General features: G+C 44.8%; 1 protein-coding gene across 1 annotated transcript; it reads left to right on the top strand.

The window, feature by feature from the left end:
- Nucleotides 1-45,890: 45,890 nt before the first annotated feature.
- On the top strand, nt 45,891-116,719 carry MINDY4 (MINDY lysine 48 deubiquitinase 4). Its single transcript, XM_063301891.1, has 18 exons — nt 45,891-45,985; nt 49,109-49,228; nt 50,836-51,041; nt 57,751-58,021; nt 59,739-60,175; nt 70,182-70,240; nt 73,248-73,357; nt 74,772-74,888; nt 76,108-76,196; nt 77,192-77,293; nt 78,209-78,272; nt 80,425-80,490; nt 84,234-84,301; nt 96,637-96,700; nt 99,151-99,312; nt 104,154-104,334; nt 110,569-110,641; nt 115,681-116,719. The coding sequence occupies exons 1-18, from the start codon at nt 45,923-45,925 to the stop codon at nt 115,727-115,729; spliced, it is 2,301 nt and encodes a 766-aa protein (XP_063157961.1). The 5' UTR covers nt 45,891-45,922; the 3' UTR covers nt 115,730-116,719.
- Nucleotides 116,720-144,179: the final 27,460 nt, after the last annotated feature.

Raw genomic sequence — 144,179 nt, 5'->3', positions numbered from 1 at the left:
CCAACCCACCTCACAGGGTTGTTGTTGTGGGGAAAATAGGAGGAGGAAGGAGTATGAGGTCTGTTAACCGCCTTGAGTTATTTATAAAAATAATAAAGGCAGGATAAAAATAAAAGAAATGATGCTGCAGACTATGCAAAATTAATGGATGTAAGTCTTTCACATGAGTTGCAATAACAGTTAGTGAAAGAAACTACACTCAACAGCATAAGGTTGTGTATTCATTTATTTTTATTTATTCAATTCAATTCCTATAGCCGCCCATCTCAGCAAGTGACTCATTGATTCACTGATTCATTCAAGGGGTGTCCCTGCTGGTGTCCACACCTGTTTACTAAATTAAACCTTTTCTAAGTTTGCACAACCCACTGAATCATAAACTAACGCAAGGGTCTGGTTTCCTGGCACATGTAAGCCACATAGAGTTAACCAAAATGTGGCCTAATCAAACGGAGCAGTCACTAGGTCTTCACGTCACTTGTCATGGGAGGAGGAGAGACATTATCTCAGCCACTAAGATGTCATAAAAGTCCTGGTTGTTTCTGACAGAATACATTTGGTGATGATGATGATGATGATGATGATGGTGATCATGGATGAGGTGGGATGTGTTTAGAAAATAGCAACCAGATGCTTCTGCTTGCAAGTGAGAAATGGAGGTATTTCCTGTGGTTGTTCCCTTGCCACTGGGGCTTGGAAGCAGGCTGGCCCTATCCTGGAAGTAACATGGAGTCTTCCAGACTCATAGCTCTTGATAGTCGTGTCCTCCATGAAGTTATCCACCCCCCTTTTAAAGCCTTCCAAGACCATCATCCCTCTTTGAGGAAATGAATGCCACAGGATTTGTGGGCTTTGTGAAGAATGGCTTCCTTCTGTCTGTTCTAAATCTCCTTTCATTCGATGCCTCCTGGCTCCAGTGTTTGGAGAGAGGGAGTAACATCAGCCACCCATGATCTTATACATCTCAGTCATGTTCTCATCCAGGGGTGTCTCCAGAGGAAGCCAACAGCATCAAAATGGTGGGCGCATAAAGGTGTTTAAAGTTCTGCCCCCATTTAACATGCATTATCCTTGTTAGGCATGTATAAAAAGGGGGCAGGGGTTTCATTGCAGCGGCTGCACCTGCCATTTGACCCCCCTCATCCGCCCCTTCTTTCTAAACTGAAGACGCGCACATTTTCTAGCCTTTTCTCACTGGGAGAGTCTTCAAGTCCCTTTTTATTTTGGTTCCCCCTTCTGTATTTTTTCCAGCCCTATGTTCTTCTATACCCCCCACCCTTGCACTGAAATCTTTCCCATAAAACCTGAGTTCCCCCACCTGCTGTGGCACTCCAAAGACACAGTTTTCAATCAATAACCCTTTTCAGATCAATGGCCACAGGAGTGGGTAGAAAAATCGGCACTGCAATGTGATAGAAGTCTTCTCAGAAGCAAGATCCCTTATTTCGGCTGGACTTACTCACAGTTTTACTTCACGTGACAACTACTGAATGCAATGGGCCATTTAGTTTTGTTGATCTACATTAGTGTTTCTCAACTTTGGCAACATTAAGGTGTGCGGACTTCAACTCCCAGAATTCCCCAGCCAGCATGGCTGGCTGGGGAATTCTGGGAGTTGAAGTCCGCACACCTTAATGTTGCCAAAGTTGAGAAACACCGGTCTACATATCATGAGCTCTACATTCTCTTTGTCTAGCTCAATGAACCAACAATTGAATAGAACTACAGTACCTGCTATTTAGGGCCTTCATTAATTGTATATGTTAATTTCCAGAAGCATGGAATCAGTCAACCCCTCTTTAAACTTTAGATTTAAATTTGTTTGCATTTGTGGTGCTGGGAGGGAGTCAGTCAGTCTGTCTCAAAGTGCTGTCTTTGCGTTTCTCATTCAACGTGATAAAAGACAGACCCAGTGCGTAACTTGGGGGTCCTCCTGGACTCACGGCTTCTGCTCGCAGAGCAGGTGGCAGCCGTGGCTAGGAGGGCCTTTGTGCAACTTCGTGTTGTGCGCCAGTTACGCCCCTTCCTGGAGCGAGAGGCCCTTCGAACGGTCACTCATGCCCTGGTCATCTACCATATAGACTACTGCAATGTGCTCTACATGGGGCTACCCTTGAAGAGTATCCGGAAGCTACAACTGGTGCAAAATGCAGCCACGCAGGCAATCTTGGGTTTCCCAAGATCAGCACAGGTCACTCCTTTGCTCCGCAAGCTGCATTGGTTGCCAGTATGCTTCCGGGTCCAATTCAAGGTGTTGGTTATCACCTTTAAAGCCCTGCATGGCACGGGTCCAGGTTACCTAAGGGACCGTCTCCCCCCTATCACATCAGCCCGTCCCACCCAGTCGTGTAGAGAGGGCATGCTACGGACCCTGCCTGCAAGAGAATTCCGTCTGGCGGGGTCCAGGAGGCAGGCCTTCTCTGCAATAGCACCTGCCCTTTGGAATATCCCTCCCCCGGAAGTGAGATTGGCTCCCTCCCTCCTGGACTTTAGGAAACAGCTGAAGACCTGGTTCTGTCATCATGCCTGGGGCGGGAGGGAGAGTAGCCATTCCTGGGGATGGTTAGTTTCTTAGAAGGACCCAGTTCTGCCTGCAAATCATCAAGAACTTTCAGCCATCGAGGTTTTTAATATATTTATTGTATTATGTATTATAGTGTTTTATAGTTTTATCTTTTTATTTATGTTTTATTGTAAACCGCCCAGAGTCCCTTTTGGGAGATGGACGGTGATAAATTTGATAAATAAATAAATAAATAAATAAATAAATAAATAAATAAATAAATAAATAAACAAACAAACAAACAAACAGACAAACAAACGTGAAAAAAGAGAATTTGCTGTCCAAATTCACCCAAAGGAAAAGAAAACATTGGCAAAGCTCTTGTGAATTGAGTGCAGTTTTCTTGACTGATAATGTGGACAAGGGGTGTGTGTGAATGCCCCATCTTTCCCTTCTCTGTCTGTGCTTGCAAAAAGATATGGATCCTTCCAGGAGAAGACAGTGGCCCTTAACTGAGGAGATAGCAAGTGTCAGAAGCACTTCTGTGTTCCCCTCTCTGCCTTAAAGGAACAACTTCATTCTTTGCAGCATCATTCTGTTGACTCACCTGGAGCCTTCAACACCCAGAGATGACGTTTAGCCTCTTGTATTCTGGATCGCTTGGCCGCCTCTTCAGATGCATGCCTTTATTTCAGAGTGGAAGTGCCTTGAGGAGAAAGACAAAAAGTCAATTCCTGCCCTTGCTTAATGTAAGATGGCTGGAAAAAAAAATCGAAGAATGAAAGGGGATGGTGGGTGGCTGGGTGGAAGGTATGGGAGAGTTCTAAAAATAGCCAGGGAGGTTTGGTATGTCAGTAGATTTAACTTCTCTTCCATGACTCTTCTGCTTCTTATTTCTGGTAAGGTAGTCCTCGACTTATGACCACAATTGGGACTGGAATTTTCATTGAAAGTCGTTGTGGTCATAAGTTGAGTCACTACATGACTGGACCCTGATTTTATGACCATTTTTACAGCGGTCGTTCAGTGAACCATGGGTTGTTAAGTGAATCCAGCTTCCCCAATGGGTGTTTTTTGCAGGAAAACAGCAAGAAACGTTGCAGAATGTGATCATGTGACCGTGGGACGTTGCAACTGGTCATAAATGCGAGCCAGTTGCCAAGTGTCCAAAATGAGATCATCTGACTGCGGGGGGGTGGGGGGGTGGCGGTGCGACATTTTGCGATGCTCAAAAGTGCTTTACAGCCCTAAAGCACCCATTCCAAGGCCGTTGTAACTTCGGACCATCGTTAAACGAACGGTCATAAGTCGAGGACTACCTGTAGTAGTTTGGAAGCTTATAGTCACATTTCTCCATTTATGGTGAAACTATTGGCTAGTGTTCATGAGAAGAAAGCTGTAGCAGCCTGGATTAGCTAGTGACTGCATCATTTGAGGTTCCTCTGGTAGTCCCCCTAAATCCCATCCCTCAGAGTTGGAAATAGCTGCCAAATGCCAGAGTGATTTGGAGTGAGCTGTTAACATCTCAATTAATGGTCATCACAGAATTTACCTGTGTAAGCCCTCTACTCATACACTATACTTGTGTATAGGGATTGTAAGAGAGAAATATTGTGTTGGTGCACGGTTCACTTACAATCTCTGACTCAAATGTCTGGGGTGCTGAGATTCACCGATGGGCTTCAGAGCTGAGCCCCCTACCCAAGTGCACCCTTAGCAAGTAACTTCAGTCTCTCCTGCCAGGCAAAAAGGGGTTGAGGATTTTATCTGCAGTAAAACCAACTTCTTATTCAAGCCCATTTGAATCTCCTGAACTGGGCGGGAGTCTTGTCTGGCAGCCCAAGTCATTCTTAACTTTTTGTTAAGTACATAGCGGAAAGCAAAAGAGCCATTTAGGCGTACTCTGTTCAATCAATCAATCTTTAATACGGTCACAGACCAGAATTACAAATTAATATTCAATTATGCTATTCAATTAATAGCTTTCACGCATTAAGTGCAATGCTGTTGATAGGTTTCCTTTCTCTGGCTTATTAAAATGGCCCAGCAGTTTTGCTGTGTGTCTTGCTATGAGATCTAACCTGAAGTTTTCAGGGCTTCATCAGTAAATCTCTGAAAAAAAATTACTTTTAAGTAGCCAAGCAGCAACCCCCTTCAAACAAAGACTAAATCTTTAAGAGCAATATAGTCCGAAATGATGATGCTATTGTGCTTCAGTCAATAGTGGGGCCCTCCTTCAGCATCAACCCTTTATATTTCACATCCATCAATGAGGCATTCTGATAAATACAAATTTTCTGCAGTTGTTTTCCATTCAGTCCCGCAGAGTTCTGCTGTGGCCTGAGCCTTGTGTGTATAAATATGGAAAGCTGAGATTGGGTTCTTCTGCAGCTAAACAAGGTAAATCAAGGCCCTGTTCTTTTGCGTTATGAATCAGGAAAATTAAGGACCGGGATGGACAGAGAGCACCTAATACTTCAGCAAGTCATTCTGGAACTCGTTTTATTGACTGTGGAGAAATGAAGCCCATCACCAAGCAGATCAAGGGAGACATAATGATTGATTCACTCCTCTTTTTCTCTGGTTGATGGCGACTCTGCTATGAAATTAGAATGGTTTCTCAACCGTGGCAACTTGAAGATGGGTGGACTTCAACTCCCAGAATTCCCCAGCCAGCCAGCTGATAGGAGCTGGCTGTGAAGAACATTCAGAGGCCCACATCGTGTCCAGGAGTCAAAGCCTGGTGGGACGGAATTGGCCGCGGTGGTATCTCAACCATGATCAAGGAGCTGTTGTAGAGAGGCATGGCGATAGCTCTGGAGAAACTACGCAGAGGCAGATACAAAAATAAAATAAAAACATGCATCTGAAAGGAGGGGAGGAGGACGTATTTTTATAACAACGACGACGAAAGAAATGTGGCCCAAAATATAATCCCTGCAGAGTCAAGTGTAATATTTTTAGCTGTCAGTGATGAAAAGCAAAGTAAATTATTTGTTGCCTAAAAGCGTTAGCGTGGATCCAAATCCATGCAAGAAGAAAGAGAAGAACTGAGAAGATAAAATAGGAGCAGTTTAACCTGTAGTGCTTTTAACCTGTAGTGCTTCCTTTAACCTGTAGTGCTTTTTTACACAGCTTAATCCAAAACTGCCATTTTGAGGAGAACAATGTCACAATACTGTAACGTGGTCTTTAAAAAAGGCTCAGTGCAATTGGAAAAGAAGAAAAGGGGAAAAAAATATTCTATTGTCCCAGAATCCAAAAAAGGGGAAATCTCAGCCCACCAGATGTCTGATGGGCTCTTACCTATTTTATGTTAATGCTCTTCCCACCAGGGAAGGAGGAGCTTATGATGAAGGTGAAAGAAGAAAGTGCAAAAGCTGGCTTGCAGCTAAACCTCAAAAAAACCAAGATTATGGCAACCAGCTTGATTGATAACTGGCAAATAGAGGGAGAAAATGTAGAAGCAGTGAAAGACTTTGTATTTCTAGGTCCGAAGATTACTGCAGATGCTGACTGCAGTCAGGAAATCAGAAGAGGCTTAATCTTTGGGAGAAGAGCAATGAGAAATCTCGATAAAATAGTTAAGAGCAGAGACATCAGACTGACAACAAAGGCCCGCATAGTTAAAGCAATGGTGTTCCCCGTAGTGACATATGGCTGCGAGAGCTGGACCAGAAGGAAGGCTGAGAGAAGGAAGACAGATGCTTTTGAACTGTGGTGTTGGAGGAAAACTCTGAGAGTGCCTTTGACTGCAAGAAGATCAAACCAGTCCATCCTCCAGGAAATAAAGCCAGACTGCTCACTGGAGGGAATGATATTAAGGGCAAAACTGAAATACTTTGGCCACATCATGAGAAGACAGAACACCCTGGAGAAGATGCTGATGCTGGGGAGAGTGGAGGGCAAAAGGAAGAGGGGCCGACCAAGGGCAAGGTGGATGGATGATATTCTAGAGGTGACGGACTCGTCCCTGGGGGAGCTGGGGGTGCTGACGACCGACAGGAAGCTCTGGCGTGGGCTGGTCCATGAAGTCACGAAGAGTCGGAAGCGACTGAACGAATAAACAACAACAACAGCTTCTGCCTTTTAGGATCAACCAGACTAGCACTCGGTAGAGCAGCCATGGAGGCCTTGGAAAAGAGAGTCAGATGCCGTGATGCGTCTACACCTTCAAAGATCAGATGTGCAGGCCACGGTCTTCCCTGTGACACTTGATGGAAGCAAAAGTTGGACTCTGAAGAAGCAGGAGAGGAAGAGTATTAATGCTTTTGGATTCTGGTATCGGAAAAAACTCCTGAGAATTCCATGAATTCCAACCATCAATAGACACATAGAGATAAACCACCTTTGCACACCATTCAAAAGAGACAATAAAAAAGTTAGGAACAAAAGGATCAGACATCCTCTCCAGCAGCTGACACCCAGATAAGCAGGGATTAACACCAGACAAACCACCAGACAGAAAACAATACCTTAATCAAGGAAATATCAAGGAGAAAACCACACCCCCACCAGCACGGATAGGGCAAGCTACTGTATACAAACAGGGAGCAAATCCCACCTTCCCTCGTACTGATGATGTCCCCTAGCTGAGTCATGAAACGTCTGCAAGCCAGCAACCAAGCTCAGAGGTCATCAAGGACTCCACAGTCCAACCTTGATCTCCAGAGATCCTCTTCTATTGGAATTCCATGAATGTGTTTGGGCATCTCAAAGGAATGCAGAAGGATACCTATTTGGGCATATCTCCTTCTTTTCCAAGTGACTTCATTCTCCATCCCAGGTCATCAGAAGAAGAGCAATTGGGCTGTTTTGCTGTAAATCCTATTAGCAAAGTTAGATGGCAGGCAGGTTTAGGATTTTGTAATGGTGTAAGTGTGATTTTTACTGTGATTGTAAATAGACCATGGTGTGCCTTGATTTTACTGCATTGGTGTAATTGTAAGTGCTGTTTACTTTTTATTTGTTGCCTTTTTTTATTGGGGTTGGAATTTGTTCCAGCGGAGGGCATGTTATAACAAAATGTTTCTTGGTTTGTTTTATGGAATGTATTGCCATTTTCCTTCAGCAAATTAGTCAGTTTTCAGCAAATTATGTTCTTTTGGTTGCCTTTTAGAAACCTGAAAAGTATCAGTAACAGTTAGGTGATCCAGTGTAGCTATCAGATTTTCAGCTCGTACTGAAAAGGTTTCAGCGATTTTAAAAGAAGGGTTATTCCAAAGAGTCAATTTGTCAAGGGAACAGGAATGAAATGAAATAGTCTTTTGTTCTAAGACTGCTTTTCCAGACCTGGTGTTCTCCACCTCTGCTGGATCACAATACCCATCCCCTGGCCACCATATTGGCTGTGGAACATAGTAGTCCAAAATATTTGTAGGGCACCATATCATCTCAAGCCTGATTTCTGAAGAAGATTCCAACTGGCACTGGGGCACCTCCCAATTTAATTCACAGAACTGGAACTGCCCATTTATGCTTGGAATGCCTCTTAATTCCTCCATACTGTAATGCCAAAACATTGCTTCTTTGTCGAAATTCCTAGTCAAAAGGTCTTTATTCTATAAAGGTAACATTTCTTTCAAGTTCACAGCAACCCCTGGTGATTTGATGAAGCTGGTTGCCCTTGATGCCTTTGCAATATATCTCAACTTCCCAGCCTGGCCTATAGCCTTAGTGGTCTCCCATCCATGTATTAACAAGTCTGTCCTGCTGAGTGTAGATATCAACCAAAAGCAGCAGATATTGCCATCTAGCTGGGTTTTCCATGTTCAGCTTAATTCTTCATTCCCAGGGAAATTGGCCTCCCAATTTGGATAGCTCCTTCTATCACTGCAGGCAGCATGGCCTGGGGATGATGGGGATTGCAGGTAAGACCGTTAGGAGGGAATCATGTTTGAGCAGGAGGCCTTAAGATCCTTCACCCTTGGAACACAATCTCAAAACCTTTAACACCAACTTGCAACACACTTTTGTTCTCTCTTCGTGACAAGGGGTTGAACCAAAGACTTGATTGCAAATCTTCCATCTGATGTCTCAGGATCCTGATCCTTTTCCCCACTGATCTGACAATAACAATAACAGGGTTGTTGTGGGGAAAATAGGAGGCGGAAGGAGTATTAGGTATGTTCGCCGCCTTGAGTTATTTATCAAAAAATAATAAAGGCGGGATAAAATCAATCAATCAATTAATTAATTAAATCTCCATTCATGGCTGTTAGTAGGTATGTAAAGGAGTACAGTCAATCAATATTCAGTTCCTTCTATGATTATGGATCTCAGTAACCAAAGAATCGCCATCCATGCTCCATGGGAAGGCAACCCAAGTTTCTTTGGCCTTTCTGGTGGAGAATGTTGACAGTTGTCATCCCAAAATATTTGGATTTTGCCTGAATTGAGAAACCTGGATCTAATGTGTCAGAATAACACTTTAGCACATGCCCTATGGAACTGGAGATCTGGAGGACCCCCTCCCACAGGGCCTTCTGGAAGGCTGTGAAAAGCTGGATCCTCCCCCAGGAGCTGGGCCAGGATGGGAGTTGAGTTGAGTGCAGCACATGTATAGGGCAATGCAGGATTATCTTGCCACCTTAGCTGGAATGTGATGGGTTTTAACTGGGGTGTGTGTGTGTTCCTGGTTTTTATTTTCAATGTATTTATAATGGCTAGATGATGGTTGGCTACCCAGAGTGATCTTAAATAAGATGGGCAGCTGTGTAAATCTTTCCCATAAATAAATAATCCATAGAAGGACCAAGTGCCCATTTTAGAGTTCCAGGCCCATTTAATAAGGGGGCTCATGCAGCATATTAAACTTCTAACTTGGCTTAACAAAGCACAACTGTGGAGTTTGTATAGCATGCTAAGTCTAAACAAATAGAGTATATTATGAGAGATGCCTCCCAGGACTGTTTTGGGGATGGGGGGAGTATCCAAAAAGTCAAGCTGGCAGCTGTACCTGATGGGGCTTCAATCTCATGGTTGTGGTCACCATCTTGTCCTTCCTGAGGGCCCCCGCCACCCCTGATACCCCTGATACTTACAGTGTGCTGAAGCCCAGCCAACCCAGCTCCATTTTTAGCAAAGTATATTCTGGAAACCCAGCAAGGGTCTCTGGCAGGTGTGAATTAAAGCTTGCCAATGGGAAAAAAAAAAGTTCTCTGGTAATCCTCATAATTTACTGGCTGTTTTTCCTCTAAAGCCATCCAAAACAGTTTTGGGCCATTAATCTAGAAGCTTTATTTATCTAAAACAATGACAGAAAGACCAAGAGGGATATGCTACTGCATTCAGAATTTTGCATTCTTTAGCATCACCAAATAAAGAGGAGCAGATAGGAAAACCTTCCCTAGGAGAGATTTTGGGAGGGAGTTCTTGCAATTTACTGCTTTGTTTGTTTGTTTTTTTAACGGGAAATGTCACCAAGGAATAGACATTTCTATGGATCCCCTGCAGCAGAACGTAGCACCTGCTTTATCTTGTCTGGAAGTCAAGCACAATTGAGGCAGATTATTTTTATATACTGTATGATCACCGCTGTGAGACTACTATATGCGCAAAAATGGAAAGACTCTGAAATACCCACAATGGAGGACTGGTTGGTGAAGATGATGAAACTGGCAGAGAAGGCAAATTTAATTTGTTTGCTTAGAGAAAGATCAACAACTATATTTATCAGTGCCTGGAAACCCCTTATGGACTTTTTGCTGGAAAAAAAATATGACCTGGTGATTTATGGATTTGATAATTAGAAAGGGTAGACTATGGAAAGAAGGAAATTATGATGTAACCTTAGAGAGAGAGGGTAAAATATAAATCTACTTATAACTGCTGTTAAAAGATTTGGAGCCGCTTCTTTTTTACTGTTTTTTCTTTCTTTTCTATTTATTTTTCTTTATTGCTTTTTCACTTTCTTATTACTCTTCCCTCTTCTTATTTTCTTTGACTTAAAATCTGCATTGTTTTTATTCTGTTGAAAATTTCTTTAATAAAAATTATGCATATTAAAAAAAGCACAACTGGGTCAATTAGTACTGGAGAGAAGACCACCAAGGAATCCCACCATTTTAGGCTAAACTGGAAAGTTTGCAAACATTCTAGAAGACAGCAATGGCAAATTGTGTCTACATGTAGTCCTCACTTAACAATCATTCGTTTAGTGATGGTTCAGACTTACAATGGTGGTGAGAAACCCGACTTACAACCGGTGCTCACACTTATGACTGTTGCAGCATCCCCCTGGTCACATGATTAGGATTTGGGCACTTGGCATCCGGTTCGCATTTATGACCGTCGCAGCATCCTGTGGTCATGTGATTGCCATTTTTGACCTTCCTGGCCAGCTTCTGGAAAGCAAAATCAGTGGGGAACTGTGTGATTCATTTAATGACCACATGATTCATTTAACCCCCATGGTAATTTGCTTAACAACCTCCACAAAAAAGGTTGTAAAATTGGGTCAGATACGCTTAGTGACCACTTCGCTTAGCATCCAAATTCCGGTCCCAGTTATGGTCGTTAAGCAAGGACTACCCTGTATTTGGTTGCCAAGAAAACCACTCCTGCAACAGCTGGGGAAATCCAAGGATAAAGTATCATTGTAGGCAAAAGGTCTGTGATGGAACAATCCAGCTTTCCTTTGGATGCTCTTCTGGCAGGGTTGAAAGCCCCCCCTCCCCAACACTCTGCATTTATGTGTTCTGTCCTTGTCCATGATGGAGCCAGAATTGGCAGGAGGGACAGCTGTGTCTCGCTGAAATGCAACTACATCTTCTGAAGAAAAGGAAGCGTTTTGGAAAACACAGAGTCCTTGTTCATCAGTCTCTACAGCCACCAACAACGGCAAAAATGCGAAATGAAGGAAGTCTGTTTTCTGGAGCGGGATGGTGATGATGGAGATGCATCCAGTGTGAATCTGAACGGCTGTGTAATGGTGTGTGGGAATGACCTCGGGATACAAGAGGAAGAGCTGCAGGCAAGTTGTTGGATAAGGGGCAGCTGAGCCCACAGAAGCAATGGGAGTGTGGCGAATATCTCAGAAGGGACCCTCCCCAGTTTCTGGGGCTGTAAAGGTGATGGGGGAGAGCTGTACTTTCCGACTTGCAAGATTCTGTTAATGGAACCTTCCAATAAAGTTAGAGCTGGTACTTCCTGGTGTGCTTCTTGGCTGGACTACCTCGCAAGGCTGACAGGCTGAGAGGAATCCCAGCTCTGCCCCTTAATTGCGGCAGACCAATTAAACTAGGTTTGTGTAAGCCCACTTCAATGACCATCCACCCTTTCGGCCCAAACTCTGGCTCTGCCTGTTGCAGGCCTATTTTTTTGTCCCAACATTACTTTGAATGAAATGATAAATAGCAAGCTTTTGAACTCACGTTCATCCTTACAGGGAAAAATGTATTGCATGGCTCTGTATTTGCAAAGACAACGATGAAAACTGCCTGGCTCCTATTTCTCCCCAGACTGCAATGATGCGTGCTAAAGGCAAGGAGGTCTACTCACAAGGGGCAAGTGTGTGTGTGTGTGTGTGTGTGAGAGAGAGAGAGAGAGAGAGAGAATATCCAGGCAAAGGGAAGAGAAGGGGTATCACCCTTTCCTTCAATTAGGGAGTTAATAACAGTAACAATAAATAGCAATAATAATACCAAGAACAATAATAATGCTAACAACAACGCAATCATAGTCACCGCTGAATGTCACTTGTCCTGGAACACTTCCATAATCCCCAGCCAGATGGAATTTATGGGAATTGTAATCCCACAATATAATTTGGGCCCCGAGGAGCAAAGCAACAAAATAGCCATGTTCAGACATGAGGTGATGTTTTAGTTGGTTTTAACCGTGGATTGTTGAATAAGGCCCAATGGCTGAGCTTGGATATCATGCAAGTACAATCCTGAACTTAGCACGAGAACCATAACATAAAACCATTAGTAAAACATTTGTCTCTTGTTCCTTTTTTGCCCGCCAAAAGGTTTTACCCACCAGCGAGTTTTTTTGCCCGCCAGCTAACCCAAGGACCCCAAACTGTAATTTTTCCAAGATTTCTAGTTTCTGGTTCACGCTCCAAGGCATCCTATCTTCTCTGGGACATCTGACCTCTAAACTCCCAGTCTTGAAGGGTGATTCCTCCAGGGAAGACTGAACAAATCCATAACTTTGTAATACTCTGTGCAATTCTTTACTGAAGGTTGAGTCATTTGAAGGCTCTTAGGAAGGCTCTTAGCTCCAGCAAAGGATCGTTACCTTGTCGTGGTGCTGGAGCTTGAGCACCTCAGTGATGCCATGAGCTAAACCGTGAAGGGCCACCCAAGACGGGAAGGTCATGACAGAGAGGTCAGACTAAATGCGATCCCTGGGGAAGGTAATGGCAACCCACCCCAGTATTCTTGCCGTGAAAACTAAATGGATCAGTACAACCAGAGAGATGTCGGTATACCATCGGAAGATGAGGCCCCCAGGTCAGAAGATGGTCAAAATGCTACTGGGGAGGAACAGAGGATGAGTTCAACTAGCCCCAGACGTGATGACGCAGCTAGCTCAAAGCCGAAAGGACGGCTAGCGGCCGACGGTGCTGGTGGTGAACGGCGAATCCGATGTTCTAAGGATCAACACACCATTGGAACCTGGAATGTAAGATCTATGAGCCAGGGCAAATTGGATGTGGTTATTGGTGAGATGTCAAGGTTAAAGAGAGACATTTTGGGCGTCAGTGAACTGAAATGGACTGGAATGGGCCACTTCACATCAAATGACCACCAGATCTACTACTGTGGACAAGAGGACCACAGAAGAAATGGAGTAGCCTTCATAATTAATAGTAAAGTGGCTAAAGCAGTGCTTGGATACAATCCAAAAAACGACAGAATGATCTCAATTCGAATTCAGGGCAAGCCATCTAACATCACAGTGATCCAAATATACGCCCCAACCACAAATGCTGAAGAAGCTGAAGTAGAGCAGTTCTATGAGGATCTGCAGCACCTACTGGACAACACGCCTAAAAGAGATGTTATTTTCATCACAGGAGACTGGAATGCTAAGGTGGGCAGTCAAATGACACCTGGAATTACAGGTAAGCATGGCCTGGGAGAACAAAACGAAGCAGGACATAGGCTGATAGAATTTTGCCAAGACAACTCACTCTGCATAACAAACACTCTCTTCCAACAACCTAAGAGACGGCTTTATACGTGGACTTCACCAGATGGACAACACCGAAATCAGATTGATTACATCCTTTGCAGCCAAAGGTGGCGGACATCTGTACAGTCAGTAAAACCAAGGCCTGGAGCTGACTGTAGTTCCGATCACGAACTTCTTCTTGCACAATTTAGGATCAGACTAAAGAGATTAGGGAAGACCCACAGATCAGCTAGATATGAGCTCACTAATATTCCTAAGGAATATGCAGTGGAGGTGAAGAATAGATTTAAGGGATCGGACTTAGTAGATAGGGTCCCGGAAGAACTCTGGACAGAAGTTGGCAGCATTGTTCAGGAGGCGGCAACAAAATACAAACCAAAGAAAGAGAAAACCAAGAAGGCAAAATGGCTGTCCGCTGAGACACTAGAAGTAGCCCAAGAAAGAAGGAAAGCAAAAGGCAACAGTGATAGGGGGAAATATGCCCAATTAAATGCAAAATTCCAGAGGTTAGCCAGAAGAGATAAGGAATTATTTTTAAACAAGCAATGCGCGGAAGTGGAAGAAGGCAATAGAATAGGAAGGACAAGAGACCTCTTCCAGAAAATTAGAAACATTGGAGGTAAATTCCAGGCCAAAATGGGTATGATCAAAAACAAAGATGGCAAGGACCTAACAGTAGAAGAAGAGATCAAGAAAAGGTGGCAAGAATATACGGAAGACCTGTATAGGAAAGATAACAATATCGGGGATAGCTTTGACGGTGTGGTCAGTGAGCTAGAGCCAGACATCCTGAAGAGTGAGGTTGAATGGGCCTTAAGAAGCATTGCTAATAACAAGGCAGCAGGAGATGACGGCATCCCAGCTGAACTGTTCAAAATCTTGCAAGATGATGCTGTCAAGGTAATGCATGCTATATGCCAGCAAATTTGGAAAACACAAAAATGGCCATCAGATTGGAAAAAATCAACTTATATCCCCATACCAAAAAAGGGAAACACTAAAGAATGTTCAAACTATCGAACAGTGGCACTCATTTCACATGCCAGTAAGGTAATGCTCAAGATCCTGCAAGGTAGACTTCAGCAATTCATGGAGTGAGAATTGCCAGATGTACAAGCTGGGTTTAGAAAAGGCAGAGGAACTAGAGACCAAATTGCCAATATCCGCTGGATAATGGAAAAAGCCAGGGAGTTTCAGAAAAACGTCTATTTCTGTTTTATTGACTATTCTAAAGCCTTTGACTGTGTGGACCATAACAAATTGTGGCAAGTTCTTAGTGGTATGGGGATACCAAGTCATCTTGTCTGCCTCCTGAAAAATCTGTATAACGATCAAGTAGCAACAGTAAGAACAGGCCACGGAACAACGGACTGGTTTAAGATTGGGAAAGGCGTACGGCAGGGCTGTATACTCTCACCCTACCTATTCAACTTGTACACAGAACACATCATGTGACAAGCTGGGCTTGAGGAATCCAAGGCTGGAGTTAAAATCTCTGGAAGAAACATTAACAATCTCAGATATGCAGATGATACCACTTTGATGGCTGAAAGTGAAGAGGAACTGAGGAGCCTTATGATGAAGGTGAAAGAAGAAAGTGCAAAAGCTGGCTTGCAGCTAAACCTCAAAAAAACCAAGATTATGGCAACCAGCTTGATTGATAACTGGCAAATAGAGGGAGAAAATGTAGAAGCAGTGAAAGACTTTGTATTCCTAGGTGCAAAGATTACTGCAGATGCTGACTGTAGTCAGGAAATCAGAAGACGCTTAATCCTTGGGAGAAGAGCAATGACAAATCTCGATAAAATAGTTAAGAGCAGAGACATCACACTGACAACAAAGGCCCGCATAGTTAAAGCAATGGTGTTCCCTGTAGTAACATATGGCTGCGAGAGCTGGACCATAAGGAAGGCTGAGAGAAGGAAGATCGATGCTTTTGAACTGTGGTGTTGGAGGAAAATTCTGAGAGTGCCTTGGACTGCACGAAGATCCAACTAGTCCATCCTCCAGGAAATAAAGCCAGACTGCTCACTTGAGGGAATGATATTAAAGGCAAAACTGAAATACTTTGGCCACATAATGAGAAGACAGGACACCCTGGAAAAGATGCTGATGCTAGGGAGAGTGGAAGGCAAAAGGAAGAGGGGCCGACCAAGGGCAAGGTGGATGGATGATATTGTAGAGGTGACGGACTCATCCCTGGGGGAGCTGGGGGTGTTGACGACCGACAGGAAGCTCTGGCGTGGGCTGGTCCATGAAGTCACGAAGAGTCGGAAGCGACTAAACGAATAAACAACAACAAAGCCTTTGACTGTGTGGACCCTAACAAATTGTGGCAAGTTCTTAGTGGTATGGGGATACCAAATCATCTTGTATGCCTCCTGAAGAATCTGTATAACGACCAAGTAGCAACAGTAAGAACAGACCATGGAACAACGGGCAGGTTTAAGATTGGGAAAGGAGTACGGCAGGGCTGTATCCTCTCACCCTCCCTATTCAACTTGTACGCAGAACACATCATGCAACAAGCTGGGCTTGAGGAATCCAAGGCTGGAGTTAAAATCGCTGGAAGAAACATTAACAATCTCAGATATGCAGATTATACCACTTTGATGGCTGAAAGTGAAGAGGAACTGAGAAGCCTTATGATGAAGGTGAAAGAAGAAAGTGCAAAACCTGGCTTGCAGCTAAACCTCAAAAAAACCAAGATTATGGCAACCAGCTTGATTGATCACTGGCAAATAGAGGGAGAAAATGTAGAAGCAGTGAAAGACTTTGTATTCCTAGGTGCAAAGATTACTGCAGATGCTGACTGCAGTCAGGAAATCAGAAGACGCTTAATCCTTGGGAGAAGAGCAATGACCAATCTCAATAAAATAGTTAAGAGCAGAGACATCACACTGACAACAAAGGTCCGCATAGTTAAAGCAATGGTGTTCCCTGTAGTAACATATGGCTGCAAGAGCTGGACCATAAGGAAGGCTGAGCGAAGGAAAATTGATGCTTTTGAACTGTGGTGTGGGAGGAAAATTCTGAGAGTGCCTTGGACTGCAAGAAGATCGAACCAGTCCATCCTCCAGGAAATAAAGCCAGACTGCTCACTGGAGGGAATGATATTAAAGGCAAAACTGAAATACTTTGGCCACATAATGAGAAGACAGGACACCCTGGAGGAGATGCTGATGCTGGGGAGAGTGGAGGGCAAAAGGAAGAGGGGCCGACCAAGGGCAAGATGGATGGATGATATTCTAGAGGTGACGGACTCGTCCCCGGGGGAGCTGGGGGTGTTGACGACCGACAGGAAGCTCTGGCGTGGGCTGGTCCATGAAGTCACAAAGAGTCAGAAGCGACTGAATGAATAAACAACAACTTGGCATAGCAGTTCAGTGTTCATGCTGCTTTTTCTTTTCTTGCTGGGAAATCCTTGTGAGGTTCAGCAGCCACATGTGTAGACTATTTAGCCGTGACAAGTCACGTTGACCGGGGTACACCACGAGGACGCTAGTCCACATTGCACTGAGTTGAGCTGAGAGAAAGTGACCAGTCCAAGGTCACCCAGCTGGCTTTCATGCCTAAGACAGGACTAGAACTCACAGTCTCCTGGTTTCTAGCCCAGCACCTTAACCACTAGACCAAACTGGTCTCCCTTTGCCCCTCATCATATAGACCAGGACTGATAATATTTCATAGAAAGGAGGGCCATAGTCAGAGGGTAAGGTTACATATCATCTTAAACTATTATCCAGGTTTCTGTTCCAGGGCACAGGTCTCCTTTGTGTTAAAAAACAGCAAGAAAACTGAACATGTGTCCAATTCATGAGATGCTCCCAACAGCTTGACTTTCAACGAGCTGATGCTAAGTTTAAAAGCCAATTATGATGCCCGGCTGAACGGCTTCATCGCTTTTTACCTGTGATCTCCGCACACTCACATTTGCTCCTCTCAAGGCCTCCAGCTCAGCAGTGGCTTGTTGTTAAATGAAGCACCTGGTTGTGAAGGCTTTGGTGGGGGATTAAGAACTCCCCCCCCAAAAAAAACCAAGCAGGGAGAAGAGGAGGAGATTAACTCAAGCTGAGAGGGAGCCCAGGTGAAGACCTGCATTTGAGGTCTCAGTATTGCAAATATACAAAAGGAAGCTCAAAGACATTGGAGGGGGGCCAGGAGAACCGTGGACACCACCATCACACAAGAGTTGAAGGCATGTAGCTGAACCCAGTTAATGCCAGGGGTATCCATGGGGTATGGTCAAAAAAGTCAAGCCGGGGCCGCCATGGTGTGATCCAAGCTCCACCTGTTTTTATGTGCATGGCACTTGGGATACACATCAAAAACAAGCAGGGCTTTGATTGCCCCGTTGTGTGTTCCAGGTTGACTTTATTGACCACCGGCTGGGGACCCTTCTGCTAAATGCGCACTAAAACTCCCGGGTTTCAAGGAACGAGGGAGGCCACATTTTCAAATGGAAGTCTGCTTTTTATTTCAGGGATCAGCACTACAGTATATTTAGCCAGAGGAAGCCCTGAATTTAAGATCTCTCTGCAATGCAATGTTATGATACTTCTTGGATGACCTTCCCGTTTTAAAGGTTAAAAATGCACCATCTCCCATTTGCACATGCCAGAGAGAGAGATATTTCCAGGCCTCGGGTAAATATGCTGTCATAAAATGGTTGATCTTTCAGGAGTCACTAGATTTCATGATTTCTGCTGCAGGAGAGTTGCCCCATAGAATTCCCTTCCATACATACACTATTACTGGTATTGTGGTTATTTGCATGTCTGCCAGAGTGGCACATGGCATCGTATGTGTCATGAGATCACAGCTGACTGATGTCATTTGCACGATTATGTCATGACGCACTCAGCATTGTACTGATGTCACGGTGGTTTCTCCCAGAGGCCTATCATGAAATAAGGGTGATGCTGCAGGTGTCTTTAAGCCACTGAAGGAACAGAGCTTGCAGATCGGAAGAGCTGCATTGCAAAATTTGACAGGCCTCATGATCTATTTTTAATATTCAATAAGTGCTCTACAAATTGATCCTCTAGGACAGCCTTTCTCAACCTTCTGACCCTGGAGGAACCCTGGAAATATTTTCCAGGCCTCAGGGAACCCCTGCACAGTCAAATAGAGGCCAGAAGTTCCAAAATCATTCTATTTGTTTCATGAGTAGGCCTGCATATATGCAGTAACAGTGTTCTCAAACTAAAAATGAAGAATGAAACTTACCTCTTTAATGTGAAGTTGCCCAGATTCGAAATAATTTTTAAAATGAATCGTGATCTCCCAGGGAACCCTAGTGACCTCTCGCGGAACCTGAGGGTGCCACAGAACCCTGGTGGAGAAACCCTGATCTAGGAAATAGAGATTCAACTTCATTTTTGCACTGATGAGGTTCTTTTCCCCCCTACTAAAAAACTTTGTCCTCTTGGCTCATCAGTCTTATTCTGGCATCTTATCCCCTTCTGAACATCATACACCTCTTGACCTCTTCAAGACCTTCCTCGTGCCTTTAAGTCAATCTTGACTCTTGGTGACTGCCTGGACAAGTCCTTGCAGTTGTTTTGACAAGATTTTCAGAAGTGGTTTGCCCTGGACTTCTTCCTCCTAGGGCTGAGTGAGAGGGCCTGACCGAAAGTCCCCCAGCTGGCTTTGCGCCTAAGGCAGGACTAGAAGTCAGGGTCTCCTGTTTCTAATCCAGCAGCTTTAACCACTACTCTATGCTGGCTCTCAACTGGAAGACTTCTTAATGCAATCCTTTTCTGATATCTTAATTTATTTGTTTGGGCTCAGAATACTGTATGCATGAAGTCCTTGCAGTTATAAACGATGGCTTATACCTTTGCAATGCAGTATGCATGAATCAAGTCAATGTAGGCTGGTCCCCATATACCATGGTGAAGACAAACTATGGTTTAGAACTGATTTCTCTGCCCAGTAGTACAGTAAATGCCCCAGCTTGGGTGTGCTGGAAGCCAACTATTGATTACCTCTTTTCCCCAATGAAGGTTTGCTTTGCCCTTGCAACCTTCTTCCATCTGGGCCTCCATCAGAGGGGCGAATGCGAGAAGCTGCAATCCCATCATATTTGGGGGGGAAAACACATGGGTTGGGGGAAAAACTGTATATATTGTCAGAGTGTGCTGGAAAGCGTTTGGCCTGAGATATCAGAAAAATCACACACCCCAGGCATTTCTATAAAAATAAATGTATTTACAGAAAGCACAAAAACATATTTTACAAGCCGTGCATTCACACGCGCACTCAGAGAGCACGGGGAAGAGAGGCTGTGTAGAAAGTGAAACTAAAACAAGCCCAGGCAAGGTTCCTCCCCCAGGCAATGCAGCTTTTAACACCCAAATTGAGGACAATTAAGTTCGACCTCTTCACCCTGCTGATAGTTAAGGAAGTACTCAATTACCGTGGTAACCTAGTGGCTTGGTCCGGGCAAAAACAAAGAAATGCCAACATATATGTCTCAATGGGCTATTTTAAACTTGCAATTCTTTTTATTTTAAGTTGTATCTCATTTATTCCTTGAGAAAGGGGCCAAGCAAAGTGGATATGGATATGTACATACGGTATTTGCAGAAAACAGCTTTGCAGATAAAAACGCTCTGCACAAGGGGGTGCATCGTTGGAAGTGGCCCTGTCCCTTGTGCGAAGACTTTTCTCAAGCCTACGCAGAGAGACTGAGGGCCTTCTTATGCACCATGACACCATGGCATGACTGACACAAATTGCATTGTTTGCATCATGACCCAATGGCATCACAATGCTTATGACATCATCATGAGCTTGTACTTGGGTAGCTGGCAACGTCAAGTCCCATAAATGGATTCTCAGATTCACACGTGTACATATGTGTCTGTGTGTATAAATCCATCAGTTCTGGCCATCTTGACCACTGTTATTTTCATCAATCACATGCACTGAAGCTGATACTCCAAACTCTGTCTCCACTAATGTGTCCATCCAGGTGGGTGGGTGAACAGGAGGCAGATCAATATTTGGAAAATGACGATGCCATAAATATTCATTCTCCTATCAAGAAACATTAATACCAAAGCTTCTGCCTAGTCCTAGGTCGATCACAATTAAAAAGAGAAGGGAGGGGACAACATGAGAAAGTTTGGACCCGTGTCTGATTTCTTACTACCCACAAGGTCATGGGATGTATTTCGACTCTGACATTTCTAATCTTCCTTCCTTCCCCATGGAGGAATTTTAAAATTGCAGACTTTGAATCTGTGCCATTTATCATCTGAAGTTGATCAGTTAAAACACACCACTTTTCAACATCGCCAATAAAGTGAAAAATTTTAAAAGCGTACACAGATTTAATAACATTTCAAAGTCTGATAGAAATGCATAGAAATGACATCAATGCATAAATGGTAACTGCATCTGTTGTCAGAACCCTTCCCTGCTAATTTTGGAATAAAAAACAAGGATTGATTTCCTAAAAAGACAAAACTCTGTGCTCTTATTCCATTATATCTTTAATTACATTCCCTTTTACCAGAAGTTCATGCCTGTCTTTCTGCTATGAAATCTCTTTGATGCTGGCTTTGTTAATGCAAATAACAGCTAAAACTTTCTATTAACAAATAGAAATCTACTTGACAGTAGCAGTTTCTCAGTAATAATTTCTTCCTTCCAATTGTTATGAGTTCCATTATTTAAGGGTTTTCTTTTTTTAAAAAAATGGTTTAATATGCTTTTGATATATTTTAAGATTGAACTTTATTCTTTTTGTAGTTTTTTAAATTGCTGTAAGCCACCCAGAGTCATGCATTTGAGACTGGTGGCTATATAAAGGGAAATAATAAATAAATAGCAATTATAAATTTGCCATGATCACTCTTGCATTCCTATCCCGTTCTCTCTGTTATTTTTGGGGAGAAACATAGCCTTTCTGGCTGTGTGGAGTTTATTTTTCATCCCTGAAAGAATGCCAGCTGTCCCTCTTCAGCTCTTTGTACTGTCCCAAAATGTGCAAGAAGAATGTCTGTATTGAAGATACTATAAGCCAGTGTTTCTCAACCTTGGCAACTTTAAGATGAGTGGACTTCAGTTCCCAGAATTCCCCAGCCAGCATGCTGGCTGGGGACTTCTGGGAGTTGAAATCCACATAGGCTAGCTGAAGAATTCTGACAGTTGAAGTCCATGCATCTTAAAGTTGTTGAGGATAAGAAATACTGGCTTAAATAAAGGAATCACACTGTTAATAGCAGTTGTCACAATGTGATTTGTTTTCGAAGTTCACTATCATTTACCTATGAGTAACAAAGTGGGGTCAGATTAGCTGATGTAAAGTTTAACGGCATGACTGAGCACTTGGGAATCTTGGAAGAGAATGCTATATAAAAGGGAAAAAAACATAAATGGTTCATCCCTGGGGCATCCATTTTGACCAGACCCTTCTGTTAGATGGAATTGAAGACACTTTCTATCAACTTTTACAGTTAACTGTGCAAGACCAAAATGATGTACTTTGAACTATGAACTAGCTGCTCCTGTAATTATACAGCTATCTAATTACATTGTTGTAAGCTGGGTATTTTATATTTTCTAGCCATATGGTTTCAGAAAATGGATCCTCTAAAATAAAATAATAAAATAAAATAAAATCAGCCCAGAGTCCTCACTTGAGGCATACATGACCAAATTATCCTACTTTGGACACATTATGCAAAGACCCGGCTCTCTGGAGAAGGCTCTGATGCTGGGAAAGGTGGAAGGAAGGAGGAGAAAGTGATCAGCAGAAGGTAGGTGGACTCAGTTGCAGCGGCGATGGGGTTGCTGTTGGAAGAGCTGAAGGACCAAGCTGGGACAGATCTTCCTGGAAAAGATTCATTGAAGTGGTCTTTAAGAGTTGAAATGTACTTGAATCAATCAATGGGAAGGCCAGTTCCCTTTGAGAAGTCTATAATGCTAGGAAAGGTGGAAGGAAAGAGAAGGAGAGGACGACCAGCAGAAGGTAGGTGGACCCAGTCACAGTGGCGATGGGGGCACCCTTGGAATATCTGAGGGGCCAGGTCAGGGCTGATAGTCATGGAGACTCATTGGCTATATAACACTCCAGATCACATCCATGCAACAATCGAGAGGCAGTGTACCACCACCATTTTCCATGATATTTTTTCAAATTCCCAATTCAGTTCACAGGCTGAAGTTCTGTGGTGGTCTCCCCCAAGCGCTAACCAGGCCCAATTCTCTTAGCTTCCAACCCAGAGAGGAATGATCCCCTTCTAGGCCATCCTGGCCCTTCTGCTTCTCAAAGAACAGAAGGGACTCAGCGAGAAAGAGATAGAGAAGCCCAGAAAATGGTTAACAGCTTGTTCACAAAAGCAAGACACGAAAGGCTATGGAGTAAAAATGCTGCAGGGGCATCACACATGTTGTGTTAAATGGATCAAACATGACGGAGATGATTTCGACCTTGATGACCTCTGTTGTACACCAGACTCTTAACTCTACTTGTTCCAGTGTCAGTGGACTGAAAATGTTCAAGTTCTCCATCATGGACAGGCAGGTGGCCTCATCACAGACTAAAAGGCTTCTTTCTTTCTCCCCACCCCCAAATCCTCTCTCCAGCCATCCTTGTGTCTTGCACTGAACTTGATCCATTTTAATCAATCCAAACCCAGCCTGTTCTTCCACACAGAGCTAGCAAATGGCTGGTGTTTTGTGTTTGGTTGTGCAGCGTGTCAACTAGTCATTTTGTTTTATTTCTCTTTAATACAAAGAACTTAAACAAAATGAAAGCTAAGGAGGGCAGGGAGGCTAGGAGGAGCTAACGGGTCAGCATCTACCTGGCCATAACTAGATTCTTTATTTGGAAAGACCACAAGAAAACTGGATGGTCATGTGATGGTATGTGGGAATGATGGTGAGAGACATGACCAAGAGATGCTGCCCAGGGAATGGTCAGATAAGAGACAACATAGCCCACAGCTTGATAATGAGCAGGGCAAGAGGCTCAGAAGGGACCCTCCCTAGTTTCTTGGGCGGTAAAGGAGACGGCGGGAGATCTGTACTTTCAGACTTGAAAGATTCTGTCAATGTAGCCTTACAATAAAGTAGAATTAGCTCATCTGGTTGTGTTTCCTGTCTGGTTCACCTGGTAAGGCTGACAGGTCATGACCATTTAGTTGCAAGAAGATGAGCTTGACTGGAGGGTGGCTTTGCCTGTTATACTCAATAGAAGCAAAAGTAGCACTCTGCAGAAGGAGGATAGAAAGCGTGTGGATGATTCTCAGTGCTGGTGTTGGGGAGGACTCCTGAGAATACCATGGACAGCCAAGAAAAGAAATCAATGGATCATTGAACAAACAAATGGACCCAGAGTTCTCACTTGAGGCCCAAATAACAAGGTTCAAATTATCCTTCTTCAGACACATTATGGGAAGACCCAGCTCTCTGGAGAAGGCTCTGATGTTGGGAAAGGTGGAAGGAAATAGAAGAGGATGATCAGCAGAAGGTGGATGGGCTCAGTTACAGTAGCAATGGGTGGACCCTTGGAAGTTGGGGACAGGTCCTCCTGGAGAAGTTCTCTCTATGTGTTTGCTAGGTGACACCACCTTGATGCCATACAATCAATCAGTTGATCAGTGCAAAGACCCAGCTCTCTGGAGGAGACTCTGATGCTGGGAAAGGTGGAAGGAAAGAGAAGAAGAGGACGACCAGCAGAAGGTGGATGGACTCAGTTACAGTGGCAATGGGTGGACCCTTGGAAGTTGGGGACAGGTCCTCCTGGAGAAGTTCTCTCTATGTGTTTGCTAGGCGACACCACCTTGATGCCATACAATCAATCAATTAATCAATGCAAAGACCCAGCTCTCTGGAGGAGACTCTGATGCTGGGAAAGGTGGAAGGAAGGAGACGAAGAGGACGACCAGCAGAAGGTGGATGGACTCAGTTACAGTGGCAATGGGTGGACCCTTGGAAGTTGGGGACAGGTCCTCCTGGAGAAGTTCTCTCTTTGTGTTTGCTAGGTGACACCACCTTGATGCCATACAATCAATCAATTAATCAATGCAAAGACCCAGCTCTCTGGAGAAGGCTCTGATGCTGGGAAAGGTGGAAGGAAGGAGACGAAGAGGACGACCAGCAGAAGGTGGATGGACTCAGTTACAGTGGCAATGGGTGGACCCTTGGAAGTTGGGGACAGGTCCTCCTGGAGAAGTTCTCTCTATGTGTTTGCTAGGCGACACCACCTTGATGCCATACAATCAATCAATTAATCAATGCAAAGACCCAGCTCTCTGGAGAAGGCTCTGATGCTGGGAAAGGTGGAAGGAAGGAGACGAAGAGGACGACCAGCAGAAGGTGGATGGACTCAGTTACAGTGGCAATGGGTGGACCCTTGGAAGTTGGGGACAGGTCCTCCTGGAGAAGTTCTCTCTTTGTGTTTGCTAGGTGACACCACCTTGATGCCATACAATCAATCAATTAATCAATGCAAAGACCCAGCTCTCTGGAGAAGGCTCTGTGATGCTGGGAAAGGTGGAAGGAAGGAGACGAAGAGGACGACCAGCAGAAGGTGGATGGACTCAGTTACAGTGGCAATGGGTGGACCCTTGGAAGTTGGGGACAGGTCCTCCTGGAGAAGTTCTCTCTATGTGTTTGCTAGGCGACACCACCTTGATGCCATACAATCAATCAATTAATCAATGCAAAGACCCAGCTCTCTGGAGAAGGCTCTGATGCTGGGAAAGGTGGAAGGAAAGCGAAGAAGAGGACGACCAGCAGAAGGTGGATGGACTCAGTTACAGTGGTGGTGGGTGGACCCTTGGAAGACCTGAAGGACCAAGTTGGGGACAGATCGTCATTGGAGAAAATCTATCTATGGGGTCGCTAACAGTCAACAGTAACTTGACGGCAGGAAATGAGTCAACCAAGTCTTTAGAAGGTACAACTTTGCCAGCAGCCTTTTCGTAGACTCCTAGTGTTGAAGTCTTAGGGGTCGTCGGGTCCAACTCCCTGCTCAGTGCAGGTATCCTTAGAACATCTTTGACAGATCACCATCCTCCCTTTGTTTGCAGTGAAGAAGAACCCCCCCCCCCTCCATTGTGTGGAAACCACTTCTTCCGGCTGACAACTATATAATCAGGACTCTCTCCCTCCAGCCGCTTGGAAAGGTCAGAAGGACGTCTGAAGAGCCCATGTAAACAGGCAGTCCTGCTCTGAACTGAAGCCGAATCACGTGGACTGTACCACGTAGCTTCAGAAGATCAGTTTCAGGAAGGGTCGATACTCTAAAATGGAGACTGAATTGGTTTTCCAGGCTGCAGGGAATGTTGATTAACATCTGACCAACCCTGGCCTTTTCTCCCCGCTGTCTATAAGTTAATGAGAACCTGATAAATTCCCTCTTTTGCCACCAAGCCTCAGGCAGGGGGTTTAACAATTGCAGCCTCATGCTCGTCCAGAATTAGCCCCGCGCAAGATGAAGTGCTTTTCAGCCAAATGCACACTCATTATTATTGAGAAAAACCCAATCACCCAGCAACCTGCATTGCCTTGCTTCTATTACCCATTTACGTGGAAGAAAACAAAACCTGCACATACCCACAAACACACACACCGTTGTTGTGAGATAATGGCGGTGGGTGAGGCTAGAAAATGCGGTGTGTTTTCAATCGGTGGCCCACTGTCTTGTGTGAAAGCTGGACACTTCTGGAGGGCTTTGGGGACACGATTGCTCCCCATTGTTATTAGATTTCTCTTTTGCAGTTACTGTTTTCATTGGTTAGAGCTGCGTTGAGGTTTGGGGTTTATCAGGGTTACCTTTATTCATCTGATCTGGTTTTTTTCTTGCCACGGACGTTTTATTATCTTTGACCTTGTTGTAAGCTGTTGGGAGGATTTGGGGGAATAAACATGAGATTAATAGTAATAATAATTGCAAGGATGCAAAAATCCTGTGTGAAAGGCACTAAAAAAAGAAAAGGGCTCCTAGACATTAAGCAGGGGTGGTCAAAAGAGTCAAGATGGCACAGCTGGCTGGGGAATTCTGGGCGTTGAAATCCACGCATCTTAAAGTTGCCACGGTTGAGAAACACTGCTCTATCACAATCCACTTTATTTTGCTTTGCCCCCATTGCAGCAAGGAATTCAGCTTCACTTTGCTTCTTATGCACCCCTCTAGGTGGCAGCATCTAGGAAATTTAGCATTAAAAATTTAGCAAACTGAAGCATGATTGGCATTTGGAGGGGGGACCACCAAGAGATCCCAGGGCTGCAGGCCAGACTGGGAGGTTGCAAATCTTGGAAGAAAGCAATGGCAAAGCTACACCAGTATCGCTGGCAAGAAAACATATCATGTTATGAAGTAATCGGGAGTCAAATGTGATTCCATGAGGACTTTATGGTGTTTACTTAATAGGTGGATTATAAATCCTATCAGATTCTGTTTACAGTTAATTTATAAGAATTATTCCTCTCTCCTTATGTACACTGTTCCCGTAAAACATGCATTTATTGTTTTTGTGCTAGGCATGAAACATTTGCTACTGAATTAAAGGATGTTCTCCCTTGTGGGATTAAAGAAAGGGGAAGTTCGTTCAGAAGCAAAATGAAGGCTATTCCAGATGGGATCATAGCAAGAAGACTACAAAAATGCTGGACTTGGTAAAAAATAAAATATAATCTTTGTGCTGGAAGCCCTGCTAATTCTTCCTGCCAGGATCCTTATTTTTCTGTTCATTTTCAACTTCTGATACTCCATGAGAGTGGCCTTGACATGAAGTTCCTCTGCGCCACCTTTTTAAAGCACTTCACTGGACCTTGGTGAATAAAAGCAAAGTCTTCCTCCAGCAGAAGAAGATCAGGATCAAAGAATTATAGAGTTGGAAGGGACCTCAGAAGTCGTCAAGTCCAACCCCCTGCACACTGCAGGATCCACCGCAGGTAGTCCTCACGTAACGACCACAATTGGGCCTGGAATTTTGGTTCCTAAGTGAAGTGGTCATTAAGTGAAACTGACCTGATTTTACAATCTTTTTTGCAGTGGTTGTTAAGCAAATCACTGCAGGTGTTAAGCGAACCACGTGGTTGTTAAGTGAATCACATGGCTCCCCATTGATTTTGCTTGCTAGAAGCTGGCCAGGAAGGTAGAAAATGGCGATCACATAACTATGGGATGCTGCAATGGTCATAAATGCAGACCGGTTGCCATGCTTCCAAATCATGATCATGTGACCGTGGGGATGCTGCAATGGTCATAAGTGTGAGGAGCAGTTGGAAATAGGTTTTTCTAGCATCCTTGTAAGTCTGAACCATCACTAAACAAATGGTTGTTAAGTGAGGACTACCTGTACACCTTCCCTGATAGATGATGATCCAGCCTTTGTTTGAAAACCTCCAGTGAAGGGGAAGAAACCACTCCATGAGGCAAGCTAATCCACTGATTGACCACTCTTACTGTCAAGAAGTTCTTCTTGATGTCTAATCTACATCCTTGAAGTCCCACCCCATTCGTTCTAGTCTTCCCCTCTGGAGCCAGTGAGAATAAGTCCCACCCCATCACAAGTTGAAAGCTCTTCAGATGTTTGAAGACAGCTACAGTATTATGTCCCCTCCCAGCCTTCTCTCCTGCAAGCTAAACATAGCCAAATCTTTGGACTGTTTCTCATAGGACTTCATTTCCTTTCACCACCTTGGTAGGTCTTCTCTGGACTCCCTCCAGTTTACCGAGGTCCTTTTTAAACTGGGGTGTGCAGAACCGAATGCAATACTCCATGTGAGGCTTGATTAGGGCAGGGTAGAAGGAGGATAATTATTTCCCACAGTCTGGAAGAGAAGAGGCTCAATTCTCCAGGCCTTGAAGAAAGATGGACATGGGAGCCACCATGAAATGTTCTCAAATAGCAAAGCTGTTCCTGTTAGGAGAAAAAAAGAAAGTGATTTGGGTCAGTTTTATTGAAAGAGCCCCAAGACACCATCAGATTGATTGAAGCTAATGGTTTCTTGGAACCCCTTCAATAAAATTTGGGGGTGGGTGTAATGGTATGTGGGAAAGACCTTGGGAGACGCTGCCTAGGGAAGGACAGATAAGAGAGGGCTTAGCCCACAGCTGGAGAATGGGCCGGGCAAGAGGCTCAGAAGGGACCCTCCCTAGTTTCTTGGGCTGTAAAGGAGACAGGGAGGGGGGAGATTTGAACTTTCAGACTTGCAAGGTTCCATTATGTAGCCTTACAATAAAGTAGAATTAGCTGATCTGGTCGTATTTCCTGTCTGGCCCACCTGGGAAGGCTGACAGTGGATGACAGGAACAGACTTGTTTGTAGCCACAGCAATATCATTTTTTGCTGATTATTTATTAATCAGATGTCTATCTTGCCGCAATCATAAATAGACTCTCTGTTGGGCGGCTCCCAACAAGGGATAGCAGCCTAAACATAAATAATAATAATAATAATAATAATAATAATAATAATAATAATAATAATAATAAAAAATGCAAACCCATAGACCGCCCCCTCCAAAGCACTACCGGGTGTCAACACCCCAATGACGTCCAGAAAAGCTCAGCTTTCAGCCATTCCTGGAGGATGGATTTATAAAAACAATAAAGGCAGGATAGAAAATAAATAAAGATAAATAAACATATAAGGTTGGGGTCAATCAGAGGGCCCGCAGGAGGCCATTCGGAGAGCTGGTCCCACGATGGGAAAACAGGTCCGCCAACTTCGGCAGATCAAAGCGGCCGAGCTGTCTCCAGCGGAGAGTTCAGCAAGGGTTTGACCTTGGAGAAGCGACCTTCTGCAGAGGGACCTCCCGAAATCCCGCACACCTTGCTGCCAGATTCCCTGCCCGCGAGCAACGCGACCGAACCCCCCCCCGCCCCCCGCTAATCGTCTCGCTCGCGGCTCGGACGTCGCGTCCCTTCCGTGGCTCCCACAAAACTGACGGATCGGCTCATTTGAACGGGAACGTCGGCCCGGCGAAGCCGCATTTCTGCCAAGAAGCCATTATCTTTTTATGGAGGCGGAATAAAACGGGGGCAGCTGTCGCCCTCCGCGGCCGCCCCGTATTTCAAAAGAGCTTTAGGCGCTCTTCTCGGCTTTGGAGAGGTCTTAAAAGCCGGCGGACGCGGCGGACGGACTCCGCCGGGGAGGCGGGTGGGGCAGGAAAGTCAAGGGGCGGCTGGGTGGCTGGGTGGGGACATCACCTTGCTGTTGAACCCCCGCCCTGTTTTCTGGCGTGCCTTGCACAGGCAGGGGCGCCCAGCACACGGTCGCATTATTTTGCTTCCCCCCCCACCCCGAGTTTTTTAAAACGAAGGGCAGAGAGCGCAGCCGGACCAAGGCGCGTGGGGAGAAGGGCAGCCGTTCGAGCCAGCTTCGGCGCCCGCTTCTGGGACGGGGGCTCCGCGCTGGACAGCGCTCCGTCGGCCCGGCCTTCGGCCTGCGTCCGCGGCGGGAGAGACAGTCGCTCTGGGGGCGCGGCAACAACACTTCCTCGCTGATTTGCAGTATTACTCACACACACACACACACACACACAGACACACAGACACACACAGAGCGAGCGAGCCAGAGCTGCAAAATACAGTCTCCATAAAGTTGGTTGCGCCTTCTTGCCTCTCCCCGCCTGTCACAGTTTTCTGCTGAATGACGTCATTAAGATCGCAACCGTTCTTTGCTGGCCCAAAGTCAGCCAGGGAGCGTCCAGGGCCGGGTAGAATAGAACCGAACCATCCCAGAGCTGCGCAAATTCTGCTTTTCTTCTGCAGTGCTGTTCTTGCTGAGCGGAGAATGCCAATGCCCCTCCTTCCTTCCTTCCTTCCTTCCTTCCTTCCTTCCTTCCTCCCTTCCCTTCCCTTCCCTTCCCCTCCCTCCCTTTTATATAGCTGCCCATCTCAATTGCATGACTGAGTGGCTTACAGCAATTGAAAAACTACCAAAAAAACCCACAATTAAACCACATAAAAAGGTATAAAACCAGTGCCAGCTAAATTATCACATTCCGCAGCCAGAGTCTAAAAGCAGGTGTCGCTCAACCTACCATGACAAGGGCTTTACTGCACCTCCAGTTCCCCACGCCCGGGGCCCATCCATGTCTTCAGGGCCTTGTGGAAGGTCCTCTTTTGTAGAGGAGCGATATATTGCTTGCTTAGTGGTGAGCTTTCTCACATCTTGCCTAACAGAAGCGGCCAGACCTGCTCACCCCCTCCTCGCAGCCCTGACCTCCTGGTCCATCTTCCTGGCCTTGCCTCCCTGTTGCCCCTATCCAGAGACCCTGAGCTTGCCTCAGAAGCTCCATCAGCCATGGTGGGCGAGAGCAGGCAGGGGTTCACAGAGGGTGGTGATACTTGGGGCTGAAGGTTCTGGGGCACTGATCGCTCGGCCAGGTTGACCAGCCTCTACTTTTGCTGGGAGGCTCACTAGCTCAGGCCATGATGAGCCACCATGCTGGGCTTCTTCCTGGACTACTTTCTGTGGCCCAATTTCTGTGTCAAGCATGATGCTCAGCATCTTGCGGGATGTCCTCAGTGCCTACAAAGTATTGTTGCAGGCTGCAGAAAAGGTTTTGGAGGACCATGTGTTGTCAGTGGACTGTGAGTTTGAGACCTCTAGTTTAGCCCCAGGGGCACTGGAAAGTGTTGTAGGTGTTACAAAATACAGCGGAGTGTCTTTCACTGAATATCCCTCAAAGCCTGGGTTGATGGAGACAGACAGATGTTTCAGGCTGGGCAGTGCAGAAGATGGAGTGAAGAGCAGAGGAATCTCCAAAGAGACAGTAGAACATTTTTTCAAAGATTGGTCTTAGGAAAAGGATATATCTGTATGTCTTGTGATCAAGGCACCTTTGCCGGACTTAATTAAATCATCTTGGGAAGCAACTGTCTCTAAATAGGAATAAGAGGGGTCCAGGCAACACCAACCAGGAAGGAGAAGAAGACATCAAAAATAAACATAGACCCTTAACCATCATCTGGATTCACGGCCCACTAGCAGACTCGTGAATGTATTGGTCCTCATACCATCCAGGATGAAGGAAAGCATGGTTCTCAACAGCAACATCTGGAATGGAGATCAATTGTGGATCCTTTCCTATAACAAATATCAGTTTTTCTCAACTCTAGTGTTTCTCAGTCTTGGCCATTTTAAGATGTGTAGACTTCAACTCCCAGAATTCCCCAGCCAGCCTGCTGGCCAATGTTGAGAAATACTGCTTTGCTGTCTGCAAGGAACATAGAAAAGGATGGGGTGCAATGGTTCAGCAGGAACTTTGGATTTTCCTAGAGGGCTGATTGAGGAGATACTCCTGCAGAAAAGATGAATCAGTAGCTAAAAAAATACCATGTTTTAAAAATAAAGTCAGACTAAAAAGACAAATGAGCACGCACACACAAACATACACACAGAGTCTGGCTTAATTACATCCTGCAAAAAGCATGCTGTCCCACTGTGAGCTAAAATAAGCTTTTCCTTTGAGGGGAGTGATGCGCCTTGCCAAACCCTGTGATCCCAGCCAGATTCACTGATAAATTGCTGCTAGGGAAGGTCTCCACAGCCTCATGAAGCTGCTTTGGCTGTGCGTTCTCAGTTGTGTGCAAAATGACAGTGATTGACAACTGGAAAAACACAAGGCACAAGGCTCATACTCTGGGAATGGCAACTTTAGCAAAGATGCAGCAACCGTGATTTTTTCTTTTTTTTAAGAGTTTCCAATGGCATCTACACACAAATACCATGCAGCCTGTAAGCTTTCAAAAATCACAGTTGTAGATTTTGGGACTGGTTTGCCCCTGGCGATCCCAACTGCTTTTAGACTGGAAAAACGAAGTTTTTCCCCCAATTTAAGATTTTTATCAGTGTAGTTAGTACCCTGCTAATCCTGCTTATCATACGGACGGCCATTCACCACTGACAGCTTAGCAGGTACTGGAGGCATCTCTCTGTGGGTGTGTCAAAAAAGTCAAGATGGCCACCACAAGCCCATGATCCAAGCCTCACCCCTTTTCTCAACAGGCATCATGTGCGCGATAATAATAATTTAATAATGTGTTATTAACTCCCAGCCACACCCATAAAAAAGAGGTTGCCAACTTGATTTTTTTTAACCCTCCATCCCCCCAAGGATGCCGTTAGCATGGAGCAGTTGCGATCTTCAGGTTTGGCTCTGTGGGATAGCAGTGGTGGATTTTTGCTTTGAAAATATAACCCAGAATCGGAGGAACCGCTGGAAATCTGAGGAAGAGATGATTGAGAGATTATAAAAGACTGAAGGTGCCATCTCTGCCGCGTATGATATCAGGCATGGCCTCTGGAACAATTATTCTTCATACTCCTTGGTGCATTCTCCAAATGTCTCTCTTGTGGTCCTCCAAGAAAGGCTGAGATGTGCATATTATCCTTGTGATGCCGGCTGGGGAATCCTGGAAGTTGAAGTCCACACCTCTTAAAAGTTGTCAAGGTCGAAAAACACTGGTCAAGATTTTTTTCCCTTACTTTTGTGACCACACCCTGTGGACATCTCTGCCCAGACCCCTAAGTCAATGAGTCCCCTATCATGGCCTCTTTCTCCTTGATTAGGCTGGACAATTTTTCAGCCAGAGTATTGGAGCGCTCTCATTGTACCAATAAAACCCCATCCTCCAAGGACAGTTCAGGAAAGGGTGTTCAGGTTTCTTGAATTTTTAAATTTTGTGGGACAGAATATTTTGTCCTTGGTCCTTGCATATTTGTATCCTGGCCCCGTGCACCATGGAGTGCATCTCCCTGCTGTTAGATGTTCTCCAGCTTTTCAGCATCACAATCCAATTAGCAAATCTGACCCTCTGCAGCATCGGAGGGCCATTTCCTGTCCTCGTCATCAATCCCTATCCAGCCTGTATAACAGATATTAATCAATCTTTTTATGCCACTGACCCCTTTGGTGAAACCTAGGGACCTCTAAACAAAATGTATTTAAAGGCATAAAATAAAATACAGAGTTCTAGACCGTACTACAAAGGAAACCAATTATGCTCAAATACGATGATCAGAATATTAAAAAGTAACTAATAGCTAACAGAGTAATCTATGTGTACCTTTATTAATCCATTAAACCAATAACAAATACCCTTTTTTAGGGCAGTGAGAATTATTGAAGCAAATAAACAATTTTGATTTTGGAAATGAGTTTGTGGCCTGCATTTGTGATTGAATGAAAAGCTCAAGTTACAGGTTAGTGAAAATAAAGCTGTGATTTTTTTCCCCCATCCAAATTCATAGACCCCCTGAAAACTATTCACAGATCCCCAAGGATCTTGCAGTGGAGCCCAAGTTAAGAAGCCCTGCTCTAGAGTGTGAGTTTGGTTTGCTGCCAGATGTGGTCCTGTATTTTGGGTGTGAAGGGCATCTTAAGCAGAACATTCATTCATTCATCCATTCAACTTATATAGCCACCCATCTCAAGCTGGTGACTCTGGGTGGCCTACAGTCATAAAAAACAAAGGATTAAAACAGTACCAAATATATATATATCAGCCAAGAGACATTAAAATCTGTCGGTGTCAGCACAACCAGGAAATGGGGCCCTTCGCACAATTGGGGCCCCAGCCTGGGCACAAAGCCAGGTCTTCAAGGCCTTCCAGAAAGCCAACAGGGTCAGGGCCATCCTAATCTCAGGAGGGAGGATGTTCCAGAGGGCAGGCGCCATGGCAGAGATGGCACGTCTCCTGGTCCCCCCCAGCCGACATTCCTTGGCTGACATGCCCTGGAGCATGCCCACCCTGCTGGACTGGATTGGATGGGTAGAGACAGCTGAGAAAAATGGTCCCTCAGGTAACTGGGTCCCAAGCCATGGAGGGCTTTAAAGATGACAACCAGCACTTTGAATTGCGCCCAGAAACGCACCGGCAACCAATGCAGGCCCCAAAGCAGAAGTGTTCCATGTGCCAAGTAGCTGACACTATTTACTAGCTGGGCAGCCACATTCTCTACCAGCTGAAGCTTCCAAATGCTCTTCAAGGGCAGCCCCATGTAGAGCGCATTGCAGTAGTCCAGACGGGAGGTCGCGAGGGCATGAGTGACGGTGAAAAGAGTTAACCCCTCCAATATTGCTGTGGTCCTCTTTTCTCCCTGTTGTCTCCCACCAGGAAACCAATGATCGATCACAGTCCTGCTGTAATCTGGGGATGGAGCTGACCAGTAGCTAGATCTGCAGTTATAAAACTGGTACCTTGCTGAACTTGGTCATCAGCAGATCCCCAAGGTAGGGAAGTTATGCAGTAAAGCTTCCCATTGTAGGCCCTCATCTTGACTTTTTTGACCCTCCCTGCTACACTGGAGGCACCATCGTGTGCTAAGGAAAGGCTTGTGCTGAAGACAAGGCTCTGCCTCAGAGTGATATAAGAATTTTGTGTCTTTAATTCAGTGACTTTAATGAGGATGTATATGTAGTTCCATCCATTTCTGGACCATATCACTTCCTCTGTGGTTCTTTCGTAGCTCTGCTTAGTCTCAATTACGCACTAATAGCCACAGGAAATTAAAGGGAGAACCTGAACTGAAGCAACAATTACTATATATTGAGACAGAATGAGAGAGGGAGAGAGAGATGGAAGCTTTTTTCAGAAAATGCACATTTTAAAACCCGTCGGGTTTGTATTTTTAAATTTATTTTATCCTAAATGTCTGTTTTAAAAAGTGTTTCTGTACCATCTTCTAGCCCAGAACTGGAGGATAAAATTATATGGTAAATCTGTTCTGGTCTGTCCTCTCATTTACAAGTAGATGAGGTAAAATTTGCATGAAAATGGGCAAAGATCAAATTCTTGTCCATCCTGAGACATTGATATGGAATTAATAATTGCACAGCTTCGCTTCTGACTTGCAGTCTTCCAGAGGCAATCTAACATGGGATTTATTGACTAAGCAAGGATTCCTTAATGCTAGAATTAACTTCCAATTGAATTTATTCACCTCTGAATTGCTTGTTAATGAACTAATTCTGAATCGACCAAAACTGCATTTGTTGAGCCAGTCCATTGTACTACAGTAATTAAAAGAATGCCGTGATTTGACTCAGCGCAAACTTTAATGTCTTTTGCATAAAGATTTGCATGCTTTAAAATGTTGCCACTGGGTTTTCTGAGCAGTGGTCAGGAGCGAGACCATTTCTAAATATTAGCAGTGTTGGGAAAGATGGTTGCATTTTGGCTTTGCAGCCAGGCAAGGCTAAAGGGACATTTCCTTAAGTTGAGCTCAACGGCCAGTGACTTCAGGGATGTGTCTTGGCACAGAGAGATGCAGCCTTGCTTCATGACACCTGTTCCTATAGTAAGAGCAATGGGCTGATATCAGATTCAGGAAGGTTGATGAGGGACCTCTTCCCCAAAGTCCAGTCTTGAGTGGCTTCTTGGGGTCAGGGTATTTCATAGATTAGCTGCACAGCAAACAGCTTACTTAATGGGTGAAACTCAAGATGGATTGTGATGAGCTTTGTTGCTGCCGATCTTGGTTTATGGATTGGTCAATGTCCACACTGAACAAGAGTCATGAGACCAGCTTCATTTGAGAGCATAAAGGACATTTCCTTCTTTCATGAGAACTTAGCAAAAAGAATGAGAATAGTCGCAAAAAAGAAAATTATGGAAACAATACACAAAATGGCTATTAGCAAGCTTTGATAACACATACACACCCACATGGATGACTTTGAAGAAGCAGGATAGGAAGACTATTGATGCCTTTGAACTTTGGTGTTGGAGAAGGCTCCTGAGAGAGCCTCCTGTGGACAGCCAAGAAAACAATCTGATGGATCATTGAACAAATCAATCCAAAGTTCTCACTCGAAGTAACAATGACCCAGCTCAAATAATATTATTTCAGACACATTAGGTGAAGGCTTAACTCTCTGGAGAAGTTGCTAATGCTGGGCAAGGTGGAAGGAAAGAGACGAAGAAGACCAGGTGGATGGACTCAGTTACAGCAGTGATGGGTGTAAGACCCTGAAGGACCAAGTTGGAGACAGACCCTTCTGGAGAAAATCTATCTATATGGTCACTAAGAGTTGATACCAATTTGATGGTGAAGCCAATTTAGTGGCCTGCTAGAGCCACTGAAATGGAGAAGAGCTTGTAACACAGTGGAGAAGCTGCACAGAAAAAGAATATTATCTTTAAAATAGCTTCAATGAGCACATCAGAGAAACACCGGTTATTGATCTTACACACTCAGCCCTCCCAAGCATAAAGAATCACATGCTTAGATTAGGTTAAGATAAGTAAAAGAATTTCTTAATGACTTTATTGTTTCTTCTGTTATATCCACCTTGGTGGAAAAGATGAAGTTCCTTTGTTCTTCTTTTCTTTCTAAATACTTAGTTTGCCCTAAACTCTCAGCCCTACAGCTGCCAAGAACTGTGTGGAAGAAAGGGGCTGAATTCTTTATCAAGGGCCAAGCACATGGCCCTGATGAATGGAGAGCAGAGCAGCATGCTTGCTTCTCCCTGGGTGGAAGAAGGGGAAAGAGAGGAGGAGGAAGTGGGAGTGGCAACAAACAGCTTCCTCAGAGTTGCATTGTGGGACAACTCAATTTACATGCTAATGAGGCATGCTAATGAGGCATGCTGGATTTGCCAGGACTTCCAACAGATGGAACATAATGAACAAATGAATTAATTAATTAACAAATGAAAGAATGAATACAAAGATCCAGCTCTCTTGAGAAGTCCATAATGCTGGGAAAAGTAGAAGGAAAGTGAAGAAGAGGATGGACTTAGTCACGGTAGAGATGGAGGAACTGTTGGGAGACCTGAAAGAACAGGTTAGAGAGATTGTCATGGAGAAAAATCTATCCATGTGGATGCTAAGAGTCAACACCACCCTGATACCATATTATTTATCATCTCTCTATTTCTTTCTTTCTTTCTTTCTTTCTTTTTCTTTCTTTCTAGTTCTACACCACTGGGCTTTGAGTTTCACCCAAATGAGCACAGCTGCAGCAAGCGGGGAGATGCTTTCACACTTTCTGGAGGTGCTATTCTCCTTTCCTTTTCCAGGAAAAGTGACATCTAGCAATGGCTGGTGTAACCAAGATGGCTGATGAATTATCTTCTGAATATGACCTCCATACTGGAAAGGCTCACATACTCTTGAGAACAATCGAGAACAAATCACCTACAGGCTGAAATCGAGCAGAATGTGTTGTTTTTCATTGCACGGCAAAATAACCTCACTGCCACAGAAGGAAAGGAAGGGGGGCTTTGGCATCCAGGCCAAGCTCCAATGACATCCTGTGCACCATGACTTCAACATGCCAGTGATGCCAAGGACACCGTATGTAACATTTGTGTCACGTGGAGTAATGATTTCTGGGTGCAGTGAAGGGGATATGACTTCACGAGTTACACCAAAGCAGAACAACTTTCTCCCTGTTGGGGAGGGAGAAAAAGCAGGGAGGGACCTTGCTGTAGTAAAGGTAAAGGTTTCCCTTGACATTAAGTGTAGTCGTGTCCGACTCTAGGGGGTGGTGCTCATCTCCGTTTCAAAGCCGAAGAGCCGGCGTTTGTCCGTAGACACTTCCTCTGAGGTCATGTGGCCGGCATGACTACATGGAATGCCGTTACCTGCCCATCGAAGCAGTACCTATTAATCGACTCACATTTGCATGTTTTCGAACTGCTAGGTTGGCAGGAGCTGGGACTAGCAACGGGAGCTCGCCCTGTCACGTGGATTCGAACCGCCGACCTTCCAATCGGCCAGCTCAGCAGCTCAGCGGTTTAACCTGCAGCGCCACCGCATCCCGACCTTGCTGTACCACTCCCAAATCTGAAGGAGATAATAGGATGGCAGAGACCATCCAACACCAGATGATACCAAGATGCAAATGTACAAAACATTTGTGAATATTAAGTAATGTAATGCCTAGGACAAAGAATGTCCCTGCTGGATCAGGTTAAGGCCCTTCTTGGTCCAGTGTTTGGCTTCTTGTGGTGGCCAACCAGATGCATCTGAGATGCTGAGGATCAGAAAATGGAGACATTCCCCGCTCCGACCATTGGGATTTGGAGACGGGCTACCTGAAATGAAGCTGAGATCATTAGTTTGCTGAGGTCCTAGGCCTTTGCATGTGTTTAGGTTCAATCTGCTTGGTGTCCACCCTTGACAAGGCAGTGCACAGATCCCTGCCCTAAAAATAAACACAAATTATTTTGTTTGAGGTCCATCACCCCTTTGTGGCTGGCTAGCTGAAATATATTGCGGTTGTATGAATGCAGTGTCGCATTCCTAACTTTCCGATGTCATCATCCTGGGTTACCGCAATAAAAACTCATTTATTCATCAAGTTGGACTTTATCAAAACAAGAACAATGTTCCTCCCAAATGTAATCAACATGGAAACGTATATTTGTTCTACTGGCTTGGTTTGTAATTTCACTAGTGGCCTCCTTAATAAGGCTGGGTAAAACCAAAAATATTGGTCTAGAAATGTCAACTCAACCTCTTTTAGCAGCTTTATACCAAATTTCTTCTGAGTAAGGATAGGGATCAGTTTGTCTTCCATTTGTCCAGTATTGATACTGTTATCATTAATATCTTTAGGGGAGACAGTTTAAAGGCATTGTAACTGGGAAGGAAATGCTATGATTTACAGAAAAGAAAAACTCATTCCAGCCAGACAAGTGTTAATGGTGATGGTGGCAAAACTATACAACTTTGGAACAGAGAGCACCGGATTTTTACATCTCAACTAATATCCAAGGATATATTTGATTAGAGAAGTCTTCTAACACTGTCAGAACAACTTGTGAAATTAGGAGACAACCCCGAATTGCCTAAATAAATTCCGCCCTGCCAGTGGACCTTACATATCCCCCCCTCCCAAGGAGTTTGGCCCCATCCTTGACATCCTTCTGAAGGTCCCTTAAACCATGGTGGTGTCAGCAGGCCTGGGAATCTCAAGGCAATGTTGAGTTGATGAGTTGGCTGCATCGACATCAGTTCTCTCCACTATCTTGTTAACAATAATATATTATATTGCTGATGTTTTTTAATTATAGCCTTTAACATTTGGGTTTTAGGGTCGTTTTTATCGTAAGCCACCTAGAGTCACTTTATCGTGAGATGGGCGAGCGTATAAATGTAAGAAATAAATAAATAAATCCTGGCAGGGAGGTGAGAAAAACATGGGTTTGGGAAGTGCGAAAGGCTGTGATTTTATACTACCATCTGCTGGACGGCTAGAAAATTTGCTGGATGTTTTGGTGAGAGGAGAAAGGAAGAGAGAGAAGGTTTTAATACAGGTTCTCTGTATTAAAAAAAATATGAACGCCGGATCTTCACAGAAGCTAGAAAAATATTTTCTGTTTGATGGACTGTACGTGCATCTTTTGCTAAAGCTCATTTACATAGTTCCTCCAGAAAGGGAAGGAATTCCCCCCACCCCAAAAAACAGGCAATAGTATTTGAGGTCATATTTAATTTGAGAGTGGACAAATCAAGATTCTGACAATTCCCCACTCCTTTTCTGGAAAAGAAAAATGTTTAACATTTCCCCATCTGATATATACCTAGTTTAATTCCGAATTCTGAATTCTTAAGACCTAGCTGACTACGTATTAGATGAAAAGGGTGTCCTCTCCAATAAGGCAACTGGGATGTATAAAGAAATATAAATAATGGAAGTGTCAACCCAGAGACACCACGAATGGGAAGGAAGGAAAATTAAGATGATGTGTGTCCACTGCAAAATTTTCACAGGAGGCTTCAACAACTAAAGAACTGGAGAGGATACAGGTTCCCAACAAATGCTCATGAAGAACGTGTAGACCTCTTGATCAGACCCTTCATCTACTCTACAACATGCTGGAGGTGGGACTACAGTCCTCATTCTTCTCCTGATGTCAGCTCCATTCTCACAGTATGCTGGAGTCCATCGTGGTAAATAAAGTTCATGCCAGTTTTGGTCCATCACACTTCCACTTGCAGGATGTGAGGTCTTCAGACACAAATCCCAGTGTGGGTGCAACCACCTTCCATGCGTGGATGTGCAGGTGGCTCCATCTACTTCAAGAAAGGACTAAAGTTTTCTGCCAGATTTTCAGCAACCATTGGATGAGGGATGTCATGCCTTAGTTCTGTGGCTGTTTGCTACATCTTCTGGAAATATGGGACCAGAACAGTTGCCTCTTGTTGGAGAAGAAAAGGCATACAGGTAGTCCTTGCTTAACAACCACAATTGAGACCGGAATTTCGGTTGCTAAGCAAAGTGGTCATTAAGCGAATCCGACCTTTTTACGACCTTTTTTGGGGCTGTGGTTAAGCGAATCACCGCGGCTGCTAAGTGAACTACATGGTCGTTAAGCTAATCACATGGTTCCCCATTGATTTTGCTTGCTAGAAGCCGGCCAGGAAGGTCAAAAATGGCAATCACATGACCACGGGATGCTGCAACGGTCATAAACGCGAACCTGTTGCCAAGGGCCCAAATTGTGATCATGTGACCACAGGAACGCTGCACACGCCTGCAACTAGGGTCTGTGTCACCCGGAGCAAACATGGATTCCACGCCCATTTTGGTGCCCCCCCAGCACTTATTTTGGTGCCCCCCCAGTGCGGCGCCCGGGGCACATACCCCACTTGCCCCCCCTAGTTGTGGCCCTGACACTGCAATGGTCATAAGTGTGAGGACCGGTTGTAAGTAGTTATTTTCAGCATCACTGTAAGTCTGAACCATCACTAAACGAATGGTCATTAAGTGAGGACTACCTGTATCCACCTTGGAGATCTCGATGGCCTAGGAGTGAGAGGTTGGGCAGATAGCTTGGGCATCATCACATGCAAGATGCCCAGGGGACGTGTAAATGACAGAGAGCAAACTCAAACTGACCCACATCTCCCAGGATCCCTTTGCCATATAGTATATAACGTACAGAAGACAGCAAGCATCCACCAAGCATTCAGTAACACATGGAAGGGCTCCCAGCTACCTTCCAGTACCAGCATGTTTACTCAGTTATTGACCAGTAAATCTCCCAGTGTTTTCTTAGCAAGATGCCACTTTGTTCTCTCTAGTCTTGTGACTCCCAGTTTTCAAAAAGGGGGTCGTTGAGTCTCGGGTGAGGCCATAAGCCTGCTGGAGCAACCTTCCACTCACAACTGAAATTCCGGAGAAATGTCCACCAAGGAAGTCAAAAGTTGGTTATTTATTTGATTTATGCCCCACCTTTTGTTCAAGAGCTCAAGATGGCATACATGGCATTTTCTGCTCCTCCTTTTCCCCGTAACTACAACCCTGTGAAGTAGGCTGGGTGGGAAGAGGAACTGGCTTGAAATCCCCCAGGGAGCTTCTGTGGCTGAGAGGGGATTAGAACCGGGGTCTCCCTACTCCTAGTCCAGCACCTTCACCACTGCCCCACACTGGTTTTCTATCCCTATCTATATTTATATAGATTTAAACTTGATGCCCTCTGCCTATTTTCCCTACAACTCTCCTCTGAGATTGGTTGGGCCAGGAGCAAATGGCCCAAAGTCACCTCAGATGCCTTCATGGCTGAGGGTGGACTTGACCTCAGGTCTCCTAATCCAACACCTTCACCTCTAAACCACATCGGCTCGGTTTTGGGACCCAGATGGAAGGATTTGGAGAGAATGGGTTCTCCAGCACGGTGGCAAGATTTCCTTTCAGTACCAAATGACAGATGATTTTCATCTTCTTCTTTTCTTTTTTAATGACAGGAATCTTGGAAAAAAATCAGTGTTTTAAGTGCTCCCTGGGGTATCACAAGATGTTGTTGGTTTGGGATGACTAATCAGGTTGACATCTCTGAGTGACGTCATCTGGTCCGATCCTCCAAATCTTGCTTCTTTGCATGCCCGGGCCAGCAGACACAACCCTTTTGGGAAGAGGAATGGATGAGAAGCTCCGATGCTGAATTTCTTTTGGGAAAAAAAAAAGAGAGAGAGAGAGAGAGAGAGAGAGATGTTATTTGACAGCTTAACTCTACTCCATAACCAAACCCTTGCAGATAATGACTACGATCCAGAGGAAAAGGTTGAGGAATACATCAACAGATGGAAACAAAACATATTTTATTTATCATATTTTTATCACCACCCATCTCCCTCATACGGGGGACTCTGGGCGGTTATATCTGCTGGTTACGTATCACTAAACCTGCAGCTGATAATTCTTTCCGTAAATAATTATTATTTCTGTAAATAACGAAAGAGTCATTGTGGCATAGTGGCTGAAACATTGCTTTGGCACAGGGGAGACCCAAGTTTTCAAGAAAAGACTGGACAGCCATTTGTCCAGGGTGGGATGGCCATTTCCGCACTGGAAAAGGGGTGGGACTAGAAGACCTCTGAGGTCCCTGCCAACCATATGATTCTACGTTTGAGTCCTTCGTCAGCCACAGAAGCTCCCTGGGTGACTTTGAGCCAGTCCCTTCCTCTCAGCCCAGCCTACCTCACAGGGTTGTTGTCATTGTGGAGACAAGTAGGAAGAGGGAACCCTCTGTAGGCCCTCTTGAGCTTCTAAAGGAAAGGCAGGAGAAGGAGGAAGAGGAGGAGAAGGATTTCTACAGCCTGGAATTCTAGATCTTCCAATACTTAGCACAAGGAACTCCTTTTCCTTTCTAATGGGAACCATGAAGAGAGCTAACAAGGTCCATCAATATGTAACTTTCTACAGAAAGCTGAAAGCTAAATGCATTAGTGCACAAGGGATGTCATTTCGTACCAAAGAAGGAACGCGTATCTTGAGATGGACCATTGGCTGGATCTGCTTCAGACAAGGAAGGACATCTGACCCTCAGCATCTCTGACACCTGATACTGAAGCACATGGAACACCGAGTGCAGGAACATTGAGCTTTTTCAGACCCTGAATTCTTTCTCCAAATTTGTGGCCAGCAAAAGAAAAGGAGGCCTAAGATTGGAAAGACAATTTTTCCTCAGGGAGAAATCAATCTTTTTCTGGCCCCTTGGACTTAGCCCTCCAAGTGGGGATGGGTGGTCTCTCAACAGAGCCTTAAAACCGCCAACCGTTCTGAAAAATTGCATTATTCCCTTTTAGCATTAAAAAAGAAAATGATGATGGGATATTTGACAGATCCACTGACGTGCTTCTGCTACCACCTTGTGGATAAGCAGAATTACACTTTCAGTAAAAGTGATGGTAAGAGGTATAGGATATTTCTATTATCAATATTAAAATACTTAAAACTTTAGGCCAACTTTGGGATCTGGTTGATCAGTTAGATTTATTTATTTGTTAGATTTAGATCCTGCCTTTCTTTTGTGCGACTCAAGATGGTGGGCATAACCTCTCCTCCTATTTTCGCCACAACAATCCTGTGAGGCAGGTTGGACTGAGAGAGAGATTGGACGGGCCCGAAGCCACCCAGCCAGTTTTGTACAAATTCTATGTGATGCCAAAGCTGGAGGTTCACAACTAATGTAGATGCTGCAACTTTTGTTTCTTCTTATTTTTTGCACCAGAAAGTTTAGTCTCTTACAAAGTAGAGCTTGTTTTAGTAAACGTTAAATACAGTAGCGAACTTCAACTCTACAACCCTTGCATGTAAATTTCTAATTTATTTATCCATAAACTACATCTTATTTTTGCTAATATGCATTTTCTTCCTTTCCTTTTTTTTCCACTTCCTCATTTGCAATGAACAATATCTTTCTTCATTTTCTGGTGTCTTTTTTGTTTTATTCTCCCCCCCCCATCCCCATCCCCATAAATCTCAGTCTATTTCCCACCTGCAAGCAAATTCACCATTGTTTTGAATAAATTCCATTTAAAACCTCCATTCCTATTCTGCTTGGTTCAGCCTCCTGGCTCACCATGAAATCATTGAAATCATTTTTTGTTTTTGCACACTGCTTTTCACTAACCAGATTGGTTCCTTTTAGCAAGTGCTTCTTGCAAGCCTATGCTGTAAGGTAATAATAGAGCATATTGCAAGCCGAAATAATGCAAAATCACGTAAAATTGGAATAAACGTTAATACAGTGTGATGCTTCATTCACCATGCTCCTGTTTTAATATATACCAGCATCTTTTTATCTATCTATGTCTCTATAAAAGATGTTGGTATACCGTACATTGCATTGTGTTGTGTTGTATTATACCAGTGTTTCTCAACCTTGGCAACTTTCAGAGGTGTGGACTTCGACTCCCAGAATTCCCCAGCCAGCAATATAAAATAAAATAAATACAGTAATGCAATGCAATGCAGACGTTGCAAGCTTGGTTTCTTATAAAAATAAAATAAAATACAGTAATGCAATGCAATGCAGACGTTGCAAGCTCGGTTTCTTATAAAAATAAAATAAAATAAATAAAATAAAATAAAATACAGTAATGCAATGCAATGCAATGCAGACATTGCAAGCTCGGTTTCTTATAAAAATAAAATAAAATAAATAAAATAAAATAAAATACAGTAATGCAATGCAATGCAGACGTTGCAAGCTCGGTTTCTTATAAAAATAAAATAAAATAAAATACAGTAATGCAATGCAATGCAGACGTTGCAAGCTCGGTTTCTTATAAAAATAAAATAAAATAAATAAAATAAAATAAAATACAGTAATGCAATGCAATGGAGACGTTGCAAGCTCGGTTTCTTATAAAAATAAAATAAAATAAAATACAGTAATGCAATGCAATGCAGACGTTGCAAGCTCGGTTTCTTATAAAATAAAATTAAATAAATAAAATAAAATACAGTAATGCAATGCAATGCAGACGTTGCAAGCTCGGTTTCTTATAAAAATAAAATAAAATAAAATACAGTAATGCGATGCAATGCAGACGTTGCAAGCTCGGTTTCTTATAAAAATAAAATAAAATAAATAAAATAAAATACAGTAATGCAATGCAATGCGGTGCAACGCAGAGCAGACGTTGCAAGCTCGGTTTTTAGAGGCGGCCCGCCGATCTCCTTTCCCCTCTGCAGAAATCATTTTTCCCTGTCAAGATCCGGCGTCTTCCAGCCCAGCGTTTCCCCACCGCGGCCACTTTAAGACGCGTGGACTTCAACTCCCAGCATGCAGGGGACCACCGTCCTCGCACCCTCGGGGGCTTGCCCAGCATCTGGCCCGGGGAAAGCCGGAGGGGCGGGGGCGGAATTCTCGACGCGTGACGTCATCCCCATGACAACCTGCCAACGGTCACACAACTGCCCGCCCGCCAGCTGCAATTTGAGCGGAGCGCCCGCGGCGGGCAGGGGGAGGCGCCCGGGCCGGCCGGGCCAGCAGGGGGTGCATTGGGTTCCGTTTTTGGAAAAGCGCCCTTTGCGTGCTGCAAGATCCGCGATGGAAGCCTCCTTCGTGGAAGAGGTGGCTGCGTCTCTAGTGAGGGAGTTCCTGAGCAAAAAGGCAAGCGAGCGGCGGAAAGGGATGGGGACGGGGATGGGACCAGGCAGAACAAGAAGGGAGGCTTTAAGTGGAATTGATTCCAGAGGATGTTGAATTTGCTTCCAGGAGGGAAAGAGAGTGAGATTTATGGGGGGGGGAGGGGAGAATAATACAAAAAAGACACCAGAAAATGAAGAAAGCTGTTGTCCGTTGCAGATGAGAAAGGGAAAAAAAAGGGAAAGGAAGGAAATGTCCCCTCCCTCTGGTCCCCGAAGTGGAGAGTTTCTGCAAGGACCGCGGGGTTCCCCCGGGACTCCCTTTCCCACAATGCACCGGGGGCCCGAGGCGGAGAAAGCTGTTCCTCGTTTCTAGACTTGGGACCTTTTTCAAAATGCATTTTTATGAAAGAAGGTTTTTTTTACAGCATAAGAACGATGCGATTTAAAGAAAAAAAAAAAAGAAAGCAAAGGGAAGTCAAAGCAAAGGGACCAGTGAATAGGAAAGAAAGAAAAGAAGCAAGGCCCAAAAGAAAGAAAAAGAGGAAAAGAAATAAAGGGCCGGCTTCCAGTCTTCTCTACAGCAGTTGTAAATGCATTTGTTTTTTATCCTCTCTCTCTCAGGTTACATCGTGGCTCCCTTCTTACCATAGTCTACCCTCTCTGTTCATCAAGCCCATAAACCACCCGTTCATTTTTCCCCCCCGTTTTCAGCAAAAAGTCCATACAGAGTTGCCAGTCCCGAACAAATGTAGTTATTGCTTTAGACTCCTGTTTCTCAACCGCAGCGACTGGGAGACGTGTGGACTCCAACTCCCGGGATGCTCAGCAGAGACCCTGCAAGAGAATTCTGGGAGTTGAAGTCCACCAGGAGGCTGGGCAACTTCTACTATAGTTCCTGACATTGCCAACCTCTAGAGCAGTGGATCTTAAAACTGTTTCACCCAATCATGCCTTTTCCTGGTCCGGAATAAAGTCATTACACACACACACACACACACACACCCCAGACTCACAGTTTTACACCAGCATCTTGGCAGCGGCACTCCCAAATGGGATCCTTTGCTCGCAAACCAGCAATCACAGATTGTGCCCTTAGACCAGGATAGGCCCAAATTAACCCCAGTTTAAGAACCCCTGGCCTAGTGTGACTTCAGTGACCATTTGTCCTTTATTATAAAGGACAGTCCTTTATTTCAGGAAGCTGTCCTTTATTAGAATATGTGTCTTTGTTCCGTTTTTCTTGGTTTTGCTCTTGAATTTTCCTTTGCAAAGCGGGAGAAACATAAACTAATTTTTTTTTAATCCTTAAGAACCTGGTTCATATTGTTCAGGGTTGTCCTTTATTTTTTCCAAGAAAATACAGTCACTGTATAAGTACGACTGAAACAGACAGTCTGTGTCCTGGGTTTGATGGGCTGGAACAAACCAAAGACCAGAATTTTGGAAGTGGTATTCCTTTGCCCTTTCTTGGGAAGAACCAAGAGATATGCTTATCTCTTAATGATATTTTGGGAGAAATAGGTATTGCCACTAATTAATATTTAGTTCGTAGCATCATTGGTTGAAGGGTCCTCAGAGGTCATCTAGTCCAATCCCCTGCCCAATGCAGGAATCCTCAAAAAAAAAGGGGTGTGTGTGTTTTTTTGCTTGAAAACCCAGGGATGGAGAGCACCCATGGCTGAAACACATTTAATTGACTCAGCAAAGGGTCTTGTGCAGTGTTTCTTAAAGTGGGGTCCAAGGACCACTGGGGGTCCCCCAAGACCCTCTCAGGGATCTGCAAAATCAAAATTGTTTGCCAGATATTGAAGGTATTTAAAAAAAACGCATAAAGGAAGGCCACTCTTCTCATTGTTATTTTTTATTTGTTAAAAAATATATAGGACTCTTCATGAAAAATATTTGATCGATGTCAGTACTGAATGGGTTTAACATGGTTTATTTTCCCATAAATAAGTATTCTACAGATGTGCCACTTTTAATTTTTAATGTGGTAAATTGTGGATAAATAGAAATATAAAGTTCTTTGGGGGGGTCCTCCCTAATTTTTGAAAGTGGGAAGGGGTCCTGAGAGCAGAAAGTTTCAGAAACACGGGTCCACTATAGAGTGTAAATCCACACAGCCACAAGACTGTCCAAGTCAGTCCTCCAAGAAAACGAGTCAGCGGTGCAGAGGGGCTAAAAACCCAAGACCTCCCATTGCAAAACTCACTGCCAAGGCTTGGAAACAGGGAATGCCGATTTGCTGCAGATCTCAACACATACCTACTTCCGCTTTCTGGCCAATGGCAGAGCTACTGATGCAGTGAAGTTTTGCCAGCACTGACCCAATAAAAGGAAGTGGACAAGGGTTATGAATTCCCCAAATCATAGAATCCTAGGGTTGGAAGGGACCTTGAAGGTCATCTAGTCCAACCTCCTGCCCAAGGCAGCGGTCCTCATACCATCTTGGACAATGATGCTCCTTGAGTGAGTTAATGTGGCTGCCTCCTGCTGCATCTCAAAAAATCTACCCTGGGTTAATTGTGCTGGTTGCGTTCAGCTCACGCGTGGCATACATGCCCAGTGACCGTACATCTTTTATTACAAAGGACAGTCCTTTATTTCAGAAAGCTGTCCTTTAGATGTATTTATTTTTCAAAACCTCCCTTTTGTCCTTTATTTTGGCCATTTAACTTTTTCCCTACCCGTGGTACCCCTTAATGCCCAGCCTTTCGCAATGTCATGTGAAGAAATAAGGAAATTGAATTGTCTTTTTAAAATACCTTTATGTAGACTGTGTGATTTTAGATATTTTTATTAGAATATGCGTTTTGGTAACATTTTTCTTGGTTCTGCTCTTGAATTTTTCTTTGTGAAGCAAACTTAATAAAGAATTTTTTTTTTTTAATCCTCAAGAGCCCCTTTCACATTTGCCCCCTTTTCAGGGTTGACCTTTATTTTTTCCGAGAAAATTTGGTCACCGTACCTATATGGCAACAGTTTCCCTGAATATATGCTATACTGATCAATATAATATAATTTATAATAACGATATAATATAGTAGCTATAATATAATTAATATAATATAATATACTGATTTCTAAGCTAATCAGCACTGAGAAGACTGAGGTTTCTTTTCCACGCTGGTGACTTTCTTGGCAGGGCTTGAAGAAGACAAGCGTCATGATGGACGAGGAATTCCCCCGTACAGCACTCAGCATCAACAACAGAAATGAGCTCCGAAGTGTTTTGCATCTCCAGTCTTTATACAAACAAAACAAGGTAAGCAGGGCAGCATCTTTTGCACGAGGTTTCTAGAGCACTTTGGGTTTTTTTTCCAATAGTTTTTATTAACAGGTAATTAAAAAAAAAGTGAAAGTGAGAGAGAGAAAAGAAAAAACAAAGAAAAAAGGAGATAGAAAGAAAAAGAAAATGAAAGGAACAGAGAACATTGTATATGTATATGTGTATATATATGGAGAACCAGTTTGGTCTAGTGGTTAAGGCACCGGGGCTAGAAACCAGGAGACTGTGAGTTCTAGTCCTGCCTGAGGCATGAAAGTCCCGCCTGAGGCTGGGGGACCTTGGGCCAGTCCCTCCCTCTCAGCCCAAGAGCCAATCAGGCGTGGCAGGAGAGTTCTAGTCCCGCCTGAGGCATGAAAGCTGGCTGGGGACCTTGGGCCAGTCCCTCCCTCTCAGCCCAAGAGCCAATCAGGTATGGCAGGAGAGTTCTAGTCCCGCCTGAGGCATGAAAGCCGGCTGGGTGACTTTGGGCCAGTCCCTCCCTCTCAGCCCAAGAGCCAATCAGGCGTGGTACGAGAGTTCTAGTCCCGCCTGAGGCATGTAAGCCAGCTGGGTGACCTTGGGCCAGTCCCTCTCTCTCAGCCCTAAGAAGGGGGCAATGGCAAGCCACTTCTGAAATCTTGCCAAGAAAACTTCAGGGACTAGTCCAGGTAGTTGCCGAGGATTGGACCCGACTGAATGGCAGATATATATATGCCATTCATTCGTGCCCGATGCTCTCTGTTCCTTTATTTTAGGCTTCCGATATAATAGGCTTCCGATCTTCAAGCCTCTTTTTCTAAGATTACATCATAACTCCCTTCTTTCTATAACTTATTCTTTCTGATCATCCAAACTGTAAGTCTTCACATTTTACCATCCCATCAATGTTTAGATTTGCAGAATTGAGACCAGGCTGTGGAGCAAAGTCTGTGGTAGGACTCAGGTGCCAAGTGTTGTCTGAAGCAGGTCACTGTGTGAAGCCCTCTTATGGTGCCTTTGCTTAGCCCCAGCATCTAATGTGAACACAGGAATTGTACTTGGTCTAAAAGGATTTAGAGTTTAGCATGCTGCAGGAACCCAGGCTTCGTAGGCAAACAGATGTTGCTTTCCACTTCAAAGATACCGGTTCCACGTAATCAAATTAAATAGACACTGCTTGCCAAAAGTAAAGATTGAGATGCTTGTGAAGCAGACTTTTCCCCCCAAAATTTTATTTACAAATTACAAAGAAAAACCCTACCTACATCCACCAAAGAAACCATGCACAATTAACAAAACAATCTTTAAACTTAAAGAGGGAAAAAAAATAGAAATCAAAAGAAAAAAAAAATAGAAACACACACAACCCAAAGGAAAAAAAAAGGAAAACAAATTTACTTTATAATTCTACCCCTTAATAGTCACTGGTTTATTAATAAATGCATTCCTATAATATCATCAGTACAAAATATTGTAAAATATCACAGAGCAGAAGCAGACTTGAACCTACACTTGTTGGGGAGAATAACACGTAGGCTAGAAATCAGCTGCTTCGTCTTTTGCAAACGGTAAAATTGGGTCAGCCTAACCCTAATCGCCCACTTCCCTCATTTCTTCCACTGCAGGCAAGAGAGATTCCTTTAAAGACCATTCTTGAAATCATAGCTAGCTACTTTCTGGAGCATCCGAGTAACCAAAGCTTCAGGGGAAGCACATCGTTCCCTGAAAATAAACTCTCTCCGACAAGAACTACGGATAATTTTGTCCCTAAAAATATTCTCTCTGAAGAACGGCAAACAGCACCCGAAAAAATAAAAAAGGGGACTCCCAGGTATATGTAACTTTTACCATTTGATCCTAAGTCTTTAGATGGCAGGCATTAACCAATTGCTACGTGTTATGGTTAAAATTCGTAATTTACTGTTTTATCTAACTGCTTTATGATAAAATGATTGCTTGAGCCCTGAAAAAGCTGTAGGGCTACCTAAGTGGAGGTTTTCAGGAAAAAGATTGGACAGCCATTTATATGGGATGGTATGAGGATTGCTGCAATGGGCAGGGGGTTGGACTAGATGACCTCCAAGGTCCCTCCCCACCTGTAATGCTATGAACTAAATATTAATTATTGGCCAAACCTATTCTGCCCAATACCATTGTCAAATGGTTAAGAGATAAATATACCTGTCAGTTCTGGTTCATTCCAGTCATTCACACCCAGGACAGAGACAGTTATCCCAAATCAGGTACGGGTAGTCCTCGCTTAGCGACCACAATTGGGACTGGAATTTTGGTTGCTAAGTGGAGTGGTCATTAAGCAAATCTGACCTTATTTTATGACCTTTTTTGTGGCATTTGTTAAGCCAATCACTGCAGGCGCTAAGCGAACCATGTGGTTGTTAAGTGAATCATGCAGTTCCCCATGCCAGTTCCCCATGGGAAGATCGAAAATGGCAACTACATGACCACGGGATGCTGCGAGGGTCATAAATGCGAATCGGTGGCCAAGTGCCCAAATTATGATCACATGACCACAGGGACACTGCAATGGTCATAAGGGTGAGAACCATTCATAAGTTGTTTTTTTGTAAGTCTGAACTGTCACTAAATGAATAGTTGTTAAGTGAGGACTACCTGTAATGCAGAAACGGTTCATTTCATCTTTGTGAGCTGTAAAAAGCATCATTTTAACTGTATTCAGACAATTCAACCGCAGGGGGGTGGTCTGGAAGCTGTCCCAGCCCCTAGCAGGCATATTCAGGCATGTCTACTTAAAAATAAATCAAAATACAACCTACACCACCACCACTTGCCCAAGCACTCACTTTTCTGTGAGATGGGTGGCCATATAAATATGATAAATAAATAAAAGTGATGTTTGCGAATGCAGCTAGGGTTCTGCAGTCAGTCAGACCATCAGCACGATTGGTTTAAAAAGCTAACTACTTGGAAAAAAACCTTTAATGATGGTTAGCATTGTTTTGCAATCACTGAAAAGCTTGCAGCCTGTTTTGGAAGCATTCTGCCTTTTAATAAAATGAGCAAATTGAAATAGGTGCTACCAAACCCCTTCTGAATTTTCACAAGGATAATGTACGAGAGCCAGTTTGGTGTCGTGGTTAAGGCATGGGGCTAGAAACCGGGAGACCGTGAGTTCTAGTCCCGCCTTGGGCACAAAGCCAGCTGGGTGACCTTGGGCCAGTCCCTCTCTCTCAGCCCCAGGAAGAAGGCAATGGCAAACCACTTCTGAAAAACTGCCAAGAAAACTGCAGGGACTCGTCCAGGCCATCCCCCAAGAACTGGACATGATTGAATGGATAAAAAACAAACCGTGTATGGTTAGTGACATTCCTAAAGCTTACACTAAAGATTATGTTTGCCGAATCAAAGTCTTAGAAGATGCATGGAAAGGAGACGAATGGGAGGTGTGTCGTGATGCAACGCCTGTGGTGTATTTTTCAAATGCTGATTGCTCCGAACCACTTCAGTCTTTGCGGATTAAATCTCGACAATGCGCGGACGGTCACATAAACACTCAGAACTGAGTGAGATCTGTATCCTGATCCTTAGTGTCAGCCAGTGTTTCTCAACCTTGGCAACTTCAAGATGTGTGGACTTCAACTCCCAGAATTCCCCAGCCAGCCATGCTGGCTGGGGAATTCTGGGAGTTGAAGTCCACACATCTTGAAGTTGCCAAGGTTGAGAAACGCCAGTGTAAGCCCTATAATAGGTAACAGAATCATAGGGCTGTGAAGGGACCTGAAAGATCTTCTAGTTCAACCCTCCTGCCTAGTGTAGGAATCCTCACATCATTCCAGACATACGGCTCTCCAGTCTTTTACCGAAATCCTCCCTTGATGGGGCACCTTTAACTTCAAGAAGCAGGCTTTTTGGAGAGCTGGGTTCAGGTCTCCCTCAGCCACAGCGGGTCCCAAGCAGCCTTCGGGCCCGTCTCTTTCTGCCCAGCCTACCTCACAGGGTTGTTGCTGGGATAAAAGGGCCATCTCTCTGAATGCTGCCTTGGGAACCTAGGAAAGGCAGGAGATAAGAACCCCAGTTTCCCAGTTTATTCGTGGTGGGGAGGAACGGGTAGGCTCTTTTGCATGGTTTTAACGGGCTGGGGGCTTCTGCCTCGAGTTCACAGGGCAAATGCAGTTTTTCCCCCCCTCTGCGAGCTAAGCCTCTCCCTTTGGAGAGAAGGAAGTCGTTTAAAGCGACCTCGCCGCTGCAGCGAGGCGGAAGGAAAAGCTTCATAAAGAGGCGCAACCCCCCCCTTTCTGACGCAGCCCCGTATAAACGCCCCCTCCCCACCCGCCCAGACCGAGGCGCGGCGAGAAATGGAGCGCGTCTTTGCGGGCTTCATATTTATAGGCTCTGGCTGAGCATGCGCATTCCGAACTCTGGGTCCCGCCCCGGGAGAACGCGAGGGTAAGTAAATGGGAGCAGCGGCGGCTCCGCCCCCGGCCCTCGGGTATTATCAGTGCAGCCAATGGGAGGCGCCGGAGGAGGGATGCTCTGGCTTGTTTCTCTATGGTGAGAGCGTTAGGAGGGCGGGGGGAAGGGTCCTCTCTGCGCAAACGCGGAAGGTGATTTCTTGGGCTCCTTACTGCCCCCTTGAGGCCTTCCGAAGCATTGCAGCCCAGATTCGGTAGCCCTGCTCTGATGGGCGGGCGCCCTTTCCCATGGAATCTCCTTTGGGAACGTGGGAGATTTAAAAGCAGGCAGGGAAGCTGCAGGTGAAGTTTGCTCCACCTTGCATCAACAGCCCTATAGAGGAGGCTCTCCCTGTTGAGCTTCGGCTTGGCGGGCAGAAGCTTGGGCGCCAGGACCCAGAGATACCTTTCTGATAAATGGGTTGGGCTGTTCTAAAGCACATCATTTAATTTTACACTGCCTGCCTTTCAAGAGTCTGTTATTAGAGCCTAGTCCAGTGTTTCTCAACCGTGGCAACTTAAAAGACCTGCGGATTTCAACTCCCAGAATTCCGCCCCCCCCTCCCCCCCGCCGCCGCATGCTGGCTGGGGAATTCTGGGAGTTGAAGTTGCCAAACTGCCAAGGTTGAGAAACACTGGCCTGGATCAATAGAGTTCTAGCATTTCCTGTGGGGTAGGTTTCCTAACTTGGCCAACCTCAAGGGGCTGGCAGTAGGAATTGATTGGTGGTGGTGGGGGACCCTCCTGCACAGGGTTTGCATGTTGCAGTGGTGCCTTGGAAGGGCTGCGGTTGTGTTACTGCTTATTGTGGTTTTTATTTTAAGGTTGCGTGTTTTGGTAAGGCACGTTGAACCTGGGCAGCTTACAAATCGCAGTAAATAAAATAGATAAATGAGGAAATGTGCTGCAGATATCCTTCAGGCCAGGTTCCCAAATGATCCTTAGCCTGCTACATCCCCCGATTACCCCTTTGCAGAGATAAAAAGCAGAAATCCAAAACTGACTCAACTTTTTGAATTTATTTATTTATTTATCAAATTTATATGGCCACCCATCTCACAGAAAGTGCCTCTGGACAGTTTACAACAAGATACAAACTATATATATATATATATATAAAAGTTAAAAATTGTAAGTTTTTATTTATATGCTTCCTGCATTTATATAGTTACTGAATTTTTATTTATATACTTAATGATGTCATGAGCACTGATGGTGAGCAGGAAGGGGGCCCTATCTAGGGGGAAAAAGCATGCGTAGTACTGAGGAGTTGAGCAGCCAGTCAAAGAGACACAGATCAGACTAGATTAAAGAAGCCATCTCTATTTCCAAGTTACCATGGAAAGCAAGATAAATCTCAGCCCACTCTCCCCTGCCAAGACAACCTGATTAACTTCTACTTATGTATCTATTATTCTGCAAGCAAAAACAAAATGTAAATTAGATGTTCTCTATTTATTTTAAATCACATTTGCTTATAGATCTCTGATGAAATAGAATTGCTAGGGCAAATGTGAAAGGAAGGAGGAAAGGAATAAGGAAGGGAGAGAGAAGAAGAGGAAGGAAGGGAGGGAGGGAAGAGAGGAAGGGAGGAAGGAAGGAAGGAAGGAGGGAGGGAGGGAGGGGGAGGAAGGAAGGAGGGAGGGAGGAAGGAAGGAAGGAAGGAGGGAGGGAGGGAAGAGAGGAAGGGAGGGAGGAAGGAGGGAGGGAGGGAGGACCGACCTATGTAGGATACCAGTGCCAATTTAATTACAGTCCACGCTGTTGCACCTACAGTACCTCTAAGAGCATACATCCTGAGTGTGTCAATATACCACATACAGTATACCTGTCATGAGCACTGATGGTGAGCAGGAAGGGGCCCCTATCCAGGGGGGAAAACGCATGTGTAGTACTGAGGAATTAAGCAGCCAGTCAAAGAGACACAGATCAGACCCACCTTAACCTTTGGGTTTTATCTGTCTGGGTTTTTCCCACACTTCTTCAGTTTGTTAGGATTTTCTGTCTACTGTAGCAGCAATAAAGCACTAGAGACCGATTCCTCGTCTCGGCGTGGTTCCTGGCTGTTAGGACAAATGTATTGCATTTAGATAGTTCCTGTAGATGCTTAAGGTGATGTATATAGCTAGCCCCCTAACTCCCAATTTGTTTCCACCCCAGTCTTCTGGAATAATTGGTCCCCAAGCCCTTGCTTGGGTTGGACTTCAACTCCCAGAATTCCCAACGTTTCTATAAGCCTTCTGGAAGTTGAAGTACTCCTCCACTTCCCAGCGCAGGGATCTCGCCACGTCGCAGACATTGTCTTCTACAAGGTAAAATCTTGTCAGGTCCAGCTTGATTCTTGGGAGCTTAGAGAAATATCCCAAGTGGAACAGTAGCAGGCTGGAAAGAGTTAATAAGGTGCATCTTTATTGCATTAAAAAAAGACTATGATCATTGGGCATTTGGTGAGATAAAAATCTTATAATATATGCATACAGACATATGTACTTCTCCAAAAAGGAAAAGATACTTGGATAAAAACAAGGTATATATCTTTCCAGTATCCAGCAGGGTACTGCTTATGTTGTGGTTGCTGCTGCTGCTGCCCCCTTCCTCTTCCTCCTCCTCTTCTTCCTCCTCCTCTGAAGGCCATCTGCTGGGAGACAGCTGGACTAGATGGGCCAGGGGTCCAATCCAGCAGGGCACTGCCTATGTTCTTTATGCTCATGTTGTTGTTGTTGATCCCTTCAGTCGCTTCCGACTCTTCGTGACTTCACGGACCAGCCCACGCCAGAGCTTCCTGTCGGTCGTCAACACTCCCAGCTCCCCCAGGGACGAGTCCGTCACCTCTAGAATATCATCCATCCACCTTGCCCTTGGTCAGCCCCTCTTCCTTTTGCCCTCCACTCTCCCCAGCATCAGCATCTTCTTCAGGGTGTCCTGTCTTCTCATTATGTGGCCAAAGTATTTCAGTTTTGCCTTTAGTATCATTCCCTCAAGCGAGCAGTCTGGCTTTATTTCCTGGAGGATGGACTGGTTGGATCTTCCTGCAGTCCAAGGCACTCTCAGGATTTTCCTCCAACACCACAGTTCAAAAGCATCGATCTTCCTTCTCTCAGCCTTCCTTATGGTCCAGCTCTCGCAGCCATATGTTACTACGGGGAACACCATTGCTTTAACTATGCGGACCTTTGTTGTCAGTGTGATGTCTCTGCTCTTAACTATTTTATCGAGATTTGTCATTGCTCTTCTTCCAAGGATTAAACGTCTTCTGATTTCCTGACTGCAGTCAGCATCTGCAGTAATCTTTGCACCTAGGAATACAAAGTCTTTCACTGCCTCTACATTTTCTCCCTCTATTTGCCAGTGATCAATCAAGCTGTTTATGTTCCTATTCATATAATTTTATGCACAGCCAACAAGTTTACATCATGTCATGCACACCTTGCTCCTCCAGAAAATTCATACTGGAGCACCTGCATCCTAGGTAGACATTCTCCCTTCATTGGTAGGTAATAACCAGTTCATACCAGCTTAGGACTAAGGTGATCATGCTAACTCATAAAGATACTAGAATTTTTCTTCAATTTTTTAAAGGGCTCTCTAGTTCCTGCTGCAACTGCATAATCTGCGTGCTTCATATTTTCCCCCGTCTTAACAAGCTCCCTCCACAGTTCTGTACTTCCGTTGCCACCTGGGATGGTTTGTCGACTTCCCAGTCTAGCCTATGATCCTGTCACATGGTATGTGGGAATGACCTTGGGAGACGGGGAAGAGCCGTAGACTGGACCACCAGCGTGTAAAAGGTATCTCAGCCCACAGAAGGAGAGGAGGGGTGGGAAGCGTCTCAGAAGGGACCCTCCCTAGTTTTCCGGAGAGTAAAAGGAGAGGAGGGGGGAAAGATGTACTTCCAGTCTTGCAAGATTCTGTTAATGGAAGCTTACAATGAAGATAGAGCTGGTACTCCTGAGTGTGCTTCTTGTTTGGACTACCTTGAAGGGCTGACACACACACACACAGACACACACCCTTGCAGCCTTGCAAATGTTTTTCTTTAATCAGCTTGACCCATCATCTGCTAGGTATGTGATTTTCTTCATTGGTGCTTGCATCTCTTGTCGTTTTTAGCTATGAGATCGAGGAGGCAATAACTTGGCCCCGGGGCCTTCCCGGGAGGCATCTTCAGAAGCAAAGTGAGAAGGGCAAGGCCAGGGCGGTGGTGGATGCTCCTGTGCAGGCTGAGGGGGAGAAGAAGCTCTGTGATCTTCTGGACGCCTTGCAAATTCCAGAAGAATTGCCTTTGGAGACCAGAATGACCTTGAGGGAGAAACTTCGAGGCCAGCCTGGTGTTTTTCCAGCTCAAGGAAGGATAGCTGGTTCCATGGATGCTTCTCAAGAGGTTTTTGACTCCTCTCCTAAGCGCCTGATCTTCTCTTTTTCCCCTTCCTTCTCTCCTCCTCCTCCTAACTCTAATTCTAATTTTAAAAATTTATTTTCCTGCATTTCTACAGGTAGTCCTTGACTTACAACCACAATTAGGACCGGAACTTCCATCGCTAAGCGATGCTATCATTGAGTGAGTCACTCCTGACTTTATGACCTTTTTTTGCCATGGTTGTTAAGCAAATCACCGTGGTGGTTAAGCAAATCACGCGAACATTAAGCGAATCCTGCTTCCCCCATTGACTTTGGTTGTCGGAAGCCCCCTGGGAAGGTCACAAATGGCGATCACGTGATCCTGGGACATTGCAACCATTGTAAATACATGCCAGTTGCCAAGTGCCTGGATTTTGATCACATGGCCATGGGGATGCTGTGATGGTCATAAGTGTGAGGACTGATCGCAAGTCTCTTTTTTCAGCGTCGTAACTTTTTTTAACGGTCGTTAAACGAATGGTCATAAGTCGAGGACTACCTATATAACATCCTTTGTCTGCCAAGGCACTAGATGCAAACTTTCCTGTTTAATTTGTTTTTTTTCCCTCCAAATCTAAAATAGTCTGTACAAAAAATGGGAAAACAAAACAAAACAACAAGAAAAGAATTATCTTGGCATCTGGGATGCTAACAAGGTCTCTTCGAAAATCTCCACCTATAAGCCCTTGGCACCCAGGGATAAACAATAACCCCACTCACCAAAAAATCCCTACCTCAATAACAATAGAGCCGTCTACCTACCTGACCTAAATTTCTGGGGAAACAGCGAGGTCTTCCATGTCTTGCAAAAGTTTGGGGCTATCTGAATCTCTGGGGGATGCCGTTCCACAAGGCAGGCACTGCCACTGAGAATGCATGATTCTGGGATCTAAAGATGACATTGTTTGATGGAAGGGACCCGGCACATGCCTTCTCTACTAGATCTGGTGGGGTGAGCAGAAAGTAGCCTGTTCCCTCCTCTGGTTTTTCCCACCACAACAAGCTAAGGGGGATGACTGGCCCCTCACCGCCCAGTGAGTTGAGGGGGGACTTCAAGCTGTGTCTCCCTTGGTCCTAAACCCAACATTTGATTGGCTGGATTCACAGACTGCACAAAGTGTAGATCGTGGTTGATAAAACACAGCAGCTGTAATGGTATGTGGGAACGACCTTGGGAGATGGGGGCGAAGAGATGCTGCCTAGGGAAGGGTCAGATAAGAGACGGCATAGCCTGCAACTGCGTAATGGGGGGAGAAGGGGGCTCAGAAGGGACCCTCCCTAGTTCCTTGGGCTATAGAGAAGACAGAGGGAGATTTGCACTTTCAGACTTGCAAGATTCTGTCAATGTAGCCTTGCAATAAAGTAGAATTAGCTCATCTGGTCGTGCTTCCTGTCTGGTCTACCTGGGAAGGCTGGCAGCAGCTGAGTTCATAAAGCACGCCAGGAACCCCACGTAAACCATTTCATTTCCTCAATTCTGTGGTCAGTTGAAGCCCCTGGCTCTAAACAATCCTCCTGGTGCAAAATAATTGTAAAAGTCCTCCAGGGCAACCATGGGATGAAGCGATTCCCCGGCGGCTGAGATGAACCCTCCGAATACGTGGGTCCTCCCAGTCAGGGATGGAACAGGCCCATCTCGTTGGAAAGTGCTTTAAGTCGGTAACCTTCCACGGGACTCAAAGCTTTGCTGTTCTCTATAGGAGTCCTTAAAAAGGAGGCATCTGAAACGACCCTCTGGAATCTGCAGCCCAGCCCAATTCGGCGAGAGTAGGAGTCCCTCAGTCCTTCCAGGAGATCACCCCTTCGAGAAGACGGTCATTCCCAGACAGTCGGCCGATCTCCTGTCCACCCGCCCTGACCGTTCCCTCGACGCACGCAAGAACGGTTCGCCCCACTCTCCCTCGAGTCAGTGTGCCAAGAAGGGTGACCCAACAGCCCCCAATGTAGTTGGCTCTGGAGATGACCTACTGGCCAGACTGGTCTTAGAAAGGCAAGTCGAGGAAAAGAAACCTGCATCCGGCTACGACGTCTGTGAGAAGACACACCCTCTGGACATTTTGCAGAGGGAGACGGTGATGGGAAGCAGGACCACCGTGGGATCCTCGTGGAAAAGCGAGGCTCGGTTTCCGGATGCCAGGTAAGCCCCCAGTGGGTTTTCTGTTAAATAAAGTGTTTTAAAAAGGTGTGCTTGCCTGTAGTAAGTGTGGCCGAGAACTCATACCCAGCTGTCAGCGGACGTTGTGTGCTTCGGCCCAGTGAGGCCAACTTGGCTAGTCTTGAAAAGCTAATTCTGGGATGGGAGATCTTTGCAAAAACTCAGTACCGAAGATTTGACTGGGTCGACGGACAGCCGTTTCAGCCCCCGGTGGCAAAAAAAATCAGGGGGAGTCTGGGAGCGCTTTTTCTGATGCGCACGTTTGATTAACAAGGCAGAAGCCTTAAATTTGTGAGTTTGAAAAAGTGCTTCCAGGCGCCCCCTGATTTTTAAACTAGGCTGGAATTTTTTTTAAAAAAAATCTCAGTTGCAAACTGCTTTTGTATGTATTGTTGCAAGAAGACAACCTGGATGTCTCCAGGTAGTTACCAGAAATTGAATCTGACTCATGGGAGACCTGACTTCCCCGGAGAATCATCTCCCCTCAATTTTAGTTTCCAGACTCTGCTTGAACTCAGCTTGAAGGAGACTGTACCTTATCCAGCTCAGGTAGCATCACCTGGCAGGGTCAGCGGCTTGGTTAGTGCTTGGATGGGAGACCACCAGGAAAGATTTCCTGGTGGTCTCTCATCCAAGGGCAGGAGAACAGATTTGGAAAGTCCGAAAAGGAAAGAATAGAATAGAATCATGGAAGAAAGCAGACACAAATGATTTCTCTATGGTAGCCAAGAAAATGAATATCCACTTTCAACAAAGTCACTAGTAATTGAAGTGGACACAAAAGGGAGATCTTAATTCACTGGACAAGTGTCTCCTCTCAGTTCCATAGATAGCATAGAAATTTGGAGACCCTATTCTGTGTCGGGCCCATGCCTATCTTTACGCTAACTTCCCCTTCCCCACAGAAGTGAATTTTAGGCCTTTTATTCCTAATAGAGGATAATTCAGGGGTAGTCATGCGTTAGGAAGACCAGCAGAGGGCAATCTTCCCAAAATAATTTTATTCCCACCCTTCTTTTCCTGGAAGTCTGTTTTGGTTGGTAGCACCTGAGATTTATGGTCTAAACCATGCGTCAAATCTCAGGGCGGAGTGGCCTCTTCAAACCGTAATGAAACAGTGATCAATCTTTTCCTGCAAAGGGCGGTAGATTTGAGGGGTTGGGAGCTTCTCCGCTTGGAAAACAAGGGAACAATAAAAAGAGGATTTGCTGAGTTATGAGCCTGGGATTCTGGGAGGAAAAAAGGAAGGGCTTGTTTGTGCAATCCCCAAGGAATAGTTAGAAAGAACTGCCACTAACTTCAGAGGAGGCCATTCAAATCAGCCATAAAAACATTGCATGGGCTGGTTATGAGAATGGGAGGAATCAGAGCAGGAGTTTCATTTATTAAATCCTTTTAACCAAGTGCAGCGCAGGGACAGGATAAAACAGCCCTTGATGAAGCAGTATGTTACGTCATTTTTTTTTTCTGTGTTCAATCATGTCCAGTCCTCGGTGACTGCCTGGGCCAGTCCCTGCAGTTTTCTTGGCAAGGTTTTTCAGAAGTGGTTTGCCATTGCCCCCTTCCTAGGGCTGAGAGGGACTGACTGGCCCAAGGTCACCCAGCTGGCTTTGCGCCTAAGGCAGGACTAGAACTCACAGTCTCCCGGTTTTTAGCATGATGCCTTAACCACTAGGCCAGCCTTTCTCAACCTTTTGACCCTGGAGGAACCCTTGAAATATTTTCCAGGCCTCGGACAACCGCTGCACATTCAGGCTCAGATATAGGCCGGAAGTTACAAAACTACTATATTTGTTTCATGGGTAGGCCTGTATAGATGCATTAACCGTGTTCTTAAACTAAAAATAAAGAATGAAACTTGGCTGTTTAATTTGAAGTTGCCCGAATTTGAAATAATTTTTTAAATAAGTCGTGTTCTCCCAGGGAACCCCTCGTGACCTCTCGCGGAACCCGAGGGTGCCACGGAACCCTGGTGGAGAAACCCTGGTCTACACCAAACCGGCTCTCTTATGTTACATCATTATCTCGGTGTATATTGATTGCATCATAATACAAAATAGAGCCCAATTAAGCCACCCAAAATCTGGTTTGCATTTCCGGAAATGATCCTCAGGGCTCAGGAGCTCTTGGCCCCGACTTCCAAGTCAGTCCCTTTGGCAGGGTTCCTGACTTTCCCTTCTGTGAGCTCTCCTCGAGAATCCAGATGCCCTTTTCTCATTTCTCCATCCCCATTTTCCCTTTCAAAACAACCACCATATCCTGTAGTTTGGTACTCTTCAAATGTGACGACAGGAGCCTTTGAAGAGCTTCGGGCTATCATGTTTCTGTGTGGAACAAATTGGGATGAGAACCAGAGCTGGACATTCAAACCAAGGTCTGAAATTCAGATGTGGGACATCAGCCAAGAATCCGTGGTTGGAGGTTTGGGAGATTTTGTTTTCTTAAACCATGCCAAGAAACAACGATTCTGGGTTTAAGGTTAGGGTAGAGGTTTACCTTGGCATTGTGGGCTTGGTTTTGGTTAAGGAGAAGTGTAGGTCAGCAGTGAGGAGAAGAAGCTGTGAGAACCATTGGCATCTGCTAGAAGCATAGGGATGGCGGGGCATTAGGATGCCCTTGTAATGGTATGTGGGAAAGACCTTGGGAGACGGGGCCAAGAGACACTGCCTAGGGAACAGTCAGATAAGAGATGGCATAGCCCACAGCTGCATAGTGGGTGGAGAAAGAGGCTCAGAAGGGACCCTCCCTAGTTTCTTAGGCTGTAAAGGAGATGGCGGGAAGAGGGGGGATGAGTCTGAAGGGGAGGGTGATGCAATGGTGAGTGGGAAAGAGCTTGGGAGATGGGGCAAAGAGATGCTGCCTAGGGAACAGTCAGATAAGAGAGGGCATAGCCCACAGCTGCATAATGGGAGGAGTAAGAGGCTCAGAAGGGACCCTCCCTAGTTTCTTAGGCTGTAAAGGAGACAGGGGGAGAGATGTACATTCAGACTTGCAAGATGCTGTCAATGTAGCCTTACAATAAAGTAGAAAGTGGAATTAGCTTATCTGGTCCTGCTTCCTGTCTGGTCCACCTGGGAAAGCTGACATCAATCTTGTATGCTGGCTGGGGAATTCTGGGAGTTGAAGTCCACCCATCTTAAAGTTGCCAAGGTTGAAAAACACTGCCTTATTCTATTGGGCGAATTGGCATAGCTGCCTATTTCAGGAGTGACTCCTGATCTGAAAGGTTTTCAGATCCCGGAGGGATGGAATATTCCATCCATCCTTCCGTTTCTCCTTCCTTCAAAACCTACCATGTCTCTCCTCAAAGAGAAAGCCACCATCTCAGATCTTGGCTCGGAAGGATTCTGTCTTTTTATTCCTGCAATAAAACTTACAAGTGGTTTTTTAATAGCTCCTGAAATACCAGTGCAAAACCTCATTACTAGGGAACGGAGCGTTTTCCGGCTGGGTCGGCATCCAGGCGTGCAGAGCAGTTCACAAATTGCCAGAGATAGTAAGAAGGTCTTTTTGGAAAATTAATCATAGTTCATAGAATCCTTATAAATATGAGAGGTTTCAGGCCTCTTTCTCCTTCAGGGGATTATTTTCCCTATTTTCTCTCCCCCCCCTCCCAATGCATATGCATGGCCACTTCTACTATTTTAACATTTATAGAATTTTTTCCCTTTAATCTGCTCCATTTGATATACATCTGTGCCTGAAAATTTGCTCCTTCGCTTCTCTGCTGTCACTCTGCAGACCACTTCATTGCAAAAATAGCCGCATTTCAGCAACGGTGTTTTTTAAAATTATTATAACTCCTGCTGGATTTTTATTTAGACGAGGGGGGTCCGCCAGGGTCTGGAAATAATTCTTCCCCCTTCTTCCCAGTATGCAAAGAGAGGGCCAAGTCAGGAATATTTTTATGGATTGATTGATTTTAATAGTTGCATAAAATTTCTACGCCCCCTGATCATCGCAACATGTGGGGGGGGGGGGCTGATAAGTAAAAGCATCTGTAGAAGCCTAAAACAATATCACCAAAAATAAAAGAATAAAAGTATAATGCAGCTGTAGAACATAGTTTTTCCTTTGGTTGCCCAGCCAAGCCACAGGTCTGGATAATTTGCAAGCACCTGGCCACCTTTGCTTGACACACTAAAAACCTAAAACTGGATAAAGGAAGTTGCTGTGTTCAAGGGCATCCACGGGGTGTGTGTCAAGATGGTGGCTGTGTCCATGGGACTGAAGACCCATCCCTTTTTCTCATGCCAAGCCATGCTTTCTTCCAACTTTTCTTCCCTTTTGGTGACTTTATTGGAGATTCCCAACATTCCCTGCCAGAATGGCTACTGCAGCTGAATTCTGGGAATTGAAGTCCAGGACATCTCGAGGCCTCCAGATTTCTTTATTTTTGGAGTAGGGTAGTGTCATGAGTAAGGATGGCGAGCAGGGGGCTCCCACCCAGACTGTCAAGCGCATGCGTAGCACTGAGGAACTGTTCAGCCATTCAAAGAGACACAGATTGGGACCGCCTTAACCTTTGGGGTTTATATGGCTGGGTTTTTCCCACGCTTCCTCAGTTTGTTAGGACTCTTGTTAAGTACTAGCAATAAATATCAGAGACCAGTTCCTTGTCTCAGTGTGTTTCCTGGTAGTTAGGACATCAATCCTAACAAACTCCTACTCCCATCGAAAGAGGGAGGAACAAGCAATTAAGCAGATACGTTTAGAAATGTCTTCAGAAAACCAAGAAATGCTGCTCGCCATCCTTACTCATGACAGGTAGAGTCCTAAAATCTGAAAAATGTGCTTTCTCAACTATAGGGGAATACTACCTGTATTAGTCACTTAACAACCATTCATTTACTGATGGTTCAGACTTACGACGGTGCTGAAAAAACCGACTTACAACCGATCCTCACACTTATGACCATTGCAGCGTCTCTGTGGCTATGTGATCATGGTTTGGGTGCTTGGCATCCAGTTCGCATTTATGACTGTCGCAGCATCCAATGGTCACATGATCACCATTTTTTACCTTCCTGACTGGCTTCTGGCAAGCAAAATCAATGGGGAATTGTGTGATTCACTTAATGCCAACAATGATTTGCTTAACCGCCGCTACAAAAAAGGTCATAAAATCGGGTCAGATTCGCTTAATGACTGCTTTGCTTAGCAACTGAAATTCCGGTCCCAATTGTGGTTGTTAAGTGAGGACTACCTGTAGTCAGTGTTTGAAATCAGGGTCTCAAAAACTCTTTGCATATCTTGTACCCTGACCACGTAGAAACAGCTGGGTCACGTAATCTTCATCAACCTCGTTCTTCTCCTTCATCTAGATGAGTTTTATCTCTTCCTCTTTGACTCCAAGAGTCTTAAACCTTTGAGTTCATCCAGGACTGTGGCCTCCACATGAGATTGGCGTCCTGTGGATTTCCCTCCTTCTCCGATGCTTCGTATTGTTCCCTGGCTCCTTAACGTGCAACCTTGGTTTAGCTTTGCAGATTTAAAAACTCTCCTCGTAAGAATCAGCACCGGTTTTTTGAGGCTGCTTCAAAACGGTGGGACTCAACGTTTTCCGCACCATCAGCCCAGCTTGAAAAAAAAATCATTTTTTTAGCCCACTTTCCATGCCACTGGGGAAAATAGCCTAATTCCCTGGTCACTGCTTAGTTTTGCTCTCTGTAATAGGAGCTAAGAGCTTTGCTCTGTTGGTGACTCTCAAATGTTTTCATCCCAAGATTTAGATGTCAACATTGCTACTGCATCCTTCAGCTCCAGATTGGGAATCACTGAAACGAAAAGCCAACCATCCCGTAATTTTTTTCCCCCCAGATCAGCAATTTTAGTAGATTTGGGAGAGAGGATTTGGATTTTTGCCACCTCGTGTCATAAAATATCATGGCTTGCTCCTAGCTGCTTTTTATCAGTTGAAGTTTGACATTCATGAGATACCCAAAGGCTGTTAGAAACTTTGAAGTCAGTTGCCTTGAGAAAGCTAAGCAGGACTAGGTCTGGCTGACGCCTGGATGGGAGACCATTTGGACTGTTGTTCTGTTTTGGGGCTATGCGAAGCGTCCAGAAGCCCAGTCCAGATCAGGATCAGCATGCACAGAGAAGGCAGACTTCATATTCTTTTTCCTTTCCACGTCTGCTTATTTCCCAACATTTCTCCAGCACAGGATTTTTCTAAAAGGATAAAGTTTCCCTCAAACGGAGCTTGACCACACGGACACCGCAGCAGCATGGAAGTATTTGCCGCTGACTTCTTCCCAGCTTGTGTTTTCCAACTCTGCAGTCTACAGAGCTGAGACTTCCTCTTGGTCTCCCATCCCTAATTTTGTTTTTTGCTCAAATGAGGCTGTCTGGGGGTTGCTGCCTGCTGAGACTCAGTATGCACCAATGTTTTCTTTTTGTTTTTATTTAAAACCTTTTCCTGGGGGAGATTAAGTCTTTTTCCATCTTGGTCCAGTCCTTCTAGTTCCTGCCTTTGTTTCTCAAGGCGGCCCGCAGTGAGAAAGCCAGAATACCCCCGTCTACCTTGTTCTCAGACGAAAGTTGGCCGGCGACTACAGCTTATTTTGGAAATCCCTTTGTGTCTTGATTCGGTGAGGTGGGCTATTGTATGCAGAAGCTGTTGAGGAAATGTCCGTGAAACGAAGGACTTTCTCTACCAGGGCTGCGGTTCCTGTAAATAATGTGTTGAGATCAAAGGCGAGGCTGGAGAATTAGAGAGAGCCCAGTTGGATTCGCTTACACAACGTGGCCTATTTTTTCCTTTCCCCTTTTGCTAGGCTGATAGATTGCTTCCTCTTCACAGCACGGTGGGGTTGGTGTGTACAGTACGCGGGACTGCCTAGTGAAATGAAAACGGTAGTCATCGTGCTACGAGCTTTGGGGGAGAAGGATAGTCTGCAGAATGCAGAGAAAGAATAGCTTAAACCAAAGGACTCAAAAGATTGTAATGGCACGTGGGAATGACCTTGGGAGACGGGGAAGAGGCACAGCCAGGAGAACAGTCGGATAAGAGGCAGCTGAGCCCTCAGCAGGAACAGGGATGTGGCAAGCATCTCAGAAGGGTCCCTCCCTAGTTTCTGGACTGTAAAGGCAAGGGGGGAGAAACATACCTTCAGACTTGCAAGATTGATGTCAGCCTGGCAAGGTGGTCCAGACAGGAAGCACAACCAGATGAACTAATTCTACCTTATTGTAAGGTTACAATAATAGAATCTTACAAGTCTGAAAGTACATGGGGGGCAGGTAGGAAGAATGGATGAACCAGGAGGAAGTCCAGCAGGAGGTGACCAGCTGCTTTGACAGTCTGGACAGGGAAGCTGAGAGTTCTCTTAATAGAAGAGGATCTCTGTAGCTCAGGGTTGAACTGTGGAGCCCTTGGTGCTCTCTGAGCTTGGCGGTTAGCTTGCAGACGTTTCATGACCCAGCTAGGTGAAATCATCAGTGCACTGATAATGTTACCTAGTTGGGTAATGAAACATTTGCAAGCCAACCACCAAGCTCAGAGAGCACCAAGGGCTCCATAGGTCTCTCATTCCAGCTTCTCCAGAACAATGGAAAAGTGCATTAATTCTGCAGGGTTCTCAGCTGAGAAGGAGAAGAAAAGTGATGGAACCGGACATTCACTCTGGCGAGGGGCAGAAGCAGCAGGACCAGAGGACCTGTTGCGAGAAGTAGGCTGTCTTCCTGGCGCATGACTCCAAGGCTTGACAGAAATTATAAGAAGCACACTGCCCATTTCTGCTAATCCATATTGGGACACACAACCCCACTAGAAGAGGACAGACTTTTCAGAAGATGACAAGCCACTATGGGCAGGAAGATTGAAGAATTTGGGGCCTTGTATTTTTCTCTTGTTTTTAATGCTTTCATTTGTAACCACCCAGATTTGTTGGGAGTTGGGCAATACATAAATATAATTACCATCATCTCAGCTATCTTCTCTACTGATAGTGAGAGAGCAAGAAGGAAAACAGAGTTCTGGAAATGAGAAACTGGCTAAGAATAGGCATCATCAAGAAAAGTTTGAAGTTCTAGATTATGGCCTGCGTTGCCGGTATTAGAAATGGGCAGCATCTCACACCATGCCATTTTTATTGCGTCTCAACCCTTTTACTTCCGGCTCACCATTCTGGGCTTGGCCAAGTGAGGTTGGCACGTTCCTTCGGCCTTGAGTCATTCATAATGCCAGCGATTCCGTCTTCACCCTGGGGTGTAGATTAATTATTCCAATCTGAGTCACGTTTTCTTGAATCAACTCCTTATAATCTTGCTGGCCTTAAACGAAGAGGGTGGAAGATTTCTTGACAGAGATGCCCACGTCATGTGGATGTTCTCTTTTTTTGCATGGAGAGGAAATGCATGAATGGAAAAAAGCACAATAATCTATTGTTATTGATAGGATAAGCTGCTGTTCATTGTTGTAGGACAATGAATGGAAAGCCAAATCTAAGGTGATCTTTGGCTTTCATCCCATTTAACTGTGAAACTCCTCCCAATCCCTGGTAGTAAACAGATGGCAGGGATAGATTTTAATCATAACTCTGAATCCAAGGTGTGATGATGAAAGAGGTCCAGCAATCCAGGTGGGCAGGGCCAGCATGCAGAACATGGCTCCTGTGTTACCAACTCCTTTTCCAGGCATCTGTATTTTCTTCTGTGTAATGAAGTATCACGTATAGAGAGTAAGATTACCTTGATGGAGATACGCAAGATTTATTGCTAGGACAATGAGGGGTGAAACATATTTTAAGTCCACAAGAAACAGATAATATTTGGAAGCGGCTCAGACAGACACCTTCCTAATTCACCTGAGTATAAGAAGGGGGGGGAGGTGCCGCACAATCAGACTTGCAAGATTCTGTTATTCTAGCCAGCCTCAATAAAAGTAGTTTTAGCCTTGGAATTGATTTCTTGGTCTGATCTACCCCGTGGGGCTAACCTGTTGTGTCTGTGTGTGTTTCTGTGCAGGGGTGCACTAGGAAACACAAGGCAGGCTGCATGTGGTCTGCTGTGGATCATGTGACCTGGAGAGAGGAGGGCGGGGCTTAGAATAAACCTGCTGGCAACATTCCAGGCTGCCGCATTGGGGGAAATTTTCAGGATTTGTTTCCTGTGTAGCACCCAGCTGGAGGTGGCCCATTTTAGAATGGGATCTTTCTTTCACTGGCTTCTCCCTCCATACCAAAATTTGTCCCATTCAGTTCACTTTTTAAAGAGTTACCCTGTTGATGGACAGAGAGGAAGATGTTGTGCCAATCCCCTTGACATGTTTCTTTCCCCCATCCCGTTGGGTTGGAAATACTAAAAAGACCGTGCGGTCTAAGGTATAATAATAATAATAATAATAATAATAATAATAATAATAAACAAGGATGCACAAATTTTGCGCAAAAGTTAAAATACTGTTGCAAGTTATGATTTGGAAATTTTTCTTTACTCTGTTTTTGTGGGCAGCAAAATGGGCCAACAATTGTAGCCCAGTCTGGGGGGGAGAATTCCTGTCTTCTACCTGCCCTTGACAGCTTGCTTATCTATCTATCTATCTATCTATCTATCTATCTATCTATCTATCTATCTATCTATCTATCATCTATCTATCAGATTTGTTACCGCCCATCTCCTCCGACCGGAGGGACTCTGGGCAGTTATAATGTTAAGTTCCACTAACCCAGTTGTTTTCAGATCCCCAAACTCAGTAGCCTTGCTGAAAAGGAGGTCTCTCGGGGTAACCACCACATTAATCTCATGTGCTAAGGTCCACATGGTAAAGCTTCATTATATGGCGAGCATGTTGTTCTGGGAGATGGTACATTTTCTAGCCCCACCTTCAAAAATGAGACACCTATTCCCAGTCCCTGAAATTTGCTTAGGGGATCTTTTGATCCTGGTTTTGACCCTCTGTCCGCTCTTGGCCCAGTCCATCTAGATCTAGCCACTTCTCTGGTAAGATCTGACCATGCGCCTGTTCAATCTTATTTCATTTCAGAAAAGCTCCATCATCTGCTTCCAGAAGAGATCAGTTGCACAGAGACATTTTGGAGCTAGGTGAGTGAAATCTTGGAGAAATCTTCTCTGGGTTGGGTGATCTTGGTATTTAGAAAATGCCAATAAAAGGATCTGTGTACTGTACTCCTCTAGAAGTAAACTTGTATAGTTTTAGCATTTCCATATGCCTTTTGAACCGTAATGTGTTCTTGTTTTCAGCCTATCCTATTGTGCAAATGAAATCGTGAGTGGAAGGAATAGTTTATGGCTATCAGTGATGCTGGTTATATGTTGAGCTAACTGCGGTTAAGCATGGCATAGCCAAATCTTCCTGTTTTATTTCATCCATCTCAGCCTCCCCAATGTGAGTTATCTCATGGAGATAAAGAAAATCAAGTTTTAGTTTTAAAACAATGAAGAAAAGAGCTATTTTAACTTTAAACGTTAAAAGGCAAACACTTGAAGTATCGAAGGAGCTAAATTACAGAGCTGCTTGCAAATCAGTTTGAAAAAAGAAAATCCAAAGAAAATGTCATGCTCCGGATAGGCCATGAGATGCTGCTGGTTCACTACAGAGTCTCTGTGAAAAACAGCTTGAATAGAGAGTTCTGCATTAGTCAAATAGTTTACAGGGAGTTTTACAGAGAAAAAGATATTTTCTGGAACGCATTCTGCGATGTGGAAGGAAGGGTGAAATGACATACAACCTGTACAGAGAAAAAACACTGATATATTTACATGTCAGATTTATATCCCATCTTACATTCAAAAGCTCAGGGTGGCATCGATAGCTCTCACTTCCCTTTTTTTCTCCTCAACAACCCTGTGAGGTAGGCTGGACTGACAGCGTGACTGGCCTGCTGTTACCCAGAGTGATTCCATGGCTGAGGATGAATCTTAATCTCCCCGATGTTGGCCCAACCCCTTAACTTCTGCACCAGCCCCACCCCACGAGACGCTTTAGCACTACGCAGCAAACCAAAATCAAACTTAGTGCAAATTCTGGCTGAATGTTGTACCTATTTCTTCAGAAATAGGAGACTCCCGATACAGCCTTTCCTAGTGTCGGCCCATGAACTTCTCCTGAGTTCCTTCTTTGTTTAAAAGGACCAGTGTCATGAGTATGGATGGTGAGCAGGAGGGGGCCCCTATCCAGGGGGAAAAACGCATGCGTAGTTTAGAGACTTTGAACTGTCCTTCGAAGAAACTCAGAGCAGGCCCCCCTTGAGTTTTGGGTTTATCTGTGAGGGTTTCCCACGGCCTTTCAGTTTGGCAGGATTTTCTGTCTAGTAGACTAGGACAATAAACACCGTCTCAGCGTGGTTCTTCGCTCTAAGATAGGACAACCAGATCTTCTTTTGTCTCCAGCAAAGGGGGCAGCTGGGGTAATGTGACTCTGTACATGACCAAGAGCCATGCCTCATTCATGGGGATGTATACTGAACGTCTGAGTCTGCAGCTTACCTTCACAGCAAAGGCTTTGTTTCACAGTCTCCTGCTGGGGGAAAGGAACCTACTTGGTTGACTTCTGCTCCTTGCTTTTCCCAAAGGTACTAGACCCAACATGACAGCTCAACTGTAGGAAACCAACCAAGCAAAGGATGATGGACGATGTATCTTTGTGAACGGTTAAATTGTGGTGATACAGAACCCCGTTTGGCGCTCTCTAAGTGCATTGGACAAAAATTTAATGTGAACTCTGTCCCCAAAGTCTGTTTTTCCCAAAGCAGTCTGGACAGTTGGTGTGGATGGATGGATGGATGATGGATGGATGATGTGCCATCAAGGCGTTTTCGATACTTAGCGACCACACAGATAAGATTTTCTCCATGAGACGGTTGGTAGAATTGTGATGGAATGTGAGGGCGACCTTGGAAGATGGGGGGGAAGAGATGCTGCCTAGGGAACGATCAGATAAGAGAGGAAGGAGCCCGCAACAGAGTAATGGCCAGAGGAAGAAACTTAGGAAGGACCCCCCCCCCCCCAACTTCTCAGGCGGTAAATGTTCAGAGTGCTGGAAAGCATTTGATCAGGAGAAAAAACACACCAGGCATTTCTATAAAAATAAGTGTATTTATAAAAAGCATAAAACATAAACAGGTTCCATATCCAGAGCCCTGGATCGGCACAAAAGCTTTTTTACATAGACATATTTTACAAGCTCATACACTCACACGCGCAGAGCTGGAAGAGAGGCTGCTGGAAGGGAGACTGCAAAAACGAAAACTGAAACTTCTTGTGGCACGTCCAGGCAAATTCCTCCAGGCAATCGGCAGCTTTATCTTATATGGTCATCTTTTTCACACCCCAACCTGAGGACAATTAAGTCCGACCTCCTCACCCTGCCAAAGTGATTTGTTACCATAGTAACTTCTCTGCAGCTAAAATTTCTTGCATATACCAACAGTAAATAGTTCATAAGGAGAAGACAGGACACCCTGGAGAAGATGCTGATGCTGGGGAGAGTGGAAGGCAAAAGGAAGAGGGGCCGACCAAGGGCAAGGTGGATGGATGATATCCTAGAGGTGACGGACTCGTCCCTGGGGGAGCTGGGGGTGTTGACGACCGACAGGAAGCTCTGGGGTGGGCTGGTCATGAAGTCACGAAGAGTCGGAAGCGACTGGACGAATAAACAACAACAAACAGTAAATAGGGAGAGTGGAGGTTTCTCTGGCCGTTACTCAGCTGAGGGCTCCTTTCTCTTTTATCTGATCGTTCCCTAGGTGGCATCTCTACCCCCACCCTCCAATCTTCCAAGGTCGTCCTCAGATTCCATCTCAATAATTGACTGAAATTGCATAAACTGAAGCCAATTTGCAGAATTCAGTGATTCTGTCTGTCTGTCTGTCTATCAATCAATCAAATTGTCTTAACTCATAGGGGGTACGTGTGATCTAAACATGTCAAGCAGGGAATTGCACCAATGTTAACAATTCATATCTAGTGGGGATTTGGCTACAGTAAACATCCCCACCCCTTCCCTGCATCCATTAGTCCTTTAAAATAAAGTTTTGGCGTATTTTTGATCTCGTGTCCTATATGTTGACCTCTTATTTTCCCCTATTAGTTGATGTTGAGGATGAAGAAAGCTGGGAGACCTTTGGCAGAGACCCTGAACCTTTGGCTCTGTACACGTGCCAAGTGACATCCAAGCCCATTGATTCCGTTCTTGCAAAGGTAAGCGGCACGCTAAAGTTGGCACGGGGCAAGGCAGAATCTGAACGGCGGACGTGCTTTGCTTTCCCCGTGCTAACTCTCAGGGGATCTGTTTGCTGTTCAGCTGCCTTAGCTGAGCTGACTGTGCCAAACTGCCCAGTAAAAATTGATTGACAAATTGCCAGCGTCAAATAAGGGAGCATGGGCAGTTCAGGGTTTCGTGTGGGCCCTGCCATGGGGGCTATTCAACAAACTAAGATTCCACACCATTGCAGTATGTCAGGCTTAGCATAATGTATCGTGTTGGCTTTCCTGAGTTCTGAGGACCCAGCCATTGTGGCCCATCAGCCGTGTTTTACGGTTAGCACCATGTCACCCCAGCCAATGTTAGTTTGCTCAATGAGACAGAATTAAGCAAACCGTAGTTTAACCCCAAAGGCCCACCCAGCTACGGAATTACTTTCGCCTTATCCCCGTTTTCGTTATTCGTGAATTTACCAAGTCTTTCTGCCCAGCTTTTTCAGCTACTATAAAAGCTTTAGCATCTCAGGACGTCCTTTTAGCCGCTGTTCGATTAAAGCAATATTAAACAGACAAATCCCCCCCAGCTAAAGGTTGTTAATGCCTAGCTGGAACTGTGAAGATGGAAAAGCTTTTTGTGGCAGTTCCCACCTCTCCCTTTAATTTTCCATTCAGCTCAGCCAAACCGGGGTCATTTGAGTACCAAAGAACATACAGCTTAAAAGAGCTTGCAGGCTCCGAGAAAACGGTTGTGCAAGTTAGTATTAACGGCAGATTCCTCAGCAGCAGCTCTTTTTTTAACAGTTAAGACTTGAAACAGCCTCGTTTTGCCTACCGTGACTCATTTTTGCTGAAAGGAAAATAAGAAATACAGTATTTATAGCACAGAAGTGACGTAGGCGACTACAGGTAGTCCTCACTTAATGACCATTTGTTTAGTGATGGTTCGGACTTACGGCAATGCTGGAAAAGTGGCTTGTGACCAGTCCTCGCGCTTAACGGCCATCGCAGCATCCTGCGGTCATGTGATTGCCATTTTCGGCCTTCCCAGCCAGCTTCTGGCAAGCAAAATCAACGGGGACCTGTGTGATTCGCTTAATGACCACATGGTTTGCTTAATGCCTGCGGTGATTCACTTAACGACCACTGCAAAAAAGGTTGTGAAATTGGGTCAGATTTGCTTAATGCCTGCTTCATTTCGGCTGCAATTCTGGTCCCAACTGTGGTTGTTAAGCAAGGGCTACCTGTGTATATGATCTCCAGTTTTGTCTTCCCTGATTTAAAATGGTGTCTCTCTGTCGTGCACCCGTCTGTCATTTTATGTATTTTCCAAGTGAAGATAGGAATTTCCTCTTTCATGTTTGTTCTTTCTCCCATCCTCCCCCCCCCCACTTTTTTTTTTCCTTTAACAAAGGATCTAAAAACCCTGCTCTTTGGCTCTGGCCTTGGCTGCTTCAACGAGGAATGGAGAATCCAGAGCTTTCGGTTTAACGAAAACCCTGAGCTGAAATACGGCATTGTGCAAAAAAAGGTAACAAGTTCCCACCGGGCTTCCCAAATTTCTGAGAAGCTCTTGCCCACCAGAGCTGGAAAACTTTGGCTGCAAGCAGCTTTCCACTGTACTGAGCCAGGCCTGTTTATGTCCCACCTGTGCCCAGTTCACTCTGCGGGGTAGACTGCAGAACGATTCTTTTCGTATCATGCTTTGCTTGCGTGCAAAGGGGCGTTGTGTGTGAACTTTGGGAGAAAAGCTATTCAGAAAGCATAGTGAGGCACCCAGAAGCACTGACGTGGTTTTGGAACAGCAGTATGTAACTCCAGAAAGTGCGCTGATGCACATCCAGGCCCCAGAAACCCACAAAGATTTCACAGCTGTGCTTGCAATGTTTTCCCATCAAAGCAATAGAAGAAGATAGAAAACTGGGCCAAGTGTGCATGTGTGTGTGTTGTTGTTGTTGTTTTTACAGTGCTCAGTACAGTCTGGGTGGGATGGAATGATGGGAATAAACCAATGAGAATTGCTGATGTTTTAGTCCCACTTTGAGCAGATCCCAGAACATGGTATCCCTATTTAATCCCTCCAGGCTCTGCACCCTCCCTGGCTTCTTCTAATTCAGTTTGGTCCCAAGGGAAGAAATAAAGAAGGAACTCATCCCTGATCCTCCCCACCGCCACCCCCACTGCCAGAGCTCCAGTAAAGGGCGGTCCTGCCCTTGAGAAATTATTTTAAAAAGTCTCCCTCCTCTGAGACATTTAGAGACACCTCCCACCCAGTATCTCTGCCCATCAATTTGGTAGAGGATTTCCAGATGGATCAACAGTCCCTGGGGGGGGTGGCTTTTCCAGCCCCCTCCCTCCAGCCTGAGTTCTAACAGTTTCACTTCCTGCTTTGCTCTCAGCTGAGCACTTTAACAGGACTACAAATCCCCCGGTGGGGCTCTTCTTCTGACCCTTTAGTATTTTAACCATCAGAAAACCCAGTTGTTTTTGCTTTTGATGCTCAGGGTGCCGAGCAAAGCTGCCACATGTCCAACCTGGGGATTGGCTCAGCCTCTTCAGGAAGAAATTCAGGGACCCAAGCTTTTAATTAAGAACCTGGCAGCATCAGATTTCATTGTGTCTACAAGAGTCACAGGGCAGCAGTCAAAAGACGGGTACGATAAGGGTCTGGCAGTGAGGTGAAATTGCTCCAGGCTGCAAACCACTTTTGCGCTCATTGTTTGCCTCCAATCCTTTCTGACACCCTCCAGGGTGGGCCGTGTGGGGTCCTGGCAGCCGTTCAAGCCCACGTCCTGCAACATCTTATCTTTGGTGACGGTAGCAGGAACAACGCTGTTGGGTAAGTCGTCGTTCCCGAGGGCCCGGCAAGTTTTCCATTCTAACTCAAGGGCAAGTCCCCTCTATTGTTGTGGGGGAAATGGGGTGACCCTGGTCTTGACCTCGCTGGCGGGGTTGGAAGTGTAAGCGGGGGAGTTCGTGCCGACGACAGAGAGGAGGGAACAGACCTTGCCCCTGAATTCTCCAGCTCGGATCTTGCTCTTTGTTTGCATTTTGCAAAAGTCAGCCTGGATTAACGCAGGGGGGAACTTCCAGCTGGAAGGAACCTCAGCGGGTATAGGGTGTGTGTGTGGGGGTGCGTTCATGCTCATCCAGGCCTCTCGGCAAGGTCTGTCTTGGAGGTCTGCCTTGGTCACGCTCCAGCCCCACTGATGGGCACTGTGCCTGGGCGTGCTACTTCAACCCTGTACATTTCCCCCAAGACAATGAAATCAGCCACCTGCTCAGTGCAGCGACACTGGGCGTGTTAGCTAAGTAGCCTTCAACTCCCAGAATCCACTAACTGGGGGATTCTGGGAGTTGAAGTTCACACCTCTGAAAGTTGCCCAGGGAGGGAAATGCTGCCTCAGACAAATGGGGGGGGGGCTTGCAGGCCTTTGCAAGGAATGCTGAGCCCCCCACAAGCTTGAGGTGCCCTCGAGTGGAGCGTAGAACTGAGCTGGGTGGCAGACTCAGCGACCTTCCCAACTCCCATCACACCAGATGTGCTTGCAAAGGGGGAGCCCAGCAGCCGGGCAAGCCTGTTGAAAGAAGAGCTTTGTGCATCACAGTTGCTCTTCAGATCCCAGCTTGATGGTCTCCTGGGGCAAGAAAGGTGTGAGCCTCAGTTCTCTGGGTATCTCTGACTACAACTCCCAGCAGCCCTGGCCACCAAGGCCCGTGGTCTGAGATGCAATGTGCAAATCAGCAAAATCAGCTCCTCTGGCCACATGTCACCATCCTTGACTGTAGATTTCCTTTACTACTGATGTCTCTCTTTCCCTCTCCAATCTGCAGGTGCCTTCGGCCTTCAGACACCGAAAGGGCCCAGTGCCTCGTTCTGGCTCTTGCTGGTATATTATGGCGTGCAGGTGGCAATGAGAAAGCGGTGGTGACCTTGTAAGTGAGAGGTACATTGTTTAAAAAGTCTATCATAATGTCCATGAAACCCCTTCTTGCCCTCTATCCCAACCCACTTATTCCTCTGATTTTCACATTTTCTTTCTGGGCATAATTTTCCCCAGTGGAAACCTTTGGAATGATAGAAACCCCACCAAAATGGTATCTTCTAGCCCCACCGGTCAAGACGCTCCACTGCAGTACAGGCAGTCCTCGCTTAACGACCACAAACGGGCCCAGAATTTTGGTTGCTAAGCGAAGCGGTCATTAAGCCAATCTGACCCGATTTTACAACCTTTTTTGTGGCGGTTGTTAAGCAAATCACCGTGGGCGTTGGGGAATACAAAGACCACTTTCTCTAACCTGTTGTCCTCCAGATGTGTGGGCTGGGACTCCTATCCACCATCACGCTAGTGATCGATGCCAGCACATCTGGAGATTCAGGCAGAAGCTCCCTCTCATCCTCCAGACAGCCACTGTTAATCAGAATTAGCTGGAAGGACCGGCCATGGATGGTCGCAAAGTAGCTTTCCCATGTATTCCTCCTCAAGCTGTGGATACAAGAAGCCGGCTCTACTGCTGTAAGTTAGATCCTTGGGCCTCACGAGGGCAGAGGCAAGCCACCCATTGCCCTCTCAGAGGGGTAAACTGAGACTCCTATCAGCCAGCCCTCAGGCACTGTGGGGACAGTCATTCAAAATACAGAGAGGACACTAGCGTAGGTCTGCGCAATCACCAGCTCGTTGCTGTTCCTTGCCCTGCAACCGCTGTTTCCCAATTCGGGAAAATTAAAATGAACTCAACCTGTGAACCCTGTCCCTAATACCGTTCCCCTGAGGTCCACGTTTTGGTGGGAAGTTGTCTTATAAAGTCCGTTTGCCTTCTACAGCTGTTTTGTTTTCCTGACCTTTTCAGGTCTACAGGAACACAGCAGTTCACGCCTGCAGGGAAATACAAGCCAGATGGGATCTTAGAAATGGTACGTTTTCATTTAGACTTCTTCCTCCCTCCCTCCCTTCCCCCTGTTCTCTTCATCATCTACTGCTCCCCTCCCTTCCCCTTCCTCTCTCCTTCTTGTCTTCCTCTTCTCCCTCCCCCTCCCTCCCTCCCTCCCTTATGGAGGTATAATAATTGTTTGTTGGGTCAACTGTGTCCTATTTTGAAGGAGTATTTTCCACTCTGTGGGATGCTACTGAGGTTGCTGAGAATCTCAACTATCAATCAAGGGAGGGAGGGAGGGAGGGAGAGAAAAGCTAAATGGAAAAGTTATGTTCAAGAGGAAGAGGATGAGAAACCAGATGAGCGTAAAGGGGCTTATCCTCTTAGTAGTTGAAAGCCTCCTGCACTGGAGGTTTGGACTCTCTACGCGTGAGACATGCCACTCTGCAAGGCACGTGTGAGAAATGCACCCTGTTTCCCTTCGTCCCCAGCTAAGCTGATGTTGAAATGGGGGAGAACAGAGCACAACTCCTGGCAGGAAGACCAGCTTTGTGAAGTGCTGAACCGGCCTGCCACGACCCCCATTTGGTGATCGTCTGTGCAGTTCTTTGAAAAAGTCTCCTTCCCCTTTTCAGAGGTTCTGAATTTTTGCCTCTCTTTGCCACTGAGTGTTACCAGAAGTCCAGGTGGTCCCTACTGCTGGGTAGCCTCAATGGGCAGACACCCCCAAAGTTAGGTCCCTGTTTCATTTATTTTAAGAAGAAAAAATCTGAAGTGCCAGTGGGAAAAAGGTCATTGCCCCCTTGGGCTGAGAAACTGGTTTGCAATAAGGGCGAGTGTGTCACTGGTGATCTCACGTCACTGGGTAGACATTTGGGCCCATGAGTCAGCTAGGTGTTCCAGCTCAGTAACGTCTGAAGGCTTTCTAGCACGAAATGCTCATTTCAGGTCCTGTCACAATGTTTTTATGGGGTTTAGGGACCGCCTTGATGTCTCCCCCTGCAAACGATGTGGCCTACATTTCCCATCCCATCCCTTGGGAATTGTTTTAAGGGTGGAAGTAGAAGTAGGAAACCCCTGGAAGTCAACCCTCTCCCTCACCTTTCAACCTCTCCCTCAAGCCCCAACATTGGGCTGGAAGCTCATGGTGCATCGCCAACCTTTGGTTAATGAATTTCGGCAGCATACGCCCAGAGTCCCAGGGCCCACCAATGGCTGCGTGTAATTGGCAGGCTACCAGTTGCCAGCCTTTGAGTTGGATGGAGAAATTGCCTGGCTTGGTAGTGCTCCATGTTGCGATACCACCTCTGCTGTGCTGTTCAGCTGCTTTTCTTAGTAATCAGGGTCTCTGCAGAGAGTAAGGAAGATGACCTTGATGTGGGCGCTGTTCCCTAGGCAAAAGGGGCTGAAACGTTTTTTAATCCAGGACAAGGAGAGGACATTCGGAAGCAGCTCAGGCTGACACCTCCCTAGTGCACTGGAGTATAAGAAGGGGGAGGAGGTGCAGCACAATCAGACTTGCAAAATTCAGTTGTTCTAGCCAATCAATAAAATTACAGGTAGTCCTCACTTAACAACCATCCGCTTAGTGATGGTTCGGACTTATGACAGTGCTGAAAAAACCAACTTACAACTGGTCCTCACTCTTACAACTGTCGCAGTGTCCCTGCAGTCACGTGATCACGATTTGGGCGCTTGGCAACCGGTTTGCATTTATGACCATCGCAGCATCCCACGGACACATGATCACCATTTTCAACCTTCCCAGCCGGCTTCTGGCAAGCAAAATCAATGGGGAACCGCATGATTTGCTTAATGACCACATGGTTCACTTAACAGCTGTGGTGGTTTGCTTAACAGCTGCTGCAAAGAGGTTGTAAAATTGAGTCAATTTGCTTAGTGACCACTTTGCTTAGCAATGGAAATTCTGGCCCCAATAGTGGTCATTAAACAAGGACTGCCTGTAGTTTTAGTCTTCCTATGGAGTTGATTTCATGGTCTGTTCTACCAAGCAGGACTGATGCTCTCCAGAGCTAACGCTAGTCACAAGACTCTCAGTATGGCACATCTTCCAACCAAGGAGAATTGGGACTTCTGCTGCAAAGGAGTGTCATTTGGGTGGTTTGTCACCTAGATACTGATGTTTCATATTTGCCTGGATCTCATTTTCCCACTTTCCCCCCTTGTTGCAGCTTATGTTGCACCTTATCACAAAATACGAAGACCTGCTGAAGTTCCTGCAACAGAATATTCACCAGGTATGAGGCAACTCATGTGCAGCTATACTTAACTGTCGCTTTTGCTTGTGTGTTTAAAACCACCCTCCTGCCAACCTAGCAGTTCAAAAACATGCAAATGTGAGTAGATTAACAGATACCTCTTCGGCGGGCAGGTAACGGCGTTCCATGTAGTCATGACCTGAAGGAAGTGTCTACGGACAAACGCCGGCTCTTCGGCTTTGAAATGGAGATGAGCACTGCACCCTGGAGTCGGACACGACTGGACTTAATGTCAAGGGAAACCTTTACCTTTACCTTTAAAACCACCACCTGTGCTGCTAGGAAAGATGCTCTATGTCCCAGGTGGGGACGTGTGGTTTAGATACGGCCCTTTTCTGCCCTCTGGTTTATTTATTGAATTAATCAGATGGACAGCAGGATAAAAGGATTAAGTCCAAAATGACAGCCAGGAATGCAAATAAATTAGAAGAAGGCAGTAAATAAAACAGCGCAATACTGTATGTTCACCTGTAAGATTTGTGCCGTGCCTTTCCTGCAGGATCTGCAGACAGCACACTGGTGCTTCCTCCTCCTATTTTTCCTCACAGCGCTAACCCTGTGAGGTAGGCTGGCCTGGAAGGGAGGGTCTGGCCAGGAATATCCAGGGAACTTCCACGGCTGAAGGTCTTCCTGCTCATAATCCAGTGCCATGCCCTGAAAGTGGCTCTTTGCAATGAAGTAGCAGGAACATCCAATAATGCATGATCTTCCTTTTAAAAAAAATAATAAAAAAAAATTGGAATGTTTCAGTGCAATAAAAGTATAAAAAAATTAAAGAAAAAGTAAGGGTGGGGGGGAAGAAGCAAGGAAAGAAGAAAAGAAGTGAAAAAAGAAGGAAAACATAGAATTATGACTTCTGCCTTCTTTCTAACAAGTAGTTGCCATCTCAATTTTCCCCCTGCCTCTTTGACCCTTTTTAATCCCCACATCCATAAATCATCAATTCGGTCTTTTCTTCTTTCAACAAAAAGTCCATATAAGGTTTCCAGTCTTAAAAAAAGTGTCTTTATTTTTCCCTTGACCAAGAAATTGTTTCAAGTAGTACTTAAGACTGATGTTTGAATTAGATGCTGGTGGTTTTACCTCATCTGATCTGCACTCACTGAACTTGTGTTGGTTTGAAAATTAAGCCAGGGCAGGCTGATTAGGGCTTGGAGGGGAGATCACCAACCTGGTCCTGATCCACGTCAGAAAGAGGCAGGGCTTTGATTGTGCGGCTGCAATTGCCCATCTTGACTTTTTCTTACCTCCCACTCTTTTCCCTCCACCATCCCCATGGACAGCCCTGCTTAGGATGTTTGTTTTTAAAAAGTGCAGATAGCAAAGGTGGGTAGGGTTTCTTTGTTTATTTTCTATCCCACCTTTATTATTTTTTATAAATAACTCAAGGCGGTGAACATACCACATACTCCTTCCTCCTCCTGTTTTCTCCACAACAACAACCCTGTGAGGTGGGTTGGGCTGAGAGAGCGGGACTGGCCCCAGATCACCCAGCTAGCTTTCATGGCTAAGGCGGGACTAGAATTCTCGTACCACTCCTGATTGGCTCTTGGGCTGAGAGAGAAGGACTGGCCCAAGGTCACCCAGCCACCTTTCATGCCTAAAATGGGACTAGAACTCTCCTACCACGCCTGATTGGCTCTTGGGCTGAGAGAGAGGGACTGGCCCAAGGTCACCCAGCCAGCTTTCAGGCCTAAGGTGGGACTAGAACTCTCCTACCACGCCTGATTGGCTCTTGGGCTGAGAGAGAGGGACTGGCCCAAGGTCACCCAGCCAGCTTTCATGCCTGAGGCGGGACTAGAACTCTCCTACCATGCCTGATTGGCTCTTGGGCTGAGAGAGAAGGACTGGCCCAAGGTCACCCAACCGGCTTTCATGCCCAAGGCGGAACTAGAACTCACAGCCTCCTGGTTTCTAGCCTGTTGCCTTAGCCACTTCAAAGCTGCAATGCAAAGGTAAGCGTTCTTGTTAGAACGGTTAAGGTGGAAGAGGTTCATCTCTTCCAATCTTCAACATTCTTAGAGATTTGTTCCTAATTGGTAGCAGAAACACAGTTGCCTGCTCAAAACCACAAGGACATCACGGCTGTCATGATACCATCACACAAATAGTCCATTTGGGTGATGCGACGGGGTTGAGCCAGCTTCTGGTCTGTCCTTAGACAGAGATGTTCACCTGGTGACTTTGGACCAGTCTTTCCCTCTCTCAGCCCAACCTGACCTGAGTGGTTGTTGGGGAAAAACCTGCCACCCCCAAGCTCCTGAATGAAAAGCAGGATATAAATCTAACCAATAAATGAATAGCAACCCCTCATTTCTGAACGACAATGAAATAAAGGATAAAATTAGAGCACCCTCTTAAAATACGTATCGTGGCTTAAGAAAGATGGGATGTGGTCAACGGTTTGTCCATCTCTAATGTATATTAGAGAGCCAGGGGGTACTTGGTGCCCTCTGAGCTTGGCTGTTGGCTTGCAGACGTTTCATGACCCAACTAGGTAACATCATCAGTGCCTGGGAGGGTGGGCTTTGCTCCCTGATTAAATACAGTAGCTTGACCTGCCTGTGTTGGTGGGGGTGTTTAAAATAGATTAAGTTAAGCTAAATTAAGTTAAGGTACGTTAAGTTAATCTAAGCAGGGATTAACACCAGACAAACAATCAAACAGAAAACAATACCCTAATCAAGGAACTACCAAGGAGGAAGCCACACCACCACCAACACGGGCAGAGCAAGCTACCCTATATAAACAGGGAGGAAACCCACTCTCCCTGGCACTGATGATGTTCCCTAGCTGGGTCATGAAACATTTGCAAGGAAACAGCCAAGCTCAGAGAGCACCAAGGACTCCACAGCTCAACCCTGAGCTTCATATATTCTCTTCTGTTAGAGAGCCAGTTTGGTGTCGTGGTTAAGGTCCCAGGCTAGAAACCGGGAGACCCTGAGTTCTAGTCCCATCTTAGGCACAAAGCCGGCTGAGTGACCTTGGGCCAGTCCCTCCCTCCCAGCCCAAGAGCCAATCAGGCGTGGTAGGAGAGTTCTAGTCCCGCCTTAGGCACAAAGCCAGCTGGGTGACCTTGGGCCAGTCCCTCTCTCTCAGCCCTGGGAAGGAGGCAATGGCAAACCACTTTTAAAAATGTCATCAACAAAAGTTTCTAGACTTGTCCATGAAGTTGCCAGGAGTCAGGGTTGACTTGAAAGCTCTAAAAAAAAATGTGTATCAGGGAGAAATCTAGGCAAAGCTCCTAATTGTCAACAGATTATATTTTTCTCTAAAGGAACTTCTTGTTTTATTGTTTTTAATACAGGGGAATATGTATTCAAAGAAATAAGCCCTTTCTGCACACATGTGGAGTGTTTTCACCCGCAGTCTGTACATTTATTTAATATGGGATTGTTTGCATCATGTACAGGCCACCCTGTTTTGCATAAACCCTCTGCAAATGCTTAGGACAGTTAAGGGTAATAGCCAAGGATGATTTTAACAACAGCAACGTTCGAATTAAAGAGCCAAGAGCCGCCAATAGAAACAGCTATCCGTGTGAAAGCGGCTCTATAAATCAGGTCATCCCTCTTCTAGAAAACGTCTAAAATATTTCAAAACGAAGAGGAACAAATGCGCGCATTTTTGGTTCAGCCGCAGATGCTTTGCTCGGGAAGGTCCCTATCACGGCCGTCATTCAAAATTGTGTTGTTCCTCCTTCCTCTTGTCTTGTCTTCAAGTTTGAAGCTGGTCCATACGGTTGCATTCTTCTGACTTTGTCAGCGATACTATCAAGATCCATTGATCGGTGAGTATGTTTGCATTTCGTTCCTAGAGATGTAATTAGTGCTTAAGCCCCTGGTATATGTTGGAAAGATATGGCCACCCCCAAGCTCCTGAATGAAAAGCAGGATATAACTTAACTTAATCTATTTTAAACACCCCCACCAACACAGGCTTCAAAGAATGTTTCTGCTTGCCATAGATGGAATTCCTGAGGCCCAGGTTTCTCAGAAATGGTCCATGCTGATTCTTCGCTGTATGCATGCATAGCTACACATCCGGATGAATGCAGATAGGGAAGCTACATCCCCAGGGGGAAATTTCCATGCTGTGGAGCATAGGCTCACACTCTGGCACCTGGTTGACCGGGAGTCTGTAACATGATGGCTTGTATAAAATAGGTACATGCCTTCTCTGCGAATGATGGATTTTTCCTTGCCAGGAAAGACACCTGTCTGAAATTTTCACAGATCTGTGAAACCGCCTTGTCCAGCATTTCTCAAGCTTGGCAAGTTTAAGATGTGTGGACTTCAACTCCCAGAATTGACATCTGGCTGGGGAACTCTGGGAACTGAAGTCCACACAACGGACAGTTGCTGAGATGGAGAAACACTTGTGTCTGCAATTGTGCAGTGGTGTTTGCCACCTGAAAAGGAAAGGTGGGCTGGGCTAGGGAGCCTCAGTTAAACCAGTGAAAAAATCCACTGTTGGTTTTATCATTTGTGAGGTCTTTGTTGTTGTTTATTCGTTCAGTCGCTTCCGACTCTTCGTGACTTCGTGGACCAGCCCACGCCAGAGCTTCCTGTCGGTCGTCAACACCCCCAGCTCCCCCAGGGATGAGTCCGTCACCTCTAGAATATCATCCATCCACCTTGCCCTTGGTCGGCCCCTCTTCCTTTTGCCCTCCACTCTCCCCAGCATCAGCATCTTCTCCAGGGTGTCCAGTCTTCTCATTATGTGGCCAAAGTATTTCAGTTTTGCCTTGATCATTCCCTCAAGTGAGCAGTCTGGCTTTATTTCCTGGAGGATGGACTGGTTTGATCTTCTTGCAGTCCAAGGCACTCTCAGAATTTTCCTCCCACACCACAGTTCAAAAGCATCGATCTTCCCTCGCTCAGCCTTCCTTATGGTCCAGCTCTCGCAGCCATATGTTACTACAGGGAACACCATTGCTTTAACTATGCGGACCTTTGTTGTCAGTGTGATGTCTCTGCTCTTAACTATTTTATCGAGATTGGTCATTGCTCTTCTCGCAAGGATTAAGCGTCTTCTGATTTCCTGACTGCAGTCAGCATCCGCAGTAATCTTTGCACCTAGGAATACAAAGTCTTTCACTGCTTCTACATTTTCTCCCTCTATTTGCCAGTGATCAATCAAGCTGGTTGCCATAATCTTGGTTTTTTTGAGGTTCAGCTGCAAACCAGCTTTTGCACTTTCTTCTTTCACCTTCATCATGAGGCTCCTCAGTTCCTCTTCGCTTTCAGCCATCAAAGTGGTATCATCTGCATATCTGAGATTGTTAATGTTTCCTCCAGCGATTTTAACTCCAGCCTTGGATTCCTCAAGCCCAGCACGTCGCATGATGTGTTCTGTGTACAAGTTGAATAGGCAGGGTGAGAGTATACAGCCCTGCCGTACTCCATTTGTACTGATCCATTTAGTTTCCATGGCAAGAATACTGGGGTGGGTTGCCATTACCTTCCCCTGGGATCGCATTTAGTCCGACCTCTCTGTCACGACCTTCCCGTCTTGGGTGGCCCTTCACGGTTTAGCTCATGGCATCACTGAGGTGCTCAAGCTCCAGCACCACGACAAGGTAATGATCCTTTGCTGAAGATTTGTGAGGTCAGGATTGTATAAATTGCCTAATTCTTGAATTCACTCCAGCCAACCCACTGAATTCAGAACAAGGGTAGAGCAGCTGCTCTCCTGGTGTCATGGAGGCTCTGTCTCCCAGGGTTGGGCAGGCATTCTTTTGTCTGGAATAGTCTGAGAATTCCTGCCCTGGGCAGGGGGTTGGACTGGAAGACCTCCAAGGTCACTTCCAACCCTAGGATTCCATGATTCTAATTTGGAATTATTGGCTGATCATTCTGGACATTTCTGCTAATGTTCCTACCCTCTCAGTTTTGAGTTCTCAGTTCAGTCCACCCAGCTTCTACATCAGTTGGTGGTATTAAAAAAAGTGCACAAACATTTGCATGCCTTTTGATGCTCATTTCTCCTCATGTGTATACATTATACATTACTTTTTGTATACATTAGTACGGATGATATGAATCCAGGTAGTCCTCGCTTAACGACCACAAATGGGCCCAGAATTTCGGTTGCTAAGCAAAGTGATCATGCAGTGAATCCAACCCAATTTTATGACCTTTTTGGGGTGGTTGTTAAGCAAAGCATATAGTTCCCCCATTGATTTTGCTTGCCAGAAGCTGGCTGGGAAGGTTGAAAACGGCAATCACATGACCATGGGATGCTATTATTGTCATAAATGCAGACTGTTTGCCAAGTGCCCAAATCGTGATCATGTGACTGCGGGGATGCTGCAGCGGACATAAGTGTGAGGACCAGTCGTAAGTCTGACTTGTCACTAAGTGAATGGTTGTTAAGTGAGGACTACCCATATGTGTGTTTGCAAGATGTTTCCATATATAATATGTTGACCTGCCATGTTTACTCTGTCTTTTTTGGAAAGTTGTATAACTGCAAAATGCAAATGCTGAAGAATTCTTACATTCTGATTGGCATATCAAGACTGCAAATGCCAAGGTCTTACAAAAATGCATTCTGAACTGCCCTTGGGGCTAGTCTGCATTTGAAAGTTAATATGCCTTTTTTTTTTTGTTCTCAACTCAGCACAGGAACCATTTTTAATATAGGAAAACTGCACTTCTCTGAATTTTAGAAGTCAATTTTCTAACAATAAAAATGCATACTTCTGCACAAGGGGTAATTCTGCACAAAATGCCTGGATTTGTGAAAATGATGTAGAAAATGCACTGCATTATAATGTGCACAAATGCATTAGAGAAAATTATCTGCAAAAACAGCAGATTCGAATTAGGAATGAAAAGGCACAGGTTTGGAGAAATGTGCGTCAACGTGCACGCAAAAGTTAGGGCAAACTTAAAAATTAAACACTCAAGCTAGGGGGATAAAACTTGACGGATTTGCAAAATGTGAGAAATGGGGCAAAAAGGAAAGGGACAAATTCAGCCCTCCCTGGAAATGTGGAATGAAAAGTGGCAACCTTACTGCAGGATTATCAAACTGAGCTGGGACCTTCCGGGGAGCCCCCAGCAATGTGAGGCTGCAGGGCGGGGGGAGGTCACAACTTTTAAAAAACTGAGTAAGATTGCACGGGGAAAACTGGAGTGATGTTAAAACCCACTGCAGGATTTGCTCCTCAATTAGTTTGCTTATGCAACTGGAATCCTGCAAAGTTTCAGAACCCCAGGGATAATCAGATTAACATTTAGTGAAGCAAAGTGAATAATGTGTTTATTTCTTCCCCTACTCTAACACCAGCGAAATTGGTAGCTCTGTTCTTGGGAGAGGCCCCAGAAATCTACGCATAGCTTTAGGGGACTTCTGTACTGCCTAAATTGTGTAGCCCTGCTTTACTAGAATCATGAGCAAGGGCACAGGGAAACCATTCACTTTCCTTCCGAGTAGCAAATTGAAAGTCAGAGCCCATCAGCTCAAGAGCTGAAGGTAGGAGGAAGCAAACAAGGGAACTAAATTGCCCCAGTTCTTATCTTCTATTTATATTGAGCAACTTTAATGAATGCCTCCCTTATCGCTCAGGAGAATGAAATGTGGGGTGTTTTTTTCCACGGAACCAGGCAAGGCAGAATTTGCAGCAGCAGGCTGTTCTTCCCAAATGCCTTTTAATTCCAAATGTCAGACCAACCTAACCTTTCCCATCAGACAAATGAGAGAGGATGGGTTCCGTCATCTTTTTCGGGTGAGGAAATGTGTACCGTTCTCCTGTTACTGGCATGGAGCAAGGTGGCAGCTTGACTGAACCAGCAGAGTTGGGAAGGGGCATTGAAAAACCTGGAAGAACAGCTCCCCTAATGCTCGTGGGCTAGCAAAGCCTTTCAGGGTGGTGCCCATTCTTTGCAAGACAGTCTAACCCTGTCTGTTCCAGAAGAACATAAGCAGGGCCCTGCTGGATCGGCCCCCTGGCCCATCTAGTCCAGCCTTCTGTTCTCCCAGTGGCCCCCCAACTGCCCAAGGATGCCCATGAGTCTCCCAGCAGATGGCCTTCAGGGGCCATCCTATCGCCATCAAGCCACTGATCTTCCTGACTTCCATGAATAGATCCAACCCATTTTTGAAGCCAGCCAAGCTGGGGGCCAGGACCACATCTCATGGTGGCGAATTCCAAAGTTGAATTACTTATTAGGTTAAAAAAAAAATCCTTTTGTCTGTCTTGATTCCATTTCTTTGGATGACCTCTGATTCTGGTATTTTGGGAAGGGGAAATAGCTGCTCCTTGTCCACTTGATCCACACCATGCTTTATGTTGTGCACCTGAATCATGTCCCCACTCATTTGCCTCCTTTCTAGATTAAAAAGCCCCAAATGTTGCAAGCTTTCCTCCTAGGAACTGGATTATCTTAGCTGGCCTCCTATATGCTTGGAACGGTCGGTGGCAAAAGACGACGAGGTTGCCAAAGAACATGTTGGTTGGATTTATTTATTTATCAAAGCAGACACAGGCCAAAATTCAAAGCAACTGAAAGAAGCTGTACAATATCGGAAATCATGGAGAGAGCTGGCTTATGGAATCGCCAAGGGTTGGATATGACTGAATAGATAATTCGATTCAGTAGTTCCATATATTTTGTTAGGACTGTAGTCCTTAAATTCCTTCACTTTGGTGGTTCTCTCTGCATTGGCATCCTGGCTCCCAAATCTGCCTTGCCAATATAGAAGCCTTAGTTAGAAGTTGTTTCTTAATAAAGTGTGTGTTCCTTACGTTGTATTGGCACAACTGTGGTTCGCACCAGGACGTTGTGAGAATCCAGAGTTCCCACAATCTAGAATTCTCACTCAAGCCACAAATGATGAGACTCAAATTCATATTTTGGACATTTTATGAAGAGCCAGCTCTCTTGAGAAGTCCATAATGCTGGAAAAAGATGAAATGAAGGAGAAGAGGAAGACCAGCAGCAAGGTGGAAGGACTTGTTTAGAGCAGCAATAGGTGTACTGTTGGGAGACCTGAAGGGCCAGGTTGGGGACAGCTCCCCCTGGAGAAGGTCTGTCTGTGTGGTTGCCAAGGGTCAACACCAGCTTGCTGGCACCTGAACAGTCACTTGTGAGAAGGCCCAAAATATGTGGAGGAGCCCCACTGTGATTCCTCCCTGTCACAGGTTCGTTTGATACCCAAGGGTTAGCTTACTCAGACTCGCCAAGATGTTCCCAATGAGACACTGCACACGAAGACCGTTTTTTCACCCCTTGTATGTTGAGGGGTTCTTTTCCTTATAAAACCACTAGTTACAGTATAAAAGTGGTTTTTTTTCTTACCTAGGTGACCAACTAGTACAATTCTTTCCAACTAACCTATATATCTATCACTATACCGCAGTGTTTCTATTACTAACACTACTACCAATTCTACTACTGTCTTTCAAACCCAATTCTCCTTTAAGTAGACAAAGTATCACTTATTCCTTCTCTACCTTTGCTACGAGCCTTGTCTGCTGCTCTCAGCCTCGCTTCCTTCTGTCTTCTGCTTCTCCTACACACCCACCCCACCCCCAGCTGTTCCAAACCCAGGGCTTTTAACCATCTCCCAGCCCTCCTTACGCTGAGGTGTGTTAGGCTGAAAGGGGAAGGAAAGCACTTAAAGGGTGCCTACAACTTTAGCCCAATCTGTCCTTCCACCCTCCCTCAAGGATTACTATGCAGCTCCTTCTTGTGAGGTCTTCTGAGATAATCTTGGAATGGAAACAGCTACTGTTCTGTAGCCACTGCATGATATAACGCAAGAGAGAACTCTTCTCCAAGTGTTGAAAATGACTGGGTTTTACCTTTCTGCAATGTTCTACCTCAACAGAAAGGCTTCTCCCCAACCATCCAAATTACGGAGATGTTATCAGTTGAGAGTTCTTGCAACTCCTTAAAGCCATGGAAGTTAACAGGCCGGAAAAGGCCTGTTTGAATACTTACTCAAATGTGAATATTCGTGCAGATCAAAAATAATGATCTTCACAACTTAAAGTGGAAAGAGCTTGGGTGACTTACTGTATGGGTGACCGTGTAGAAAAGGGTCACTGATTGAATTAGGTCAATTTGTCCATGTATACCTGAAAGGACCTAAAAGGGATTAACTAATCAAGAAGAAGTCCAAAGTTGTTCTGTTGTTGGTTGGGAGGTTTTGTGCGGATGTGTGATCAGGTTGGGATAAGGAGGAGCAGTCCCTATTTAGAAGCATTGAATAGACTTAATAACTGACTCAGTTTCTAGTATACAGCTTTAATAGAATTACATGTCATTGGAAAAAAAAAAGATGAGTTTCAGGCTAGCTAAGTTATTGCCTAGCGGGTCTGTTGAGGTTCTGGGGATGTGCCTTCCACATCAAAGGCACCACAACCCAACAGTGCACTCTTTGTGGCTGTCATCCAAATTCAAAGGATGTGGAACTCTTTAAAGGAGGAACTTCATAACTGCGTAAGATCTCATTCAGTGGAGTTCTCTTTCACTGGAAGTCTTCCAACAGAGGCTGGATGGTCATCTGTCAGAGATGCTGTAGTGGACCCCACACTGAGCAGGGGGTTCGACAGCGTGACTGGCGAGATCAATTCCCACTCTAAGATTCTGGGATTCTGATCTTTGAGGATGATGGTGTGGCTGTAGCAGGCCCATGTAGGAGACTGTACTGCCCAACCTATAATCTCAACAAGTGCTTAGTCAATGAACAATTGTGAAAATCAACTCACTGAATTCTGGAGCCGGAAAAGGTCATAGCCTTCATCTCGACCAGCGTCTTCCAATCCTGGCAACTAGTGTGGACTTCGACTCCTAGAATTCTCAACAAGAGTCACCTTGGCTAGGGAATTCTGGGGGTTGAAGTCCACAGTTCAGAACTGTTGCCCAGTTGGGAAAGACTAATCTAAGTGGACACCTAATACCTGCCCCAAAGGTGAGGCCACCACCTTCTAAAACGTTCTGCTCACTGCCCAACTGCGAACTCTACTAGCTAGTTGTACCTTGGAGTAGGGTCCTAACTCTAACCTCCTTGGAGCAACCACAAACATTTCTGGAATATGGCGCTATGGTGGAGCAAGTGCTCAGTGTACAGGGAAGGTGACAATAATTTTAGCTAGGCCGCTGGCGCCAGCCGTCTCTGCGAACATGGATCCCGTGTGGATTGAAGCGCGTTTTGAATAAAGATACAGATCTCAGTCCAGTGTTCCCAAAACTCTTGAAGTTTTTAAACATGTTCTTTCTGAAGCAGTTGTATGTGTGTGTGTGTGTGTGTGTGTGTGTGTTTTTAAAGCAGATGAAGGAAATGACCAATGTGTTTTTTTTTAATTAAAAATCCCCTTTATTTTTTGGAAAGGGAAAAAAACCAATACTGCTGAGAAAACAGCGTAGAGTCTTGGGAACATTGAAGGTCAAGAAGAAGGCTGTTTGCGCCATTAAAACCAGTCTATTCTAATCTATGGAAAATGTGATTCGACTTCATCAACCCTATTACCTTGATTATAACCTCAAGATTTGTCTCTCAAGTACCTTACCGTTGGGTAAATTTGCCTATCTTTCTCAAAAAGTTCAGCCATGTTCTCACTGCAGAGTTCAGTTGGTGTGCCCTTCCTCCCTCCCTCCTCTGAGCTGTCTTGGATTTAATGTGCCATCTTCTCTTGGCTCCCTAACACTATCTTCCTGTTATCACTTTAATGAAGGTTTTTTTCTCCCCCCCCCCACCCCCCAGGAAATCTATTCAGCTTCCTCGAACAGAGTTCTTCCCAGGTAAACCTCGCAATTAATTTTTGTTTCAGAAATGTTGTGACCTGACCATTACCTTTTTCTGAAAACTTTCCCGCAAAGTGTGAGGTTGAATCTGGAAGACGTTTGCAGAAAAAGACAGGGATCACGTGGTAGAGATTCAGTGATAAAGTGAGCAGTACCAGATCCGATTAAGGCTTGAAGTTAAGATTCTTTAACAATAGACTTCTCAATTTAAGTAGAAAACCAGCACAGGAGTGGACTAGATATTGGACTACAGTTCCAATTATCCTTATCACCCTGGCTGTTTTTAAAAAATGTGGCCTGCTTTTTTAGAAGACTGTATTTTTTTAATGAAGGTTTTTTTCCTCTCCCCCCCTGGAAATCTGTTCAGCTTCCTCGAGCAGAGTTCTTCCCAGATAAACCTCACAATTAATTTTTGTCAACGTTCTATAAATCTTTGTTACAGATTCTTCAGGGGTTGTATAAACCCCTAGTAGACAAATATTGAACATTAAAAAATCACTCCAAAGCTGCATCGTAAAATGTAGGAGGAAGTAGGAAGCTAGCCAGATGAATGTTTGATGCAGTCAACCAGATAAAATGCAGTAAAATTTAGAAAATTTAAACTAAGACAGCAATGAAACAGAGAGATTGGAGACATTGAGATAGAAGATCGAAAGGTTAAGAATCCGGAGATGAATTTTGAAGAGCTGCTCAGGTGTTTTATAAGAGGTGGGTGGGGGAATGTATATGACTAATAAATTTTAGAATATATGCAGATGTCCAAATGAGGATTCAGCCCCCACCCCCTCTGCCGTACCCACAGTGGCTACCCTTTTCTAAAAGTCCCTTTTGTAACCATTTGAGAGATTTTCTCTTCCTTCCCAACCCATGTTCAGCTGCTGCTTCTTACCCACACTGTGTTCTGCTAACATTAAGGGGTATTCTATGGAATTTCCTTTCCTTTCCTTTCCTTTCCTTCTTTCTCTTTCTCTTTCTCTTTCTCTTTCTCTTTCCCTTTCTCTTTCTCTTTCTCTTTCTCTTTCCCTTTCAATCAATTTTGACTCCTGGATAAGCCCCTGCAGTTTTCCTGGCAAGATTTTTGGAAGTGGCTTGCCCTGGCTGCCTTCTTCCTAGGGCTGAGGGAGATGGACTGGGCCAAAGTCTCCCAGCTGGTTTCGTGCCTAAGGCAGGACTAGAACTCAGGGTCTCCTGGCTTCTAATCTCCCACCTGTAACCACTGCACCACCCTGGCTCTTGGACTGGGAGGGAGGGACTGGCCCATAGTACCTCCAGAGAGGTTCTGTGGTTGAGGAGGGATGGAACATGGATCTCCCACCCCTGGTCCAGCTCCTTCCATACTAGACCACACTGACTTTTGGCCTGAGAGAGAGGGACTGACCCAAAGTCACCTAGCCAGCTTCTGCGCCTAAGGGTGAACTAGAACTCATGGTTTCCTGGCTTCTAATCCACCACCTTTAACCACTACACCACCTGGCTCTTAGGCTGAGGGGGAGAGATGGGTCAACAGTCACTCCTGGTTTTTAGCCTGCTCCCTTCAGCCATGATACCAAATGGGCTCTCACTTTACGTAATATCCTTAAATATTAAAGCTTCACCATATGGATAGGGGAGTGGAAGGATCACACCTCAAATACATCATTTTTTCCCCCTTTTTAATCGGGTCTACCAGATTTGGACTGCTGAACTCCAGGTGACCCAGAGATGGCAGGAGAAAGTGTTTCCTGACTCTCTTGTTGCAACAAGTGGTCATCTGGATTTTAGGAGCCTTCTTTGGTGAAAAGCAAGAGATCCTCTTGTTATGGAGGTGTCAGCGTTTCAAGGTAGAGCAGTTCAAGAGATAGACACGGCAGGGATCCTGGGAGGATCTAATTATCTCAGCCAGCTCCAAAATCTGTTTCTCTAGGAGAGTGATCCCTCAACACTTGGTGGCTTGAGGGTACAACCGTCTTGGATGTTCACACACAGCTACTGCAAGTTTCTGTAGATGGTGCATTTCTCAGTTTTCTCTAGCCTGAGCCCCTCCAGATGTCTTGGAACTACAATTCCCATTGGCCTTCCTGGCTGAAAACCCTTGGAGTCCTCATAGCCCAAATGCATCCGGATGTGGGGATGTTGGGTGACCTCCTTTGGAAAGAGGGCTTCCATAAACTTCAAGAAATGCCATGTAGTTGGGGGTTATTTCCTCTCGAGGAGAAATGATGGAAAACACAGATGTTGCTTCTCCTCAAACATCTTAGGCTCAACTTGGCGTTCCCAGAGCATTTGCACCCAAGGATGAAATTAGAACTTCCTTCTATTGTCCACACTTGGTGTCCCACAGCTCCTGACTGACGCATGTTTCATCAGTGAGTTGGCTTTCAGCAAAGCCATGGGAATTTCAGAGTGGCGGCTGTTCGGTAAAAAATGGCCAGTGCTCTCTTCAACTTTCCATTTTCCACTTCTTCCATCCATGCATATTCAGGATTTGACATTCTTTGAAAGAGTCACTCATATAATCAACTCTTAGACTCCTTTGATGATGGTGATTTATTAATATAAACTCTCTTCGCTGGGATCAACTCAATTTCCATGGCAGCAGCTGAGAAGCTTTTTTTAGACCAAATACTTCCTTGATATGGCGTGCTTCGCTTTGGCATTGCAAGGGACAATCACAATTACTCTTTGGTTTTATTTTTAGAACCTTTTTTTTTATTTTAAGAAAGCATAAAATTGTCACTGACATTTGACTTTGAGAGATGATTTTTAGTTCAAATCCTAGTTAAACTCCTCTGATTCCTTTGGAAGCCAGACCTGGCCGTTGAAAATGTATCCTGTGGTTTGGTTTTATTTTTCTTTTTGAGTGAAAAGGTTTAAATGTTTTATTTCTTTAAGAAAAATAACAAAAAGGCTTGAAGCATGCAGAGGATCAAAATACAATAAAAGCTGCTCTGTAGGGTTATTATTTCGCTTTGTGAATGTCATGTGTTCTGGCTGAATCAAAAGAATTGGGTGAGATTTCACTGAACCGTGAAAACTATGCAGAAATTTGGATTAGAAGGATAGAATTTGATGTGGAGCATATGTAAATGGGCACCCAGCATCGGTTGGGAATACCTTAATGCAGCTGAGACTTTTCCTGGGGTTGTGTGGTTGCCCCCCCCCCCACCACTGGAAAGATGTATTAGGTTTAATGTGTCCCCAGTGGGTGCACCTGCAAAATGTTCCAGATCATGTTGTGCCCATCAAATGCAGATCTCTGCAAGGCCCTCCCAGTCATACACGATCCCCTCTTTGGAAGAATTCTTCAAAAAATTGTGCAAAATCTGGGTCCGCTGGGAGACCTCAGAAGGAACTTGGATTAATTTTCAGTGCTTTTCCTTTTGGGGGATTCAGTTAAAAATGACCTATAACGTCATGGATGTCCCACCCAGAAGTCTGCCCATAGGTGTTCCCATTTAGGTGTTTCTATCAACGTTTGGAAGTTGGATGAATGGTGGATTTTTCAGTTGTGGTATTTGTATATCATAGAATAATAGAATGTTAGGGTTGGAAGGGTGCTAGAGATCATCTAGTCCAGCCCCCTGCCCAATACAGGACCTCACCATTACAATATCCCTGACAGAGGGCCTCCAGAAAAGGACATGCTGTCTGTTCCACTATTGTATGGCTCTTCCTGATAGAGAATCCTAATATGTAAGATTTGGGGGGGGTGATATTAGAAATAATCTAGTCTGACCCCCTTACTGGAGAAAATCCTCCAGTACCCCTGAGGGATGGTCATTGAGCCTATCATATTGGAAGAACATCGGAGGTCATCTAGTCCAACCCCTCTGTCCAGTTCAGGAATCTTACTACAGCATCCTTGAGAGATGATCATGGACATGGACATTTTTCATGTGGACTTCAACTCCCAGAATTCCCCAGCCAGCATGGTTGGCTGGGGAATTCTGGGAGTTGAAGTCCATCCATCTTAAAGTTGCCAAGTTTGAAAAACCCTGTCTAAGTCTGTTCCGTTAGGAACAGCTCTTAATGTTCATGCTTCCTGACATCCAACCAAAAATTACTTCCTCGTAATTTAAACAGGACTTGATTGTTTGCCATGTGCTCCTGATGGGAAAACTAACAGGATGCTGTTAATGGGACTCTGCCCTGTCAGAATGTAAGCCCCAGATCCCTGGGGAAATCGTTGCTCCCTCCATCATCTTCCTGGCATTTTATTATATGAGATATTTTGAAGGACCTCTTCAAAAGGTTGTGTCTTCATTGTCTATTCAAACATCTGTTCACCTTCAGAGGGACACAACCAGATCTCAGGTGAAGGATAAAGAAATGCAAGCCAGCTTCTTAAATTTAATCTTTATGAAGTACTTGTTCTTTTCTCCAACAGAGTTCGTGGAGATCTGGATGACATCAGCAACCCACTGATTGGCGCACACGGATACTGCACGCAGGTAAATAACAAAGCAGGACCTGTGTGGTGGGGGTACAACTTAAAGAACCTATCAGGAATTGTTAGCTGCCAAAGGGTCAAGTCAAGGTAAGCTGCAGCATGTTTTTACACCAGGGTAAAATAGTGGGTCTGCCTACCATCACTTTGAGGGGTCATCAACTTGCTGAGGTCCTGTCCCTGAGAGAATTCCTCCGGCAGGGACACCATAACAGATCCTTCTCAGTGGTGGCCCTCTTCTATGGAATGTTAAACATGAATTTCTGCAGGAACATTCAAACATGGCTTGTTGACGAAGCATTTGGAGGATGCTGAGATCTGGCCTGGCCTGTTTTTCTTTCCTTTTGTTGGCTGATGAATCTGTCTTCTAATATTTGTTCACCCAGGACTTCTACTTTCCCTTCCTCCAGTCATTCCCCTTTCCTTCTCATTTCTTCTATCCTGTTCTTCCATTTTGCCCTCAAAACTCAGACTTGATGCAACTCCCCCCCGCCAAAAGAAAAATCAGCCTGTCTCAGCCTCAGAATTTCTCATCCCCCTTCTGTCTTTCACTAATTCCTTCAGTCTTTCTTCATCAACAATGATATCAATCATGCCTTTAGATGTATACTGATTTCTTTGTCCTATGCAACAGATGAATGGACTTAAGCTTGAAGCATGGATCTGAAACAAACAGAACTTTTTCTTTTTTTAAATAATGTTTATTGATTTTTTTAAAAAACAGTAATAAAAGACAATACAAACTAAACTCAGAAAGGAAAAGGAAAATAAAGAATAGGAGGTGCAAGAGAAAAGAAAAAGAGAGGAAAAGATGAAATTGATGGATTTGCATATGGATAAGGGATGAGTTAGGGGACACGGTGGTGCTGCAGGTTAAACCGCTGAGCTTGCCAATCGGAAGGTCGGCGGTTCGAATCCGCGTGACGGGGTGAGCTCCCGTTGCTAGTCCCAGCTCTTGCCAACCTAGCAGTTCGAAAACATGCAAATGTGAGTAGATCAATAGGTACCGCTTTGGCGGGCAGGTAACAGCGTTCCGTTTAGTCATGCCGGCCACATGTCCACAGAGGAAGTGTCTTCGGACAAACGCCGGCTCTTCGGCTTTGAAACGGAGATGAGCACCGCCCCCTAGAGTCAGACATGACTGGACTTCATGTCAAGGGAAACCTTTACCTTTACCTTTAAGGGATGAGTTTTGGGACAAAGAAAAACTCACGTGTAACCTTATAGGAGGTAAAGAATTGCCAATTTGTTTTATTTGTTGTGATGGAGATCGGAAGTCACTTCTTTCAATATTTCTTTTCCCAAACAAAACTTTTCTAAAGAGATACTCACCAAACAGTCCCCATTCATTCTTTGGTCTCCAAGCGGCCCATTCACCTTTTTGTCCTGTTCTCAGCCATCCGTTCATTTCTCCCAGCCGAGTATCTTTCTCTGCCTGGATCTACTCATTCAAAATGTTGCGCAATTTCCCATCCGATTCATCCCTGGTTTTTCCATTGTCAGTATTCCCTGGAAGGTAACATGCAGCTGTCACCAACCCATGAATTCGTGTTTTGATATGCCCCCACAACAGCCTAGATGAGACCAATTTCTGCTCTACGTGTTTGTTTGTTTGTTTATTTATCAAATTTGTCACGTCCATCTCTGCATCACCCTTTCCCAGCACGTGTTCATCAACCCAAGATCCCAAGATAGACCATCTTCTTTCCTAACTATCTTTCCCCTTTCTTAGTTTCACAGTCACAGAAATAGACGTCCCTCTTTCCCTTCCCCTTCCTCCATGATCCATCCTACCTACCTACCCTCATATATCTGAAGGTGATAGATGTAGAGGGTCAAAGGTCATAGTTAAGGGACATAGCAGGCCATAAGGGACCAAAATTAAGGGACAAAGTTGTATGCAGCAAGGGTTGAGAAGAGACATGGGTGAGCTGTCAGGGAAGAAGCACCTTTGAAATTAACTTGAGTAGCGGCTTTAGAGCAGCCTTTCTCAACTTTTTGACCCTGGAGGGACCCTTGAACTGTTTTTCAGGAACCCCTGCACATTCAGGCTCAAATAGAGGCCAGAAGTTACAAAATTAATATATTCGTTTATATTCATGGGTAGGCCAGTCTATATGCATTAACAGCATTCCTAAACTAAAAATAAAGAATGAAACTTACCTCTTTAATGTGAAGTTGCCCAAATTTGAAATATTTTTTTAAATAAGTCGTGATCTCCCAGGGAACCCTGAGGGTGCCACGGAAACCTGGCTGAGAAACCCTGCCATAGAGAAATATTGCCATCCATAATTAAGGTTCTTTGGACCAAAACCTGGAAGAATTTTGCTCCTCTTCATTAAATTCATTTCAGGCGAAGAATGACTTGGAGCCAAGTGACGACATCAGAAGTCTGAGCCTGTCCACGTCTGGCCAGCGCCTAATCCTTCCATTATTTTATTTTCCTGAAACTAGGAACTGGTCAACTTGCTCCTGACCGGCAAGGCTGTATCCAACGTCTTCAATGATGTGATGGAGCTGGACTCTGGAAACGGCAACATCACCGTGTTGAAAGGCATCTCCGGCCGCAGCGACCTGGGCTTGCTGTCTCTCTTTGAGCATTATGACGTCTGCCAGGTACGTCGCAGACTTCTGGGACAGCTGGTGTTAGTTCGCTTCCTGATCTTAGGAAACACTAAACATCATGACTGGGTGCCCAGAGCCATCCCGAGGATCTCGTGCTTTCATTAAAATAAAATAAAATAAAATAAACAAAGTAAAGTAAAATAAAATAAAATAAAGTAAAATAATAATAAAATAATACAATACAATGAAATAAGGTAAAATAATAATAAGATAATAAAAGAAAATAATAAAAGAAAAGAAAAGAAATAAAAGAAAGTAAAAGTAAAATAAAATAAAGTAAAATAATAATAAGGTAAAATAAAATAAAATAAAATAAAATACAGCTTTCTCTTATGCAACCAGTCTGGATTCAGATCCGGCCAATGGAGCAGCTTTTCAACCCTCCACGCAAGTCAGGGCTTGGTCTCCCCACCTCCCCCTTGAGAGTTTATAGCCCCAGAAACACCTTTGCCCTGACAATATCTAAAAAGGGCAAATAAATTTCTTAGGACTGTTTTACTTCAGAGACTGATTGATCGTCCCAGCCCAATTAGATTAGGGACCGCTCAAAATGGCCTTGTTGGATTGGTTTCTCAGCCAGCGGTTGTTCCAGTCTGGGGTAGGTTTGGGGAAGAGTTGGAGACCTGAAGGGCCACCTCGACCTACTCTGCTGAGCCCCAGCACCTGACTCGACGCCCACCCTGTTGCACTCTTCTCTTTGCATTTGTTGTGAAGAGCGAAAGGAAGAAAAACAGTGGCAGGTGGTTCCACAGGTCAGCAGAGAAGGGCCTGCTTCCATCCGCCACTTACCCACTGGCGGGAATAGTTGCCCTCTTGCGCTGTCACTGGCAGAGATCTGCGTCGTTTCACGCACACCCCACGGGCTGGCCTTCGTCATAAAGGTTGTTTGTGCCTAGGCAGTGGTCTTTCTGGATTGGGGTGTACCAGTTCAGATAACCACCATTTATGGGTGGAAAATGCACATATTTTAAACCAATACTGTTACCACAAGCACAATTACTCATTTCATAGAAAAGAACGCAGCGTTAGGCTGTTGGCGTCCCCCTTTACTTCTCTGGCAAAAGCAGATAATGGAATCTCTTCCTTTGCTTACCGAAGGAAGCACTTTGAAAGTTTTGTTTTTCCCTGGCCCCGTTACAACTGTCACAACAGGGCTTGTTACTATTTATATAAAATGACCCACGAAGTCAGTAATCAGTTCAGCTTTGCTGTTTTCTTTCGGACGGGGATTTCTGCACCAGTCCTGGCATCTGCCAAGTGATTGCACTCCTATTATGTCAGTTCCATCCCACAATATTACCGTTCCATTTTTTTTCCCTTTCACACAACTCACAATAAATACTACTGCTGGAACAATGGGGTGGGGGTGGGGGGGCTCATCTTCAGCTGCCCCAAAATTGGGTGCAGACTCTCCAAAATCTGCTTCCACGTTGCAATTTGTAATCTTAGCCTCCCCACCTTTGGCTGGGTGCCACTGTAATCCATGCAGGTATAATACATAAATCAACCAGTGAATGGATGGGTGGATGTGACTGGGAGGGAAAATCGATTCAAAATACATGGGGAAGAATTCAGTGAACTGCACTGATTTGTTGATTGATTACGTGCCATCATGTCATTGTCAACTCTTAGTGACCACATAGATAGATTTTCTCCATAACGATCTGTCCCCAACCGGGTCCTTCAGGTCTTCCAAGGGTGCCCCCATTGCCACTGTAACTGAGTCCATCCACCGTGTTGCTGGTCCTCTTTCCTTCCACCTTTCCCAGCATCAGAGCCTTCTCCAGAGAGCTGGGTCTTCCCATAATGTGTCTTAAGTAGGATAATTTGAACCCAGTCCTTCGTGCCTTGAGTGAGAACTCAGGGTTGATTTGTTCAACGATCCATCAGTTTGTTTTCTTGGCTGTCCACCATATTCTCAGAAGTCTTCTCCAACCCCAAAGTCCAAAAGCAACAATACTCTTCCTCTCCTGCTTCTTCAGAGTCCAACTTTCCCTTCCTTAGAGAGTCACAGGGAAGACCATGGCTTTCACGACTCTGATCTTTGTAGGCTTAGACACATCCTGGCATCTGAATATCATTTCCAGGGCCTCCGTGGCTGCTCTACCGAGTGCTAGTCTTGATTGCTGGTTCCTTTACTCTTGATGGCTGATCCTAAAAGGCAGAAGCTCTCCACCACTTGGATATCTTCATTGTCAGTTCTAAGGCTGGTTATCCTACCTGTTGCCACTAGTTCGGTCGTCTTTATATTTAATTATAATCCCGTTTTTTCACTGTGCTCCTTGATTTTTATTACTAGGGCTTGCAGATCCTTTGCAGTTTGGGCTATTGGGGTAGTGTTATCAGTATGGAAAATAGGAAAGGGCTATTAAGGGGGAAAGGTAGGAACAAGGCATTAAAGATGGACAAGACATTGCATTGTCCAGAGGTAGAAGAAATCACCATTCCTTGATCTTGTTTAGAACACGATGGGACAGAGAGAAACTTGGAGAGGTCTTCAAGATTGATGTCAGCCCTTTGAGGTAGGCCAGGTCGGAGACAACCCTTGAGGGATCCCAAGAATGCTACTTTATTGTAGGGTATCTCAACAGAATCTTGACATCCGTTTCCACCAATATCATTTCAAGTTATCTCTTTAAGTTGCACAACAGGAAAGGAGCTTTCAGACTCATACCAAGTGGTCCATATGTAATCTAGACCATCTTATCCGGACAGCACTGAGGCGTGACTGGTTGCAAAACGGTGGCTGAACAGTCTAACCAATGTTTGGGGTGCTCTCAGCGTGCAACCTTGACCGTTTTCCGGAGTCCTCTGAAATCCTTGGAGGCATTCTGCGAAAGGCGCACCAATTTATTTCTCAAGGACCACCAATGTGGGAAAGTTGCTGTGAAGTTCGAAAGTTTTAAAGCCGTGACTTTCACTGGGCAGCATTGGTGGCTTCACTGCAAAGAAACATTTCAGTATGTTTCTAATTGGACATCAAAAGGCACTCTTGAGAACTGGGTCTTTCTGAGGCTGGCGCACAAGGCAGGCAGAAGGCCAAGTTTGCTTTGCAAAACGCTACCATATGCATGCTCTTAGAAAGGAAATCCTTCCGATTTTATCTTCCCCAACTGAACGGTCCCTTTTGTTCCTTTCTGGATAGCATCTTTCTAAATTTGGACCTCGGTTCACAATTCAAGAGTTTATAAAACCCAGCAAACAAAGAGAATCATTTGGGAGAGTGGAACAATGGCTTTTAAAATAGAGAAAATAGTTATCTAAGTGTTACGTTAAAAAAAAAGCAAGCTGTACTGAATTCAGGTTGGTAGATTTTATACTGCGTTCAGGTTCTCGGGCCCTTACAGATGCTTCTAATACTATAAATACGTTTAAACTGGACCGCAACCGGTTTGTTTAATAGGATCAAACAGGGGCATCCGCGTTGGGTCCCAAAAATCAGGATGGTGGCCACATCTCATGATGGAAGCCTCTCCTTTTTATGTGCATAAGTGACACATGTAAAAAAAGGATGGGGCTTTGACCATTCAGCCATGGCCACCATCTTCTTTTTTTGACAACCCCTTTCCATGGACCCCTTTAGGAACAAACGGGGTATATCATAGAATTATTGAAATGGAACCTGTAAGATAACGGAGTCATAGAATCATAAAGTTAGAAGGGGCCTTGTGAGCAACCGGTTCCAACTCCCTGTTCAGTGTTGCAACCCCAATTGAGTTTTTTTTTCTGGGAGATGATTGGTTAGCTTCTGTTTGACTCAGGCCCTTGTCAATCAACAGATCCACTTTAGGATTTCTGGTTGTCATCGCTGTTGTAATTTTTATTGAGTCTGCATTTACATTGGAGTGCAGCTCAGTTAGATGGTGGAGGGGCATTTTGCCTGCTTGAAAACCTTCAGCGCCTTCCAAGGCCACCATTTTACTGTTCAAAAGTTACCTTTCAAATGAGCTCCAAATCTTCCTTATTATTGGAACTCACTGATATGGGCCTTTGCTGTTGGTGCAAGAGATGCAAATTTACCTCATTTGCTATGGGACACTTCTTCAGAAGTTTTGAGATGACAACCGTATTGCTTTTTCGTGATCTCTTGTCCCAAAGAAACATGCCCAGCTCTTTTTATGTGGTGCTATCTGACACAGGCACGGAATTATTTAACAGTATTTCCATTGGAAGGAACCATATTATTAGAAGGATTTGTATGGATGAACCATGAAGCCTTTGGAACTAAGTTGTAAGGGGGTAACTCTCTGGCTTTTCATTGAAAATGAGCTCGTCATGACTTCAACCTTGACTTTGTGATCTTGGGCCCCCTTTGAATGTAAATTTTGTCTCCATCACTGCAGAGACATATGATCCATGTGTGAGGGTCACACACACACACACAAAATCATGAATGACCTTCCAGCTCAAATACAGTCTGGCCTGGAAAGAGGGCTAAAATTCAGGGGAAGGAAGAAGCACAGTTGGCTCCCATTTTCCAGACCAGTGTTTCTCAACCTTGGCAGCTTGAAGATGTGTGGACTTCAACGCCCAGAATTCCCCAGCCAGCACAGCTGGCTGGGGAATTCTGGGCGTTGAAGTCCACGCATCTTCAAGCTGCCAAGGTTGAGAAACACTGCTCTTGACACGTATTTCAAATATTCCCCCTGCAAATTGGGAATATGGCATTAAGAAGGCAATACCCTAGTACACTCCTTCGGTCTTCATTTGTAACACTAGTAGGATCTTATCTGCAAGCAATAAAACCTCCTAAAAGCATCTGTGAACTTTTGGTAGGCTTTCAAAGCAATGATTGTTTTAAATAGATGTACTTTTTTCCTTTTTTTGCTCAGGTGGGATGTTATCTCAAGACCCCCAGGTTTCCAATTTGGGTGGTGTGCAGTGAAAGTCACTTCAGCGTCCTCTTCTGCTTGCGGAAGGATTTACTGGGAGACTGGAAGACGGAGCGGCGGTTTGACCTATATTATTATGATGGTTTAGCCAATCAGCAAGAGGAGATCCGTCTAACCATTGGTAGGAGGCCAAACATCTTTCAAAAAAAAAAAAAAAGAGCCATAAAACGCCTTGGCTTAGGGAGTGTTGAATGCATGATATTCTTGCCTGTACCTTGGAAGACCATAGTTCATAGTCTTCCTCAACCTCATCTCCATTGGATTCATGGGAGTACCGCTTCCTGAATTCCCAGATTTCATCCATGCTGGCTAGGAATTCTGGAACTTGTGGTTTCACCACATCTAGTGATAGGAAGGCATTTGGATAGCTTCTTTCAGAGGATCTGGAAAGAGAAATAATTTTACACTCTTTCCATCTCTTCTCCTCCCCTTGAAGGCTTGGGTTAAGAATCCATTGTGAGCTTGGTTGCATCCAAGCTTGCTGTTTGCTCCATCCGGATTGAACCTCCCAAACAATTAATGTAACTATGGTTTCATCCACAATTTACAGTCTTGGCTCTGAAGGCTCTGGATGGCTCTTCATCCAACCACAGTTTTTGGTGCTACCTTCACAACAAACCATGGTTTGGTCAAAAACCAAAGATAGTTCATTAAGTGTAGTGTGTGACTGGATGAAAGATGGAGAAGGGCATAAACCTTCTTCCTAAATATCCTAGCCATGCTTTGGAGGGCGTGGATGTTGGAATGAAGTTTTAAGGCCAGCAGAAAGACCAGTGGATGATAACAGTGGTCAGTATCTGGAGAACATGCTAATACTAGGACTTTGCTTTACTTTACAAGTTGACATATTTTCTATCTGTGTTTGAGAATCTTATGGTGGATTAATCCTACAATCTGTGGTTGTCTTTTGCAAACTGCAACACTGGCTATCTGTGCAGATACTTCCTGAATCTCCCACGTCACTGCAAGTTGGATATGTCATTCACTGAAATTCTGGGCCTCTTTTTCCCATCAGTTGTCTCTCATTTCCACCTTAATCTGCACATAATCTGCAAGAGAGTGCAATATCCTTCACTATTCTCAAAACGCACTATGCTTAAAGTATTTATTGATGCAATTGTATGCCACTTTTAGGGCCGAGTACAGCAGAATTGACCTGGGCTGATCTTAAGAAAACCCAGGGCTATGCTGAGTACAGCACACTGAAAAGTTGGCATAAGGCAGTAAGAAACCACTTCCGGATTTTGCTAGGAAAACGCAGAGTGTCCATAAAGTCCCCGGGGTTCAGCTGGGCTTAGAAGAGTCTGGACACAGCTAGGTGGCAGCAGCACCTGCATTGGCTGATCTTGAAAATACTAAGCAGGATCAGACCTGGGTTGTACTTGGATGGGAGACCACTAGGAAATTACAGAGTTGGGGGGAAAAAAGATCCCACAAGAAGATACAGGCAGGTCACTTTTCCTATAGTTGCCAAGAAAAGTATTATGGACATATTTAAACATCAGGAATTAAATTTGCTCAAGGAAAAATGTGTGTGTGTGTGTGTGTGTGTGAGAGAGAGAAAGAGAGAGAGAGAGAGAGAGAGAAGGCCCCAATTCTTCAGGCAGTTATAGAATAGCAGCACCCTGACTGAAAAAGAAGGCAAGCCAGTTAAAATAATGTACGCCTCCAGCAAAACCAAGTGGGGGCATCTGCAGGGTGTGTGTGTGTGTGTCTGTCAAAGAAGTCAAGATGGCAGCCACAATGGTCAAAGCATACACGTGGCATGTCAAAGAGCAAGTGGCAGTTATGGCCAAGACCGCCTTTGTGCGGCTCCATCTGGTGTGCCTGTTGGGCCCGTTCCTGGACTGGGAGGCCCTCCCAACAGCCACTTGTGCCCCAGTCACTGCAGGAATGGACTGCTGCGATATGTTCTACCTGGGGCTGCCCTTGACGACCACTTGGAAACTACGGCTGGTCCAGGATGCAGAAGCTCGGCCAGTTATGGGCATGCCACGGTACACTCACGTAACCTCACTGCTCCCCAGCACCACTGGTTGCCAGTTGGCTTCTGGGAACGATTGAAGGTGCTAGTTATCCCCTGTAAAGCCCTACATGGCATAGAACCAGGTTGTCTGAAGGACTGGCTGTCTCCCATGGTTTCTGCCTGTCTGCTGAGATGGCTGGAGCTGGTGCACTTCAGATCCGCTAAGTCCAGCCATGCCGTCTCGCGGGACCCAGGAAGAGCAACTTCCCTGTTGAGGTGCCTGTGCTCTGGAATAGCATCCCCGCCAGAGATCTGTGGCTTCCCGCCCAGATGACATGGTGGAAGTCTTTAAAAACTTGGCTGTCCTCTCAGGCCTCGGGTAAGGTTCTGGTGGGGCCCTGTCAGTTGTGCTTATGGAGTATGGTTTGTCCAGATGCAACACAGTCCTTCCTGATAGCTTTCTATCTTTTTAAGTGTAAGCCACCCAGAGTTGTTTAGAGTGGCCTCTACATTCAATTCATCATCATCATCATCATCATAAATCTTAAAGTTTTGGAATATACCCCTCCCTGGAAACAAGACCAGAATTAAAGGTCATTGTGCTCAGGCATCTTGGGGGAGTGCAAAATCCAGTCACGGCACACATTGGCCTGGAACACTTGGCCTTTGCCTGAAATGCCAGGGGCATTTTTCCAAAAAAGTGGGTGGAGCGAGGAGAAAACAACAAAAACAACCACTCAACCACTCGCGCGCCTAATTTCATTTCTTTTTGAACGCCCCTTCTTTTACTTCAGTCAAATCAGTGCAGACATACGTACCTAAATGTCAGCACGGCCAAGGAAATCCTGAGCTGTATTTTATGTCCAAAGGAAATCGGCTTTTATTTTTATGTATTTTTTTAAAAAATGGGAAAATAGTCAAGTATGAGCACCTACAGCAGTGTTTCTGGACCTTGGCACAGCTGGCTGGGGAATTCTGGGAGTTGAAGTCCACACATCTTCAGGCTGCCAAGGTTCAGGAACACTGATATACAGGTAAAACTTATCACTAGTGCAGTTTATTTACTGGGATCCTGCTGGTTCTATAGTGCTAGCAGCAATATGCTGAACAGGTCTTTTAAAAGTGAGTCTTTCAGTCCAGCAGCAAGGGGAAATTTCACCCTCCCGCATCGTGGAGATAAATAGAACCTCTGCTGTCCATTAGGGTTGCAGTTCCAAACTGGCAGTCCTGTTTCACGACATTTATCAAAAGATAGTTGCAATTACAGGGCATGATGTTGTCAGTCGCTCCTGCACTCCTTCCTCTGTTGTCCTGCCATCAGGTATGCGCTGTTCCCCCCCCCCCCCCGCTCTTCTGTTTATTTCTCACCTCCGCGGTGTAAATTGCAGGACCTGCGAAGCTTGGCATTTCAGTCTTCCTCAGCCCTCCAGCCTGTTGTCATTGGCAGCGTGAACCCTGCAGATTCTTGCTTTCCCAGCACGCCCACGTGTCTAACCATGCCGTCTGTTTTCCGCCAACCTCCTTGCGCTCTGAAGCTGAGGTTTGCAATTCACCAGGAACAGACAAGAGGGAGAATGGCTGGGTTTGAAAGAATGGCGAGAGGGGGGAATTGGTGGGCTGGCGAGAGGAATTTGCTGCTTTGCTGTTGGATTCCTTCCTTCCTTCCTTCCTTCCTTCCTTCCTTCCTTCCTTCCTTCCTTCCTTCCTTCCTTCCTTCCTTCCTTCCTTCCTTCCTTCCTTCCTTCCGGATTTGGGGCCAGAGTTTTTCTCCATCTTCTTGCCTCTGCTGGTCTTCAGAAGAGGACCTGCGTGGCCAAACTCAGACCTTTGTGATGCCCTACCTGGGGGGTGGGGGCAAAGAGAGAGACCAGCTGACATTATAAAAAGCACCTGTGAAAGGCTGAGGGAACCCTCCCATTGGACTCCTAACAAACACGTGTTTTGTGGCTGGCGATGGCCATGGCGGCCACCATTTTGTGAGGATGCCCTCAAGACACTCTCCACACTCCAGTGGTGCCCACCAACCCGAAACTTTCAGGGACCCCTGCCTTATTTGGAAGGCACTATTTCAATAAGTTTGTTTCCTGTCACACCACCCGCGTGAAAAACATACATACCTACTGGTTAAAACACTATTTATCACGTGTCTAGCAAATGTAGATCAGACCAACAATGCATTATTTGGATTTATGCTCCCTCGCTTGTAAAGTGACTGTTCCCGCTACAATATTGGTGCTGCTTCTACTATTGTTGATGGGTAAGATGCTCTTGATAGCACAACCTTGCAGTCAAGCAGCATTCAGTGTTGCTAAGTGGGTCTTCGTAGCTCCTGACCAAAAGCTAGCAATAGATTCGCTCCAGAAAGAAAAAACTGGGGCCTGCTCAAGGGAAGGAACAAGTTGGATGAGTATCTTTTTCTAGGTCCCTCTTCCAACCCTGATGTCTGTTGTATCTCTCTTGAAGACCATCCCCATTTCGCCATCAAATGTTAGACCAGGTTCCTCAACCTTGGCAACCTGAAGATATATGGACTTCAGCTCTCAGAACTCCTGTGCTGGCTGAGGAATTCTGGGAGTTGAAGTCCACACATCTTCAAGCTGCCAAGGTTGAGGAACACTGGTTAGACCATCAGAAGAACTCTGAGATTGGAACAAGCCAAGATCCATGGAATCCAAGAATTGTAGGGGCCATCAAGTTCAGATCCCTCCTCAGTGTTGAAATCCAGATGGAAGCATCCTGGCGTGTGGCGCTGTAATTCCTGATCCATTCCAGAAGCTTATCAATGTGGATATCTATCCAGACTCATAACCGTTGATCCACCAAACATTGGCCCAGTTTTGTTTTTTGTTGTTTATTTGTTTAGTCGCTTCCGACTCTTCGTGACTTCATGGACCAGCCCACGCCAGAGCTTCCTGTTGGTCGTCAACACCCCCAGCTCCCCCAGGGACGAGTCCGTCACCTCTAGAATGTCATCCACCCACCTTGCCCTTGGTCGGCCCCTCTTCCTTTTGCCCTCCACTCTCCCCAGCATCAGCATCTTCTTCAGGGTATCTTGTCTTCTCATTATGTGGCAAAATACAAAAAGTATTTCAGTTTTGCCTTTAATGTCATTCCCTCAAGTGAGCAGTCTGGCTTTATTTCCTGGAGGATGGACTGGTTGGATCTTCTTGCAGTCCAAGGCACTCTCAGGATTTTCCTCCACCACCACAGTTCAAAAGCATCGATCTTCCTTCTCTCAGCCTTCCTTATGGTCCAGCTCTCGCAGCCATGTGTCACTATGGGGAACACCATTGCTTTAACTATGCGGACCTTTGTTGTCAGTGTGATGTCTCTGCACTTAACTATTTTATCGAGATTTGTCATTGCTCTTCTTCCAAGGATTAAGCGTCTTCTGATTTCCTGACTGCAGTCAGCATCTGCAGTAATCTTTGCACCTAGGAATACAAAGTCTTTCACTGCCTCTACATTTTCTCCCTCTATTTGCCAGTGATCAATCAAGCTGGTTGCCATAATCTTGGTTTTTTTGAGGTTTAGCTGCAAGCCAGCTTTTGCACTTTCTTCTTTCACCTTCATCATAAGGCTCCTCAGTTCCTCTTCGCTTTCAGCCATCAAAGTGGTATCATCTGCATATCTGAGATTTTTAATGTTTCTTCCAGCGATTTTAACTCCAGCCTTGGATTCCTCAAGCCCAGCACGTCGCATGATGTGTTCTGCATACAAGTTGAATAGGCAGGGTGAGAGTATACAGCCCTGCCGTACTCCTTTCCCAATCTTAAACCAGTCCGTTGTTCCGTGGTCTGTTCTTACTGTTGCTACTTGGTCGTTATACAGATTCTTCAGGAGGCATACAAGATGACTTGGTATCCCCATACCACTAAGAACTTGCCACAATTTGTTCGGGTCCACAGTCAAAGGCTTTAGAATAGTCAATAAAACAGAAATAGATGTTTTTCTGAAACTCCCTGGCTTTTTCCATTATCCAGCGGATATTGGCAATTTGGTCCCTAGTTCCTCTGCCTTTTCTAAACCCAGCTTGTACATCTGGCAATTCTCGCTCCATGAACTGCTGAAGTCTACCTTGCAGGATCTTGAGCATTACCTTACTGGCATGTGAAATGAGTGCCACTGTTCGATAGTTTGAACAGTCTTTAGTGTTCCCCTTTTTTGGTATGGAGGTATAAGTTGATTTTTTCCAATCTGATGGCCATTCCTGTGTTTTCCAAATTTGCTGGCATATGGCATGCATTACCTTAGTTTCCTTTTAGAACCCTCTAAATTGGCTGCAGTGAATTCCACCGTGGAATTCCATGTCATTGTTGGCAAATGGGATTGAGGTGTCATCGGCACCTACCTGATGACAATTAACGCTGGCCTTCCTTGTCTCTGCAGACACCTCACCGCTTTATGTCGAAGACCAAGAAAATGATCTCATCTCTCCTTTGGAACATTGTATTCGGACCAAGTAAGTGCCAGTCGCCTCTTGCTTAGCATGAATAATTGCATTACTTATACTTTTTTTTTTCAAAATCACATACCTCTGTGCAATTAAGGAAATGCAGTTTGGGTCCCATGCCAACGTGCAGAATTTGTGTTGTGTTGTGTTGTGTTGTGTTGTGTTGTGTTGTGTTCTGTTGCATTGCATTACATTACATTACATTACATTACATTACATTACATTACATTATATTATCAAATTTTTTTACTAGGTTCTAGTCCTCAGCTGTCTCATGTATGCAACTAGGGTAGGCCAGTATGGACAGTCTTTCCATCTTATTCTCTTGACTTTTAGCCTAAAGACAGAGCAACGTTGCATGGAGGCCACTCTGCAGCTAGAGTCACACGTCACATGTTTAACCATGGTTTAACCATGGTTTGTGGAGTAAATTATTAGCTGGGTTCACCCCAAAGCCAGAACCAATGGCTTGCAAGACATGTATGATAGGTACAGCCACTGCTTCCGTAGCCATTATAAAGGCCACAGTTCTTTGTATGAATGGAGGCTGTAAGTGAATTAAATTTAGTCTCTGGGGTCCTTTTCCATTCATCCCTGCCAGAAGGATGCCCCATTAAAGCCTTTGTTTGTTTTTTTTAAGATTTTTTATCCCGCCTTTATTATTTTTATAAATAACTCAAGGTGGGGAACATACCTAATACTCCTTCCTCCTCCTATTTCCTCCACAACAACAACCCTGTGAGGTGGGTTGGGCTGAGAGGGAGGGACTGGCCCAGAGTCACCCAGCCGGCTTTCATGCCTAAGGCGGGACTAGAACTCTCCTACCACGCCTGACTGGCTCTTGGGCTGAGAGAGAGGGACGGGCCCAAGTCACCCAGCCGGCTTTCATGCCTGAGGCGGGACTAGAACTCTCCTACCACGCCTGACTGGCTCTTGGGCTGAGAGAGAGGGACGGGCCCAAGTCACCCAGCCGGCTTTCATGCCTGAGGCGGGACTAGAACTCTCCTACCACGCCTGACTGGCTCTTGGGCTGAGAGAGAGGGACGGGCCCAAGTCACCCAGCCGGCTTTCATGCCTCAGGCGGGACTAGAACTCGCAGCCTCCTGGTTTCTAGCCTGGTGCCTTCACCACTAAACCTCTCTTTTGTCACAAATGATCTGCTATGATTGTTTTTCACTCTTAGCGCTTCCTCATACTCCAGCTGAGTTTTGGAAATACTCAATAGACTTTTTTTGGTCTGCAATATGCATCTTTCTTTATGCCTTTCTCCTGCTAGGATCCCTGGTCAGACAGATTCACGGGGGATTCTTAACACTGCAAAAACCTTTGAATGTGTCTGAAGGAAAAATAAAGTGTTGGTACCCATGGCAGTTATAGTTCCTATTTTGAGTTTGGAAAAGATAATATCGGCACTGTCTCTTCCTCTGAAATATGAGCATCGATGTCTGCTTGCCTGCCTTGTAGTTTGAAAGGGACCGTTGCTAGCCTGCATAAATTAATTGTGCAAATAAATATTGCTCCAGAAATTCTAAATAAATTTGGTCCATTTTTTTTAGAATGAGCAGGATGAAAATCAGGTAGACACCCATGTTCCTGGCAACACAGCTGTTGCAGCTGCTTGGTGGAAGCCCCGCCCCTTTGTACGAGTGTGCGACATCGATGCAATACAAATGGGCAGGCTTTGATCACACAATCACAACCTCCTCCTTGCTTTCTGGGACCCCCTTTGCGGACGTGGCTGGAGATAAATATAACTTTTTGCTTCGTTCTAATTTCCCACATATATTTATGGTATACGCAGCAGATCACACAGCCCTTTAGGAAAACTAGCCATTGGCTTCTACAGCAACTGGGAAGCTGCATGGCTCCAGTCTGTTCTATTGCCAATTATTTCTGAGGATTTTTTATTTAAAAATCCTGCAAAGGGGAGAAAAAAAAACTGCTGGGGCGTTTAGTTGTAGCTGCTTTATTTAGTGAAGAAAATGTCCTTTATTTTTTTTAAATTTTGTAATGGTCTCTGTGCTTGCAGCAGAACCGGATTGTTTCTCCCCCCTCCCCAGGGCTGTTTTTCTTCTGCAGCACTTCTTGGAATGCCTGTGTGGCCCAGGGAAATTTCAATTTCTGATCCCCTTGTGAATGACAGCCGTTTAGAAATATTTCCCCTTGGCCCACTGTTACCTTTGCCGTGTCATTCGCCCCTTCAGACTCCTTAAGGCAAGAGGGAGAAGCTGTCATTGGCTGCCCCTTTCGATTCATGTCTCCAAAATATGCGTAAGAAGCTGAATTAGGATCGAAGAGAAAAAGGAATGTGCATTTCCTTGATCTTTCTTGAGTGGGCAAATAAATATCGTTGCCCCAAGGAAGAGAGAAAAATTCATCCTGTTCTCTTAATCCTTTGTTGTTTTCTGTCTCCAGTGAAGGAAATAACTTCTGATTAACTCTATCCTATCCAGAGAGAAGGGGACCAAGCTACTCTTGTTTTTTTCTCAATCTTGGGGCAAAAAGCACCAGCACCCAAGGTGAAGATCTGCCTCTGTTAGCAGTCTTCTTGCTTGAATGGAAATCTGTGCAATGCAAAGATTTGTTTCCAAGGACAACAAATATTATATTCCATAAAATTTCCCACCAGGGTCTACAGGCACAGAGGAGAAAAATAAAATACATATTTCATGACTGGATGGATGTTTCCTGGCAGGGTTTTCTAAAACCAGATATATTAAGCTTTACACATTTTTTCGTCCCTTCAGATGACCCTTGGGGGAAATTCTGGGAGTTGAAGTCCAGGCAAGCTGGCTGGGGAATTCGTGGGATTGAAGCCCACGCATACTAGCTGGGGAATTCTGGGAGTTGAAATCCATGCATGCTGGCTGGGGAATTCTGGGAGTTGTTAGTAGTTAGTAGTTATGCTGGAGGAAGTCAAACCAGATCTCCATGGACCTCATCTGCATGAAGATTATGGAGGGCAGAGGCTACCTTGGTTCAGCTTCAACATCTTTAGCTACAAGCTTCATAAGATGGAGGACATTCTACTAAAAGTTCTGAAGAACTACAGTACCCATGCTCTAGTAGCAGTCAGAACACTAGTTCCATCTTGCTTCTATATCAGTTTATATAGTGATATTCTTGGCTTTTTTAAAAACAGGAAAATCACACAGTTGGGGGGCTGTGTGCCCCAGAGGCGGCTACTTGTTAGCAGCGCTTCCTGGATGGCCCATGGGATCCCCCACCACTATGTGGCCGCATAGTCACTCCAAGAAGTGCAACAAAGGAGACGCACCCTCTACAATGTGACTAAATATGGGAGATCTGCTCTCCATTGGAGGAGAGACAGGAGAAGAATCCAACAAATCAATCCCACCCAAAAAAGAAATCTGCCCCAATGTGTGGATTTTAGCTTTTTAAATGGTGAAACAGTCATCTTTGTGCTGCTTTATAGTATGTTTTGTTTTAGTAAAAAAAAAAATGGTCTCCCCCAGGGAACTCAGTTATTGCTGCATTCCCTTTATTTGCCCAAAGACTAAGGTGCTCTTCTTCTGGGGGGGTGGGGGTGAACAAAAAGGAAAAATAAATCAGGAAAAACTATAATCACGTACAGCCTCGCTGAGAGCGGTCACTGTGGTTCAGACAGAGATCCGAAGAGAACTGCAACTTTTGATGGCTCGTTTTTTAATTAGACGTGACCTGGGAGGTCATCTCTGAAGATGAATAAGATGCGCTGCGCCTTCAGAGGGAGGCTGGAGTCAATTAAGGTGGCAAGCAATATTGTTCCAAAAGCTTTTCAGAAGAAAGTGGCTGGGCTCCCCCGCCCCGCCGTCAGCCTCTCCGTCAGCCTCTCCCTCGGCTTCCCAAGAAGATTTCAATAGCGTTAGTCAATCTGGCTCTGCTTGAGCTTCTTTGAAGCTACGGCCATAAATAAGCATGAATGGTGGACTTGTTAAGAGAACAGTCAGTCCAGGCTAATAGGAGCCTTGGTCCTCCAGGCGAAGGGCGCCAATTAGGAGCTGCCAGCGAGGTCCCATTGTCATGATAGAGACATGGAATCTCGGCTGCTAATGACTATTTGTTGTCCCCTCCCAGAGAGTTTGCTTGCCTCAATAAATCGTAAAACAGACATCTAACTCGAGATGCAGAATTCCATCCTGGATTCTGCTGGGGCCAAGGGTTGGTTTCCACTTCCAGTCCATGGTGGGAGGACAGCTAGCAGGAGCACAGTGTGCAAAGTATATTTTTTGCTTTGATTCTTTATTAGATTTATATCTTGACCCATAACACGCCCTCCTCCCCCTTTTCATCCAAAGAACAACCCTGGGAGGATTTGGCCTTACCCAGAAGGAACGTCCAACTTGTTTTTGAAAATATATGAGGTGGGGAAGGCTCACTGTAGAGGATGCATCTCCTTTATTGCACTTCTTGGAGTGACTGTGTGGGCACACCGTGATGGGGAATCCCATGGGCAATCCAGGAAGTGCTGCCAGCAAGAAACAGCCTCCCGGGCACACAGCCCCCTAACTGTGTGATTTTTCCTGTTTTTGAAAAAGCCAAGAACATCACAATATACACTCCTGGCCCCCCTAAGTCCATCAATAGTGTCCCCCCCCCCCCGCTTCCGGATTTTTAAAAATTAAAAATTTGGAGAAGAAGCGACTAGGCTGGAAATCTGCCCTGTAAAACAATTCAGTTTCCTCCCTAAATAGAATGTGGAGCTGAGATGTCCAACTGAGTTTCTCCTCTGGCCATTCTTCCCCGTTTTTGTTGTCTTCGTACATGGGTGTCCACAGAGAAGGGTCAAAAAAGTCAGGATGGCTGCTTCAAGCATATGGTTGCAGCTGGCTTCTGGCTTTTTTGACCCCCTTCCAGGTATCCCTCCCTTCAAATCCCTTCTCATACTATTGTTATACTACTGGGAGCTCCTTCCTGACCAGATCTAGCAAAGTCTTGCAAGCCCCAGCCGTTTTAAGCCGAGCTGAAGCCTAGTTTTACAGGAATTGCTCTGCGCAAGCTACTTTTGGAAGACCATCAGAGTGAACCTGCCCCTTTTGGCCTTTCAGGTGGAAGGGAGCCGTGGTCAACTGGAACGGCACGGACCCCATCTTGTGACTGACTTCTTCAAGCAAAACCAGGTCCCACCCGCAGGGGGAACCTGGGCATTTGTCGTCCCTGCACCAATCCGATGCAGACCGGCCGAAGGACGTAGGAGGGACGGTGGCTGGGCCTCATCATGCACACCTTGTGCTCCTGCCTGTGGCATAAGAAGGCGGCTGTCCTCTCCTCGGTCACCCGGCGTGTGGAAACAGGAGAGCCAACCCCGACCGAGAAAAACAAAAAAGCAGTAAATCTGTCAACATCCCATCAAATTCCGTTGCTGAATCCATGCCATGTCCTGTGATTATATCTGTTGAACAATACTGATGGCAGCCACCTTTCTTTCTGTAAAAACCAAGCGATGACAAAAAAAAGTCCCCGGGTCCGTTTTAAAGCTAGGAAGCCGAAACGTACATTAAAAACAAACAAAAAAGTTCGAACTCTTGTTCCCGAGAGCATTTCTTTTGGCTAGCCCAAAATATTTTGGAACCAAAGACATCACTGCCGATTTCTTCTTTTTTTAACTGATTGAATTGTAATCTATTTTTAATTTGGTCCTTGGAACTCCCGGCCGCTGGGAGAACGGAGATGATGGGGCCGTCTCTTCTTTTAATTCCTGTAACTGAAGCTTGCCTTTTTTTAAGGCTTAAAATGTAGCTTGCCAAGCCCATTCTGGACCTATAATTCTATGCCCTGAAAATAAAAGGACTGTAATTTAGGAATCATTTTATCTCAGTAGAGAAATGATGATTTCTATTTGAATAGCTCATATTGGAGCTGCCCTCAAGAGATTGACATATCTAGGTAATCTATGCTCTGACGGTACTGCACCCGTCTGATAAAGCTGATGTGGGGTTTATGGCGTAAACTACAAGTTGTCCTGCCCCACCATGCAAGCATTGACATGTTTCATGAATAAATCATCTGATGGTCCCAATAGGTGCTAGGAATTGTCAGCAGTGGGATTGGGGACCAAATTTGGCATGTTCACATCAGCCCTTGGAGCAGTGTGGCAGCTTGAAGATGTGTGGACTTCGACTCCCAGAATTCCCCAGCCAGCTGTGCTGGCTGGGGAATTCTGGGAGTCGAAGTCCACACATCTTCAAGCTGCCAAGGTTGAGAAACACTGCCTAGAGTGGCTCAGTTTTTATCACAGAAGCTTGGGCGTAATTCTCTTGCAGGAAATTTATTTGTAGGAATGAAATGCTCAAGGAGAAAAACTGGTGACGACAACACAGCGGGCAAAATCTTTCCCTCGTTCATTTCTGAGGTTCAGCTGGGGGGGGGGGGCAACTCTCAGGAAGAAGTACTGTAATTTGGGGACACTCTGTGGTCTTGAGAAGGGACCGGATAGGAAAAACCCAAGGTCGGGTTCCATGTTCCCCCATGTGCCTTAGGATTCAAAAGTGTAATAGGGCTTCCCCTGGACTTTTTCAATGACATTTCCTCTAGAATTTCTTTCCCCAGTAAGATTAGAATTCATTTTTCAAGTGCAATGAGTGCATTTAAAAAAAAAAAGGCAAGACTTTTGTATGTAATGTAAGTGATGCTTCTTGGATCCCCCTCCCCCCCATTATAGATTTAAATTGTATGTAGGGAATATTATGTGTCGTTGTGTAAATAAAGAAGAGGGCTTAATATGAAGAAAAATGGACCTTTTCTCTTTTTTTTCCAGAATGAGGGTTGTTCTTATCCAACAGAAAACCAGAAGAACACATATCACAAATCCCAAATCTGACTGGGGGTGTCTGCAGAGGGGGAGAGGTTTAAAAACAAAACATCAAGATGGCTGGTCTATCTGCACAATTGAAGCCCAGTTCTGTGTAAAAAAAGGGGCTGGGGCTTCAGTTTGGTAGTCATGGCAGCCATCTTGACTTTTTTGACACACACACACACACCCATGGTCCCCACCAAAGCCCTGATAGCTGGGATTTACTGAAAGCATTTTCAGGCTATTTGTAGAGTTAATTCATAAACCACACCAGAGAACTTTTGCCTTTAAAATGCTTTTTAAAACCTGTTGGAAAAATGCTCTTTGCATTTCTGCTCTTGTGAAACTATTGTCATGCCCCAAATGCACACCGGGAAGGTGTCACCACTGAAAACTTTGGAATTTCTGTTTTGGGCTTCCATGATGCATACTGTTCATCTCCCTCCCTCCCTCTCATCATCCATTATTATGCTCCAATTTCTAAAGACACTCTCTGGCCTGCAAGAATTTTTTTTAAAAGGAGGTAAGACATGCAGGATTTAAATCTGGTTTTAAATGTTGTGTTCTACAGCTTCTTTAAAAGCCCAAAGTTCCCTCAATTTAGCAGAAAGTCCAATCCAGAGACCCAGAGTAGAGACACAGTAGGCCAGTGTTTCCCAACCTTGGCAACTTTAAGATGTGTGGACTTCTTCTCCCAGAATTCCCCAGCCAGCCATGCTGGCTGGGGAATTCTGGGAGTTGAAGTCCATGCATCTTAAAGCTTGCTGGCTGGGGAATTCTGGGAGTTGACGTCCATGTATCTTAAAAGATGCTGGCTGGGGAATTCTGGGAGTTGACATCCATGTATCTTAAAGCTTGCTGGCTGGGGAATTCTGGGAGTTGACGTCCATGCATCTTAAAGCTAGCTGGCTGGGGAATTCTGGGTGTTGACGTCCATGCATCTTAAAAGATGCTGGCTGGGGAATTCTGGGAGTTGACGTCCATGCATCTTAAAGCTTGCTGGCTGGGGAATTCTGGGAGTTGACGTCCATGCATCTTAAAGCTAGCTGGCTGGGGAATTCTGGGTGTTGACGTCCATGCATCTTAAAAGATGCTGGCTGGGGAATTCTGGGAGTTGACGTCCATGTATCTTAAAAGATGCTGGCTGGGGAATTCTGGGAGTTGACGTCCATGCATCTTAAAGCTTGCTGGCTGGGGAATTCTGGGAGTTGACGTCCATGCATCTTAAAGCTAGCTGGCTGGGGAATTCTGGGTGTTGACGTCCATGCATCTTAAAAGATGCTGGCTGGGGAATTCTGGGAGTTGACGTCCATGTATCTTAAAAGATGCTGGCTGGGGAATTCTGGGAGTTGACGTCCATGCATCTTAAAGCTTGCTGGCTGGGGAATTCTGGGAGTTGACGTCCATGCATCTTAAAGCTAGCTGGCTGGGGAATTCTGGGTGTTGACGTCCATGCATCTTAAAAGATGCTGGCTGGGGAATTCTGGGAGTTGACGTCCATGCATCTTAAAGCTTGCTGGCTGGGGAATTCTGGGAGTTGACGTCCATGCATCTTAAAGCTAGCTGGCTGGGGAATTCTGGGTGTTGACGTCCATGCATCTTAAAAGATGCTGGCTGGGGAATTCTGGGAGTTGACGTCCATGTATCTTAAAAGATGCTGGCTGGGGAATTCTGGGAGTTGACGTCCATGCATCTTAAAGCTTGCTGGCTGGGGAATTCTGGGAGTTGACGTCCATGCATCTTAAAGCTTGCTGGCTGGGGAATTCTGGGAGTTGACGTCCATGCATCTTAAAGCTAGCTGGCTGGGGAATTCTGGGTGTTGACGTCCATGCATCTTAAAAGATGCTGGCTGGGGAATTCTGGGAGTCAACGTCCATGCATCTTAAAAGATGCTGGCTGGGGAATTCTGGGAGTTGACGTCCATGCATCTTAAAACATGCTGGCTGGGGAATTCTGGGAGTTGACGTCCATGCATCTTAAAAGATGCTGGCTGGGGAATTCTGGGAGTTGACGTCCATGCATCTTAAAACATGCTGGCTGGGGAATTCTGGGTGTTGACGTCCATGCATCTTAAAAGATGCTGGCTGGGGAATTCTGGGAGTCAACGTCCATGCATCTTAAAAGATGCTGGCTGGGGAATTCTGGGAGTTGACGTCCATGCATCTTAAAACATGCTGGCTGGGGAATTCTGGGAGTTGACGTCCATGCATCTTAAAAGATGCTGGCTGGGGAATTCTGGGAGTTGACGTCCATGCATCTTAAAACATGCTGGCTGGGGAATTCTGGGAGTTGACGTCCATGCATCTTAAAACATGCTGGCTGGGGAATTCTGGGAGTTGACGTCCATGCATCTTAAAACATGCTGGCTGGGGAATTCTGGGAGTTGACGTCCATGCATCTTAAAAGATGCTGGCTGGGGAATTCTGGGAGTTGACGTCCATGCATCTTAAAGTTGCCAAGGTTGAGAAACACTAGAGTAGGCTGTACCCCAAAGTGATTGCCTTGTGATGCAACAATTTGTTGGCCTTGAGTAGATAAGCTTTACCTGTGCATAAGACTCCCAAGAGGCAGGGGAGCTACTGAAGCAAAGCCATGCAAGTGATCCAGTCTGGAACCTAGACTCATTGGAAGGGGCCTCTGAGGTCCTCTAGGCCAACCCCATTATCCCTGTTTTCAATCTGTTTTCAAAGTGTTTCACCCTGATGAAGAGGCAAAGCTCTAGTGATAGAAAACGGAGCGTCTTGGACTAAACCTTAAAGCTTGTGCTAAAGCACTTTGAACAGAGGACTCTCCAGCATCTCTTTGAAGTCCTCCAGCGAAGGAGGACTCACCAAGTCATGTGGCAGCCTGTTCCACTGGCCGACAGCTTGTACAATCCGAAAATTCTGACTGTCTAGCCTGAACCTGCAATGCACAGGGATCCACTTCAATGGGAACAAGTCGACTGAACCGCCGTTGAATCACACCTCAACTGAAAACCTGACCAGGCTGGTGGTACTCAGCCCCATTGGTGTGACTGATCTTTGAATACATTCTTGCACACAGCTGACCTCCCGCTTAGTCGGATTTTCAGGACAAGCCTTTGCAAAAGATTTTATGCCACCAAATCACTGCTCCTCTTTCTCAGTCTGTTTTCTGATTTAATAATACGACAAGTCTACATTATAATTGCTCTATTATGTCCATTGTCAAGGTCAGGGCCAAGGCCAACTCATTGCGAGAGAACAATCCGCCTGCAGCTAAACACAATACCAGGTTCCTGTTTGCTGCGCGATCTAAGGACGATGCAAAATTGGCATCTGTTTGAATGGATAACCGACGCAGCGGCAGCTGTTTTTATATACCTGGTCTTTAAAAAAAATTCCAGCAGGGAACTTCAAACATAGGAAACGATTTACCCACCGGGCAGGAATTAGAAATAAAACCCAGTTTGATGCATGAGGTTTCTGCTCTAAGCAGAACAACCAAAGAGGTGGGACAGAGCCAAGGCACAATTTTGCCCTTGGCACCCCTGAATGCCTGTGAAAGACTTAAAGAAAAGGCAGGAGAAGTCAAATTGTGCAAGCCATGGTATTCACTGGGACACTATTATCCCATGGTATTATCCCATGGTATTCTATGAAATCAAAAGTTGGACTTTGAAGAAGCAGGAGGAGGAGTATTAACGCTGTTGAACTTTGAGGCTGGAGAAGACTTCTGAGAACACCATGGACAGCCAAGAAAAGAAGCAAATAGGTTATTGAACAAATCAACCCAGAGTTCTCATTCAGGGCACAAAGGACCAGGCTCAAATTATCCTACTTCGGACACATTTTGCAAAGACCCAGCTCTCTGGAGATGGCTCCGATGCTGGGAAAGGTGGAAAGAAGGAGAAGAGGACGACCAGCAGCAAGGGGGATGGACTCAGTTACAGTGGTGATGGGGACATCACTGGGAGACCCGAAAGACCAGGTTAGGGCAGTGTTTCTCAACCTCAGCAACTGAAGAGTTGAGGAATTGAAGTCCACACATCTTCAAATTGCTGCGGTTGAGAAACACTGGGTTATGGGTAGATCGTCATGGAGGAAATCTATCTATGTGGTTGCTAGGAGTTGAAAACAACTTGATGGCACATAATCAATCTGTGTACCCCCAATTCATAAATATACACTGCCCCTGCACATGGAGGTTTCATTGCTAATACGATTTGGAAATCCCCACTGTTTCAGCAGTGTAGACAAGAACCCTGTTAGGGTTTTCCCCAAACCTAATTTAACCCTCAGTCTTCAACTCCAAGTGTGGAGCCCTCCAAAATCGGGATTTTTTTTCACCGTTTTTGAGCTTGAGAAAAACTACCTTGAGAAGCTGGGCTGGCTGAGTGGAAGCTCTCAAAGAAGCTTTCTAATCCAGCAGCAGCATGAAGGATTTGCCTGGTGAGTGGAAGAGAGGGGATGAAGAAACAAATAATTCATTCCAGGGCAAGAGCAGGTCATAAAAATTAAAACAGCCCAATACAATCTGAAAACGTAACGAGCAAGTGGATAAAAAGATAGGACTTGACGAACAGGCTGTGAACAGGATCCTGGGCTGTTGCCAAGGTTTCTGAAAGCGGCTTCAGCAATGTTTGAAGGAGATGTTCTTTTTTGGTAACGATCCCAGCCTTTTAAAACATGAGAGGGGGGAAAGGGACTGAATGTGTCTGTCTGTCTGTCTGTGTGTTTAGGCAACTTTCCAGATCTTGAAAAACTTGCTTGGCACGGACCTCTTGATCTTTAGCGAGAAAAACACGCTAAATTTCGCTGCCACATTTTTAAAGAAGCGGTGAGGAATTCATAAAATGCATGGGAAGAATGTGCAGGACGGACTTCCCTTGTCCCCACCTAAACTTGTATGAATTGCATCCAATGCACATAAAACTTCTCTTTGGACCTGTTTATTTGGGTTTGAATAACAGCCAGACTGGGATCTTGACCGGCATAATAAAGCGGCAATTCTTCAGGTCCTGAAAAAGCCACTTTTGATACAAGAAGTTCTACCACATCCTCCAGCACAAAACCACGCAAAGAACGCATCAACCTTCTCCACAATTTCCTTATCCTTCCTGCACACATTTTAAACGTTCCTGTTATCTAACAGTCCAACCAACACCCTGGCTGGCTTTTTTGCTCTTGGTATGTCTAAATAATGTTTTAATTGCTGGTCTTCCTATCCTTTGCCATATGCTTGAAATCTCCCCTCGCCCTCTTCCTTGTGTTCCTGAATTGCTTTTGTTAGTAGTTCTCTCTTGGAGGGTAGAATCACAGAATGGTGCAGTAGGAATGTACCCCAAAGATCATCTAGTCTATCCTTCTGCATTCTGCAGGAAAATCGATATCAAGAGGTGATGTTCAGCCTTTTCTTAAAAACCTCCAGAGTTGGAAAGCCCACAACCTCCACAGGAAGATTCTTCCACCTTTATGCAGATCTGAAACAACCTTTCTGAACATGGGGGCATCTTCACCTTGATGGACAGGACAAGCTCTTCCAAAGCAAAAGGACCATGGTCAACGTTTTCTCCACAGCTTGCTTTTCCCTTTCCAAACTGAAGCAGCAGATAGTTAAACATAATAGTGGTTTGACCTTTCTAAGTCTAGGGTTGGCCAAAAAGACCCTACTGAGACAGCCATTTTGTGATGGCTCCATATATAGAAACCCAACATCATGTGTAATGCTGCTTAACCCTAACTTGCACATAGTCTTATTAGATGAAATGGCACTGCCATTTTGTAAGGGTATTTTAATGGTCTTAATGATATACTGAGAGCCAGCTTGGTGTAGCGTGTAGAGGCACTGGGCTGGAAACCAGGAGACTGCAAGTTCTAGTCTTCCATTAGGCCTCCTTTCTCGACCCAAGAGCCAATCTGCTCTAGAGGTTAAAGGTGCTAGATTACAATCTAGAAGACCATGAGTTCTAGTCCTGCTCTAGGCACAAAGCCAGCTGGGCAACTTTGGGCCAATCCCTCTCTCTCACCCAAGGCCATGTCAAATCACTTCCAAAAATGTCACCAAAAACACTACGGGGCTTCGTCCAGGCAGTCACCAGAAGTCAAGACTGACCTGAAGATGCACAAAAAGAAAGATATTCCTGGGTAGCAATGACACTAAATCAGAGGGCTTTCTAAGGGATTGGATATATTCATAGAGGGGAGGTCTATCAAGGGGGCTGATAGTTTTGAAGTCTCAATCCTGCCTCTGGGTTGGGTGCATCATGCCTCCAAACCCCAGTTGTAAGAAAGGGGGCCATCTCCATCTCCTGCTTGCAAGCGTCTCAGAAGCTTCAGTTGACCATAGTGAGGAACAAAATGCTGGACTAAAAGCTGGGTTTGGGCCTGATCCAGCAGGCTATTTTCTCTTGTTCTTTTAATGTTCTTCTATTATTACATTATTCTGCTATTTGATGGAATGTTAACTCTGTATTTACGTTACAGTTAGAACCCCCTCCATGGTTGTTTCCTGACATGGACTTCTAATTTGGAGCATTCAAGCAGAATTCCCAGCTACCATCCTGGGATTTGAAATCCAGCCCATCTGGAAGATGTCAGGTGTGGGGTGGCTGTCCTAAAACAGCTCGGTTACCTAAGAATAACTCAAGATTTAAAGAAATTAAAAAGCAACCATGGGACTTCTCTTCACCTACAGCCCCAGAGAGGTCAAAGTTTCTCCCACTTTGTAGTTTTCTTTGCATGATCAGTTCACATTTCCCAAGGCCGGGGATTAAGCCCAGAAGGAAGAACAATTCCAGACCATTGACATTTTGGTTCACGCCTGTCCGAGCAGGAGTTGGATGAGACGAAAACACAAAGGCACAATGTACTTCCTTGATTTTATTGCCTTACTCACTTCATGTCATGCCAGCAAGGCTTGATTCAGGAAACTGAAATCATAAAGCGTTGATGTGTTTTAAATGGTCTTTCCCAAAAGATTGCCAAGGCATCTGAATGTCTATGCCCTAGGAAGTTTAGCCTGGAACAGTAAAAAAATTAAAAGAAAAGAAAATCTCTTCGTCTTCCTGAGCTGTGGATAGGCTGACATTTTCTTCTTCTTTTTTCTTTCTTTCCTTGTTTTTTTTTAGACCATAAACATGACTGGGCTTTGTTTATAAAGCACTAAATAACTTTTTGTCATTTTAACAATCTGTTTCCTTTCTGTTTCAGGACCCAGCGCCTGCCTTTGTAAATCAGATTATCCACTGACAATAAATAGGTCTCCGTTGTGGTCTCTCTTGCCATATATGACGTGTGAGAAGCTGTATGCCCAAAACACCCGTTTTATTTTCTTCATGAGAAGGTCTCTTAAATTCCCATCAGACCAAAGAAGGGCTTCCCTGAACGCCTGTAAAACCAAATGTGAAATTATATTCCTGTTTGCACTTCTCAACCCTACAATATTTACCTAGGCAGAAATCCTAAGAAATGAATGGGCTCTTCCTTGGCACTACAACCTTATTAATAGGTACTTAAATTTCCAAGTCATAAGGATGTCATCTTTTGGAGAAGACTCCTGAGAATACTGTGGACAGCCAAGAAAACAAACAAGCAGATCATTGAATAAATCAACCCAAAGTTCTCACTTGAGGCACAAGTAACCAGGCTCAAATTATCCTACTTTGGACACATCATGAGAAACCCAGCTCTCTGGAGATGGCTCTGGGAAAGGTGGAAGGAAAGAGAAGATGATGATCAGCAGCAAGGTGGATGGACTCAGTTACAGTGGCGATGGGTGGACCCTTGGAAGACCTGAAGGAGCAGGTTGGGGACAGATCCTCCTGGAGAAGATTTGTCTATGTGGTCAGTAAGAGTCATCACCAACCTGATGGCATATAATTGTTCAACGCAAAGACTTAGCTCTCTGGGGAAGACCATAATGCTGGGAAAGGTGGAAGGAAAGAGAAGATGATGGTCAGCAGCAAGGTGGATGGACTCAGTTACAGTGGTGATGGGTGGACCCTTGGAAGACCTGAAGGACCAGGTTGGGGACAGATCCTCCTGGAGAAGATTTGTCTATGTGGTCAGTAAGAGTCATCACCAACCTGATGGCATATAATTGTTCAACGCAAAGACTTAGCTCTCTGGGGAAGACCATAATGCTGGGAAAGGTGGAAGGAAAGAGAAGATGATGGTCAGCAGCAAGGTGGATGGACTCAGTTACAGTGGTGATGGATGGACCCTTGGAAGACCTGAAGGAGCAGGTTGGGGACAGATCCTCCTGGAGAAGATTTGTCTATGTGGTCAGTAAGAGTCATCACCAACCTGATGGCATATAATTGTTCAACGCAAAGACTTAGCTCTCTGGGGAAGACCATAATGCTGGGAAAGGTGGAAGGAAAGAGAAGATGATGGTCAGCAGCAAGGTGGATGGACTCAGTTACAGTGGCGATGGGTGGACCCTTGGAAGACCTGAAGGACCAGGTTGGGGACAGATGATCATGGAGAAAATCTATCTATGGGGTTGCTAACAGTCAACACTGTCTTGAAGGTAGATAAGCAATCACCCAGTGCCAAGTCCCTGCTCTCTTGAAAAGTCCACAATGCTAGAAAAGGTGAAAGGAAAAGGAAGAGGTGGACCATCTCAGGTACAGTGGCACCACTGGAAGATCTGAAAGACCAGCTAAAGGACAGACCATCATGGAAAACAATCTATCTATGTCTAATATTGCCCCAATTTTATCCTTAGAACAGCCCTTGGGATAATTTCCCTTTCATTTCTTTCTTGCTTACCCTTATGAGCACCCAACCAAGGACTGTAAAGCAGCAAATAAAGTAGAAAGATGTTACAGATAATAGGTTTTAGAGGACAGTTAGCTAGATCAGCTCAATGGGTTTTATAGGTTTTATGTCTATTTTTTTTTAATTTTAAATTTGCCCACTTATTCATTTATCTATACATGCATGGATATTTTGTTATAGAAGGAGAAGAAACTTGATTAGGTCAAAGACCAGCATATAATACTGCACTATAAAGCAGGCAAATATAAATAAAAGAGCATTAAAATCTATAAAACTAAGCCAAGTGACTGGTCCTACAGCAATTTAAAAGCTAAAAACAATCAGAACCAAAGACCTACTAAAATGAAACCAAAGCTTTAAAACCTATAACTTTAGAACAACAAAATGGGATAATTATTTTAGCAAACTGGCATGCAGTTTGTTATATTTCTTCTCCTGATTTTTTTGTTTTTTTACACAGATTCCTGACTGTAATGTTTGTTCTTGTTCCTCCTGGCTGGTTTTAATTTTGATTGAGAGGGCTCAAAGGCAAGAGAAAGCTGCATTTTTCCTGAATAATTTGCCTCCAAACTGAACAGAGTCTTTGGCCATTTTGCTGTTTTGTTCTGAACTCGGTTGGCAGAAAAAACCCCCAGAGATTCCTGGTCTCCCTGTTTGAAAAGAGATAGCTCATGCGCAAAGCAAATAACTAATTGGCTGCTTTCCAGCCAAGTTGGAACTCTGAACTGTCTCTTTCCAAGCAACAGATAGATATTGTGTTTAAAAAAAAATTCAAGAACATATGGCAGTGTTTCCCAACCTCGGCAACTTGAAGATGTGTGGACTTCAACTCCCAAAATTCCCCAGCCAGCATGCTGGCTGGAGAATTCTGGGAATTGAAGTCCACACATCTTAAAGCATGCTGGCTGGGGAATTTTGGGAGTTGAAGTCCACACTTCTTGTTGCCAAGGTTGAGAAACACTGCATTGGGGTAGATCATTATGGAGAAAATCTATCTAGGGGTTGAAAACAACTTGATGGCACATAATCAACCAATCTATGTACCCTGAATTCATAAATATATACTGCCCCTGCACATGGAGGTTTCATTGCAGATATGATTCGAAAATCCCTTCTGCAGGCTGAGATTTTTGGATTTTATGACGGTGCCATTAACTTCCTGGGAAATGCCTCCGTGCCTCTGCTTGGTTGCCCTTTTGGGGTGACCAACATATTCACAACAAGGATGTAAACACAACCCTATACACACACCTGCACACACACACACACAAAGTTTTTGTTTGGCAGCTCTGAAGTCCTTGGGAGCAGGTATGGTAAAAATCGGTCAGCTTTCGAGGAAAAGTAATACCTTTTCTATCCAAAAATTGTAACTGTCAACACAACCAGAAAAGGGGTGGGCTTTTCGGCCACTCCCGCCCCCAAAGCTCCTGCAGCTGTTTATGACACTTAACAAATGATGGGAACATTTATGCCTGCAGTTCAGCTGGCTGTGAGATCAAAAGGCCATCATCACTTGTTATGTCGGTGTATCCTGCCCTCAGCTGATTTTTCCTACTGCTCTGTGCTGGCTGTTTCCCACTCATTTCTCTATTTTCTGCTGTGGTCTTCCCCATCTGAGGAGTAGGCAACTTTCTGAAGTAGATCAGTGTTTTTCACCTTTAAGAAGGGTGGACTTCAACTCCCAGAATTCCCCAGCCAGCATGTTTGACTGATTTGACAGAGAGTAAAAAAGGGCAAGGCTTTGATGGCATGGCCGTGGCTGCCATCTTGACTCTTTTGACCCCCCTCCCTTTGGACGCCTCTGCTTAGTGGCTTAGCAAAGTAACATGGATATTACAAGGGATAACAAGAGATTTCTGAGTACAAATTGAGATGCTGGTCATTCTTTATAAAGCCCTCTGTGGTTGATGTCCTCACGATCTTCAAGACCCAAGTCCTCCAAGCAGGGTCTTCCCATCCTACACATTCTACCCATGGCTGTTCTGGAGTTCAGGATAGGTTTTTTTGATTGATTGATTGATTGATTGATTGATGTGCCATCAAGTTGGTGTCAACACTCAGCAACCACATAGATAGATCTTCTCCAGGGGGATCTGTCCCCAATCTGGTCCTTTAGGTCTTTCAAGATAGTTTCCTCCCTAATATTCATTAGGAAAGAGATGAAAATGGTCTTGTGTTGAGTCTTCTAGCAGAGGCCGTTGAGTGACTGGTTTTAGTTACAGTTTTTCATGTTCTTTTAAGGTTTGATTTATATTTATGTTGGGTCTGACTCTTATGAGTTACCCAGAGATGATGACTGGGCAGACAGAGAAGCCCTGCAAAATCAACCAACCAACCAACCAACCAACCAGGGAACAAATCCATGCGATGCAATTTTTGGTCCATCCAGCTTTTGCGATGCTGAAGAGAAACACTGGACTCTGAGGTTAAGATCCTTCCCAACATTCTCTGGCAATCATCCTAAAGACACTGTGTTTGGTGAACTTCCTAGAAAAGGTTATCCATGCATTTGGAATGATCTGAAACAGAAGGGGACACACCCCGTCCTCCCAATCTTGTTTTCCCAAGATACGTGGGGGTAGGTTTGGGTAAAATAATAATAATAAAAACATGTTTTTGAGAACACCATCCATCACTGGCTGACAATATGAATGTATGAAACTGAACTGAAACAGCTTACCTTGTTTTATTATTTTTTTTAAATCCCTCTTCTACCAATGTCAAAAGGGGCTTCCTGTTTTTGGTAATTGTTAGCACCCGTTGCAGATGCATTTGACTTCCTTCAGCAGGGATTCTCTTGGTCCTCTCTCTCCTTCACTACCACAATTCTTGGCCTTAACTGCCAGGCCCATGGTGGTCTGCTTCAGCTGCTTCCTCTGTCTTACACATGGGTGGGCATACCTACAAAAGGTGTTGACTTTAGTGATGTGCGCTCGCTTAACCATTTGTTTAGTGATGGTTCAGACTTACAGCGGTGCTGGAAAAACTGACTTACGACTGGTCCTCACACTTATGACCCTCACAGCATCTCCATGGTCACGTGATCACTCAGCAACCGGTTTGCGTTTATGACCGTTGCAGGGTCCTCTGATCATGCAGTTGCTGTTTTCAACCTTCCCGGCCTGCTTCTGGCAAGCAAAATCAATGGGGAACCAGATGATTCACTTAATGACCACGTGCTTCACTTAATGCCCGCAGTGATTTGCTTAACCATTGCTGCAAAGAAGGTCACAAAATCAGGTCAGATTTGCTTAATGACCACTTTGCCTACCAATCGGAATGCCAGTATCAGTTGTGGTCGTTAAGTGAGGACTATCTGTAGTGATGAAGGCAAATGGGACCCAGATTGATGCATCCCAAGGCAAAGATATTGGGGTAGAGCCCTGAGGGGCGGTGAGCCAATCTGAGGGGTGCTACACATTTTTGGGCTCATGCATACAAAATGAGAGTGGTGGGAGAACTTCTTCTTTTGCCTGGGCAAACTATCCAGATCAAACAGGGAGCAAACCTTGATGGCTTCCCTGCACAAAGTTGCATCACGGTTAGAGCTCACTCCTGTTAGGGGGTCACCCAATTCATTTAGGAGGTGACTGTGCCACCAAGTTTCAGAAACTCTGGTAGCCTGGCAAAGGTGCCAGCTGAAGACTGTACAACAGGCATCATCCAGACATTTGAAAGAAGATTTGGGTGAGTGGAGAGCTGGTTGGGAGCCTCAAATCCTTTCCCTGAATTTCAGTGCAGGAGAAAAAAAAATCATGGCATGAACATGCAAGAGAAATATTTGACAGACTAAAGGAGGAGACTCAGCTGGCGATGGATTTAAGAGAAAGTTGGAGTGCATCAGTCTGTGAAACCTCTGGGGAGGGGCGAAACAACAATTTCACAACAAAGGCTGCACTCCCTCCTGTATTTCAAAGCTTTTAGAAGCCACTCAATGTACCGATAGATCAAAGATGCTTTCTGCTCATATCAATTAAGAGAAACCGAATTTCCCTCATGGAAGGCATTTCTGTTTGTTTTATCTGCTTCAAGCATTTTCAGAGAACGTGTGTCATGTCCCCCGTTGCAAGGCCTATGGGCATCACAACAGGGAACATGCACATTAGGTAAAAGGGAAGGGATAACCATAATCCTTAAATCACCCGGGCATCCACTAAGCACCCAGGACTAAAAGGAAATCCATCATACAATAGGTAAGCACCACAGACACCCATCGAGAGACAGGAAAACCAACACACCATTCCCCAGGGACACATTCACACATCTCACACAATAGGAGCGCCCATCAGACAGAATTTAACGCCTAACGAAAGATCGAGGAAACATCCTTCCATTTCCCCAGGGGACACATCTGGTCCGGACGAAGGCAGAGAAACAAAGAAGATCGGCGGAATCACCCATCAACTAACCCATCACAGCCTCAAGCACCCATCTGGTCCTGGCTTGAGGGTGGAGAAGCACAACGTCCACCAACAAAGTATAAACAGGGCAACCTGTCACCCCATAAGGATTCCCGTCTTTCGCTCTGTATGCATTCCGTTTCATTAAAGCCAGAAATCCTTAGACTCTCTAAGTGAGTCTGTGTTTTAATTGAAGCGTGGCTACCCTGACAACGTGTGGTTGGGTTATTTGTTTTCTAAAAAGGAAACTTCATTCAAAAGGAGGATCGGTCAGAATCACGACGCTGTACCAGCCAGGGAGAAGCGAAGACCAGCCACCAGACATAGCAAATGGTGGAAGTGAAGATCAAACGGGGCCTGCCATGATGGCAGAACTGGACCTTGGAAACCCAGGAGGCCTTTGTTCTGAATGTCTTTCCCGGGTGCTCTAACCATTGTGTGAGGGCAGGACTTGTTCCTGAGCAGTGACAAATTTCAGAGAAGAGTCTGCCTTTAAATTGGAATAAAGACATCAGAAGCCAGCCACAGGGCCTCCAGCCAACTGGGAGGAAGCCAAGTTGATGGCCTGCATACAGCGACATCATGCAAATGTGGGGTTACCAGATGTCCGGCAAATGGAGGACACGTCCTCCTTTTTGTCATCATGTCCTCCGTCTGGTGGGCATAGCCTTAAAATCAAATGCAGGTAGTCCTCGCTTACCAACGGTAATCGGGACCTGGAATTCCATCGCTAAGTGACACAGCCATAAGGCGCAACATCCCACGATTGCACTGACTTATGATGGCAGTTTGGGCAGTCCCCGTTGCTGTCGTTAGGCGAATCCTGTGCAACTGCAGCGTCCCACGGTCCCGTGACAGCCATTTGCTACCTCCTGCCGAGTTCCCCACTGACTTTTCTTCTTGGAAGCCAGTAATTGAGGGTGCAAAGGGCAATCATGGGACCGCGGGACACTGCAACTGTCATAAGTGCGAGTCGGTTGCCAAGCGCCCGAATCGCTATCGCGTAACTGCAGGGATCCTGTGACGGCCGCAGCTATGAGAAATGGTCGTAAGTCCCTTTGTTCAGCGTTGTTGTAACTTGAAACAGGTGCCGAACAAGTGGACATTAAATGAGGACTACTTGTATCGTCCATTTTTTTGAGTGTCTTGTTTTCCTTTTTGGACTGTTTTCACAACAGTAGTCATTGAAACTTCCGTGTATTGTGATCTTGTAAATTGTCTGCATCTTTCTTTCCCTCGTCCATTGACAGGCTCGACAGCCTAGATTTATGTTATTTAATTACTTTCCGGATTCCAGCCATGGGCTTCAATCCAGCCCATTCCTTCAAATATGCGATGCCTGGAGTCTGGAGATCTCCTGACTCATCATACGTTTCTAGGGTGAAATTTGAAAACCTATTGATTCTATCTTATTACTAGCATCTGTTCTCAAAAATAAAGATTTGCTGGAAAAATGTTGTGAATGAAAAACCAGCCTCTCTGAGGCTGGAAAAAGAAATTCCATGTAAGAGCAATGACAAATCTCAATAAAATAGTTAAGAGCAGAGACATCACACTGACAACAAAGGCCCGCATAGTTAAAGCAATGGTGTTCCCTGTAGTAACATATGGCTGCGAGAGCTGGACCATAAGGAAGGCTGAGCGAAGGAAGATCGATGCTTTTGAACTGTGGTGTTGGAGGAAAATCCTGAGAGTGCCTTGGACTGCCAGAAGACCAAACCAGTCCATCCTCCAGGAAATAAAGCCAGACTGCTCACTGGAGGGAATGATATTAAAGGCAAAACTGAAATATTTTGGCCACATAATGAGAAGACAGGACACCCTGGAGAAGATGCTGATGCTGGGGAGAGCGGAGGGCAAAAGGAAGAGGGGCCGACCAAGGGCAAGGTGGATGGATGATATTCTAGAGGTGACGGACCCGTCCCTGGGGGAGCTGGGGGTGTTGACGACCGACAGGAAGCTCTGGCGTGGGCTGGTCCATGAAGTCACGAAGAGTCGGAAGCGACTAAACGAATAAACAACAACAAAAATATGCAGGCCTAAGTACTCCCCCCCCCCCAGTTTTTCACTGTAATTTTTGTCATGGATGCCAAGAAGGTTAAACAGTTCATGTGCCCTCCTTTCCCTCCATCTATCCTCCTTTCCAGTTGCCCATGTCCTCCTTTGCCTGTTCAGCTCTCTGGTCACTTTACACAAATGCCATGTAACTGCATCTCAACATCTGCATCCTCACATCTGAATGAATGATATAGCAGCTTCCCCGTCAAGGGGAAGCTGGTATATCAGTAACAGAATGTGCAGGATGACCGGATGGTTTCTTTAAAAAGACAAAATGCTGGCAAAAAGCTATGCCTATTTTCTTTGTGCCCCACATTAGAAGAAAAAAGCAGAGCTCTGGACACACCATCATGGCCACCCTCTTGATGATTTCTGCCATATCCTGCAAACATCCCTGCATAACGATGTTTATTTTTATTTTTATTTATTTAATTCCTATAGCCACCATCTCAACAAGTGACACTGGGTGGCTCATGGGCGGATGTTATTGCATAGATTTAATCATTTGCCCCTTTTCCCTGTGGATATCCGAGAAGTGAGGGAGGGCGAAGATCCTTGGAAAGGAGAATAAGAAGACATGGGCCATCACAAAGGCAATCTTTGTTACAACTTCCTTGGGATGAAATGAAAGCAGGAACAACCCCTCCACCCAAAAAATAAAAAATCACCAACACTATTTTCCTCTGAAAAAGAATTTTTGAAAGCGGAGCCTTTTTCAGTAAATTGAATGAGAACTGGGAGTAGGAAAAAAGAATCAAGAAGTATTTCTCCGTCCAGTCCTAACTGACAGGGAAGAGGAAATCCAAATTTCTTGAGATGTGGGTTGATATCCAGAGAAGGAAGATTAAACAGATATTTTCCCCTTTTGTCTTTTGAATGCTAGGGCTGCCTTCCTCTCTGAATGCATATCGGCTGGGGAATTCTGGGAACTGAAGACCACCCATCTTAAAGTTGCCAGGTTTGAAAAACACTGATTTAGATAGAGCGGGGCTTAGTTTCGCCTTACTCAGCTGGTACAACATATGGAATTAACACAGTCTTCACAAGGGCCTCCGGGAGGGATTAATAAGGAAGCATCTAGAAGAGCTTTGTGGGGGTGAGGTCTTCCTACAACCAGAGTGGGAAGACCCTACCCTACATTTCAGAAAACCAGAACTTCTGCAATTTTCATTCAGCTGCTTTACATGGTCCTCTCCTTCCTGATAGCCTAATCTAAAATCCAGTGAACGATGGCAAAGTACAGGGATGTGTTGTTTGGTCCATGTCTCAGAGGTCCATATCTCTCTTACAAGGTAAGTTAAAATCCTCAGCAGATATGTCAACCTACTTCAGGAAATTGGACACACTCATGTCCTCTTTGCCGTTTTGCTTGTCTCTATATCTTCGTGTCTTGAGGAACCTTCATGGACAACTTGGAAATGGTCATGACTGCCCCATTTTGGGATGGCTTAGGTGGAAGGCTGCTAGGAATTGCCGAAGAGATTCAGTGAGAACCAGACTGATGAATTGAGAGTGATGTTCGTGTTGTTTGGAGATGTTTGTGCTAAGAGATGGGATAAATTCCATGTTGGTGGGCTGGGAGGCGGAGGCTGTTAGACACAAACAGGATTCATTGCATTTATTTACTACTTTGCAGAACAATTGAGATAAAGTGGGATAGGCTGACTAATCTTTCACAGCTTAAGTTTGGGTGTCTTTGGCTCAAATTCTTATGGCCCACAAATGTGTTTCGAATTTATCAAGAATGCAGTGTCAGCATCTCCTCTTAATAGTTCAGGAAAATGAAGCTGCAGATAAGTGGTTCTGAATGTACATTTTTGCTGAATATAGAAAAAAGGAGTCTTCTGCTTTATTAGACCGAAGACCAGCAATTCCATCATTCTTGGCAGGAATACTACTCCATATGAGAGAACCACTATAAATAATCCACCATGGAAGCAGTGGATTATTGCTTCTTTCCAGTCCTGAGACATTAAGATACCTCCAGTCTAAGGATTTCCTACTGATCTACTTTGCAGCTTGACAGTACAGTATGCTAAGTGGGCACAGATTTCTGTCTTGGGATGTTGGCCAACCGGGGCAGAGACAAGAGAGCATGCAATAAGTAGGGCGTGATCAGTAGATCAACCCAACTCCTTAACTATGTGTTTCTCCTCCCGTGTCAATGGCAGCATCTGAGAGAAACTGTGTTTGGTGTTTGTGCAGTGCAGCCAACATGGAATGACTCTTGAAGAATGTCTGGCAGCTTCGAATGGTGCAAAATATGGCAGCCAGGTTGCTAATTGGGTCATGTTATACCTGCATTGGGAGATCTACTGTGGTTGCCAGATGCTCTCTGAAGACAATTCAGGGTGTTGGTCTGGAGCTATAGAGCCCTGAAGAGGTTATGGCCTCATCATTAGAGGACCACCAACCTCAATTTGAACCTCTCTGGGCCCTATGTCTGGTGAGAGGCATCTTCTGAACAACAGACATCCCCACGCAGGACTTTTGTGGCAACTCAGAATCAGTTCCTGAGCAGCCTGTGTGCAGAGGCTTAGTTGATTTAGTGGTGGCTTTGCGGTAGTAGATATGAAATGACACCAAAGGTTGTCTTTTTCGTCTTGAAATACTACAATTCTGCTCCATTCCTCATGGGCAGAACTCCTGGCTTCCTGTTCTTGCTGCAGCATTGCTGTCTCCAGGACAAGGTCAGGTGGTGGAAGGAATGGAAATGTCCAGTGTCCTCACTTCTACTTTTGAGAAGCTGTGGGTGGGCCTTCTTCTGCATCCCTTTCAAATGATGGGAATCATCTTCTCAGGAGCAGGATTTAGCATCCTTCTTTCCACCCTCAGGAGAAGAACCAGCATTTTCTTCTTCAACCAGGCCTTTGAAGTTGGAGTCATAATTTTCACTTGTTGCTTCTGATGGATTTTAGCTGTTCTGCATTTTCTTTTATATTTCTTAGTGTCTTGGCTGTCTTATAGATGTCAAATACAGACAGGAAATAGTTGCAAATCTGGAACATCAAAGTGAGCAAAGGCAATAAGTTGACTCATTGACTAGGTTGATTCAACTTTCTTACTATATGGCCTTCCAGCAAACCAAAAATATTGGAAATTATAACATTGGTATCATGCTGGCATCATGTACATTGTGTGGCAAGCTTAATTCACATACTGTGTTTGAATTGATTATCTGTAAAACATTAGAGCTCTATTCACATAACGTGTGATGCTCAAACATAACACCAACTATCCCAAACTATTATGGCTTGTTGTGATAGCCTAGTTTGTATGACATATCAAGACAATAGCTGGGATGCCCTCAACACTTCGAGCCGTATATTAACCAATCCCATTTTGGTCTAGTCTGTCGTGTTAGGCAAATACAGCCAACCGTGGGTTTTCCAGCTTTTATGCAGAACCCTAACCCTTTTCATAGACCTATCTGGAGATGCCTGGGTCTTCCAGCAGGGCAAAGCAGGGTCTGTATTGACGACCAACAGGCCTTCCCTAATTCTACCAGATGGAGCCACCTTGGTAGCTAGGCCCATTCAGACAACACAGAGAAAGCCATTTGGCATTTCCATCTCAAAGAACACACCATAGCCTCATTTACCAGAATTGACTAGCAGCAAAAAGATCATTGACGCTGAAGAAAAAGAGGATGTACGCATGGAATTTGGGTCCCTGTTAAAATATTTGTGCTTTGAAGGTACGGATGGCTGAAGAGATTAGAAACAGGAAGTAGAGTTTAGCAGATGCACTGAGATCCTGAAGCACTTCCAGTCAAGGAAATCTGGTGTTTCAGTATGTTTACAGTTCTCCATTGTATGCATGGACATGTTGGGGAAAGATATCCTTGCCTTACTTACCTCCACATCTGGAATCTGTCATTGACCTGAGTTCTTCCCTTTTTGCTAAGCCTTATGAAGCTTTTCCCTAAATCTTCAGATTATTGTGACCTTCCTGACCTGACGTGAGTGGCTAAGACAAGCAATTATTTCTGTTCCCTATGGCTTACAAATTCATCGGACATTTTCCAAATTTCTCCCTGGGTTTTGGAATTCCAAACTATCACAAACTGGGACTGGTTTACCTTGAATTCTTCAGTGGTCATTGGATGTAGAATTTTAGGGAACACCGTACACCCACCACTGACCGTAGACCTTAGTGTACTTGATTCAAGTATTGATGTGTTTGTATGTGTGTTTTTTATTATTTGATGGACAATGCTTTATTTTGGTAAAACACTGCAAGTAGGAAGAGGAGGGGAGGGGAGGGGAGGGGAGGGGAGGAAGGAAGGAAGGAAGGAAGGAAGGAAGGAAAAAAGAAGAGGAGAAGGAAATGGAGGAAAAGAAGAAAATGAAGAGCAAGTGGAGGAGGTAAAATGAAGGGGATTTAATTTATAGACAATAATCTCATTCAAGATGAGCCAAGATAGAAAATTTTGAGTGACCAATCTTCTCTCTCCCCCCCTCCCTCCCTCCCTCTCTCTCTCTCCCTTTTCTTTTTATGGTGATGGCCTTTGGCCAAGTGGGTATTGTAACACACTGAAGGAAAGCTTAAGTAAGGCTCTAATTTTCAATTCAGTTTATCGTCAGACCAAGATGGAGACTTTGTTTTTCTCTTGCTGTTGCTCTACTATAACTCTAAAGGAGTCCCGTGGCAATCCTGCAGAAGCCTGGGGATTGTTATCCAAAGATTCCCCACCCCTCTTCTCAGTGAAAGAAGTAGTCCTCTGTGATTCCCTTTTTACAAATCGGAACAGACCGACTCATTTGTTAGATCATTCCAGGACAGAAGCATCCGTTTGGCCAGGCGTCTCCTCCAAAGCCGCTGCGTTCTTTCTGACCGCTAATCAGGACCATGCCCATTGAACAAAACCCAAAATACACATTACAGTTCCTCTGGAATCTCTCCAGCCTCCCAGTCCTTTGAGGAGGGTTTTGTTTCTGCCCTTAAGCACAAGAGGCAAGAAGTACCTCTTGAGTCACCACTCACTTGAAGGATCCAACCTTCCGTCAGCCACATCACGTCTAATAAGAGACAGATGTCACCAGAAAGGATCTCCAGATCTTAACGCCCATCACCGAGGAGAAGCATGGAAAAACTTGCAACTTTCATAAAACTCTTATGAATAGGATAACATGGCTTTCTCTAACCTGAATCCTTCCAGATGTGTTAGAACTTTGATGCTCAAAATTCCCATCTAGGCACAGCGACTTCTGGAATAGGAAAAAGACCGAATGCAGGAGCAGATGCCACTTACAAGGGTGTAACCTCAATAATTATTTTTGCATCTGAACTGCGGTAATTCCAGCAGCTGCTGATCCATGGAAGAGTGAGCTGGTATCACTGCATATCCCCCTGCAAATCTTACTCCGTACCAAGCACTCCACCCATCTAGGTGGGTGTCTTCCAGAGACCCTTTGTGGCTCCTACGATGCTTCCAAGCCATTACATACTGGAAGGAATAAAATACAAATTAGGAAAAATGTATGAACTACTTTTACGAAGCTCAGGAATGGTTGCACTGCATTTCCAGTGACTTAGAAAATAAAACAAAGCCCTGGCTGGAGATAAATAATAATGTTTCCCTCCATTTAGTATTGAAGATGGCAATATCATCCAGGCAAAACTGTCTCACACCTCCATCCTTAATTTCTGTTCCAAGTTTTGGTTTTGGGAAGCTTGCAAAGATCAGCACAACTTATTGGAGTGAGCACAGTGTGGCACAACAGAAATAAAAATCTACATTAGTGTTTCAGGTGTATGGACTTCATCTCCCAGAATTCCCCAGTCAACAGGACCATTATTGAGAATTCTGGGCATTCTAGGGCCCCCGCCCAGCATTCCCCAGCCAGCATTCCCCAGCCATTATGACAAATTCTGGGCATTGAAGTCCATATATCTGGAAGTTGCTCTGGGTGGGAAACAGTGATCATTGCCATCTATGGCTGGATCATAAAAATACTCAGTTGATGTTGTGGAAGGCTTAAAGAAAACCTGATGAGTATCTCTGTCTGAAACAGGAACAAATCAACAGCCAAATCTTGTCAATCCATCCAGATACAACTAAATACACTGCAACCTAGTGTTTCACCTAGGATAATGACCCCATTCACTCACTTGACAATATATTAATATATCATTTCTATCAGTGTTTTTCAACCTCAGTAACTTTAAGACGTGTGGGCTTCAACCCGCAGAATTTCCTAGCCAGCAGGCTGGGGAATCCCTACTAAGACTATTACGATAGGAATATTATCAGCGGATCGGAGAGAGCATTATCATGGTGATCATATTTAACTATCATATTTAACTCTGGAGTAAGAGAGCCAGGGTGTTGTTAGTGATGAAAGGGTTGGACCAGGAATGGGAACACCCATTAATGGAGACTAGCCTATAAGCTATTCTAACAACCAGGAATCATATATGATCTGAAGCTTGGCATCTTTTCATGAAATCAGACAGCACAGGGTGAAATATTGTGGGTAATGTCTTCTGAAATCTTGCCAATACAGCTGTTAAAATCTTAGCATCAACACTGAACAAAGATAAAATGGATGATAACTCATGCGCTGAGTAGGATCCTTATTGACCCAAAATTACAGTAGTATAAGCATTACGGATAGTCCTCCACTTATCACCACGATTGGGTCCGGAACTTCCATCGCTAAGCAATGAGGTCATTAAATGAGTCGTGCCTGATTTTATGACCTTTTTTGCTGCAGTTGTTAAGCAAATCCAGCTTCCTCCATTGATTTTTATTTATTGATTAATCAAATTTGTCACCGCCCATCTCCCAAAGGGGACTCTGGGCAGTTTTGCTGATCAGAAGCCTGCTGGGAAGGTTGCAAATGGTGATCATGTGACCCTGGGAGGCTACAACCATCATAAATACATCCTGGTCGCCAAGTGCCTGAATTTTGATCACATGACCACGGGGATGCTGTGACAGTCGTAAGGGCAAGGACCGGCCGTAAGTCACTTTTTTCACTGTCATCGTAACTTCGAGCAGTTGTTAAACAAGTAGTCGTAAGTCGAGGTCTACCTGTATGGTAAGCAACTGGTAGGACTTTAATGTCATAACATGTCTGCAAAACTTTACCAAACAGAAAATGAAAAGAAATGAGGGCAACAGAAGACAAAATCATAGTAATATCAAAAATGGCCTAGCTGCAAATTCCATTAGCACTAGCAGAGTCCTAACCATGCACAGAATCACAAGATTTCATAATGTATCAGGAAGAGGCTTTAGAGCAGTGTTTCCCAACCTTGGCAACTTTAAGATGTGTGGACTTCAACTCCCAGAATTCCCCAGCCAGCCATGGCTGCAGGCACAATCAGTTTTAACTTGCATCAATTGCACTTTGCAGCAAGTTGCTTTGATTCTATATGTCTTTTCCAGAAACACAAGATTTCCATTAGGAGAAAATGAACAATTTCTCCAGTGGTTTGTTAGTGGGCTGGTGGGCGTGTGTGTTTGTGTGTGTCCATGTGGGGTTTTTTTTTTGCACACGTATGCTTTTCATTTCTTGCATGGAAAAGCCAGTCTATAATCTGCTGCTCGTGAAATCAAACACTATTTTCTAAAGTATGGACATTGTAAGCTAGGACCCCAGGCAAATTCAGAACATTTTAAGAAAACCTTGGCTTGAACTCTACATTTTTATGATGGTACAGCTGATGCTATTTGGAGTTTTATAGAGCAAAAAGTTAAATCAAGGCCCCATGCTGATATCCGTTTTTCTGAGAAGCGTTTCACCTGATTTAGCTTCAGGGTCTTCTGACGGCCTTTATTGCTAATCTAATCCACGTTAACCATGCCTGGCAGTTCGCTGCAGATGGTCATCCATCTCCTAAGCACTTCTCTGGGTTCTATCTTTGAGCAGAAATCTGGAGTCTGAACTTCAGCCGTCTCTGCAGATTTGAAACCAGTGCATGTATCAAGATTCCTGGGGCACTTAACCGCCATTCCTGGGTAGCTGTATTCCTTGGCTCTGTAGACAGGTGGCAGTGTTGGCTTCTAGTGGTACTAGAATTCACAATTCAGGCGCCTGGCAACTGGTTCGCATTTACGACCGTTGCAGTGTTCTGCAGTCACATGATTGCCGTTCTCAACCTTCCTGGCCGGGTTCTGGCAAGCAAAATCAATGGGGAACCATGTGATTTGCTTAACGACCACCTGGCTTGCTTAACTACCACAGTGATCCACTTAACGACCGCTGCATAAAAAGTCATAAAATGTATGTGCTTGTAATTTCTTCAACAGAACCCATGTGGATTGTCCTGAAAGGATGCTGGCTATGAAGTGATGTCCATAAGGAGATGGAGGGTGAAATTCAGCATCCAGATGGCCACCCACTGTCCTTATGTCCTGTGCAAAGAGATCCCACTAGGAACCTTCCATGATATCATGACGGTTCTCCCATTACCAATAGACATGCTGGCTGAGGCTGCTGGGAGTTGTAGTTCTGGTCTACACAGTAGGGATGAGACGCTCCGAAGTTTGGCTGAAGATTTTTTCTCAGGTCCCCCTGGAGATAATAAGACTTTAATTTGGGAGGTGTGTCATGGAACATACATCCTCAGCAGCTGACCTTGATTGGACCCATCAGTCCTGCTTAGCACTTGGATGAGACACCACTAGGAAATCCAAGGTTATTGGCTAGACTGGGAAGTACTAAAAAAACCACCTGGAAAAAGATGAAGACAAACCACTTCTGTACAAGACAAGAAAACTGGGCAACTCTGTCCAAAAAGTCACCAGGAGGTGACCTGGGCTTGAAGACTTTATGTACTCCACCCCCAAGCCACACACCCTCCCTTAAAATCAAATATATTAAGAGTTGTCCTCCCATAGACAGCCATTAGCTTCAGGAATATTTGCAAGGAGAAGTGAACGGGGGAGAAATAAAGCCCAGGAAAGTCAAAATGCACTTATCACAGCTCAGTGTGGTTCATGTTCTGTACTCAGCACTTCTTAATTTATAAGGGGCTTTTTCCTGGAAATGCTTTCTGGGGGCACTTCACCAACCCCCGAACCAAGAAGCCGCTGATGGGGATAATTAAAACCGCCCTAATCCTCTTACGCGCTTCGCCTTTCAGAATGCAGCGAGATCATTTCGTCTTCCTTTCCTGTGGACAACATTTCCATTAACTGTAAAGGGACATTAATTAAAGGATGAGAGATGCTTGCTTTGTGCCTTCGCTGCAGTGCCGTTTCGCCTCTGATGGCCCATGGATCACAGGGTGGATTGCAAGATCTGAGTCTTGCCCACCTATCTATGTCGGCGGTCAAATAACCAGTCTAAGATTGACAATAGACAGCTGCTTCTTCGGTCACAGTCAAATACTGCCATGGATTCCAAGAATGTCATTGTGCAGAAAAGGCTTTACGTTTTTGAAGAGATGATTGCATCCTTTATCAGCAAGGATAGGAATAGGGGTTACTTGCAACAACTGGGATCAAATCGAGCAGCAGGGCAACAATGTGACTTACTATGATGTTAGTTATTTACAAACGGGGCAATCTTCCACAGCTCCAGAAATCCTATTCTAGAAAGCAGAGCCTTGGACTAAGAGCAAGGAGACCCAGGTCCAGTTTTGCTCCTTTTTTAAAAAAAAAGAAAATTAAGCATTTTAAACTAAGAATATACAGGTAATTCTTGCTTAACAACCATTCATTTAGCAACAGTTCAGACTTACGATGGTGCTGGAAAAACTGGGTTGCAACCGGTCCTCGCACTTATGACCATTGCAGCATCCCCCACAGTGACGTGATCACAATTTGGGTGCTTGGCAATTGGTTCGCATTTACGATGGTTGCAGCATCCTGCGGTCACGTGATTGCCATTTTCAACATTCCTGGCCGGCTTCTGGCAAGCAAAATCAATGGGGAACCACGTGATTTACTTAACGACCACCTGCTTCTCTTAACTACTGCAGTGATCCGCTTAATGACTGCTGCAGAAAAGGTCATAAAATTGGGTCAGATTCACTTAATGACCATTTCGCTTAGAGACTGAAATTCCAGTCCCAATTGTGGTCATTAAGCGAGGACTACCTGTAAACCATGCAAGATAAAATACATAGAGAAAAATTAAAAGAGTCAAGAGCGATTGGGAAAACAGAAATAGGCATGGGATCTAAAATATCGTGAAGATTCCAGGTCTTCAATCTATTAATTATTTAGAAAATTATGACATGTAATATGTCCCTTTTTGAAGGAAAAACTGAAAACCACCATTAAACTTTGAACTAGGAAGGTCTGGTTATCATGGTATAAATTGCAAAGTAAAATTATGGACTATAATAAGTTGAATCAATGCTAGAAATATCAGTTTTTCTCAGAGTGTGAAGCTCATTGGTGAGGCTCACCCAGTCTTTTATTCCTTTTCAGAATTCAAATTACAAAAATAAAAAAAGTGAGAAAACACATAAATATACAACCTCCCCATACCTAATTAAACAAGACCACCTGTAAATTTAATGAAAAAAAATTAATAAAAGCCAAAAGAATGAAAAAAAAAAAGATTAACCCTCCCTGGACATAAGAAAAAGAAAATTAAAAAAAATCTACTTTACATATTAAATTTATAAAGAGTCACTGGTTTACTAATAAATACCATGCACTACTATAATATAATCAATAAAAAAATATTGTAAACCATTGTGTGAGGTTCACCCAATCTAACTCATTCAGTTACCAAATTAACTCATTATTCTGGATTGTATATTGAATTGTGAATTCACCCAGCAGTGTTAGGTCTGCACTAAAGCATCAAAACAAGCAAACACAGTTAAAACTAATGAAGTTCAGCATGCTGTGTGAACGCTGCTACTATCAAACTAACTGAACTCAGCAAGTTACACAAATGCCATTATTTTCTGCCATTATTTTCCTAAGAACATTTCTTACCTTACCATACCATACCATCTCTCATAAGCCCTTGCTTAACAACTACAACTGGGACCGGAATTTTGGTTGCTAAGCAAAGCAATCATTAAGTGAATCTGACCCAATTTTACAACCTTTTTTGCAGTGGTCGTTAAGTGAATCACTGCAGGTACTAAGCGAACCACCACAGGTGTTAAGTGAATCACGCGGTTCACCATCGAGTTTGCTCACCAGAAGGGAAGCTAGAAAATGGCGATCACATGACCACAGGACGCTGTGATGGTCATAAATGCGAACCAGTTTCTAAGTGCCCAAATCATGATCATGTGTCTGTGGGGACACTGTGACAGTCATAAGTGTGAGGACTGGTCACAAGTCATTTTTTCAGCACCGTCGTAAGTCTGAACCATCACTAAATGAATGGTTGTTAAGGGGGGACTACCTGTATATATCTCAGATGGCAGATGACATGAAAACCCATTTATGCAATTTAAAATGCAACAAAATCTTTAAAAAACAAACTTTTATAAGAACCCTAAAGTATACTAAAAATATAGATAAGTTAAGATGGGATAAAGTACGATTGTCATTGTTGGGGAGAATTTCTGTGGTTAGATGAATGTTTTACTTAGAAGGTTATTTTTGTTTCAGACAATACCTGTTT

Source organism: Candoia aspera, chromosome 4 (assembly GCF_035149785.1).
Source record: "Candoia aspera isolate rCanAsp1 chromosome 4, rCanAsp1.hap2, whole genome shotgun sequence".
Taxonomy (NCBI): domain Eukaryota; kingdom Metazoa; phylum Chordata; class Lepidosauria; order Squamata; family Boidae; genus Candoia; species Candoia aspera.
This window is presented reverse-complemented; position numbering and strand designations above follow the sequence as displayed.

What these genes read in the sequence shown, in the direction of transcription:
- MINDY4 (XM_063301891.1), top strand. Translation starts at nt 45,923, where the DNA reads ATGGAAGCCTCCTTCGTGGAAGAGGTGGCTGCGTCTCTAGTGAGGGAG. An exon ending in ATAAAAAAGGGGACTCCCAG is followed by an intron (nt 51,042 to 57,750) that starts GTATATGTAACT and finishes TGTCGTTTTTAG; the next exon opens with CTATGAGATCGAGGAGGCAA. An exon ending in GAACATTGTATTCGGACCAA is followed by an intron (nt 110,642 to 115,680) that starts GTAAGTGCCAGT and finishes TTGGCCTTTCAG; the next exon opens with GTGGAAGGGAGCCGTGGTCA.